This window comes from Panthera pardus, unplaced genomic scaffold (genome assembly GCF_024362965.1).
Source record: "Panthera pardus isolate Hobbes unplaced genomic scaffold, ASM2436296v1 HiC_scaffold_15, whole genome shotgun sequence".
NCBI classification, from domain to species: domain Eukaryota; kingdom Metazoa; phylum Chordata; class Mammalia; order Carnivora; family Felidae; genus Panthera; species Panthera pardus.
In genome coordinates, this window is record NW_026526710.1 from 33,580,306 (window position 1) to 33,724,484 (window position 144,179).

Sequence of the window (144,179 nt, forward strand, 5' to 3'; positions counted from 1 at the left end):
ATCCATATTTCTATTTATTAGAAATATCAGATTGTCACAAACTCTTTTAGAACAGTTATGGCAATATATGGCAATATACTTTACATAAAGTAAAATGCACTCATTATCGCTGTACAGTTCAATGGGTTTTAACACACGTATATATCCATGGAACCACCAGTAACAGTGAAGATATTGCACATTTCCATCATCCCCAAAAGTTTGTGTTTTTAGCCAGTTCCAATCTACCTTCCCATGTCCCCAAGCCTCAGATAACCACTGAATTGCTTTCTGTCACTATAGCTCTTTAGCCTTTTCTAGAATTTCATATAAATGGAATCGTATAGTATGTAGTCTATTGTGTCTGGTTTCTTTTACTGAGTATGTTTTTGAGGTTTATCATGTTGTTGTGTCTCTATGCCGCAGTTTGTGTAGCCATGAGATGTTGATGGATGAGGTTGTTTTCACTCCCTGGCTGTGACGAATAAAGCTATTGTCAATGTTCATGCATAGGTCTTTGAATGGTCACAGTTTTCATTTCTCTTGGGTAACCCAGTAGGGGTGGAATGGATAGATGTGTCCTAGGGTAAGTATATTTTTAATGTCCTAAGGAACTATGAGACTGTTTTGCAAAGTGGTTGTAACCTTTCACATTGTCATCAGCAATGTTTGAGCGTTCTAGTTTCTCCATATCTCATCAACACTTGGCATTGTCAGTCTTTTAAATTTTCCCCATTCTCCTGGGTGTGGTTTTTTGTTTGTTTGTTTGTTTGTTTTTTAACGTTTATTTATTTTTGAGACAGGGAGAGACAGAGCATGAACTGGGGAGGAGCAGAGAGAGAGGGAGACACAGAATCTGAAACAGGCTCCAGGCTCTGAGCCATCAGCACAGAGCCCGACGTGGGGCTCGAACTCACGGACCGCGAGATTATGACCTGAGTCGAAGTCGGATGCTTAACCGACTGAGCCACCCAGGCGCCCCACTCCTGGGTGTGTAATGATACCTCACTGTGGTTTAAATTTATATTTCTCTGGTGACTAATTGTGTTGAGAAATCTTCATATGCTTATAGGCTATTACTAATACATTCATCTTATGAAGTATTTATTTAAACATTTTGGCAAGTTTTTAGTTGGGTTGTTGTCTTATTGACTTATTGCAAGAGTTATGAATAAAGATGTCAGATATACATATAGTAAGTATTTTCTCTTAGTCTGTAGCTTGTATTTTTCTTAGCAGTGTTTTTCAGATAGAAGAAATATTTAATTATGACAAAGTCCCATTCATCAATTATTTTCTTTTATGATTCGTGCTTCTTGTGTCTTACCTAGGAAATCTTTTCCTACACTAAGATTGCAAAGAATCCTTCTCATGTTACAAGCAGATTTTTTAAATCGGTTAAAAAGCAGCCAAAGAGTCAGTATTGCTAAGTTCTTAGCTACCATGGCCTAACATATAATTTTCTGGTACTGAAATCTCTGTGTAGTGCACTATGACTCCTAATTCTGAATTGAACCTTCGAATAGAGATGAAGAGCTTTGAACAATTGCTTAAAAAACTCATCACGGGGCGCCTGGGTGGCTCAGTCGGTTGAGCGTCCGACTTCGGCTCAGGTCATGATCTCGTGGTCCATGAGTTCGAGCCCCGCGTTGGGTTCTGGGCTGGTGGCTCAGAGCCTGGAGCCTGCTTCCGATTCTGTGTCTCCCTCTCTCTCTGACCCTCCCCCGTTCCTGCTCTGTCTCTCTCTGTCTCAAAAATAAATAAACTTAAAAAAAAAAAAACAAAACTCATCAGTATTTCTTTCTTCTAAAAATATTTATTACTGAAGTATAGTTGACACACCATGTTAAATTAATTTTAGGCGTACAACGTAGTGATTTGACAATTCTATACTTACTCAGTACTCACCACTCTATGTGTAGTCGCTCTCTGTCACCATACCTCATTGACTATATTGTTTGTGCCATACTTTTCATCTCTGTGACTTATTTTGTAACTAGAAGTTTGTACCTCTTAATCACTTCACCTATTTTGCCCACCCCCAACCCCTCTCCCCTCCGGCAACCACCAGTTTGTTCTCTGTATTTATGAGTCTGTTTCTGTTTTTTGTTAGTTTGTTTATTTGTTTTGGTTTTTAGATTCTACGTATACACAAAATCATTTGTCTCTATTTTCACTTAGCATAATATCCTTTAGGATTACCCATATTGTGACAAAGGGCAAAACTTCATTTATTTTTTTATGGCTGGGCAATAAAAATTAATAACTATTTCTGAAGGCAATGATTAAAGTTATTCCCAAACATACAGTCCAAGTGAGCAGATCTAAGAAAAGCACCCAGTTTCTCAGTTTGGACTGTATTGAGGCTCTAATCTTTGTCATCATACTTAAAAAAAAGTTTGATATTCTTTTCTTGTTTTTTTTTAAAGCCTTTTTTGAATCTCTCAATATGTCATTTTTTTCAGTCTTTAGTATATGTATTCCTTTATTTTTTTTATTTTATTACTTTTGTTTAATCTTTATTTTTGAGACACACAGAGAGAGAAAGACAGAGCACAAGCAGGGGAGGAGAGAGCAGGGGAGGGGAGGGGCAGAGAGGGCCAGGAGACCCTGAATCCTAAGCAAGCTGCAGGCTCTGAGCTATCAGCACAGAACCCCCCTACATGGGGCTCAGAACTCACAAGCCATGAGATCATGACCTGAGCTAAAGTCCAGGCTCCCCTCTTTCTTCCTTTATTGATGCTCTTCCCAGGAAGCTCTGTTTCTATTTGCCGCCTCTTTTCTTTCTCCTTCTCATATTCCTTTCCTTTTTTTTTTTTAAATGAAACTCAGAGTCATGTGCATGAGTAGTCATGGCATTGCATCCATGGTCTTTTAAAAAAAATTTTTTTTAAATGTTTATTTTATTTTTTGAGACAGAGACAGAATGCGAGTGGGTTAGGGGCAGTGAGAGAGGGAGACACAGAATCTGAAGCAGGAGCCAGGCTGTGAGCTGTCAGCACAGAGCCTGACACGGGGCTCAAACTCATGAACAGGATGAGATCATGACCTGAGCTGAAGTCAGATGCTCAACCAACTGAGCCACCCAGGCACCCCTCATATTCCTTTGCTGTCTTTTACTTCTCTCTTCACCTCTTGCCTTTCCAGTCTTTTTTTCTCATTGATTTTTTCCTTCTGAAATTGCCTTAGTTTGGAACCTATATATAAACAGAGAGATTTTTGCATTTAGAATCTATTGTCTATTAACAATATTGAAGCTGAGTGGAATATTGAATTAAATGCTTTATGCTTCTTTTTAAAAACTAACCAAATCGGTTTTAATTTGAATGTTCTCAGTTGATTCTCCCTTTCCTTTTATCTAGTAAAATTAGTGCACACACGTGTGTGTGTGTGTGTGTGTGTGTGTGTGTGTGTGTGTGTGTGTGTTGAGAGAGAGAGAGAGAGAGAGAGAGAGAGAGAGAGAGAGAGAGAGAGAGACTTGGGGAACTTTTAGTACAGAAATGGACATGGCTACATAACCCTTTGGTAGGAGAAAAAGGTCTTCAAACAATGTTAGAATTTTTCTTTCAGGAAAATATTCATTGTGCATGAGCACGCTATAAAATTTTAACTGTTCTAATTTACTTTTAGCAATAGAGAAGTTTTGCTGATGTTTCCTTTTAGAAAATATGGCTCTTTCATAGACCATTTAAAGCATCTCACAGGACTCATAAACTGCTTCATAAAATGCAAACCTACAGAGACACCGTCCTATATTCTTTAAGCCTGCAAAATTCTTTAGTATTTCCTATTTCTTTTCTTACAGCAGTATAGTCCTTATTTTCCCTTCCCTTTTATTCCATCTTCTATCATCATTTTTGTTTTCAATTTATGCCATTTCCCTCTCTATAGATGTATTTTTACTTCACTTTCTTTAAATCTTCACAGATTGGATAGCAAAAAGATTAGTTTTTCAATGTCTTCTTCCTCATTCAGTTTTTCTCTTTTCATGTCTATGCCACATTCTCTCATTCCTTTTTAAATTCCTGCTGAATTCACCTCTATGGCCTTCCTTAGACAATTCAACAACTTCCGGCAGCTTTTAGATGAAAAGAGTTCTTTTCCAGCACTTCATTTCTGTAATCATTTGCAACTTATAGGGGAAGACATTTGGAAAAAAATTATGTCAATATGCTTCATAATGAAAATTCTTCTTTTCAATCTATTTCAGCTGTCCTCAGAGATACTAAGAATTCTTTGAAATTATAGTTGGTTGAATAATGCATTAAAATAAGTATGGAGTGGGAAGAATCAGGGTATGGCTCGAGCCAAGGTGAGCTGCAAATAATGGAAACGGGGGATATTTCAAGATGGGTTTTCAAAATTTTCTATTTTTTCAAGCGCTCAGGACAGAGTAGAATAAATTAATGTTTGAGGGAATAGATGGGAACTTGCAGGAAGTCTGAGAGTTATAGCTCTAATCTGCCTCTCCTAGTTTCTTTGGAGGTTCTAATTTAATGTTTATGTGTCACATGAATCACTACCTCATAGTGCGTCCATGTTCATTTTTGCATGAAATACTCCCCCAAGTTTCTGGGGCGCCTGGGTGACTTAGTCGGTTAAGTGTCTGACTCTTGATTTTGGCATGGGTCATGATCTCATGGTTTGTGGGACTGGGCTCCAGGCTGACAGCGTGGAGTCTGCCTGGGATTCTTTCTCTCCCTCCCTCTCTCTGTCCCTCCCTCCCTTCTCTCAAAATAAATAAATAAACTTAAAAAAAAAATGACAAAAAATATTCTCCCCAATTTTAATTATAATAGTTGATTCTATTAGGTGTTTCTTTTATTTCTTTTTTGTTTCTTCTGTGCCTTCTAGTTCATCTAGCACCTCGTTCAAGTATTCATAGGTAGGGGTGCCCAGTTTGATAAGCTCAGCATAAGAGCAGGAAAGTTATGGCATCTAGTCCAACTTGTTCACTGTCTTGCTTCCTCTCAGTATTCCCATCATTTGGCTAGAAATGAAGGTGCTAGAACGAGGTAGATGGTAGTGGCTGAAGTGGCTGCTGCCTGTCTGGTAAATGGCTATTTCAAAATGTAGTGGATTGTTTGACTAGAGAATGAGTTGCCTTGAGTGGAAGCATTTCAACAGAGACACAGTGAGACTATATTGGGAACTTAAGCCTCAGTTGTGGAGTAAGACTGGATATATCAAAGAATCTGGCTCTTATGGTAGAATAAAAGGAAATTCTTATTTTCCTATGAGACAGTCTTATTAAATTGATCATTTATACTAAGATATAAAAAATCTAGTAGCACTATTCGGGTATGTAAATTAAACCAACAGAATAATACCTCCAGTAGTAGTAAAAATTGGAGATAATATTGTTGAATATAAAATTTACTGATGAAATAATTATAAATAAAAAAAATTATTAAAGTGCTTGGATTTTACTGGGAATAATATTAATTGCTCCTGCTATGATGCAAAAACTGAATTGGGAGTATATTGTCCTCTGGCTAGGTAGCAATGATGTGTCGGGTAGAGAAAATGGAGAGTTCACAGGAGGAAGAGGGAGAAGAGCTGAGGATGGACTAAGGAGTTTTTTCTTCTGTCCTTGACCTGTTGCTTTGGATTTTACTGGATCATATTACCTGCTAATGCCATAACAAACTAATCAAAGACTCTCGTGGGACCATTTTCAGGCGTTCGTTATTTCTTTTTTTTTTTTTTTTAAATTTTTTTTAATGTTTATTTATTTTTGAGACAGAGAGAGACAGAGCATGAATGGGGAGGGGCAGAGAGAGAGGGAGACACAGAATCGGAAGCAGGCTCCAGGCCCTGAGCCATCAGTCCAGAGCCTGACGCCGGGCTCGAGCTCACGAACCGCGAGATCGTGACCTGAGCCGAAGTCGGACGCTCAACCAACTGAGCCACCCAGGCACCCCATCGTTCGTTATTTCTACTACCATCTTGGCTTCTGTCTAGGTTGGAAGCCTATGGGAATCCATGTGAGTTCCTTCCTTACTTAACATTTAGAAAAATACGCTCTGAGGTTGCAGGTGGTATAAATGGTTTCTTTTTAAATGCTGATATATCTAACACCTTCCTGCTCAAAATATGTTCTATGGACCAGCAGTATCCTGCAGCCTGGACATCATCTGGGACCTTATTAGAGACGCAGAATCTCAGCCTCCACCCTGATCTACTGAATTATGACCTGCATTTTAAGATCTCCATGGGATTTATATGCACATTAATATTTGAGATGTACCGATTTAACATACTTAGTTCGCATTCCTGTAGGGTGTCATCTACTCCCAGTGTGTCATCAATTTCCTAGAATGGGTTTAACTGGGGCTGTGCTCTCTCTTAATTAATTGGCTAATTCATTAGCACATTTAATCCCTGCAACAAACCTTCACAATACCTTAATCCTTATATTGCAGATGAGACAGTTAAATAACTTATCCAAGGTCACGCAGCTAGGATATGGTGGAGACGTTCTACTTGAGTCTGACTCATTTCCAAGTCGTTTTTCTTTTCCAACGCCACATTGCTTTCCCTTGAATTTAATCATGAATAATTGTTTATGCATTAAGAGAATAAGGCCCAGAAAAAATAAAGGTTAGAAAGAGATCTTTGAAAGAGGCCTTCCAATCATTCAAAGATTATTTTGAAGAGTGTATCACACTTCTGGTGATAAAGCAAAGAAGGCAGAGTGAAGTACTCTTGGTCCCTCGTTTTTGGAGTAATTTGGGGAAGTGAGAGGACTGCATCTTGTCATGTGCATACTTTGTCCTGCCCATCAGCTGACCTGCATCTTGCTGCTGCTGAGGCAGGTTCCATCTGTTTAAGCCTGTGTTGAGCCAGGTGCACAGAGCAGTACTGATTGTGTTATGTTGAGGCTGCCCATATGCCTCCATGCAAACTGCAGTTCAAGAGCTGTAAAACTGTTTGCATTTTAAATCTATCAGATGGCTTTGAACAAAACCAGTTCCAATAAGGCTATTTGAATGCTTTATATTTGGCAAAAGCGTGTAGAACTTACGGCCACCAACCAAATTATTAAGAAATCTTGTATTTTCAGAATAGCTATATTTTCCAGGGAGAGATGCATGTGAAGAAACCCCATAAAACACTGGAGATGACCCAGGTCACTGTTTGTTCTTGGAAAACTCCATTCAGCTGCAAACAGGGAGAATAAAACCCAAAGCAACTGACATCTGCTTTGAGATTGGGGGATCCTGTGTCACGTTCGCTCTGGGGTTGTAACCCAGCTGGACTTGTTTCAAGCTGGGTAGCCTCTAGTCTGGGCTATCCACACTACCCAAACATTTCTTGGGGGCACTAGATAATGATTTCAAAATGAGCAGTGACTTAGAAGCATGAAGTGAGTGTGGGGTGCCTCTCAGTATCTTTAGAACTTGGTGTGTATGGGGGACACAGTTATCAGTTGGATAAACGGGAGGGGAAGCACTAAAGTTTCTTGATCAGTCTCGGAGCTGTTCTCATACTTGAAGGGAACTCTGTTGACTCAACCTTTTGTAGAGTGTGTGAATTTGTCAGTGACAACATGCTTCACAGAGTTCTCTTACCTCTGCATTGGCCAGTCCTGCTCTCTCTAAACTGATGACCTTGAGGGCCTCCAAGTTTAGAAGCTTTCAGAGCCAGATTGGCCGCCTGGGAGCAGTCCTCCAGCACTCCTCACATGCTCCAGTCACCCTGTCCTTCCCTCTAGCTCTCTTTCTGACGTTAGAAGACTGAAATTGAGAGGCGGAGAGAAGTCACGGAATCCCAAGGGCCTATTAACTTTAAGGCCCCACCCCTCTATTCAAAGCCATCCAACCCGGAGAACTTAGAGTCATCCTCAGGAGTGAAGTTCTTTGAGTTATACATATATAAAAGGGCAAGCCCATCTTAAATGTCAGTCCAATATCCACGGGGGCTAGAGACAGCAGGTAATTAGAAGCAATTAGTTGTCCCCCTGCCGGGAAGCCGGGCAATTACCTTTTTCTCTCTTCCTCTTCCGTCCTTCCTTCTCCCGTGGAAGCGATAGAAGTGTTTTGCTCCCTAAGCAGCAGTGTACGCCGAGCTGGCACGGACATGAGGGATGAACTGAGCAGGATTCGGTCTCCTCCTCCCGCCGCCGCGGTGGCCGCCGGCAGAGCAGTGCATTGTGGAGGCTGAGCGCGCCGCGGTGGCTGGAGCTGCGGCCCCGGGATCGCGCGGCGAGGAGCTGTCCGAGGTGCTGACCGGCCCGGCCCGCGCCCTGCGCGCCCACCTGCCCTGGACCACTCCAAGTCCTGGCTTTTCTCCCACCCCTCCGTCTGCCTTTGTGTCCTCCTCACCTAGGGGCGTAGCGGCTGGAGGAAATCATGGTGTTCGCTCCAGGTATACCTGCACCTTGCTTTTCCACCAGGTGTCCAGGCGGGGAGCGGGGAAGAGAAGGGAGAGGATAGGGAGAAAAGGCCTTTTCCTTGCCTCTTATCTGCGCGTTTTGAAGTTACCCTCTGTAAGCTAGGGGCGGGAGAGTGCCTCTGTGCGGAGTCTTTGCTTTTCTTCCCGGTCCCGTTCCTTCTGTCCTCTACCCATCCCCAACCTTAGTCCCGCCACTGCTCTTCCCACTAGGCTCCTCCACATCCCACCGGAGCTCAGGCACCTTGAGAACTGGGACCTTTGCCAGACACACAGGCGCCTACGTGGGCGGGAGGCTGGAGAGATCCGGCCAGGAGTCGTGGGCTTCAGGCTACTTCGGTGGGGATCTTCTTCACAGCCACTTCCCCCTCTGCAAAAGTGGCAGAGTGACCCGGTTCCTCCCGATGTCCTGAGGAAAGAAGTGGGTGAAGCCCACGGAAGTGGGACTACAGGCAGAGGAGCGATACTCCTCAAGGAATGAGACCTGAAACTCTGGCAGCAGGCTGCAGCGCAGAGGCTGCTACTGCGGCGCCGCTGGCGCTTGCAGTGTCTTTTTGGAGCTGCCGGTGAAGGACTTTGGTCCCTTTGCTGCTATCCGTGGCTACAAGTTGGTGAAAAGTCAGATTTGCCTGCGGTCGATCGGCTTACTGGTGTGTGCATGTGTGTGTATGTGAGTAATGTGTGTGTAATTTGAGCAGCGGGGAAAGCATGGTCATTGCTAACTTAAGAAGCTGTCTCTTGGTAGATTAGATACAAGGTCTTTCAAATTACAGCCTCTGTTTTCATTAAAGACTGCTGTGGGGGGGGGGGGGTGAGTGGAAAGGGGAGAATGGAAGAGTAGAGGGGACTAAAACTCTTAAGTTTGTTATGGTTCTTTCGCTTGAAATGTTCGTTTGCATTTGCTGTAGGCTTTGGACCTCAGATAGCTGGGGAGGAAAGGTATAATGCAATTTTAAAAGGGAAGAATTGAGTCTGGGTTTCAACACATTCAAATAGCAAAACTTGAGAAGGGGAATGTCCCCACCCCCAGCAGGATGGTAGCTGAGTGGCAGGAGTGAGTTTCTGTCAGTTCTGGCCCTCACTGCAGTCATTGAGTCAGAGGACAACAGGAGCCCTTCTGCTGACCATCCCAAATAATTCAATGGGGGAAAGTTGGTCCTGATAGTGAAGAACATTTATTCAGTCAGCACAGGATCTGGTGAAGTTGAAAAACAATAGTTCTTTGTTGCATTTATAAACTACTTACAACTTTATAAAGCACTTTTATGCCATTTGATCTTCAAATTACCCTCTGAAGTAAGAAGTATTGTTTCTCTTTTACCACCGCAGGGAAGCTGATTTAAGATAGTCTTAGGAGCCTCAGCTGGAGTTTTCTGATTCCGCTGAACCTCTTTTTTCCTATTCCTTACAACCTATCTTGACAAAATGCCTGATCAGTTTCAGGGATAGCTGCTTTTTGGTCCAAGGTCAGGTGTAGCCAAAGGGAAATGTCCTTCCACTTCTGAGGTGAGGATGGGCTAGTGTTGTCCAGAGTTAGAATTGATGAGTGATGTTCACTAGGCATTTTCTAAAGGCATGACTGTGGGTGAAAGACTGTAAAGAGCAGTGAGTAATTCCTGGAGTGGACTGAACTGGCTTAAGCATCCCACTACTGGGACAGGGCTTTACTTTTCCATTTTTCTTCTAAGTTTTGTACTATAGGAAAAGTAGAAGTTATTCATAACTGTCAGGGATGGCATAAATTGACCTGAATAGGATATGTACAGAAGCCTGTGGGGAAACATTTTTGGGTCATTTCTTCAATTTTGAGTTTTTCTTAAAAAATCATAAGCAAAAAAAAAAATCATAAGCAGTTTGGGGCAGTGAGAATAGGGTGCTAAAAATATTATATCAATTTACCTTTTCATTTACTGATCATATGTCTTCCAACTCATATAGTGTTATTATTCTGAAAGAATATCAGAACAATGTATTGTTTTTGAACTCTGTAGATTTTTATCATTACAGTCTCATTTCTAGGACTATTGCTTTTTCTAAATCTCTATAATCTGGAGATCCAGATGTTTTGTACTAGTCAAGGGAACTACTCCCCCACCCTTTTCTCCGAGCCAACCTAACTCCCAGGAAAGGAGGAACAGAGGCATGTTCTATGATTATTCCAAAATTAATAAAGTAAAATAAAATAAATTAGTAATACAAAATGAATATAACAATAAATTAACATTGAACTGTTCATAAAACTGGGTCAGTTGGTACTGTGCCCTTCTAAACACATTGTAGCTCTTTGGATTTTAGCAAAGGGACAAAGGAGGCCTGAGGTCTACTTCTGTCCTTGCCTCAGCAGATTGACTTGCTTTGAATGATTCTGCCGCCTCTTTGCTTACCTTAAAGGCAGAGGTGAAAAGTGACAGAGATTCAGGAAACGAATTTCAGTCCAGAAGTACAAGGTAATGAGGGAGAAATAAATGGGAATTTATATAACTCTAGCTCGGATTCACTCTTATCACATGGTATAAAATAACCTTGCAGTCTCTTGTTTTAATTAGTCTACAGATTGTAAGGAACAGGGTTTAAGTTGGGTAGAGTCTTTGAGTGGTTTCTCAGTTTACATAGGGAATACAACTCAATTTCTTCCTTCTTATTCCATTCATGGACTTTGTAATTTAGGAGGATTTTAATTTTGTGCATTTTAATATTTTAACCCCTTAATAGAAGGGATCATGACTACGAATTATTTAATTAGATAACTAAAGCCTATCATGCATTTATTCTTCCTTCTAAAGGAATGATACAAAATTAATAAGTTAAATGAGGAATAAAGTGTAAATATATTCATTTCTCTGTAAGTACCATATATCCCTCAATATGGGTTAAACTAAGCTGGGGTGCGTGGCTGAGGCAAAAAACCAAAATGAAGCCCCCTGCTTTCCTAAATCTTTTATCTATTCCTCTTTCCATTCCCCACAACTAAAGGTGGAATCTTTCTTTGTAGAGCAATGTGAGAAGATTTCGAAGCATATTACCTCTGCCAAAGGAAAGAGGGTAACACGACCATTATGGAAAAATATTTTGGCTCTGCTGCAGAATACTAAACTGACCCACATTACTTAGTCCGTGGCAATGAAAAAGCTCCCATTTGGGAGAAAAAAGTTCTGGGATATCTGGGCTTTCCATATGGTGCTGCTGGTTTTGGGGAGGAAAATCAAGGCATTATTACCAATTCATGGACAAAGTCAAAGCGGAAGAAAGAAGAAAGACCACTAGACATTGGTGTTAGAAGTGAAAAAGAGCACAAGAAAATTTCAGAATATTTCCTGACCTATTCCAGGATGAGAAAGGGTATGTTCACAGATTCAAATGGCTTTTCAATGCTCTGGTTTCATCCAAAGAATTCTAGACTGAATAATCAGATTAGCAACTCCTTCTCCCCTGAGGAAGAGCTAATAAAGAATAGACTGTGAGGTAGAAAGTGAGGACAGAAGTTTCCTTATCCCTAGGCTATCCCCCTTCTACAGCCAGTGACTGGTATATACTTCAGGAATTAATGTACCTCTCTTTGGGGATAGCCTAAATATATACTTGACTTGTTTAGATTGCCTTCAAGTGGGATGTATTGTCAAGAAAAAGATCTTTCTTCTCTTTTACATGAATTAGACAAGGTATGATAACAAGGATTTCAAGGTGGAATAAAATGGTATAATTATAAGCAATTATATAGCCAGAGTCTTGACTTCTAAGATTAGTTTGAAAAACACTTAGCAACAATAGTTCTACAGACAGCTATCAAATATTTAAAAAAAATATTTATTGCAAGGTAGTTATAATTTTTATTTATTTATATAAACCTCTTACCTATTCCTGAGAGAACAATGAATAAATAAATTATATAACAAACTGTCTTAACTCTAAGGTTTACAATCTGCCAACTTGGGCAAATAAATTATCTTCTGTTAGCATAAGTATTTTTTTTACTTCTATTAATTTACTATTAAAAAACACATACAGTTAAATTGACTTTTTTGGTGTATAATTCTGTGTGTTATAACACATGCATAAAGTCGTGTAATGACCAAAAAACGGTTCCATTGTACCAAAAAATCTTCTGCTACTCCTTTGTATTCAGATACTTCTCCCCACCCATCAGGTGACTATTGATCTGTTTTCCATTCCTATAGATTTGCCTTTTCCAAAATGTCACATAAATGGAATCATACAATATGATTTTTGACTGGCTTCTTTCAGTCAGTAAATGCCACTGAGATTCATCCTTACTGTTGTATGTATCAAGAATTCATTCCTTTTTATTGTTGAGTAGCCTTCCATTGTATGGATGTACCAACAGTTGTTTATCACTTTCCCCACTGAAAGATATTTAGATTATGAGTTAAGCTGTGATAACCATCTTGTACATATTGTATGAATATAGGCTGATCTTAGAGTAAGTATACGCTTCACTGTTCTCCAGAAATATTGTATCATTTTGCATTACCACCAGCAACTTATGAGAATTCTAGTTGCTCAGCATCCTTGTCCTTCTGATAGGTATAGAATGGTATTCATTGTCATTTTAATTTGCATTTCCCTAATGACTAATGGCTTTGATAATTTTATTATCAAGAACTTATTTGCCACATGTATACCTTATTTGGTAAAGTGTCTGTTCAAATCTTTTGCCCATTTTTTTTTTTTTTTTTTTTGGTTGGGGTGATGTTTGTTTCCATATTGTTGAGTTTTGAGAGTTCTTTTGAGGTTTTAAACCCATTGTTGGATATGTGATATGCAAATATCATCTGCCAGAATGTGACTTGACTTTTCATTCTCTTAATACTACGTTTTTTCAGAGCAAAAGTTTTTAATTTTAATGCAGTGTAATTTAGCAATTTTTTCTTCTATAGATCTTGTTTTTGATATCATAGCTAAGAACTTTTTGCATAACCCAAGATCAGGAAGATATTCTCCCATGTTCTCCTCTAGAACTTTTGTAAATTTACATTTAGATCTAATCATGAGAGTAGATGCCTACCCTCATGATTTCATCTAATCTAACTGTCGCCTAAAGGCCCCATCTCCTAATATCATCACGTTGGAGGTAAGGGCTCCAACAAATAAATTTTGGAAAGACACAAACATTCAGTTTGTAACAACTTGACTTGGGATATGTTGTAAATTATTGGTTAAGGTTTATTTTTTTATATGAATGTTCAATTATTCTAATACCATTTGTTGAAAATTGTTTTGGCTGTTATAGTTCCTTTGACTTTCCATATAAATTTTAGAGTCAGCTTGCCTATATTTACATAAAACTGAAATTCCATGAAATCTACTGATCAGTTTGTGGGAATTAATATCTTAACTATGTTGAGTCTCCAGTCCATGAACATGATATATCTCTTCATTTATTTAGCTCTTCTTTCATTTCTTTCATCAGTATTTTGTAGTTTTCAGCATACAGATCTTATATATATTTTGATAGATTATACCTAAATATTTCTTTTGGGAGGAGCTACTCTAAATGGTACTTAAAAATAATTCAATTTCTGGAAGTTCATTACAGAAATATAGTTGATTTTTGTATGTTGGCCTCATTTCCTGTGATCTTGCTTACCTCTCTTATTAGTTGTAGGAGCTATCTTGTGGATTTCTTAGGAGTTTTTATTAGGCAATCATGTTGTCTGTAAATAAGGATCATTTCATTTATTTTCCAGTTTTATTCCTTTTTTGCATTGGCTAGGGCTACTAGCACTGTATTAGAGCTACTAGCACTATATTAAGTAGAAGTAGTGAGAGTTGATATTCTTGATTTGTTTTTAATCTTTAGGGGAAAGCATGCAATCTTTCATCATTAGGTACGGTGTGAGTCATAGGATTTTTCACAGATGCTCTTTATTTGGTTGAGGAAGCTCCTTTCTATTCCAAGGTTGCTGTGAATTTTTATCATCGATAGACGTTGAATATCATCAAATGGTTTTTTTGCATCTAATGATATGATAATGTGGGTTTTCTTTTTTAGACTGCTAATATGATGGGTTACATTGATTGACTTTCAAATGTTGAACCAGCCTTACGTTCCTAACACTCATTTGGTTATGATGCATTATTCTTTTCATATGCTGAAGGATTAAATTTGTTAGTATTTTGTTGAAGAATTTTTTGGTCCATGCTCATAATATATATAGGTTTATAGTTTGCTTTCCACACACCATCTTTGTCTGGTTTTGATATCAGTGTAATGCTTCCTCATAAATAAGATGAGAAGTATTTCTGTCTCTTTGGTTTTCTGAAAGAGATGGTGTAGACTGGCATAAACATTTCTTCCTTAAATGTTTGGTAGACTTCATCAGTGAAACCATGAAGGCCTAGAAGTTTCTCTGTGGAAAGCTCTTTAAACATGAATTCCATTTCTTTAATAGATAGATACAGGACTATTCTGTTAATCTTGGATAAGTTTTGGTAGTTTTTTTTAAAAACTGTTTTATTTTATCTAACTTACTAGTTTTAAATTTTTTTTTTTAACGTTTATTTATTTTTGAGACAGAGAGAGACAGATCATGAACGGGGGAGGGTCAGAGAGAGAGGGAGACACAGAATCCGAAACAGGCTCCAGGCTCTGAGCAGTCAGCACAGAGCCCGACGCGGGGCTCGAACCCACGGACAGTGAGATCGTGACCTGAGCCGAAGTCGGACGCTTAACTGACTGAGCCACCCAGGCGCCCCCTAACTTACTAGTTTTATATGAGTAAATTTGTTTGTAATACTCTTATTATCTGTTCTATATGTGTGGGATTTATAGTGCTATTTCCCTTTCATTCCTGATACTGGTAACTTGTGGGGTTTTGTTTGTTTATTTTTGTCAGTTTGGCTACAGGTTTGTTAATTTTTTTTTTTATCTTTTCAAAGATGTCTTTTTAGTTTCATTGATATCCCTTATTATTTTTCCTGTTTTCAATGTCATTGATTTCTGCTCTTTATTGTTTTCTTCTTTCTCTTAGCTTTAACTTTATTTTGCCCTTCTTTTCTAGACTTAAAATTAAACTTAGATTGTTTATCTTAGATCTTTTTTCTAATATAGATATTTAATGCTATAAATTTCCATGTAAGCACTTCTTTAGCATATCTTAATGTTGTATTTTTATTTTCATTCAGTACAAAATACTTTGTAATTTCCCTTGATACCTCTTATTTTTCCCATGGATTATTTAGAAATGTATTGTTCAGTTTCCAACCACTTGGGGATTCCCTACATATCTTCCTATTACTGATTTCTGCTTTAATTCCATGATGGAGAATAAGCTTTCTATGATTTTGAGTGTGTTCAATTTGGTAAGGTATGTTTAGGAGACAATATTGTCTATCTTAAATGTTTCATGTACACTAAAAAAAATGTGTATTCTTCTCTTTTTGGGTGGGATGGTCTATAAATGTCATCTTGATATAGTTGGTTGCTAGTATTGTTCATTTCTTCTATATCCTAGCTCATACTCAGCCTTCTTGGTCTACTGATTGTTAGGTAAGGAGTGCTGAAGCCTCCAGCAAAAATTGTGGATTTTTTTTCATTTTTCCTTTTGTTTTAACACTTTTTTGCTTTATGTATCTTGAAGCTCTCTTATTAAAGAGACAATAATCTAATAGACTATTATGTCTTTCTGAATTGACTCTTTTATCATTAAGTAATATCCTTCTGTATCTCTGGTAATTTTTTTTTTTTTTTTTTTTTTTTTTTTTTTTTGCTCTGCAGTCTATTTTGACTGATAATAACATAGCTACTCCAGCTTTCTTTTTGATTAATATTTGTATGGTACCGTCAGTCCTCATTATTCACCGATTCCATATTTGCAAATTTGCCTACTCAGTAAAATCTATTTGTAAAATAGATCAATCAAAAATCAGCACTTGAAATACTTTTTCTGGCATTCAAGGACATGCACAGGATGGCAGAACAATTGAGTTGCCTGACGTGCATGTCCCCAGCTGAGGCTGAACAAGGCAACACTTTGTCTTCTTGTTTCAGTTCTCACACTGTAAACAAGTATGCTTTTTGTGGTCGGTTTGGATTTTCACACATTTGTGCTTGCTTTTTGTTGGTGGTTTAGCTGTTTACCATAGCTCTCAATGTAGTGCTAAGGTGTTGTCTGGTGTTTCGAAGCAGGAGAAGGTGGTGACATGCCTTACGGAGGAGACTGTTAGGTAAGTTCCTAACCTGAGTTAGGTTGTGCTATCGGCTGTGCTATTGGCTGTGCTATTGGTGCGAGGTCAGTTTTAATGAATCAACCACGTATAGTAAATAAAGTGTCTTTAAACCGAAACACACATAAAACAAGGTTGTGTATTGATCAGTTGACAAAAATGTTATGACCAGAGGCTTATTAGAACCCAGCCCTGTATTTCCTTTGGGAGCGATGGTTCCATGTTTGCAGCTACTTTATAGAACATATCTTTTGTGAATAATGAGAATAGACTGTATGTTATTTCCCATTCTTTAACCTTTAAACCACCTTGATCATTGTATTCAATGTGGGTTTCTTGTAGACGGCATATTGTTGGGTCTTGCTTCTTAATTTAATATGTAGTTTTAAAGGTGGTTGAAGTTAACCAGACTGCCTGCTTATCTTTCTCCTATAATTATTGCATTTTCTAATTCCCCATTATTGTTTAAAATTTAAAAATACTTCACCCCTGGAAAATGTTTGTTGTCAGAGTTTTAGAAATTTTGGTAAGCATAGATAATCAAAAGGAAAACAAAAATCACATTTTATCCATCAGTAACCACTGTTAGTATTTTATATATAACTTCACAGACCTCGTCTCTATGAGTATAGCTTCCACTTTTTAAAACATAAACGTTATCCCGACTATGCATATTACTTTTTGATATATTGTTTACACAACGTACTGTTTTCATGCCATTCTGTTGTCTTCTACATATCATATAAAAAGAAGACATAGGGCAAATGGTGTCATTACCCCCATTTTTACAGATGACGAAAGTAAGGCCAATGTTAGGTTTCAGAACCAAGGTTTGATATTATTGGATCCACTTATCTTCTATATACCACCTAGTTTTAAAATAAATAGCAGGCAACAAATAATTTGCACACTAAGATTAGAGACAAAGAAAAAGAGACAGGGTGCCTGGGTGGCTCAGTTTGTTAATTGTCTGACTTCGGCTCAGGTCATGTTCTCACTGGTCCTGAGTTTGAGCCCCACACTGGACTCTCTGCTGTCATCTCAGAGCCTGCTTAGGATCCTCTGTCCCCCCCTCTCTCTGCCCCTCACCTGCTCATGTGTGCACACATGTTGCTCTCTCAAAAATAAATAAAAACATTAAAAAAAAAAAGAACAAGAGATAAAACTAGTCTCCTTTGGAGAAAATCTTCTGTATTTTGAGAATGCCTTCTTCCAAATTAGAATTGAACAAAGTGTTCTCTCAACCACACAGAAATGAGCTCTGTCCTTGCACCCTCCCTGGATTCTCCATCTTCTCCAGGCTACTGCTCTTAGTGAGAGTGAAAGAATGGACAGACAGACAGGATTGTCCAAAGTTGACTTGGAAAAAAAAAAAAAAAGAGCCAAGAAATTTACACAGCGCTTGATAGTTTTCAGAGCATTTATATTAACTGGATGTCATATGTGAGATAGTCTTTGAATTGAAACTAAATGGCATTGAAATGAGTATAGTCGTTCCTCTAAACAACCAATGACAATATTTAAGTTATTCCAGGGCCATTCAAATATGAGGCAAAGTTGGTTTCTGCAGAAGCGTGGACTTGAGGACAGATAGGCCTGGGTGCAAGGAGCTCACCTCTGCCATGTCCACACTTCGTGCCATTGGGTAAGCCCAAAATCTTGCTGATTTTCTGCGTTGTGAACCAAAGCTCATAGGGTCTATTTTCCAGAGTGTTAATGAAGATCAAGGTGAAGTGTCTGGCCTACAGTAGGCTAAATGGTAGCTATCGCTAATGTTATTGTTTTAAAGGGAATGAATAATAATATGTTTTTAGATTCATATGCATGTATGTGATTTCAATGTTGGGCCATCTGTCTTGGAGAGGGCTATCCAGTTGATTTTCTTTCTGTGGAAGAAGACTGATTTACTGGTTCCATCCGTTACCTGGGTCGAGGTTGTGAAACTTTAAAGCCAAATGCTATGACAAGCCGAATTGATGATAAAGCAGATGTCTAAGTGCATCCTGGGATGAATAAGTTATGAATCATGAAAAGTTGCTGTTTAAAGGCTAGCAGCTGCATGCTTGAAAGCAGATGGCCATCTTGCTGATCTGAATAATTCTGATATTGTCTAAATTTAAAAGCTGAATGATGATTTTCTGGTGAGAGTGTAAAGCATTATGTTTTTAATATTATTTAATTGGGGTAGATTTGTATTTTGGATTGGAAGTATTGTTTCATGTTCTGTTTGCCTTTTTTCTTTTCTTTCTTTTTTTTTTTTTTTGAGACCTAAGCTCCCATTCTGTCGTCTTGTGTCATAGACACACATACATTCTTAGATACTATTCTTTGAGTATTATCTTCGGTCCTTCATGAATTTTCTTAGGAAGAAAGCTTTTTACTTTTCTTTTTCTGAAATTATTATTATGTAAAAATTTTTTTAATGTTTATTTTGAGAGTGAGAGAGAGAGAGAGAGAATGAGAATGAACCGGGGAGGGGCAGAGAGAGAGACAGGGATAGAGGATTGAGCCCAATGTGGGGCTCAAACTCATGAACTGCGAGATCATGACCTGAGCCAAAGTCAGAAGCTTAACTGACCGGGCCACCCAGGTGCCCCGAAAGCTTTTTCCTTTTTCTTATAAAGGTATTTTTTGTGTGTGAAACAACCACATAGTCACGGGAGATAGGGAGAGGTACTGGAGTTTTCCTTCAAAAGTTTTTCTGACTTGCAATGTGACTTGGAGTTAGTTAACCTGCTTCCTGTGTCTCTTTCCTAATCATTGTCTAAAAGTCACCCTTAACGTCTTGGAGATTTAATATCTTAGCTCTCAGGACACACACTTACTGGGCAGAGGAGATAAATGTAAGGCACACATCGCCTATTGTGTGCGATGTGCGTCACATGCATTTTTCTCTTCCTTTCTTTCTTTCTTTTTTTTTTAATGTTTATTTTGAGAAAGAGAGAGAGCAAAGGAGGGGCTGAGAGAGAGGGAGAGAGAGAATCCCAAGACAGCGCAGAGCGCGATGTGGGGCTCGATCTCACAAGCCATGAGATCATGACCTGAGCTGAAATCAAGAGTCGAGGCTTAACTGACTGAGCCCCCCAGGTGCCTCACCTGCATTTTTCTTAAAGCAAAGAACAACTTTATAAAGTAAATGCCAAGTTCTTTTTCTTTAACTTGTGGCTAAAATGACGTTTCATGTTACAAACAGTGACAGACGATCTATTTGCTGAAACTGGGAGGCAAAAATGCAGTGCTTTTCCCCCATTCCTTTAAAATGTTTTTCTTTAAAATGAGAAAAAAATTGGGGCGCCTGCGTGGCTCAGTTGGTTAAGCGTCTGACTTCGGCTCAGGTCATGATCTCTCAGCTTGTGAGTTCCAGTCCTGTGTTGGGCTCTGTGCTGACCGCTCAGAGCCTGGAGCCTGCTTTGGATTCTGTGTCTCCCCTTTTCTCTGCCTCTCTCCTGCTCGCACTCTGTCTCTCTCTGTCTCTCAAAAATAAATAAACGTTAAAAAAATTTTTAAAAACATTAAAAAAAACGAGAAAAATGGTGCTTGAGAAATACACTCAAATTATGAGAGTAACATCTCTGTTCTGGACACCTCACATAAGCCCCGTATGATGGGTCTGTTTCATATTTAGACAGGGAATCTCCGTGTCATCCACATCTTGTGTTTCTGACAGAAGTTGTTAATTTTGAATTTATTTCTAACATTCTTGTGCACTTATTTCTGCTTCTCCATTTTAATTTTACATTTTTGTGGGAATGAAAAGTGGAAGTATATGTTTCTTGCAGTACCATCAATGAGATTTCGATCACCCCTAACCAGGGAATTTAGAATGAAATTCCCTATGGCCTTAATTGCAATCTGACTCATGCTTCAGAATAGATTATTTCACTACATCATCAGGCCATGCTGTACCAGTCAATAAATAATGGTTGTTTTGCTCTAAAAATAACTTATGTTAAGAAAGACAACCTTTATAGCTTCATTTATCTTGCCATTTTTTCTTGGGTCTAGAGGGCAATGCTAGTGGGGCAGAGCTGATGTCCATTAGGCCAGAATTCAGTAAAAAGAATGAGTATGACCCATTCTCCACGCAGCACTTTTGGCCAGAGCAGATCTCTCAGTAAAGGTCATGTCCAGCCTAGCCTTTGTGGGAGTAGATCTGGGGATACCAGGAAAGGTCATAAATAAGCGAGTGGGGAGGGGGTATAAATGCTTTAGATACTTTCACTCATTTATTCAACAAACATTCACCGACTGTCTTGTCTGAGCCACGCACCCTGCTGTGTGGTGGGCACTGGGACTTTAATATAAAAGAAGTACACTAAGGGTTAGGGTTCCTTAACTGAAGGGTAGAGAGTAGAAGGGGATGAAGAAGAGGAATGGGTCAATTCTGTGGAAGGAAGTGACTGTCTTGGCTTGAGTCTGATTCCTCCCGGAGGCCAGCCGTGGGAATGGTTAAAGCCTTACTCCAGTAGAGAAACCTTCCTCTATGGACCATTCTTTCTTTAGTGCCACTAGGTCGTGTATAAGAACCGTTTGTAAGTGCTAAATGTGCGACGGGGAGGCATGACTACCAAGGTAGAAAGAGAGAGTCTCTTCTGTCTTTTCCTTTTAGGTCCAGATATACATTTTGTAAAGAAATGGTCTGTATTACTTTGAAATGATAAAAGGGTACCCTCAAGGCAGGAGCATATTAAACACTTGAAAGGAGACTCTCTACAAGGAGCAGATGTATTTGATCTGGGCCTGACTCTGGTCCCCAAAGTTTATCTTTGCTTGGGGTCATCAACCTTCAGTGACCACTGCCACCACCAGGACAAGATGAGGGTGCGCTGTGCTCCCTTTAAAGCGTTGCCTCAAGGGGCGCCTGGGTGGCTCAGTTGGTTAAGCGTCCGACTTCAGCTCAGGTCACGATCTCACGGTCCTTGAGTTCGAGCCCCGCGTCGGGCTCTGGGCTGGTGGCTCAGAGCCTGGAGCCTGCTTCGGATTCTGTGTCTCCCTCTCTCTCTGCCCCTCCCCCGTTCATGCTCTGTCTCTCTCTGTCTCAAAAATAAATAAACGTTAAAAAAAAAATTAAACAAAAAATAATAAAGCGTTGCCTCAAGCATGGATAGACATGTCTTTTCCTGTTTTCTAAGCATAGCCAAGGCAGGCTTTTACTCAGGGAAAACCCAAAGGAAGTTAACATGTAAACATATTAAAGGGGTCAGGATTTTGATCTGGTCATAGATTATTTACTTCTTGGTCCCTGTTCCTGACCATTCCATCACTGTCTGTGCTGTAGCTCAGGGGTTCTCAATGCTGGCTACACATGAACATTACCTGGGGAGCTTTTAAAATATATCGATTATCCAGGCCCAACCCAGTCTGGTAAAGTAAAAATCTCTAATGGTGTGCCCTAGGCCTAAGTGTTTGTTAAAAGCTCTCTAGGTGGTTGATAGTGCATTTGGGCTGAGAGGCACTGGTCTAACTTCAAAGGGCAAACACAACAGGCAGGCAGCTTGCCTGGTTCCTTACTCTCCTGTTTCTCATGTGTCTTTTCTTTCAGAACAGGGCACATGCAAATGCTTTGTACATGTCGGATGAATGAATGAATGGATGAATGGATGAACAAATGGTCATCCCACTTTTCACCTCATAGTCATCTCATTGAAGTAAAAACCAAGAGAAGATTCTAACTCTCCTGCCCACCTGGGGCCTCTCCACCCAGGCCCTGACCTGGTTCAAGGAAGATACCTCTTCTGGTTATTGACAAGACTGTCACTGCTTAAAAACCGGTGGTGGTTTTGTCTCACTTATTCCTGGTGAGATCTCAACCACTCAATGCTCATATCAGCCATACAACCAGGATTCCACACATTGATTAGCAGGAGGGTCTGTATATCCACAGGCAGATGAGTCCTACTGTGATTAGGCTAGGGGTCAAAGTTGAGTTAGCATCATCTTCCAGTATAGGGCAGAAGGCAGGAGTATATGGCCCCAGAGGGACATCTACCAGGGATTTGCACTGAGGGCCTTGGGGGTGATATCCCTCTTGCCTTGGCAGTGTACCTGCAGGCAGTTCTCTGAGGCAGGTTCAAAGTCACATTTGAGGAAGGAATAGGGAAGAGCCCGTGATATATGTGCCGGGGATTGCTCCCAGCAGTATAGACTCTGTATCCTCTCCAATGACGTTATAGATAGCTTTTAATGTTCCTCCAATAATCTGGGTAGAATGGAAAAATGGGGTAGTTTTCTTGGTTGCACATTTCAGAAGGTCTTATTGCTGCAAATTTCAAACACTGAAGAAAAGAATCAAGGTAAGTATATAATGAAATCAATTTCCCTTTAGGCTTAAGACCTAGTTTTGTTATATAATTTAACTTAGAAGCAATTTATATGTGGTAAAATAAGAATAGTATATTTATTATTTATAGATATTACATATAATGCATGAGCCTAGAAATACATTTTTAATGCTATTTAATAAGCTAAGTGTCCTACTTTGTTTTGGGAATCCTGGGATTGAATTGCCTAAATGTTTTATTAGACTGCCATAAAAGGCAATTATATATATTTAATCCTTAAAATTATTAGTCTTCAAATCTTTTAGGAAAATATAATTCATTTTTTTAAAGTTTATCTATTTTGAGAGAGAAAGAGAGAGAGAGAATGCACATGAGTCGGGGAGGGGCAGAGAGAGAGAGGGAGAGAGAGAATCCCAAGCAGGCTCCATGCTGTCAGCCCAGAGCCCGACACTGGGCTTGATTCCATGAACCTTGAGATCATGACATGAGCTGAAATCAAGAGTCAGACACTTAACTGACTGAGCCACCCAGGTGCCCCTAGGAAAATACAGTTCAAAGTTAACATAGAAAATGTACAGGTCACATGGTGTTGGGAAACATCACTTGGCTTAGACTCAGAAACTTGGCTTTAATACCAGAATTTTCTACATACCTGCAATGTGATTCAGAGAAAGTTACTTAGTCTTTCTGAACCTGAGTTTACCTAATTATACAATAGTAACAATAAGAATCTTTTTTATCATGTAGGGTTGCAACAGTAATTTACAGAGAAAATACTTAAAATATGCTTAGATGATAAATCACATAAAAATTTGAGTTATAATTTGTATTAAAAATGTTTAACCTTAATGAGAGGCTCACCTTGCGTGAATCTGTAAGAAAAAAAGTCTCATGGTATCTGTAAACATTTTCCATCTTTTGATGAGCTCTCTGCTGCCCCTCAACGAACTGAGGTCCTGATTGCATTTGGTGCTGGCCTCTGGGAGTTGCTGTGTTTTGCAGACTTGTTGAGACCAACATACCCTGAGGCCACAACTGGTCTCTGAGCGGAGCTAGATGTGTCCCTTAGAAGTATGTGAAGAGTTTCCAAGGCGGGTGTGGTGCCGAGGAGAGTTTTAAGGAGATCAGTTTCTATGTCATTATTTTAAATATATGCCTTCCAAATTGATTTGCTTGAGAAACCACCATCTAGCTACTAATTTCACAATTGCCCTCTTCTCCTTATACAAAAGAAAACGCTATGTTTCACCCTCCCGTGATCTTACAATGTCCTGAAATGAAAAAAACCCTGGAGTCACCAAACAGGAAAAGATTTTAAGTTTTAGCCTCTTATCCAGCACTTGGCTCCTACAGTCTACAGAATTCCTTTTATTTCGTTTTTAAATGTTTATTTTTGAGAGAGGGAGAGAGAAAGGGAGAGGGCATGCATGCGCAAGTAAGCATTGGGGAGGAGAGGGGGGGGACGGGACAGAAGATATCTGAAGTGGGCTCTACGCTGAGAAGAGTGAATCCAGTCTGGGGCTCAAAACCCCAAACCCTGAGCCACAGTCGGATGCCCAACCTACCAAGCCACCCTGGAGCCCTGGCGTACAGAATTTAAAACATAAGGTTTCATAGCACTGCCAGTCTTTACTAAACACATGCTGTCTAGGGCCGTGGTTCTTAGCCAGGGGTGATTGTGTTCCCCTCCCCCATTTCCAGGGGGACATTTGGCAAGCTCTGGAGGCATTTTTACTTGTTGAGACTGAAGGGTACTCCCGGCAATGCGAGCTACGTGATTTGCAGGGCGCCCGTGCAAAATGAAAATGTGGGGCCCCTTGTTTAAAAAGCAACACTAAAGGTCATTAAAGGCACCAAAAATAGAAAGCTTTTTCTTTCTTCTTTGGTCTCCTTCCCCCTCTCCTTCCCCCTGTCCTTCCCTCAATATGTTTTTGATTTGCTGCTACATAATGTTTTCCTCAGTCAAGGAAAATTAAAATTTTAAATGATGAGCATGAATTTTACCATTCATCTTAATACTGTACAATACTATTTTTCAATTAAATATATGCCAAATCAGTGAAAGTGCACAATTAGAATTTCATAGCCTGTACATGCATATCTGTTTCTGCACAAAACTGGCGAACCATTTTTATTTCTTAAAATGCACATGATCTGCCAACAGGCTCTACTTTGGCTCACCCATGAATCAGGAAGGACTGAGAGTCAAGCAACTGGGATCGCCCATCTTTTCTTTTTCTTCTTTCTATGTCATTATTTCCAGTGTAAGTGATCAGCTAATATAGGGAGGAAGTGAGAATATGATAGGGCCCCTTGGTTGTTCATGTTTCTTAGAATGCCGTTGCCTTCTTTCTGTGTCCTAAGTAAGTTGTGGTTCTAAGTGTGGCTGCCTCCCAAGCCCTCCCTCAGTTGTAGACTTAAGGCTTATACTTACTGTGAGGCTTTGAGGCTCTCTGAACTCACGAACCTCTGGAATTCCGGGCTCACTCACTGCTAAGAGTGATACGGATGTGCACGTGGAGTGGCAAAGGATGACACGCTGTGTGCATCTCTGCACAGGCATATGCTCCACTGTCCCATGGAACTTCACTCACAAAACACAGATGCAAAGATAAGGTTGTGAAGAATTTCAAGATGGCGGGCGCCTGGGTGGCTCAGTCTGTTTGTCTCACTTCAGCTCAGGTCACGATCTCTCGGTTGGTGAGTTTGAGCCCCAGGTTGGGCCCTCTGCTGTCAGTGCACAGCCCGCTTCAGATCTTCTGTCTGCCTCTCTGTGTCTGCCCCTCCCCCATGCATGCGCATGCCCCCCCTCTCTTTCTCTCTCTCTCAAAAAATAAACAGACGTTAAAAAAAAAAAAAAAAGAATTTCAAGATGGCGACGGCAGATTAGCCACACTCTTGGGAACGTGGGGCTCTGTGCGACTGTACCAGTCATGTGCCTGTGCAGTGAGGATACTGGCAGCTAGCTGTTAGAGGCTGGGGACGCTGGGAGACATCCTACAGTGTCCAGAACAGCCCCCCACATCAAGGCACTGCTGGAAAGGTTGGTAATTCCGTCTCTGAAAAGCATCTGAGGCCTGCGCACGAGGCCAGATGTCTCCTTTTCAGTAGAGTTTTCCCATGGTGGGGCTGCTCTGTGCTCCCGGACGTAGTACATGACCCTCAGTGGTTCTGTAGGCAGGGCCCCCCTTGAAAGGGAAGCCTCAGACCACTGGTCTCTCTTAGGAGCCTGCACACTGGGAGCGGCAGCCCTCAAGAGCTTGGACTTCGTTATGCTACGGATCCTGAGGGGTCTTAGCCAGGTTAGGTCATCTCTAACACGAGAGCTTCCAGCGCTATTGCAACTTCCCTGCAAGTGTGAAAGTTTAAAAAAAAGTTCGTGGGAGAAAAGCTGGCTTACACAGCCAGGACGCCGAGGGTAGGGAGCAGAGATCAGGTACGGGATAAATGCAGTGGTGAGGGGAGGCTCTGGGCAAGCCCTTGGAGCATCTTTCTTGGATTCTGGTCTTCCTGTGCCGGCACGAGCGTAGGAGCGGATGAACAAAACGTACCAGGCAGTTTAGAAGTAATCCTGCACCCCCCCTTTTTCTGGCTGTAATCCCATTTCTGGGTCTTTAAGTATGCACAGCAGATGGCAGAGGAGGGCTCATGCCAAGGAAGGCCCAGGTGGGACAGGTGCTTGCTGCTTCCCACCGCTCCTGTAGTCAAGTGTCTTGTGGTCACCAGCTCCACTCTGCTTCTGTCCTCCTGGAGTTCAGGATGGTTCTTTGGACCTTATCTCTGGATTCCCAGCGTCCGTAACAGAGCTTGGTTCATCCATAACAGAGCTTTGATTAATTATTTATTAGGCAAATATATGTACCAGACCTGGGCTAAAGCTAGCCAGACGTGACCCCCACCCTCAGGGGCCCTCGCGTGTTTAGGCACAGAGTCTAGAAAAACAACACCTACCGGTGGTCTTGACTGGGTTTTCCCCTCCAAGGGAAAATGCATCATTTTAGTCCAACTAGAATATAACAAAAGTCAATCCATCATTTTTTTGGCTCAGAGTAGAGTTGCCAGCTGCTTTTTTTGGACTTCCATGTCACTGATGGCTGTTCTTTTGGGACATGGGGAAAATGTCAGTGTTTTAAATCAATGATTTGGGGAAAAAATACACAGAGATTGGGAAAGCTGCAAAATATAATACAGCATACACAGAAAAGCAACTACAGTGCCCCATGATCTGATATTTAATTTTCGTTTTGTTTATTTCTAAACGCAAATCTTTTTAGCAATTGTGTTCATTTAGTCCCAAGGGCATTCACATGTATTATGCAGTGGTGTTTTGGTCAGTTAAAGCAAGTTCTCTCTTGGGAATGGATTTGAGCATTTTCATGGTTAGTAGTCATTAAAATGGTTTATTACACTTATTTATTTTGCACATCACAATATCGACTTGCTGTATTTTAATGATTAAATACTTTTCAACCAATTATGAAATGAAATATTTTTCCTGCCATCTTAACTCAGGAGATGTTTAAGTACAACTTTTCACCAAATCATTTATCTTGCTTCAGAATATCTAATTATGCTGTAAACTTTAAAACAAAAAGCGTAGGGGCGCCTGGGTGGCTCAGTCGGTTGGGCATCGGGCTTCGGCTCAGGTCATGATTTCATAGTCGGTGAGTTCGAGCCCCGCGTCGGGCTCTGTGCTGACAGTTCGGAGCCTGGAGCCTGTTTCGGATTCTGTGTCTCTCTCTCTGCTCCTCCCCTGCTCATGCTCTGTCTCTGTCTCTCAAAATAAATAAATGAACATTAAAAAAAATTTTTTTTAAAAAAGTAGCTTTTTTAAAAAAAACCAAAAAGTGTATAATTTAGATACCACCCTTTTTTTTCACTTGTCTGGTAACTCTTTCCTTCTTTGGCATGATCCTGATCTTTATAGTCTTAATATTTCCCTCAGAGGGAGTTTTACAGATATGATACAAAGAAATTGAGTCAGACTGCATAAACATTGCTTCACCCAGCAGTAAAATTTCAGTATCTTATGTTCTTGGGAAATATAAATAGAAGAGGCCAAAAAACCCTCTTTTTTTTTTAACATAGTTTTTTTCTAAGATATTTGTTATCAAATGGTAACATGATTTCTTGGAGGAAATACAATTACATAAAACTTACTTATAATATATAACAGGGCCTCCTGGGTGTGTCGGTTGATTAAGTGTCTGACTCTTGATTTCGGCTCAGGTCACGGTCTGGCAGTTTGTGGGTTTGAGCCCCGCATCGGGCTCTGTGCTGACAACACAGAGCCTGCTTCGGATTTTCTATCTCTTTCTCTGCCTCTCCCCCGCTTGCTCTCTCTCTCAAAACAAGCAAACAAAAATAGATGTAATATTAAATAATTTGGTTATGTGAGATGCATTGTGAAACATCACAAGGGCTAAGTAGGGCTATGAATCAATGACAAACCATTCTTTTCAGAAGTAATCATTAAGTGGAAGGATAGCATGGTGTCTAAGAGCCAAGCCTGTGGAGGCAGGCTACAGGGGGTCAAATTCCACGTACGAGCTGTGTGCTTGGGCAATTTACAGTGTCTCCTTACTTCCGTTTCTTCATCTGCAAAATGTAGATAAACCATTATCAACCTTGTTCTAGTTACCTATTACTGCGTAACAAGCCACCACAAAACTTAGTAGCTTAACAACATGGCACCATTCTTTTGGTCATGAATCTTCAATCTGGGTCATGGCGGGTTTGCTAGGGAGGTTGGTGCGGGCAGCTTGTCTCTGCTCTACTGGGCCTCAGCTGGGATAACTTGAATTCTTTGGGCTGGAATCATCTGAAGGTGCATTCACCTCGATGACTGGCCATCAGCTAAGATCTTTTTTATTTTATTTTATTTTTTTTAATGTTTATTTTTGAGAGAGAGGGCGAGAGAGAGCGCGCATGCGTGAGTGGGGGAGGGGCAGAGGGAGTGAGACACAGAATCCGAAGCAGCCTCCAGGCTCCGAGCTGTCAGCACAGAGCCTGATGTGGGGCTTGAACCCAGGAACAGTGAGATCATGACCTGAGCCGAAGTCAGACACTCAACCAACTGAGCCACCAAGGTGCCCTGCCATCAGCTAAGATCTTAGATGGATGCCGTTGGTGGGAACACTTATATATGGCCTCTCCGTGTGGCCTGGATCTCCATACAGCATGGTGGCTGAGTTTGCAAGACAAGCATCCTCAGGGAGAAAAAGCCAGGTGGAAGCTGTATCACCTGTCCTTGGAGGTCACGCCATGTCCCTTCTCCCATATTCTATTAATTGAGGTAGTCACAAATGCTTACACAAGCTCAAGGGGAAGAGAAATAGACTCCATCTCTTGATGACTGATGGCAAGTTTCCAAAGAACACGGGGGACCAGAGCTATTGCTGTGGTCAGTTTTGGAAAATACAAACTTCTGAGTCAACTTATACATAAAATGTTGAGCACATATTAAATAATAAATGAATGTGCTAGTGTTATTATGGAGACTGTGAGATGTGCTAGGGGGCTGTATAAATCCTTTGGCTAGTAGCAACTCAGAATTCTAGAGTTGCCAGTCTAACCCCTAATTTAAACACAAGGATACTGAAGCCCAGAGGTTAAGTTGCACAGTCATCCATCCGATGGAGGAACTAGGGCCGTGAGACCAAAGTGGTGAATGTTTATTACAGATATATCCATATCCATATCCGTATCCGTATCCCTAGCCACATTACCATCCCCATCCCTATCCCTATTTGTAATCTATTTCTATATCTCCATCTATTTGATTCTGTTTCCCTGGAGAACCCTGACTAATACATCCCCTTTAGGCCCTTTATGTAGTCCTTCCCCACCCCACCTTTTTGAGAGTTCCCTCATGTGGAGATACAGGTACTTGTATGTTATCCATGTTGCCCAAATGCCAGTGGTGAAACGAACAGATCACGGGAATCAAAGGTACCGCATAAGGAATGCAGTCGATGATGTTGTAATAGTCATGCAATGAGACAGGTGGCAGCTACACTTGTGGCTTATAACTTAGAAACTTGCCAACTCACTGAGTTGTCCACCTGAAACTGACGTGAACACGGTGTGCTAACAATTCTCAAAAAAAAAAAAAAAAGAAAAAAGAAAAAAAGAAAAAAAGCACATGTGACAAAACTCCGGCCGCAACCACAATGCAGGGAAGTCATGCTGGGATTGGGTTGGGGGGACAGGGAAACCGTGGTCTCCTCTGTGGTCAGCTGTGCATGTGACCCTATCCTGCCCGCGTGGCACAAGATGTGCTTACCTGTGCCGGGAACATGGCAACTGTCCAGTAAAGGTTGGCTGGAAATAGCAGCAGCAGCAGCAGCAGCAGGAATTTTATTGCAAAGATTGGCATAGAGCACTTCAGATGGGTGAGAATATGGAAGAAGGCTGGATGGGGAAATAAACCTGCTGTGTATTCTGGCACCAACCAGACTGAAGAAAAAGTTTGCACTGGGGACTAGTGAAAAATATAACATTTAACGTACAGCCAGAACGGTGTCATAAAACTCAAAACACAGTTATATGGTTATTTTTTTTTTTAACCACTGTTGGCAATGGTTTATGGGAGTCTGCCCTGAAAAACACCACTTCTGTTGTAAATTCAAGTGTTATAAACTCTTTTTTTTTTTTTAATTTAAAAAAATTTTTTTTTTTTTAACATTTATTTTTGAGACAGAGAGACACAGAGCATGAATGGGGGAGGGGCAGAGAGAGAGGGAGACACAGAATCGGAAGCAGGCTCCAGGCTCTGAGCCATCAGCCCAGAGCCCGATGCGGGGCTCGAACTCACGGACCGCGAGATCGTGACCTGAGCTGAAGTCGGATGCTTAACTGACTGAGCCACCCAGGCGCCCCTTTTTTTTTTAATTTTAGAAAGAGAGAGAGAGAGAGCATGAGTGGGAGAGAGAGGCAGGGGAGAGAGAACCTTAAGCAGATGCGGGGCTTGATTCCACAGCTCTGGGATCATGACCTGAGCCGATATCAAGAATCGGATGCTTAACCGACTGAGCCATCCAGGCACCCCCAATTGTTACAAGCTCTTGATGGGATGATGTCGCCTAGCATTTCTGCAGAGCTCGCAACATTGACGTGGCTACACAAAAGCATGTCTTCTTCATCTGTGTACAAGAGTCTTGATTTCACCCATCTGACTCAGGTAAATGCTGACTAGTCTAGGCCATGATGATGGTCCCATTACTGTTGCCAGTGATTGATTTGGCCATACAACCAAAGAGGTAAGAAAGGCAGCCTGCTGGTGGAGATTTGTGTGGAGAGCGAGGGGAAGGGAGGAAGGCACCTAGTAAAAAAATTCTTACCTCGTGGTGGTAGTCATTAGGAGGAAGGAATCCACATTTCTGCCTCTGAATGTTGCTTTATGAGGATCCAATACGTGGATCCATTGCAGCCATTTTGTGGACATGAGGCAGAGAATAGCTATCATTTTACTATTATTATTGTTGTCTTCTATTTGCCTAGGGAGAAAGGCATACTATCATGTTTTTATTCTGGACGAGGACCGGGCTGAAGAAGGAGGATGAATGCATATTGCCGGCTGGTGTTTTCCATCATTCTGTATGTTGAATCCTACTTCGTATTTCTGCCTCCACAGTACCGAGCATTCTGATCCCATGTGTATCCCAGAGTCTCTCTGCTCTTTTGGATTGACTGCAGCTCACTTTCTTGGCAGTCTTCTTCTGATATATTCCAGGCTCCGGCTTTTTCTATCTCCCATGTCTACTCAATCCCATATGCTTTTCTTCTTCCAGAAATTTGTAGAGCTCTCTTTATTGGTGCCTTCAGTTTCATGGTTGCGAGTGCATTCCTTTTTTGTATTTTTATACTTTGGAAGGTACACAGGCTAATGCTTGTGCTTAGTTGATCAATTTGACTATTTCTTTTGTAAATTATTCATTCATTATAATTATATTCATTGCATTTCATTATAATTAACTCATTATATAAATAACTCATATTTCTATTGGGGTTGTTACTGATTGGTGAGACCCATTTACATATTAAGATATCAGCCTCTTTTCATAGATAGAGCAGATGTTTTCTCCAGTTTATCGCCTTTTGAAATTATTACGGTTTTCTTGACATACACATTTTACTGCAGTGTCACAAATTTTACCAATCTTCTTTGTTGTGGTTTCTTCCCTTGTTTTTGTTCTGAAAAGGACTTTTTCTTCCCAAGATCAGATATATGTTCACCATCTCTTTTTGATCCTCACTTCCTCCCTTTCTTCCTTCTTTCCTTTTGACCTCAAATGTGCTGAATTTTACCAAAACACATCATTTAGTTCACGACATACCATCATTATCGGCTCGTGTAGAGCCCCTGTTTTTTATTTTGTTATTTCTGTTTTTTCCTCCTCCACCCCCAGAGCTATTTCTCTCCATGGCGTTTCTCCAGCCAAATGTATCAATTCTAGTGTATATGATGTATGTTCTTCATTAAAAAAAAAATTCATCATTTTTTTCTCCATCTGGAGTTAGAGATTTAAAATTGAAACAAAATTTATCCAGTTTTCTCCGTACCTTTCTCTGCTCATTTGAATTACCATCTTTACCAAATTCCAGGTACCAGGTTTTCTCACCTGTTCCATTTACCCATCTGTCTACATTGGTGCTAGGATCATACCGCTTTAATTATTATGTAACTTTAAAAATGTTTTAGCATTCAGGAATGAAAATCACCCAGGATGTCCTTCCTCTGTCATGCAATTCTTTTCACTTTTTTAATACGATAAAGACTCGGAACCATTCTTTAATAACTAGCACATCTACGTATGTTAACGTAGCAAATTACTAGTCACTGTCACCTAAGCCAATCATGTGCTACGTTTTGCAGATGGTGAAAAACATTATGGAAGATGTGACTTTAGGAGCAGAGGCATCTTTAAAAGAAGTGCCTATAACCGATTCGAAAGGAAACAGATGCTCCCGTGTTTTTGTGAACTCTGGTTTAGAGTTCCTCAAGATGCTCACTGTGATTAACATTCTTGCAACCTTAAATCACGCTCTGCCAATTTCTAAGAAAACAATTTCAAATGTCATTTTGAGCAACAGCGAAATAGGAACCAGCAGCAAAATCAGATTCTGATCTTCTTTTCCTTCATGTTGAGCAGACTCTTCTATCTGGACTTGATTTTTATCAACAACTTTTGTCTTTTCTTCTAGTTTATCACTGAGATGTGGTTTAAATATAGTTCTTACTCCATGAAGTATGAGGTGATTGTGGTGATGCCGAGAACTGGGTTTTCTGTTTTGGGACACAACATGGTGCCTTGCCCCAGGCAACAGCACTGAGCCCCAGTTCTACATACCGGATGTGGGCTTGCAAAGTAAGGGAGTTTAGCAAAGACATTGTCTCTGTCTCCTGGGGCAAAACAAGAGGGGAAGTGTCGGCAACTCATTAGTGCCTGAGGAGTCTTAAAAAATTATAATTTTAGGGGCGCCTGGGTGGCTCAGTCGGTTAAGCGGCCGACTTCGGCTCAGGTCATGATCTCGCGGTCCGTGAGTTCGAGCCCCGCGTCGGGCTCTGTGCTGACAGCTCAGAGCCTGGAGCCTGTTTCAGATTCTGTGTCTCCCTCTCTCTGACCCTCCCCCATTCATGCTCTGTCTCTCCCTGTCTCAAAAATAAATAAAACGTTAAAAAAAAAAATTAAAAAAAAAATTATAATTTTAGTGGACATACAATAATGCTTTATTCATTTCAGGTGCACAACATAGTGATTCGACATTTCTATACTTTATGCAGTGCTCACCAAGATGCATTTTAATTCCTACTCATAATCAGTAATATCGTAATGAATTGGAGAGGGGCTTACAGATTGATAACAACACGACACTTTAGGGAATTTGTTATTTAGTTCAGGGAACCTTCTCACCAATAGATGCTTATGATCTTTCTGGAAGCTGTCTGCATTTTAATTAATTTGGTAAAAATGAGATAGTTTAAAAGCAGTGAAAATAATAACATCACAATAATTGCACAGCACATTTTGGAATGTTGAATGTTAGGGGAATTTTCTTTCTTAGGAAAGGATGCTTGAAGCCGTCTAGGTCAAGTGAATTGTCCAAGTTACTCGGTGGGCCAGTGGTAAAGCTGACTACTTCTCAGCCCTGTGTGGGGTCTGCTATCTCGAAACTGTGGGCTCTTTTCTGCGAGGAGCAGGTAACTGGCAGGGGCTGTTTGGATCACTGAGTGGAGAAGGTTCCTGAGGGTCAGCTGTGCTCCCTTATTTACAAGTGACATGAAGGCTCGGACTGGGCCACCTGGGTGGCTCAGATGATTGAGTGTCAAACTTCTGCTCAGGTCACGATCTCGTAGTTTGTGGGTTCGAGCCCCACGGCGGGCTCTGTGCTGACCGCTCAGATTCTGTGTCTCCTTCTCTCTCTGCCCCTTCCCTGCTTGTGCTCTGTCGCTTTCTCAAAATAAATAAACATTACAAAAAAATTTTTTTGAGAAAGAAAGAGAACTGGAGAGACGTGAGGCCTGTATTTGCTCTTCCCATGCTCCACCTTTCTTTTCCTTAGAGACACCAGCTTGGAGATATTCTTAGCTGGTATGGGAAGCATTTCGTTGGACGTGTCGGTGAAGCTCCTTCCATCAGATTGAAGGACCACATGAACGGGGGAGAACAAGGGCTCAGATCACAACACCTCGCATCCCATCTCTGAGAACCCTCCTCTCTGCTTAATCTGAACTGGATGCAGCCCCAGGATGTCGTTATTGTCATACTGACTTTCATCCTGTAATTACAGCGAGGAGACAGAGCACAAGGAAGCAAAGTGCTTTGTTGCAACTTGCTCCCTCTCATCCTGGAGTGTCGACAGGTGTCTGCCGGGCAGGCCTTGCCACTCTCCAGGTAGGAGCTGAGCCTGGGGAGGAGCCAGTAGCTGATGACCCGTTTTATCTGCTTGTATCAGGTACCAGTTAAAGTCTTGGATGGCATCTTCCCTTGATAAGTGCAACACACAGATTGAAACATTTCAATAAAATGTTTCGCTGGGCTCGTCTTTCTTTTTTAGTGGGCCCTTTGCACTGATCCATATTTCCTCAGTTAGATCTCATGCTCTATAACCTATCTAGGTGATGGATTCAAATAGACACTTTAGAGACAACGGTTGCACATACTAGGAGTTGTAGTTTAAACGATGAGTTGAAAATTATTCAATTAATGGGTTAGAAAGGTACTAATAGAGTATATTTTTCATCTTTTATCACCTTGCTGTGAATTAACTTATCCCCTCCCTTACGGGAGCATGATTTTATATAAAATCACTTCCATGTGCGTGTTAAATTGAAATACGAGTTGTTTTTTTTTTTCTTTTTTTACCATCCTGTTTTCATCTTGATCTAGATTTTCTGCACATGACTAGAGAGTATTTTCCAAATAGAGGAGTTCCCCCTTATCCATGGAGGATACATTCTTTAAGATTTTTTTTAATGTTTATCTTTTTTTTTTTTTTTTTTTTTGAGACAGAGAATGAGAGCAGGGAAGGGGCGAGAGACAGGGAGACACAGAATCTGAAGCAGGCTCCAGGCTGTCAGCACAGAGCCCCACGTGGGGCTCAAACTCGAGAGCTGTGAGATCATGACCTGAGCCTAAGTCAGCCGCCCAACTGGCTGAGCCACCCAGGTGCCCCATGGAAGATACATCCCAAGACCCCTCCAGTGGATGCCTGAGACCACAGATAATACTAAACTCTCTCTATACTTTGCTTTTCCCTCTATATACATAGATAATGATAAAGTTTCACTTATAAATTAGGCACAGTGAAAGATTAACAACAGTAACTCATAATAAAATAGGACAATTGTAATAATATACTCTATTAAAAGTTATGTGAGGGTGGTCCCTCTCTCTCAAAATACCTTATTGTACTGTAGTCACTTTCCTTGTGATGTGAGATGATGAAATACCTATAGGATGAAGTGAAGAGACATGAATGGTGTAGGCATCGTGATGTAGCATTAGGCTGCTACTGACCTTCTGAGGCTACATCAGAAAGAGAATCATCTGGGGTGCCTGTCTGGCTCAGTCGGGAGAGCATGCGATTCTTGATCTCGGGATTGTGAGTTCGAACACCACATTGGGTGTAGAGATTACTTAAAACTCAAATATTAATAAAAAAAAAAAAGAGAGAAAAGGAGAATCGTCTACTTCCTAGACCATGGTGGACCGTGGGTAACTGTAGCTGTGGAACGTGAAGCCACAGACAAGGGGGGCACTTTTGTACAGGTGAGATCACTGCCTATGAGATGTATTCCAATGTGTAGTGATCTTTTCTGTTCATCCGTTAGAATTACAACCCCCTGTGTTCTAAAAAGGCATGATTGTTGTACTAGTGAATTTTTAAAATAAACTGCCCAGTACATTATGTGATTCACATAAGTTTACCAGATGGATCCAAAAGATACTGACTCATACTGCTCAGCCTTCTGAACACACATATCGATAACATTATCTGCCAGCATTTTTTTTTTTTTATGATTTGCAAATGTTCTAGATTGATTCACCTGTGAATGCTTCATGAGATTTAGAAGTGTGTCTTCTAATTTTCATGCTTCTTGGAACCCATTTGAATTCATACCTATTAACTCCAGTCAGGTGTTGAGATAAATACCTTGAAGGCTGCCAAGAAGACAATATGACTTTAGTTTAACATTCAAAGAATTTAGTGCATTTACAAGATAGGAAAATTTTCCGTAGATAAGAACTTCTAGGGGCACCTGGGTGGCTCAGTCTGTTAAGTGTTTGATTCTTGATTTCGGCTCAGGTCATGATCTGATGGTTCATGAGATCGAGCACCGCATCAGGCTGCGTGCTGATAGCTCAGAGGCTGCTTGGGATTCTCTCTCTCCCTCTCTCTCTTTCTCCGCCCCCACTCTCAAAAATAAATAAATAAACTTAAAAAAACCTTCTAATTTGAGGTTGTTTCCAGCCAGTGATGCTTTTGACCTCACAACACAGTAGAATTTGAGTATTTTTCACTTGAAATATTTCTGTCTCTCAGTGATCCAAACAATTAGAGAAGCAGTTCCATTTCCCCTCCACAAAAGGTTGTTTCTTCTATTGTTAATAAACCTGAGTGCTGTGGGGCACCTGGGTGGCTCGGTCGGTTAAGTATCTGACTTTGGCCCCAGTCATGATCTTGCAGTTCATGAGTTCGAGCCCTGCATGGGGCCCTGCACTGGTGGTGCAGAACCTGCCTGGGATTCTCTCTCTGTCTCTCTCTCTGCCCCTTCCCCACGTGGGTGCTCCCTCTCTCTCAAAATAAATTAAAAAAACTAAAAAAAAAAAAAAAAAAAACCAACCTGAGTGCTTTGACAAATTAAACTATAATTGATGCTGAAAATGCTGCTAATTAAATTGAAAATAATGCTAATTTCCATAACCCTGGTTTGAGACCCAGAGAAAGGGGAGATGAAGTACCAGAATTTTGAAATTAATCGTTACAATCTTGTGGATGATTGACGCCTGATTTGTTTTCCAAAGTACAGCACCGATTTGGCAGTTAGCTAATTTAGTAAGTGGGAAAGGCCACCTTGCACATTGGGTTGTATCATCTGTTTGATTGTCCCCATTAAGTAACTAAACTGTGAACAATCACTTAGGCATTTAATTTCCTCACGCTCTGGAGATATAGACTGAAGGCGAACTTTAAAATTTTTTTTTCTAACGTTTATTTATTTTTGAGACAGAGAGAGACAGAGCATGAACGGGGGAGGGTCAGAGAGAGGGAGACACAAAATCCAAAACAGGCTCCAGGCTGTCAGCACAGAGCCCGACGCGGGGCTTGAACTCACGGACCTCGAGATCATGACCTGAACCGAAGTCGGACGCTTAGCCGACTGAGCCACCCAGGCGACCCTGAAGGCAAGCTTTAAATGACAGGCCGGACCACCTGAAACCTGTATCGGAGTCACCTGTAGGCGCAGTTAAGTATGCAAATTCCTGTGCTGCTTTCCATAGCTTCTTTGCCATATCTATCAGTCCCAGGCTGTGCTTGTGATGCCAGAGTTTGAGAACAACAAACCAGATGCTCACTGACCTGCCTGCAGCCTGATCTTTCCTGTACCAGGTCGTCCTCTTGATCACTTTGTTCTTTTGTACCGCCTGGGCCATGATGGGGAAGCCCTTTCTTTTTTTACACCCCTGGTAGCATTGCTTTCAGGCCTTTCTAAAGAGACAGCTGTGAAAATGAGAATTTCAAACTCATGGCAGAATTCGAGGGAAGCCCTTCAGCCTTACATATAAATATATTAGTGATGTGATATGTATATATGACTCTCAACTCTTTTTAAAATAATTTTTTAATGTTTATTTTTGAGAGAGAGAGAGAGAGAAGGGCAGAGACGGGAAGGGCAGAGAGAGAGGGAAACACAGAATCTGAAGCAGGCTCCAGGCTCCAGGATGTCAGCACAGAACCCGATGTGGGGCCCAAACTCACAGACCGTGAGATCATGACGGGAGCCGAAGTCGGACGCTTAACCGACGAAGCCACCCAGGTGCCCCTCACGTCCAACTCTTTATAGCCTTTGAATATTATAAGTTTTTACCCTCATATTTGCCCAATGAAATCTACCTGGGAAGGCATTTCTATTGTAATTGGAAAGAAGAGTCAAACCAGGCTAAGGAGTTAAAAGGCTTGTTCATAGAACCAGATTACATCCTGTGTCTTCTGTGAACATCTTGAGTGCCAGAAAATGGAGACTATTTCAATGTCCCTGATGCCTAGCACATGGCCTGGACACTGTAGTGCTCAATAAATGTTTGAATGACTCCCTGTATCACTTCTTTCTTCCAGCGGGCCCAAGCCCCCAGGGCAAGGGCAGAAAGAGCGATCAGAGCAAGGGGTTCTTTGCGTTCATTGTTCTGGATGTTTACACACCGGGCTGGGAGATGAGATCCACTTGTCCTAGCCCCGTGTTCCTGATTCCTGGGGTTTCTAAGAGAAGTTGCTAGTAAATAGGTCAGGTGAGACAATGTAGCTGTGAAACTACATAATTTGTTATTTTTGCTCACTTTGCCCTCAGTCCCTAGAATCTCTTCAGAGGGTGCAGATTGAGGTTAGCCCTTTTCCACATAAATCCTTTCCATATTGGTTATAACGTAACTTTTTTTCTTTTGGTCTCTGGTACAACCCCTGCCCAGACCTTCCCAAAACATGAGGGGTTCCGTCTCTCTCTTTTAAAGATTTCTCCTTTCTTTCTCTTTTTTCCTTTCTTTTCTTTTCTTTTCTTTTCTTTTCTTTTCTTTCTTTCTTCCTATTTTATAAGGTTTATTTATTCTTGACAGAGAGATCGCAAAAGTGGGGGAAGGGCAGAGAGAGAGAGAGAGAGAGAGAGAGAGAGAGAGAGAGAGAGAGAATCCGAAGCAGGTTCCAGGCTCTGAGCTGTCAGCACAGAGCCCAATGCAGGGCTTGAACCCACCAGCCATGAGATCAAGACCTGAGCCGAAGTCAGAAGTTTGAGCCACCCAGGCACCCCAAGGGCTCCATCACTTATTATCATTTCCTTCATTTGCTTGTGACTATCCTCATTATAAGTTTGTTACTATAAATTGAGGTCCTATGTCAAGGCAGCCCTCATGGTCTAAGAGCCATCTGCTCTGGGTACTCTAGTCGACTTGGTTAGATTCGTTTTGGGGTTTCTGGCTGCTAGCACTCTTGTGGTTAAAATAATATCAACCAATTAACTGCTGTCTTTGCTCTCTTGCCTGGCTTTTCTGCCACACTTATTTGTCTGGCTCACTTTTCAAAATACAGTGGAACTGCACAATTTCTCCAGCGTTTTCTTCTGATGCCTGTCCTTTATCCTATATCCTATATTCCTATATATCCTATATCCCGTTCTGACTAGTCCATTCCACTCAATGGCAAAAACAAAGTGAAATGCTTGTGCCTTCTTTTCTCTAAGGCAATAATAAACACATTGAAAGAAAAAAGTTTGGCTTCTCATTCATGTTTCCCTTTACCAAAAGAACTTGGTACACTCAGGAGTGAGCTCAAACTCCCAAAGAAATCACTGAATGGAAATGAAAAAAAAAAAAAAAAGAGAGATAGATTTGACTATGTTAAAATAAACAATTTCTGTTGAACCCACAGCGTTAAGAGGAAAAGGAAAAAGGCCACACACAGAGAGAGAAAATATTTACCGCACATGTAAGTGACAAAGGGGTTGTAACCAGAATATACACAAAGCAAATAAGAAAAGGAAAACAACTCAGTGGAAAATGGGCGAATAGGTGAATAGAATAAATAGGTGCTTCATAAAAGAGGAAATCATAATAGTCTCTGAAAAGATGTTCAACCTCATTAGGTCTCTGGGAAGTGCAAATTAAATCCAGGAGATATAATTACACATTTACCAGGTTGGGAATTTAAAAAAAATATGACACATACTAGGTATTGACTAGGATTTTGAACAGTGGGAACATTCCTTGCTGTTGGGAGTGTAAGTGTGTACAATTCTTTCGGATAACACGTTGGCAATGCTTAGGGAATTTGAGCATGCTTACCGTCTACAACCCGGAAGTCTATTAGAAAGATTTCAAGATTTGGAAATTCTTGCACATGTGCCTTCATAGGCAAAATCGAGAATGTTTGCAGCAGAATCATTCATAATAGTTAAAAACTGGAGTCAAGCCAAGCACTATTAGTGGGAGAATAAACATTTTGATCTAATTGTTAAATGGGTTGCTATGCAGCAGTGAAGATGATCAAGCTCGAGCTACGGGTAACAATATATAGCAAACTATTAAAGAAAAGCGGTAGAATAAGGGCGTCTGGTTGATGAGATTGAGCCCCATGTCAGGCTCTGAGCCTGCTGGGGATTCTCTCTCCCTCTCCCTCTCTCTCTGCCTCACCCCTGCTCACACTCTCTGTTTCTCTCAAAATAAATAAACTTTAAAAAGTAAGAAAAGCAAGAGAATAATTATGAGAAAGTTCGGGAAATTGTTGACCGTTAGCAGGGAGAGGGTGTGATTGGAGAGGGCACTCGGTGGGCGCGGAGACCCCCACTAGTGCCTAGTTCTTATATGGAATGATGGCTAAACAAGCTAAAAAATCATGGTGGAAGAATCTGTGGCTGAGGAACTTGAGATTTCATGAGAAAAGTAAGATGAGAGGAATGGTCGTCTATAGGTCTGTCTGGGCAAACCCATGCATATGTATTATTTCCACTAAATAAAGCAAAACGAGAGCAGTTAACTCTTTAAAAAGTATGTCAGTATCTGGGGTGCCTGGGTGGCTCAGGTTAAGTGCCCTACTTCAGCACAGGTCATGGTCTCATAGTTTGTGAGTTCGAGCCCCGCATCAGGCTCTGCACTGACATCAGAGCCTGCTTCAGATCCTCTGCCTCGTCCCTCTCTGCCCCTCCCCAGCCCTCTCTGTCTCTCTCGCTCTCTCAAGAATAAATAAACATTAAAAGAAGTCCTTAAAAAAAGACAAAGTATGTCAGTGTCAACCCTTACATCTTAAACTGGTTATAATGTGTCTTGTATAATTAATTTCTATTTGCCATAGCTTGCTAGACACTTTGAAAGGCACTGTCTACAATTTCCCTTAGGTGCATGTAATTTGATTTTATTTGGGGGCAGCTAATTTGCCTTCTTGGAGATACTGTTTCTCATTTCCTCCTTGCCTCTTTCTCTCCCTCCTTCCCTTTCTTCTTTTTCCCAAACTGGATCTTAGACGGATGCTCACTACCGGTGCTGCCGGCAGCTACAGGGCCCCGAGACGCAGGGAAGGACCTGCGAGAGGAGCCTCCTGTCAACATAGCTCTAACACACATGCCCGAAGTCTGCGTGTATTTTCCTTCAGCTTCTTTCTCCTTCTGAAATATCACTAGGGGGAAAAAAAAAAGACATAAAATATCTGATCTTGTTCTTCCTTTCCTTTTCTATTTCCAGCCACCTGTTCTTTTCTTCTAATTAACCCCAACACAGTAACGAGATCCAAGATTCTCATGGTTACATAAAAAAGGTAAAATATGAGAAAAGCCACACATAATAGAATTTTGCCCAAGGAAACTGATAGTAGAAGAAATTTTGTATGTTTCTGTCCAATTTGAAGAAGCAGTGGGGACTTGCCTCCTCATTCCTCTGGTTTAGAGAAATGAAATCAGGGGCACGTGGGTGGCTCAGTCAGTTAAGTGTCTGACTTTGGCTCAGGGTTGGTGGGTTCAAGCCCCACATAGGGCTGCCTGCTGTCAGCACAGAGCTCGCTTTGGATCCTCTGTTTCCCTCTCTCCGCCCCTCCCTGCCTCAAAATTAAAAACAATAACAACAACAACGAATGAAACATTTTCACTTGTTAGCCATTTCACGCATATGATGTGATTTAAATATGAGAAAGATGGGATGCCTGAGTGACTCAGTTCGCTGAGTGTCGGACTCTTGATTTGGGCTCAGGTCATAATCTCATGGCTCGTGGAATCGAGCCCCTTGTCCGGCTCTTCGCTGGCAGTGCAGAGCCTGCTTGGGATTCTCTCTCTCCTTCTCTCTCTCTGCCCCTCCCCTGCTCATGTGCTTTCTCTCTCTCAAAATAAATAAATACACTTAAAAAAGTATATATATAGGGGGCACCTGGATGGCTGAGTCTGTTAAGGGTCAGACTTTGGCTCAGGTCATGATCTCACAGTTCGTGGGTTCAAGCCCCACATCAGGCTCTGTGCTGACAGCTCAGAGCCTGGAGCCTGCTTCGGATTCTATGTCTCCCCCTCTCTCTCTCTCTCTCAAAAATAAGTAAATATTTAAAAAATTTTTAAAAATGTATGAGAAAGTTGAGGCTTGTTCAGGCAAACTCAGAACGGCCCAGAGATGAGATTCGCACACACCTCTAGGACTGGGGCTCCCTCAGCACAAATGGATGGCCACGGAGCCTCCGGGAGCCCGTGGACCCGAGGTGTGCAGGGCCCAGGGAGTTTATAAACATGGAGAGTGTTTGGTCACCCAGGAGGAACTGCACCACCTGGCACCATCCCGGACCCCACCGAAGGGAGCTGTTCTCGCACTGCCTACTTCTGATAAGTATTCGAAATCAAACGGAGGGAACTAGAACTGACCCCTTGGAGGGGCTTGTAGAGGTGCAAAAGGAGGAGAGCGTGGAGAAGAGCAGGGAGACAGGAAAAGAGAGATGACCTTGTAAAATTTCTAAACGCTAATTGGCCTAGTTACACGTGGCCGGGGAATTGGAGCAGCCTTTCTGATATTCTTACTCCCGGCTGCTTTCTGCACTGTTGTTCACACGCCAAGAGAGCATCTCTTCAGCTGTTTCCTCCCGAGCTTGAACTCTAATTGCAGGGGAGCAGCAAAACGGAGCAAAGGAGGCCAAGAGCAGGAAATTAATGGTGGCAGAGTGAGAGGGGAAAGAAAGCCGGGACAGATTGGAAAACGGAAACCGGAAAACTAGTGCAACCATAATTCCTTGCACCAACAGCGAGTGTCCGCCGTGAGCCAGTGCCGTGCTGGGGTCCTGGGGGCAGAACGCTGAGCAAGACAGACCCGGCTCATGTCCTAGGGAGCCGGTGCTCCGGCTGGGAAGGTGGATACCAAGCCCAGCCAAGCCCTGGCCGTGTGATCAGTGGACGGGATGTGTTGGGTTGAATTTCTGGCAGCTGCAGAAACTTTGTTCCCTTTTTTTTTTCTCTCAATAATTTTTTAATGTTTATTTTTGGGAGAGAGACAGAGTATGGGGGGGGAGGGCGGGGAGGAGCAGAGAGAGTGGGAGACATAGAATCCCAAGCAGGCTCCAGGCTTCGAGCTACAGCAACTGACGTGGGACTTGAACCCACCATCCCCGAGATCATGACCTGAGCCGAAGTCCAAGGCTTAACCGACTGAGCTACACAGGTGCCCTGTGTTTATTCCCTCTTAAGGAGAGATATCTGGGCCGGGTGTTGCCTATGTGAGGCTTTCTTCTCAGTACTAATGTCAGAAAGCTAAATGCAGTATCGCTACAGTGGTCGAATCCCTGTGTAAAGGTTTTAAATCTTAGACCAAGACAGGCTGCTTTGAAACCATATGGATCCAGACTCCTTTTGCTTTTGTTATTTTTATTTCTTTAACAGGCACTTAGGTACTGCTCACTTCAAGTCATGGCTCCCGGCTCTGTACATATATTCACTTATTTAATCCGAACAGTCCGATGCTGGAGGTGCTGTTATTGTCCCCATTTTATTGGGGAAAAATTAGCTTGCCCAGCTTCCCATGGTGTTACGGATGGAATATGTGTGTCCTCCCCAAATTCCTATGTGGAAATCCTAACCCCCAGGTGATGGGATTCGGAAGTGGGGCTTTTTTTTTTTTTAACGTTTATTTATTTTTGAGACAGAGACAGAGCATGAACGGGGGAGGGGCAGAGAGAGAGGGAGACACAGAATCGGAGACAGGCTCCAGGCTCTGAGCCATCAGCCCAAAGCTTGACGCGGGGCTCGAACTCACGGACCGCAAGATCGCGACCTGAGCCGAAGTCGGACCCTTAACCGACTGAGCCACCCAGGCGCCCCACGGAGGTGGGGCTTTTGGAAGGTGATTAGGTCGTGAGGGCGGAGCCCTCCTGAATGGGGTTAGTTTCTTAGTAAAGAGACCTCCGTGAGATCTCTCGACTCTTCCACGGTGTGAAGGCTCAGGGCGAAGATGGTCATTTGTGAACCATGAATCTGGGCCTCATCAGACACTCAGTCTGTCAGCAGCTTAATCTGGGACTTCTAATCCTCCAGAACCGTGAGAAATACATTTGATGTTTAAGCCGCTCAGTCCGTGGTGTTTATGTTATAGTTGCGTGAGCACAAGGAGACACAGAGTAAGTGCTAACAGGCTAGTCATACTTTCAAAACTACATCTCATCTTTCATGAGTCTAATACAAAGCCGAGTGAGAGGAGGAGGGAGGGTGTGGGTTGGACAAGAGGCAGGTGCCTGGTCAGCAAGGCCCTGAAGGCCATGGTGAGAGGCTGAGCTTTCATTCATTTCCCACCTGCAGTGAGAGGCCAAGGACGATTTGGAGCACTTGACTGATGCACTGGATTTCCTTTTAACAACTTTACGCTGGCTGCTTTAGGGACCAAGTGGAAGGACAAACAGAAGGTGTAATGATGGGGCAATTATTTGATGTGGAAAAAAGAAACAATTAGGAAAGAACGGCATATGTGTTTTCCATTTTGTGCAGAGAAGGGAATAGTCTCTGGGCCCTCTTCCTAGCTGCCAATTCCTTGCCTTCCTGCAGATTGGGCAGCAGCAGGAAGGTGTCAGGGCAAGGTTCCAGAGCATGCGGTTCTAGTCCCAGCTCCGGGACTTACAAAGTGAGAGCCCAGGTGAGTGACTCCACACAATATCCCTTTTTCTACTTAAAGCAAACTAACAAACAAAACTGAGAATTGATTCTTGGTCTCTGTTCATCTTTTTAAAAAATGTTTATTTGTTATTTTTGCGACAGAGAGAGAGTGAGAGTGCGAGCAAGGGAGGGGCAGAGAGAGAGGGAGATACAGAATCCGAAGCAGGCTCCAGGCTCCGAGCTGTCAGCACAGAGCCCGACGCGAGGCTCGAACCCACGAACCATGAGATCGTGACCTGAACCAAAGTTGGACGCTCAACCGACTGAGCCACCCAGGTGCCCCAGTCTCTGTTAATCTTTTAAGTCTTAAAATATTTTGGGGTACTTAAACACGGGGAGAACTCTTAGACATCCTTTCCTTCCTGAAGGTGAAAACTTGGTCTGTCTTGTGCAAACCTAGCACATTTAGACATTTAATAAGTGTTTCCTGAGTAACTATTTGGGAGAGGGTAGCATTTGCGGAGAGTGGGTGGAAGGCTTCTAATTCCACACCGTGCCCTGGGCCACCCGCATTCCATCATTAGGAATTAGTTTATAACATCTGCTTGCCTTTTATTGCTTCTAACATCTCTAGCCTGAGGTGAGGACCGAGAAAGACCCTGGGGGCCAAGAAGGCTCCTTCGAGAGACAGGGGAGGAACATTTGCACCGCACTCTTTCTGTGGGCGAAATACACGGTCTCACAGAACTGCAATTTTTGAAATGTACATGGAGGCTGTTGTGATTAATAACATTCAAATTCATCTAAAAGCATCACTGAATTCATAGCCTCTTTTTTGTCATTGTGTCAAGAGGGGATATGTGAACTATTTTGACATTGCCAAGAAATCATCTTTTGAAGGTTGGGAGCCGCTCCTTCGAGGAGAGTAGACAAGAGTTTACTTGATGTCAGAGTGCAATGGTCCTCTGGTTAGCCCTCTGGGGTTCTTCCTGTATACCCATATCCTCCAGGGATGGAGAATTACTTTTAAGAGATTAGTTAAATTCTAGACTTGTGCTTTCTGACTTTTGACTTGTCACAGCTGGGAATTTGATTCCTTCTTTGGCGGAAAATGGTGCCTGTTTTCTAGGGAGGACAGTGTGAGAGGGTTTTTGGTGTTTTTTTTTTTTTTTTTAAAGATTCCTCTAAACTCATTCAGAGAGCTAACATCCTTCCCTCCCTCCCTCCTTTTCTGTGATGGGTAGGAAGGCAAAGCCTGTGACTAGTTTTGCCTAGGAACTCAGAATCTTTCCTCAGATACCGAAGAGATCTGGTCATTCAGTCAAGCAGTTTTCACCTGAACAAGGACAGGCTGTATCTGCACACACGCACAGGCTATCCAGGAACCAGGGCTCACAGCTGTCTGCCAAAGGAGATCTGTCCTTGGGTCCATGGCAGTGCTCGGAGTCACCACCAAGGGGCAGCAGAGGCTGCAGAACTGAGCGAGGGCCCAGCCAGGCAGGTGGTGGCTGGGGAAGCTGAGCCCTGGGGGTGGAGGTATGAGGCTGGGGGCAGAGACCTAGTTCTGAGGGTGGGAAGAGAGCACATGATCCCGCAGGTTCCAAGGTTTGCTTTGCTTTCTGTTCAGGTCTAGTATTGTCACTTTCTTTAAGACAGAGGCTCACATGGTGCTTACCTCCTCTGTCCCCTTAACACCTGACTCCCATATCTCCAGAGTGGCTATCGGGGTGTGCTGTCCCCACCTACTGTCCCTGCCAAGAGCCAGGAGTCTGGGCTGGGTTCGTTTGGTGGCTCCGGGAGGGGAGAATGGGCACTGGGTGACATAGCCGCTCTGGAGAAGTAAGCTGGTTAGGAAGGATGAGGAGACAGGCAATCACTGTCACGGGGTGGCCGGGCCCCATCTCCTCCATCACACCTACTGTTGTTTGATATGGCAACTGGACATTTTCTCAGTCCTGTGCAAAGTGCTGTGCATGCTCTAGATCCGGGACACATTCTTCATTTCTCCTTCCTCTGGATTGCCGTTCCTAAATCCTTCCTTGATGGAAATTCTAGAGCTGCCCGTGACTGCAAGAAACTCGGGACTTGGGGAGAAGTTTGATTTCCTTAGTCTTCTGGGGTGAAAGGAGGGAAACCCGTAGCTAACTTTTGCCTTGAAATCTACGTGGTGGTGAGAACAGCCTTTCGGGTCTCTCTAAACTCATAACCCAGTCTTGGTTATTGGTTATCCAGGTGTTCAGAAAATTAAATACTTAAGGCGTTTCACGAACATTTTCCTCACATCGACTTCCTCAAGTGGAAAGCCTTTTCCATGTCTACGTTTCCCTGACAAAAGCCACTTAGTTTAGTCTAGTCTGATTCAGCAATGTTTTCCTTTATGGTTGTCGCTTTTTGTGTTCTGCTTATGGAATCCTTGCCTACCTACATGCCATAAAGATATTCTTTGAGATTTTCTTCTAAATGCTTGATAGTCTTTCAAAGCCTATTTTCTTTTAGGGCAGTTTTAGGTTCTCAGCAAAATTAAGGGGAAGGAGCAGAGATTTCCCATATGCACCCCACCAAAGCACCCCCCCATTATCAATATCCCGGACCACAGTTAGTGCGTTTGTTACAATTGCTGAACCTGGACCAATGCATCATTATCCCCCACGGTTCCTAGATTACGTTAGGGCTCACTCTTGATGTCGTACATGACTTGGCTTTGGACAAATGTGGAATAACTTGTTTCTGCCATTACGGTGTCACATAGTGTAGCTTCATTGTCCTAAACAGCCTCTGTGCTCCAGATTGTTTTACATTTTCAAGTACAGATATGAAGTGCGCTTGGAACTGATTTTTTTTATTTTTTATTTATTTTTTTTATTATTATTTTTATTTATTTATTTATTTATTTTCAACGTTTTTTATTTATTTTTGGGACAGAGAGAGACAGACAGAGCATGAACGGGAGAGGGGCAGAGAGAGAGGGAGACACAGAATCGGAAACAGGCTCCAGGCTCCGAGCCATCAGCCCAGAGCCTGACGCGGGGCTCGAACTCACGGAGCGCGAGATCGTGACCTGGCTGAAGTCGGACGCTTAACCGACTGCGCCACCCAGGCGCCCCGGAACTGATTTTTTTTTAATGTACAGTATGAGATAGCCAAAGCTCCTTATTGTTTCCATGTGAATAACTACCCGGCTCCACTCCATTCCCCGAAAATACTGTCTTTTCCTCATTGTGCTACGGTGTCCTATTTTTCACAAATCAAGTGACCTCGAATATGGAGGGCTGTTGCTGGACTTCTAACTCTATTTCATTGGCCAATTTTTCCATTCCTATATCAGTATCACACTTTCCGAATTACTGTGGAAAGCTGGTGTTGAGAGCTGGTAAATGAGACCCTCCCTGTTTGTTGTTCTTTTCCGAAATTACCTTTGTTTGGGCCGACCTACTCAAGTTTGATTTCTGGTTTAAAATTGTCTTTTCTTTCTCAGGTTTTATTGGCACTGTTCCTGATGGCTTTCCTAAAAATAACACATTGCAGCCCAGTAATCAGCTAAATTATGTTCTAAAATAATGAGGTAGCTCTACAAGGTAAAAAGCTTTCTAGGACACTGAGTCAGTGAGTCACATGTCTGTCCTGCCCTCAGAGGCCAGGGAAAGAATTCTCTTTTTTTTCCCAGTGGCCTTTCCAAATTCAGTCTGTATTTCTAGGCCTGCCCCAAACCCTGTCTGTGGCCCAACACCTCCCAGCCTGCCAGGACCTGTAGCACCTGGCCGGCCCATTTTCCTAGGCATTGTCTCTGGTGTCCCCTTTCCCCCCTGGGCACCGGGACACCGAGGCTGCCTTCAGTTCCCCACAGGGCCCCGCTCCACACACGTGGGGGAATTTCCACCTGGGTTTCATCCATCTTCCTGCCTGACATGTTCTTCTACCTTCCTTTCATGGTGAATACCTTGTTAACTCCAAACTTCCCTTCCCCGGGGCATCCTTCCCTGACCTCAGACTAGATCAGTTCTCTTACAGTGGGCTCCCTGGGCCCCTTTATGGCACGTACCCCAGTGCAAAATTATAAACCCGTTTGATCGTTTCATCAACCCTTGACTCTTCCAGTATATTGTAAACTCCAGTAAAGCAGGATCCATGACTATTTTGCTCAACATTTTAGTCTCTTATCCCTAATCTAGTGTTTGCCATATAGGAAGTGCTCCATAATTCTTTTAGGAATGAATGCATGCATGAATGAAACGCTTTGGCCTAGTCGCCTCTGTAACTTTCCACAGGACCCTGCATACAGATATTCAATAAATAACTTTATTTCATCATCTTTTTAAAAAAATTTTTTTAAATGTTCATTTATTTCTGAGACAGAGAGAGACAGAGCACGAGTGGGGGAAGGGCAGAGAGAGAGAGAGAGAGAGGGAGACACAGAATCGGAAGCAGGCTCCAGGCTCTGAGCTGTCCGCACAGAGCCCGACGCGGGGCTCGAACCCACCAACCGTGAGATCGTGACCTGAGCCGAAGTCGGTGGCTCAATTGACTGAGCCACCCAGGCGCCCCTATCTCATCATCTTCTATAGAACATTTCAATAAAAAGCTCTGTGTAGTTTATGGCAGTAGCTTGCCACATTACAAAATGACCGGCCTGGCCACTGCAGGCACAGTCAGGGGTGTTTCTTAATGGCCTGTACTTGATTTAATGTGGGTGATGGCGGAGATAGTGGGGCATCACTCAAATATGACTTAGAAGTGTCCTGTACCTGCGAATACCTGTCTTGCCTTCTGTATCTCAACGCCAGCTTTTAGAAACTCTAAAATGTTCCTTCTGATTTGGTTGGAGTACATAGGAAAGCAGCATCGGTTTGGGGGTGTTAGCAGCAAGCTGGGAACCCAGAGGCTGTGACTTTCCATTGCTGGGAAGTCATATAACTTTGGCTTGCTCGGTGGTAAAGCAGGGCAGCCAGGACAACTTTGTTAGCGGTTGGCATAAATGAGTGAGAGCTAACATCTGGTCCTTCATGGAAAATTCCTGTACTTAGAGCTGGAAAATAGACTATCATTCCATTAATAAAGGGACCCGAATTAGTTCTTGTTCTCTGTGTTCCACAAGCTAGTCATTGATGAATGATAATGCTGTCTTTATAGTCTCAAGCAATCGGAGGGAAAGATAAAAAATGTGCTCCACGGTCCCCATCAGGGCACTGTGCATTTTGGAGAGTGTGGGCAGGCTGTGGTGATGGAGCCCTAGCCTGCCCTGACAGGGACTTCTGTAATTTGCATACTTAGTGAGAAAAGACCAGAGATAGAGACGCTGCTTATGGATACAACGTCTGCCACACTCTCCGGGTGATCGAAGGAAAATCACGAATCAGGTTCTGCCTCGAAACGGGAACACTCGACCTTTTCTAAAACACAACCCCACTGGACTATAATAGGGTTAATGTAATAGAGGCCAGTCGCACATAGGTCGTTAGAGAGAAAAAATTGTGAATTTTTACCAGGAGGATCTTCCTCTGGTCATTAGAAGCATGGTTTTAATGGATATAAATACAGAATTAAGACCAATTATTAGCCACTTGCGTCGAGTTCCCGACACCTTCCACTGAGGAGAGCAGAGGAGGGCTTCTGAGCTCAGTGTCATCTGTGGAAGACTGGTCCTCAGGGAGTGGGCTGGGTGTCGCAGGGACGCATGACTATGGGGATGCCTGTGTGTGTGTGTGTGTGTGTGTGTGTGTGTGCGCGCGCGCATGTGGGTGGGTAATGATTTGCGGTGGAAAGACACTGAAGACAAATTTAGTTACATCACATTCTTGACTTGGGTGTGTTTATATTGGGCATTTAGAGTTTAAAGCTAATTAAATCGATTCATCATCTTTTGTGAAATACCCGAATGATTTTGTAAACGCTAATTAGGATAGAGGACATTTGCGTCATTTAAAATTAGGCAATTGGCCATGTACAACATGTAGGTGATTCATTAATTTCAAGTAAATGTGATGCATGTAAGTAAATGGCAAGACTCTGAGGATTTCTCTGGTTGGTTCTGCCTTCTGTGGGGTTGGAAGGCACTTTTTCATGCTGCATTTTTATTACGGGTCTCTGCCAGGATGTTCTCAAATGCCACATCCTTTCAAGTGGATTCCATAGATGCACCAGTCAGTTTTTACATCGGACGAAGCCAATTGTGTGAGTGCGGGCTGTGCCCTCGGCACCATACCCAGGTGGGGGGCCTAGGTGGTTCCTTCCTCCTACGCAGATGTGTTCTCACCACTGATCCAAACTGTGAGGCCACAGCTGATGGGGCCAGAATGAGCCACGGGCATTCGATCAACGGCTGGCCTAGGAGGAGGTGGCCTCGCATGAAAGTCCTTGTTTTCAGGGATAGTGTAGTAGGCTGAGTCTTTCAGTATCTTTCTCAGGAACTTCAACTGAAGATATGTGAAGAATCAGGCAGTTACAGGTAGAACTTTAGCCAAAATGCCCTCAGAAAGAAGGCAGTGTGTAAAATCACGAAGCCCTACAAGTAGTGATGAATAAGCAGAAACAGGGGTAAGTAAATGCCATGAAGTCAGGGAGACTCCAGAAGAAAAGGAGAGCTGTTGGCTGGAAGCAGCCGAGGGAGAGTTGAAACTATCAAATGGCAGAGAATGATCTAGATAGTCCAGTTACTAGAGATATACTGGATGATTCCAATTTCTGAACTGTAATGTGAGACTCAGCCAAAAATTTTCATGATGTCTGGTTAGGACGCGTGTATCCCAATAGTAATCACACTCCCCAAGAGACCTCCAAACTTAAGGTAACAGAAGAGTATCTTTCCTTGCGCGCCAAAGAGCCTACTACACGGTACACACCTGTGGTTTCCCTAACTCCTTCTTTTCTTTCAGTTTTATTGAGATAGAATTGACATAGGTCACTGTAAAGGTTGAAGGTGTACAGGACAATGACTTGACTGCCATGTATCGTGCAGTAATTACCATCCATCATCTCATATAGATGCAAGGAAAGAAAAGAAAAAACTTTTTTCTATTTACTTAATTGTCTTTTAAGTGGAAGTTTGTTCCTTTCAACCCCCTTCCTCCAACACCCCTATCCTCTTTCCCCCACCTCTGGTAACCACAATTCTGATCTTTTCCCTACAAGTTTGGTCTTTCTTCTTCCTTTCTTTCTCTTTCTTTTTTCTTTCTCTTTCTTTTTTCTTTCTCTTTCTTTTTTCTTTCTGTTTCTTTTTTGTTTCTTTTCCTTCTTTTCTTTCTTTCTTTCTTTCTTTCTTTCTTTCTTTCTTTCTTTCTTTCTTTCTTTCTTTCTTTCCCACATCTAAGTGAGATCATACAGTATTTGTCTTTCTCTGTCTAACTTAGTTCACTTAGTACAATGCCCTCACGTCTATCTATGTTGTCACAAATGGCAGGGTATTTCTCTTTCGTATACTGTGTATACATACCCCACATTTTCTTTATCCAGTTCATCTTTGATGGACACTTAAGTTGTTTCCATGTCTTGGCTAATATAAATTCTGCTGCAATGAACATGGGGGTCCAGATATCTTTCAAGATAGTGATTTTCTTTCTTTTGGTGAAATACCCAGAAGTGGAGTTGTTGGATCATAGGATAATTCTATTTTTAGTTTTTTTAAGTTTATTTATTTATTTTGAGAGAGAGAGAGAGAGAGAGAGAGAGAGAGCAAGCATGAGTGGGGGAGAGGCAGAGAAAGAGGGATAGAAAATCCCAAGCAGGCTCTGCACTGTGAGAACAGAGCCTTATGTGGGACTCAAACTTTCGAACTGGGAAATCATGACCTCAGCCGAAATAAAAAATCAGACGCTTAACTGACTGAGCCACCCAGCGCCCCCTATTTTCAATATTTGGAGCAACTTTCATACTGTTTTCTACAGTGGGTGCACCAATTTACATTCCCACCAACTGTGCCCAGGGGCTCCCTTTTCTCCACATCCTCACCAGCATTTGTCTCTTAGCTTTTTGATGCTCATTATTCTAACAGATATGAGGTGATATCTCATTGTATTTTTAATTCCTACTTCCCTAATGATTACTAACGAGCACCTTTTCATGTAGCTGTTGACCATTTGTATATCTTCTTTGGAAAAATGTCTATTTAGGTCCTTTGCCCATTTTAATTAGATTATTTTTTGTTGTTACAGAGTTGTATAAGTTTTTTTAAAATGTATTTTGGATAGTAACTTTTTCAGATATGTTATTTGCAAATATTTTCTTCCCTTTTTGTAGAATATCTTTTTAAAAAAATGTTTTTCACTTTAAAAATTATATTAAATGTTTATTTATTTTATGAACGAGAGGGAGAGAGTAGGGGAGGGGCAAAGAGAGAGGGAGAGAGAATCCCATGAAGGCTCCACACTGTCAGCACAGAGCCCGATGCAGGGCTCGAACTCATGAACCATGAGATCGTGACCTGAGCCCAAATTAAAAGTTGGATGCTTAACTGACTGAGCCACCCAGGCGCCCCTGCCTTTTCATTTATTGATCATTCTTTTTGTTGTGTGGAAGCTTTTTTGTTTGAGGTAGTCCCATTTGTTTTTAATTTTGTTGCTTGTGTTTTAGGTGCCTCATCCCCAAACTTGTTGCCGAGATTCATTCCAAGGAGTTTTCTTCATATTTTCTTTTAGGAGTTTTATGGTTTCAGGTCTTCAAGTCTTTAGTCCATTTTGAGTTAATTTTTGTGACTAGTATAAGAGAGTTTCATTTTTACATGTAAGTGTCCAATTTCTCCAGCACCATTTACTGAACATACTGGCTTTTCTCCTGAAAAGTATTGAGTATTCTTTGCTCCCCTGTCCGATATTAGTTGACCACACATACGTGGGTTTATTTCTTGGCCCGCAATCTGTGCCATTGGTCTGTATGTCTGTTTTGGTGCCAGTACCATACTGTTTTGATCATTGTAGCTTTATAATATAGCTTGAAATCAGGAAGTGTGATGCCTCTTGCTTTTTCTTTCTCAGGATTGTTTTGGCTATTTGGGGTCTTTTGGGTGCTTTATATAATTTTTTTTTTTAATTTTGCTGTTATTGTCTAAGTGCTCTGCATGGCTTTTAGCCTCATTTTTGTTCCCCACTTTTCCCGTTCCAGCTAGTTGCCACTTTGTCCCATACTCTTCACTACAGATATTCATGACCCAGAGCAAAGTGGTGATGAGGGCCACGAGGGTCACCAACCTTGCAGGTCACCAAAGGGATACTCTAGACACAGCACGGCATGGGCTGCCTTTGACTTTTTAATCAATTTATCTTCATAATGGATAGAAGAAGATGTGATGATTTAGCTCAGATATTAGGTCGCAGCTAAATTTAGGGTAGAATCTCTCTCTCTCTCTCTCCTATTAAGGAATCAACTTCCTCTTATCCTTACATTCGCCCTTCTGCCATCCAAAGACAGAAGAATAGCTGTATAGCAGGGACGTTTTAGAGTTAGCACATATGTAGTTTGGCTAAGAAACTCTTTCCAGGAGCCAACATGAACCTTTTAAACTATTCTGTTTGTCTACACACTTATGCTCTGTAGTGATAGTGGACAGAGCTGCGTGAGTATCATATTTGACTTGCCATAAATATGTACTCTTCCTCTTTGAATTAGCCTTGGCCACTGCACAGAAGTAACTTCAAAAACCTGTAATTGCCTCTTTGTTTTAGCATTAGAACGTCCTTGAGTTTCGGTATGGCGTGTGGCTGCCCAGTTTGCACCTATATTTCCTACCTAGCCTCCCATGTGGCTAAGTGTGGCCGTGTGACTCAGTTTCCCCCAATGACATGTGAGCAGAGTGATGTTTGCAACTTATATGATTACTCTTTTAAAGGAAATCATCTTGGGGCACCTGGGTGTCTCAGTCAGTTGAGCGTCCGACTTTGGCTCAGGTCATGATCTCTCAGTTTGTGGGTTTGAGCCCAGTGTCGGGCTCTGTGCTAACAGCTCGGAGCCTAGAGCTTGCTTTGGATTCTGTGTCTCCTTCTTTCTGCCCCTCCCCGCTCATGCTCTCTCTCTCTCTCTCTCTTTCAAAAATGAATAAACATTTAAAAAATTTTGTTAAAGGAAATCATCTTTATCAACCTCCATTTTCTCTTTGGCTATCTTCCAGTCCCAGATGGGATATTGGTTAACCAGCTCTACTCATGCAGATGAGGTCAATATAGTAGGAAACGGCAGAGCAGGAAGATAGAAGGATGTTGACCCCTTAGATAACCTGGTGGAGCAGAGCCGCCTACACGTTGGAGTACCTCTGGACTGATGCACGAGAGAGCAATAAATATCTTTCTTGTGTGAGTTTTCTCGTGCATTTTTGAGTTTCTTTGTTACAAAGGCCAAGTCTATGCCCTAACCAATACACAATGGTGGCCACTAAGTACTCAGGAGCCAGACGGGGGTGCTGAGTAAGTGTCATGTCACACACATTGTAGCATTTGATGCCTTCTCTGCTTAGTCTGGTGTAGATTTCTCATTTTATTCTGGGTATTTATTTGTTTTGAGGGGAGGGAGGGGAGGACTGTCCCTTTGTTTTGAATAGATTCATCTTACCTTGTTTACTAGACTCTAAATCCCTCAGAAAATAGTGCTAGTGACACAAATGCTGCTGAATAAATGACAACTATCTGTCTCAAGGGATAAGAGCTGCTTGGTCTTCCGGAATGACTCCGTATTCTCTTATGTGACATCCTTTTCCTGGGTGTATCAATTCTGTTGTTAATGAATCAATTCTGGTGAACGACCCCCCCCCCCCACAGTTTTCAATCCATTTTCATGGCAGCAGCATATGCGAATACAGGAAACATCTGAAATGATGATTTTGAATGAGGAATGATGCCCATTCTATTTATCACTCTAAATATAAGCAGGTGGAATTAAAAATTCTCATGATTGCACTTTAGTCAAATGTTCGATTCATGACCATTCTGCCATGCATGAGTTAGTAATACATTTGCTGCATAATAAAAGAAAGTTCAAGACAACAGTGAATCAAATAAGATACATATATTTTTTCTAACATGAAAGAGGCCTGGAGATGGGCAGCCAAGGGATGATATGTGGCTCTTGGTCTTTGGGTTTTCAGGCTCCTTCTAACTTGTCTTTGCAAATCCCTGAAAATGGTTTCCATTCTGAAGATTCCCTCATGGTTAGCAAAAACCCCTGTGGTGATAGCCAGTGTGTCAGAGTCGCAGGCAGTGGGATGAGGGGAGGGCAAAGGGCCTTTATCTGCCTATTTCCTTTTAAAGACCTTTTTTAGAATTTTTACTAAATGAACTTTCACCTCATTGGTCAGAACTTCGCCAGGCCCAGTTACACAGCTGCCCAAATAAAATCAAGGTTTTGTATTGTTTTTAACTAAGGATGAAGGGGAAGCATCAATGATGGGTAGACTGCCTGCCTTATAATTAGAAAATTCTCACTAACTAGACCAGGGGTTGGCAAACCATGGCCTGTGGGCCAAATCTGGCCTGCAGCCTACTTTTCGTAAGTAACGAGTTATTGAAACAAAACCATGTGCGTTCATTTATACATTGTCTAGAGCTGATTTAATGCTACCAAAAGCAGAGCTGAGTAGTAGTCACAGACATGGTATGGCCTACAAGTCTAAAATATTTCCCATCTGGTCCTGTTGAACAAGTTTTCCAACCCCTGTTCTAGAACATGGAGGACAGATTCTGGTACATAAATGACCTCATTCCTCGGGAGGCTATTAGAGGAGCAGGGCTGAACCTATTATAGATTCAGTAATAATCTATTCTCCAGCCCCGGTGAAATTAAGTCTACTAGGCATACATTTGGTCGCAAGTAACATAAAACCTGACTAATAGCGGATTCAACAAAGAAGCGTTTATTCATCTCACATACGAAGAAGTCCAGAAGTACAAGGTCGAGGGCTGGTGTGGATTCTGAATAATGCTTTCAAAACTAGACTCCTTTTCTTCCCTCAGCCGTGGCCAGAATGTTGGCTTTCATCTCCTTGCTTATTGGAGGTTGCCCGTGGTACCTAAAGGCATTATGTCTGCGTCCTGCATAGGAAGAAGGAGTAAGTGTCAAAGGCCACAAGGGGCATGAGTCTGTCCCTTTCCATAAACTTTCCCGCGGGTTCTCATCGGCCATAACTCTATTCTCATGACAACTGCCAGCAGCAGAGCATTCTGGGATGGTGAGAACATACATTGGACTCATGAGTGGGGCGAACAAATGGAGATCCTGTTGGAAAGGGAGACAGTAGCAGTATGTCTGTACAGGGCTCCTCACAATGAACTGGGCCACTCTCGCACCTCGTTATGGTCTCATCTTTCTTTCTTTCCTTTTTTTTTAAATTTATTTAATTTGTTTTATTTTTTAATTCTCCATACTTGATTTTATTTATTTATTTTTATTAATTTATTTTTTAAATTTACATCCAAGTTAGCTAGCATATAGTGCAACAGTGATTTCAGGAGTAGATTCCTTAGTGCCCCTTACCCATTTAGCCCATCCCCCCTCCCTCGACCCCTCCCGCAACCCTCTGTTTGTTCTCCATATTTAAGAGTCCTTCTGTTTTGTCCCCCTCCCTGTTTTTATATTATTTTTGCTTCCCTTCCCTTATGTTCATGTGTTTTGTCTCTTAAAGTCCTCATAATGCCCTCTAGTTCCATCCATGTAGTTGCAAATGGCAAGATTTATTCTTTTTGATTGCTGAGTAATATTCCAGTGTGTGTGTGTGTGTGTGTGTGTGTGTGTGTGTGTACCACATCTTCTTTATCCATTCATCCATCGATGGACATTTGGGCTCTTTCCATACTTTGGCTCTATTGTTGATAGTGCTGCTATAAACATTGGGGTGCATGTGTCCCTTCGAAACAGCACACCTGTATCCCTTGGATAAATGCCTAGTAGTGCAATTGCTGGGCCCTAGGGTAGTTCTATTTTTAGTTTTTTGAGGAACCTCCATATTGTTTTCCAGAGTGGGTACACCAGCTTGCATTCCCACCAACAGTGCAACAGAGATCCTCTTTCTCCACATCCTCGCCAACATCTGTTGTCTGAGTTGTTAATGTTAGCCATTCTGACAGGTGTGAGGTCTCATTGGGGTTTTGATTTGTATTTCCATGATGATGAGTGATGTTGAGCATTTTTTTCATGTGTCGGTTGGCCATCTGAATGTCTTCGTTGAAGAAGTGTCTATTTGTGTCTTTCTTTGGCCCATTTCTTCACTGGGTTATTTGGCTTTTGGGTATTGAGTTTGATAAGTTCTTTATAGATTTTGGATACTAGCACTTTATCTGATATGTCATTTGCAAATATCTTCTCCTATTCCGTTGGCTGCCTTTCAGTTTGCTGATTGTTTCCTTCACTGTGCAGAGCTTTTTATTTTGATAAGGTCCCAATAGTTTATTTTTGCTTTTGTTTCCCTTGCCTCCAGAGATATGTTGAGTAAGAAGTTGCTGCGGCCAAGGTCGAGGAGGTTTTTGCCTGCTTTCTCCTCGAGGATTTTGATGGCTTCCTGCCTTATGTTTAGGTCTTTCATCCATTTTGAGTTTATTTTTGTGTGTAGTGTAAGAAAGTGGTCCAGGTTCATTCTTGTGCATGTCGCTGTCCAGTGTTCCCAGCACCACTTGCTGAAGAGACTGTCTTTATTCCATTGGATATTCTTTCCTGCTTTGTCAGAGATTAGTTGTCCATAGGTTTGTGGGTCCATTTCTGGGTTCTCTATTCTGTTCCACTGATCTGAGTGTCTGTTTTCGTGCCAATACCGTACTGTCTTGATGATTACAGCTTTGTACTACAGCTTGAAGTCCAATGGTCTCACCTTTCCTGCATGCCCCTTCCTATAACAGCTCCTGAAATTAATTTTGTTCTTTTTACCTCCCTTACATACTCTTTGCTAGGTGAGAAACCTGGAAATGAGCCTGAAGAGGTGAAGCTGCAGAAAGCCAGCAAACAGATCGTGCAGAATGCCATCCTGCAAGCTGTTCAGCAAGTGTCCCAGGAGAGCCGGCAGAGGGAAGACAGAACCGGTGACAACCAGGGCAACTTCCAGCTGGGCGTGGGGGAATTAACCAAGAAGCACGAAAAGAAGTAACACAGTGGATCTGGCTCTTGTCATATGCCTGGTTACCAGCCTTCCTCTTAGTATAGGATGCGTTGCCAAAACGTTGCCAGTAAAGCAAACCAAAGTGTCGTCAGCACCTAGCAGTAGAATGAATTCGCGCTAGTCCTTGGCTGAGAAGCACTGTTTTGAAAAAGTGCATTAGAAGATTCTGTTTATATTAAGGCAGTGCCTCTGAAACATAGCGGGGCCAAATACAACACTGTAATTGCAAAAGTAGTTTTGCAACACAATTTATTTTTAAGGTTCTTTTTTTTCTAAAGATTCTGTCTTGTTTACTTTCGCCCTTGATGCATCTTTCTGTGACTCTAAGCAGCAATCCTTTTTGCTGAAAAACTGAGTGCAGTACTGTGTCCTTTATAATATTTTAAAAAGACATGCTGGAGAAGTGAAGGAATGGAGTTTGTCACCTTCAAATATGGAATTAAAGGCTTCACTGAGTTCAGGTCTCAGATCCAATTGAGCAAAGGCAAATTTTACGGCTTAGTCCCTCAGGTCTTACAAGGCATATATTTATATTACTTTTTAAAAAGGAGGAGTTTAACTTTTCAAGAACTCAGTTTCTTGGTCTCAGTTCTCTCAAGTGTTTGATACGGGGTGTTTACCCTCTGTGCAGAAATCCTTGGGAAGTACAGATTTCTTTTTCCATGTCAAACTAAGACAAGTGATAGATCTGTATGCGTGCCTTGCCCATGACTCTGTTTTTTAGCAGCCCTGTGAAGAGCAACTAGACCCACAGATTCCATGCTGGGGATACACTAGGGTCTGATTATGGGGTGCAGTGTCCTTGGACAGAGCTGTGGGGCTTTATAAATACTATGTTGTCATCGGGCTACACATTTGCAATAGTACCTTACTAGTGGGAGCCTTTCTTTTCCCCTCCACAAATTAAAATTACATTGTTGAGTTATAAAAATCATGCACATCAGGAATAAATACCCCTGCAAATGGGAAAAGCATTTTTCAGCTCTCCGAAGCGTGGCAATACAGTGGGAACAATAAAGTAACTGTTTTGGGCAATGCAGTATAGAGATCTACGTGTGTATGAAAAAAGTCATCTTCATTGCCATAGTATGACTTCTGCTCCACTCCCATGTGGATAATGCACATCTCTCTGAAGTCATTAGAACCCCATAGTCTGGGTTTCACCACAGTCACTGAGTTGGTGCTACTGAGGACAGAGAGAGAATTTGACCTTTAGTAAGAAATCCTTTGGCTTTAGAATATCGATGTCTACGTTTAATAGTTTTTTAAAAAGCCAGTATTAGCATATATGGTATGACTGATATTAAGATCTACGCAGAGAATTCCAGTATGCTACACTTTCCAGAATGGATACTATTGATGATAGTAAATGAGTGAAACCACTCTCTTATCAACTGTTGGGCTATCTCGTATGATGCACAGATGGAATAAATTCACAGGGAGAATGGCGACGAGAGGGAGCAGAGGGGGTTAAAATTTAAATGTGATTTATTCATAAATATTTTTTGTGTCATGAACTCATGACAATTGAAGAAGGAGTTTAAGTTGATCTGAAGTCATATAATTGATATATAATTGTACAGTGTACTTAATGGGAATGAAGGGATTAAGGGAAATTATTCGGAAGGATCTATAATAAAAAAATAAACCCAATGCTTGTAGTTTGCAAGTGATCTGGCACCATGTCTACTGAGATGTCTGGGCATAACCACCCCTGGACCTCGCTGTCATTATCGTGTGGCAGAAACACAGAAATGTATCATCTTTCCTCTCTGGTGTGTCTGTGCTAACCCAGTGGGGATCTTTGAGAACATCTGATTAACCTCTGTATCTAAATATTATTTGTAAATAAAACATACCCAGCTTTGAAATATGTTGTCATTGTAAGCCAAGTTTCCTACACCCTACTGTTGGGCTCATTTCATCTGTGGATCTCACATTCATATGGGACCATGAGGCACCCCAAGTTTACCAAACCCCTAGATGTCATGACCCCGAGAGTGCTCCTTCCATGGGCCTTTACTGTAAGTCTGTGGGGTGGTGGTTCCTGAGGCTTGGGCAGAAAAGGACCAGTGGTAAGAAGTGACCCTTTGATCTCAGGAAGTGAAGGTGAGTGGATCCGGAGAGTTGAATGTCTTTCATTATCTTTCTGAGATGGAACATCTACAAGGAGGAACAGAGATATCGATGAATTCTTGGAAGAAGAAAACAAAGTTAAGCAATCCCTGCCCTCCGTAGATCGGTGCCGTATTGGCAGAATCCTAAGAAAGCTCAGCCGTAAAAATAAACCCATCTGTCAAACTCTTGCCGATCTCTGTCAGTATAAAGTTATTGGCTTTGAAAGGAGCCTATGGATCCTCACGTGGCATAGGATTAAGGTGGGCTTCCACTTGCTTATTGTCATAAGCCAGCACGCCGCTTTTGGTTTTGGGAATTTTATCTTCTTGGTTTACGACATGGTAAAGCTTACATGGGCCTCCCAGCTCTGTGTGATCAGCCATTCATCTTTTACTTTGCCTGTCTCTGGAGTGGACCAAAGAGAAAAGTCCTTTTATGTGGCTTTTCTGTATTAATCTATGCAGTGTGAACAGTATAAATAGATTCAAAAAAACATACTGCTTCCTGGGCTTTATCTTTATTTTTATTCTCTCTCTTTTTGAGCTGCTTTGTATTCTCTTATGGTGTATTATCTTATTTCAGGTTACAAAAAAATGAATGGACCATTTAAAAATAAACATTGTTATTTATGCCAATCAGGAATGAATATCTGTTTTCAAGGTGTTAAGGTCTCTGTGAAAAAAAATGTTAAAAAAAGGAAAATTTGAATTTATCCACTGTAACAGCCATTCCAATAAAATACAATAGAGAATAAAGTCTCTGAGAAACCTGGTAACTATTATAACTACTATTGTACCCCAAAAGGTCAAAGACTAAACACTTGAGCAAATTCTTCAGTTCACGTAAGGCGAATGTGGAAACCACAATAATATCTTTTCTCTTGAATGTGAGAAAGTGTGCTGAAATCTATTAGTGCACATTCATTCATTTTTCTCATTGCCACAACCTTGCAATACGTTGCATCTGGGAAGATCTCAGTCTCCTTTTGTAGATAAAGTCACACTGAGTCTCAGAGAGGTTAAGTATATCCTAAGTGAGGAATAGTAGGTACTGTTGGGCACAGGAGTACATGAACCACTGATCCTGACCACGGGGAGCATATGAATTAGCTAGGGAGCTTAAGAAATATAAATTCGGGAGACATCTATGTTAAGATCAAAGACTAAAACTCCCTTTTAGAATACCTTTCTAGCCAGACATGTAACAAAAATAGTAAAGGGCCCCCAAAATCGTCATCAATAGAAAAAGTTCAATGCCATTAGCATCAAAAAGTGGTGGCTAGGGAAAGAAAAAGGAAACTGCAGAGGGAACAAAATAGACCACCCTAGAGCGTGGTGACTTCACTTTACTCCTCAGAGCCACCGTGGTGGGTCCACGGAATCCTGCCCCACTTGAGGAGAGAGACGAATGCCATGGGTGACTTTGTAGTTCGTTGACCAAGGTGTAGAGGAAATGGCTCTTAGGAGGAAACGGGAAAAATAGGAGAAGGTGTTTCTCTCACAAAGAAGGGACAACCTTGCCTTAAAGAAATGAAGAAAGAAAGAAAAAGAAACACGCATAATCAAAATAATCCCCTCGTCATATTCTAGGAAAATGGAGGCGAAATGTTCAATATGAGTACTTGCAGAGTAGGAGAAAAATCCTTGACATTTCTACAGGAAATATTCAGAGCAATATTCAATAACTTAAGGAAGAAAAGGCTACAAGGTAGATCTGAAAAGGAAAGTATGAAGTAAGGGTATTATTCCTAGCCAAGATGTCACTCAAGAATAAAGGCAAGAATAGATAAATAAACAAACAAATCTGTTTTGTTTGTTTTTAATTTGAGAGAGAGAGTGAAAGCACCCACGTGAGTTGGGGAGAGGGGCAGAGGGAGAGAAAAAGAGAATCCCAAGCAGGCTCCACACTCAGTGCAGAGTCCGACACAGGGCACAATCCCATGACCCTGGGATCAAGAGTCAGATGTTCAACTGACTGAGCCACCCAGGCCCCTCTCCAGCCGTCTGTCTCAAAGTTTCCTGGTGCTCAAGGGCCCTTCTTGAAAAAACTGGCCATGAACTTTGTCAAACGAAAAGATAAAATAGAGTTTAGCAATGTCACTTTACTACAGGAAAGGGTGAGGAGCAGTGCCTTCGCTTAAATATCAAGTAAATATCGCACAGTTGTGAAAATCAGGCCATAGAAAAGACCGTAAATTGTTAGATCTTGACAGTATGAAAATATAACAAAAATCGTGAGGTGGGACAAGGGAAATGACATCATACTAATGACTTCATCTGTCAGAGAAAAGAGAATTGATCTGATCTTAAGTTGAATGATCTAGTTAAAAACCCAGTGCTACAAAATTCTTAACTGATTTCATAATTCCTTTTCTTAACCTTAGAGGAATGTATTAGAAAATAATATATTATGATAAAGATGTATTTGAAGCTAACAATACCTTTAGTTTCATTTAGGTTCTTTTTCTTTCATTAAGTAAAAAAAATAAGTGATATATATATATATATATATATATATTGTATATACATTGCTTATCTCATATCTATCATTATCTATTTATCATCTATTGAAATTCCTTAATGCCATACATGACCGCTATTGGGTCATTCTTCCACTGAAGCTAAACAGGAAGATTCTAGCAGCTTGTGAAGACCCAGGGTGATCTTACTATTGAGAAAAGTAATTCCTTTAATCATTAGATGTAGGCCACATAGATGTCCCACAGTCTAATAAAATGAAGAAAAGAATAGCTTTATTCCTATGGCGTTTTTCAATTTTTATTTTAAAAAAATTAAAAAAATTTTTTTTAATCTTTATTTATTTTTGAGAGAGTGAGAACAGGGGAGGAACAGAGAGAGAGGGAGACACAGAATCGGAACCAGGCTCCAGGCTCTGAGCTGTCAGCACAGAGCCCGACATGGGACTCGAAACTACGAACCGTGAGATCATGACCTGAGCCGAAGTCGGACACTTAACCGACTGAGCCACCTAGGTGCCCCTAATAATTTTTTTTGATGTTTTTATTTATTTTTGAGGCAGAGAGAAAGCGCGAGCTGCGGAGGGGTGGAGAAAGGGAGACAGATCTGAAGCGGGCTCCCCGCTGACAGTAGAGAGCCCAATGCAGGGCTCGAACTCACAAACTGTGAGATCATGCCCCTAGCCGAAGTCAGATGCTTAGCCTACTGAGCCACCCTCAGGTGCCCCTGGTTTTCTCTTTTTAAAGCAAGTTGCTGTTGTAAACAGATGCCTACCTGATTTCTACTTAACCGATTAACCAGTGCTTTTCCTACATGTCTTACACTTGTGTCTAAGAATCCAGGTTCTTGAATGCTCCACTAATTGAGATACGTGTCCAGCTGACGCTGGTGGTGGCCATCCGTACGCTCTCAGCATTTGCCATTTCCCTGTGCACAGATGACTTCTTAGTGCAAATCGCTGTCACTCTTTGCGTGTGGGCTTTTTCTGGCTGGCTATAGCTGTGTGCTCAGTCCACGCAGGGGCAGCTGGAGGTATGGGGGATCCACTGCCCCCCCCCCCCCAGCAGCCCTCTTATGATGATAGCTGGGAGCTGGTGCATATGTAGCCCAGCCCACCGCCCCTCAGGTGGTCCAACTCGTGCAGTCTCCTCGTGGTTGCCAGCCTGATGAGTCCCAGGTGTGCACAGCCCTTGCCTTCTCTCTCTTTCTCTACCATCTTCCTTCCCACGGGAGCTTCCTAGGGTAAGATCCAAAATGAACTCCTTTCACTCAAATCGTTGTTTCAGGGTCTACTTCTCAGGCAACCAGACTTAAGACAGTGGTATTACGGCTGTTTCGTATCAAAGAAAACTGAGGTTACTTAAGGGCTTCTGTTCTGTTGCAGGAAAATTGGACCAGCCTTTCTGCAGAGACAATCTGCTCCGAGCAGATAGTGAGCAGTAGCTGGCGTCTTTCAGAACAAATCCCCAAAGTAATAGATCGTAAGTTGGTTAAGATATCAGATGTGTTGTGTATTTTAATTTTATTATGGATATCCTGGTTGTCTTCAGATTGGTTTATCTCAGTTCTGTTTTCTGAGTTGGCTAACGTATAACCATTGGATCCAGATAGATACCAAATAAACAGGCATCAAAGCCTGCTCTGCTAGGGGAAAGTGGTCGAGAGACCCTTGCCAGGCCACAAACCTTATGAAGCTAAGGAACTGGGATTTAACCAACAGGAAACAAATTTTAGGTCCGATGATTTTGTCAGTGCCTTGTCTGATGAAACTGGGTCTTTTCTTTGGCAAGCCTCGGGAGGGAATCATACCTTAAAATGTATTTACTGTTTGGCTGATGCTTTGTAACTAAAGGTTGCCTTTTAAATCTGGAGAAACGAATTCATGTAGATCTATGATTTGCTCCTCGTTTTTAAAGAGCTCAGTTTATGGAACAAGGCAATGTTGTTGAAGTCAAGCTAATCTGTTAGCCAGGTGAGCTGGGTGCTAGTCCCAAAGGCGATTGCGAAAAACGCCTTGTGTCACTCTTTCACAACATCGATCACAGTATGCAATTATATACTTAGTGTTTAGGTTATCTCTTTTAATTTCTGTCTCTGGGGCTAAATCGTTGGCTTTATGAAAGCGAGTCATGTATCTGTCTTGTGTAACTTGTATCTTAGTACAGCCTCGACAAGTGCCCATTAATTGCCTATTGAACAAACGAATATATTACCTGTGGACATTTGCAAGGTTACATTTGGATTTTCTGAACCTCGGTTTCCTCATATGTAGACTAGAGCTGGTCACGGTGATCCTTAAACTTCTTTCTAGTTCTTTTTTTTTTTTTTAATTTTTTTTTTTTAACGTTTATTTATTTTTGAGACAGAGAGAGACAGAGCATGAATGGGGGAGGGGCAGAGAGAGAGGGAGACACAGAATCTGAAGCAGGCTCCAGGCTCTGAGCTGCCAGCACAGAGCCTGATGCGGGGCTTGAACTCACAGACCGTGAGATCATGACCTGAGCCGAAGTGGGACGCTTAACCGACTGAGCCACCCAGGCGCCCCTAAACATTTTTTTTAAGTTCATTAAGAGACAGCACGAGCAGGGGAGGGCAGAGAGAGAGAGAGAGAGAGGGAGAAAGGGGATCCCAAGCAGGCTCTGCACTGTCAGCATAGAGCCCGATGTGGGACTCAATCCCATAAACTGGGAGATCATGACCTGAGGAAAAATCAAGAATCAGACGCTTAACTGAGCTACCCAGGCACCCCAATCACCGTAAACATCCTTGTGCTAATCTTTGGGGAAGGGGTATACAATACCGTCTCCCTTGGGTAAATACCCAGAAATTGGATTACTGGGTGATAATATGTGTTTATTTACTGGATTCTGCCAAAGAGGCTTCCAGTGCAATAGTACTCAGCTATCCTCCTACTAGTAATATATGGATTCTAAGAGACTATGGCAAATTTCACTCTGCCTTCCAAAGCCTTTGGTTCCCCAACCTCCTACTTGCAATTCCAGAATTCAGCAAGAGCCCTTTGAAGGGTGGGAAACTGGCCTCATTTTGGATACTTCACATTTCCATTCAGTCCATCTGGCTGCCAAAATCCTTGCGGATTTTATTTTCCTCCAGTCCTCACCTAAAACCAGCCAACTACCTGCCCCCAGTAAGAAGACAGTTGGTGATAACTCACCCTGGAAAGATTTCCCCTAATCTGAAATTCTAGTTCGTGTAGTTCCCACGGCATCCTTGCCACGCTGCCTTCATTAAGGTATGCTTTTTGTGATTCATCCTTTCTTTCCTAGATGCTGCTAGTGTCAGCTTCCTTTCCGGAAGCAGAAATCCTCTGATTCTGTGAATTATGAATCCAGACACGTTGGGCCCAGTACTATCATACCAGTTACACATCCCGTTTGTAGTACTGGGATCAAAGAGAAGAATGAACACCCGATTTTGGCCCTCGTTTGTTTTAGAATCGTAACCCTGGAAGCAGTCTTGAGTACCTGCTTACTCTATTGATGTCCTTGCTCATGTGCAGTGGTTCACGCTGAGCGAATTTTGATAGGCTTGAAGTCACTTAAAATTATGCTTGGAGTGGGTAATAAAGAAATCCAGTGCTATTCGAGAACTCTTTTCATCTCTTGTCTCTTTTTGTCCAACATTCTGTAAACCCCTCGTACCCTCTACAATAATCTCTGCCCTCCCTCCACCAAGCTTCTGCTTCATCGCCCTCCCTTAATTTCGAATCCAACTATGAAAGGAGAACAGGTGAGAGAGAGAGAAGGGAAAAAGGGAAAAAAGAAGGCTAAGATAAATCAGGCAAAGAGTGTGCTTTGTGCTCAGGGTAGCAAATATGTGTGTGTGTGTGTGTGTGTGTGTCCACGTGCAAGCATGTGTGTGAGTGTGTTTGTATGCGTTAGGGCAGGCTTGTGTCCGAACTCCAAACCTGCACGTTTACAATTAACTTAAGCAAAATTTTCTGGACCAAACTTCCAAAGAAAAGTTTTTCATTAAAACTGAATGATGAACTCAGAGCCTTACTACTGTTTTAGGAAAACGACACGAAACAAAAACCCTACAAGCGACAAAAATACTCTTCAGCATGTTGTAAAAATATTTTCCTTTTGGAGCAGCTTAATATCCTAATCTGTCTTAAATAACTTATGCTTGTTTTGATTAAGTTAAAAGTTTATTGGAAATTAGAATTCAGTCTGAAATAATTATTCAACCATCATAAATCACCCTGGTGCTGATGTTTGTTCAAAGCTAATTAGGTTCGTGCCCCTAAGCAAATGAGTTTATCTTCCCAGTGTTTGTTTTTATTATTTCAGAGAAAGAGGATCATTATACCAATTCCACTTATTATCAGGTCAGTACGTGATCAGTGTCTGAATGTTGGTATCATTAAATTCAGTCCTGGGCGTCTGGGTGGCTCAGCCGGTTAAGCGTCCGACTTCGGCTCAGGTTATGATCTCACGGTTCGTGGGTTCGAGTCCCACGTCGGGCTCTGTGCTGACAGCTCAGAGCCTGGAGCCTGCTTCGGATCCTGTGTCTCCCTCTTTCTCTGCCCCTCCCCTGCTCACACTGTCTCTCTCTCTCAAAAATAAATAAATGTAAAAAAAAAAAAATTCAGTCCTGGGGATCCCAAGATCTGAATGAATGGAGAGTTCCTCAATACTACATAGACATCTGTGCCAAGAGCACTATGTGGTATCTTAACTGCGTGGAACAAGCAGAATAAGTCTTTTTACCTGGACTAGTAAAAGGCCTGAGCATCTTGCTGTACACCCCCCTTGTGTATGTGTTCTTACGTTCATTTTCTCTTCCAAGGATAGGAGTAATCTTTTCCTACCGTGTGTGTGAGTGAGAGCCATTAGAAGGTTGGTCCTGGGCAGAAAAGGGTTCCAAGAAAATATAGTTTTTTCCCTCCAATCCAATTCTATTTATACTGCCCATCAAAGCTATATCCCATGGTTAATGATTTAGGTATATGAGCATTCCCTTTTGTCCTTGACACACACGAGTGGAGCCGAAGGAAGTTCCTCGGCTCCCTCTAGAGGGAAAAGTGTGCTATTAACATTACTTCGGAGGATTAGTTCAAGAACATGCCTGAATGACTAGACTTCATTAAGTAAGTTCAAAGTACCACACAAATTCATTCGGTCGGAAACCGGATACTAGGCACTGTGTGAAAACTCTAATTTGCAGGATGCTCTTAAGAAGGCGTAAGAAAGGGGCGCCTGGGTGGCTCAGTCCTTTAAGCGTCCGACTTCGGCTCAGGTCATGATCTCACAGTCTGTGAGTTCGAGCCCCGCGTCGGGCTCTGTGCTGACCGCTCAGAGCTGGAGCCTGCTTCGGATTCTGTCTCCCTCTCTCTCTGCCCCTCCCCTGCTCACGCCCTGTCTCTCTCTCTCAAAAATTAATAAACATTAAAAAAAATGAAAGTGTAAGAAAGGGAGGGGAGGTAAAATGTTGTTTGTGCAAATGGATGGAATGTAAAATAAAAATAGGTCTATTAAGATAGATACAAAATGGTGAGGGGAGCAGGAGCAGTTCTGTGAAGGAAAGGGTATTTCAGTAGAAATATGTATAGACTAGAGAAGTGGAAAAAAGGAAGGGAAAGTCATTGTTTTAAATAGGATTTCTAAATTCTCTTTAATTTTTTGGATATCAAAAATACTTTGTACATCGTAGCCTTCTTCTACCTGTTTAGCTCCCTCTCCTGCCACTTTCTGCCTAAACCTTTATGCTGTAGTTGTTCTAAATGACTTTCCTTTTCTCTTTGATTTCACACCTTAGTACCTGTGATCACGGAGACCCTTCTTAGAACACTTTCCCCACCGTTTTCTCTTAGAATATCTTACTTCTTTTTAAACATAAGGTGTATTTATTTATTTTGAGAGAGGGAGAGAGAGAGAGGTAGAGAGAGAGAATCCCACACAGGCTCCGTACTGTCAGCATGGAGCTCAACATGGGGCTCAGTCTCACGAACCCTGAGATTATGACCTGAGCCAAGATCGAGTTGGGACACTTAATCAACCGAGCCATCCAGGTGCCCCAGAATCTTTTATTTACTTTTAAGAATCCACTCAAGGCTCTTATCGTCCCCAAAGTATTTCTCACACCTCTACACGTCCATTCAGCCAACGAGACTGGTCCACACACAGTCTCCTGCATGTCCAACGGTCCCCGGGGTGCCACTCTCTTAGTATCTGCTACGTATTCTTACAGTTGTCTGCTGAAGTGTCCGTCTCTGCTGGTAGATTAGCAGTGTCTCTAGGGCAGGGGCCATATCATAATCCTTCTTATACTCGCATGATATAGTGCCTTGAATATGGTTTGTACTCAGTAGATACGGAGATGAGTTGTACTTTGACTTTCCAGTGTATATTCTGAGCTGTGCTGCATTCTAGGGATGCGGCACAGATGAAGAGGGATCCCCCTCAGTCTGGACTCTCTTTATTTTGCGTGTGTGATGAAACAGATGAGGGAATTTTATTCCTTTTAATTGTAACGATCTTTGGCAGCTGCCAAGAGGTGTAATGAGGATTAAGATTTACATACCTTGTGCCACGGATGACTTACGCCAAAGGGGTATTCAGTAGAAGCCATTCCTTGCATCTGTGAATCAGAGAACTCTCAGGAAAAATGCCAATATTTATGTCTGTTGTCAAGAAATAATCACTTTTGTTTATTATTGTGGTCGAGAGTGACCTGGCTCCCGATTCTTCGGCAGCCACGTGGAGGGTTTTCAAAAGAGCCTCAGATGTTAAAAAAAGTCTACCTCCTTGTATCACATCTGTAATGTCAGCTCTTTTTTTTTTTTTAATTTTTTTTTAACGTTTATTTCTTTTTGAGACAGAGAGAGACAGAGCATGAACAGGGGAGGGGCAGAGAGAGAGGGAGACACAGAATCTGAAACAGGCTCCAGGCTCTGAGCTGTCAGCACAGAGCCCGATGCGGGGCTCGAACTCACGGACCGCGAGATAGTGACCTGAGCTGAAGTCGGCCGCCCAACCGACTGAGCCACCCAGGCGCCCCGTCAGCTCTTTTTATAGTGCATACCTATCCACATCTCTTCCGCTCCTGTTAAAAGTCACCCCCTCAAGTGTCCTGAGAGCATTCCCAAACGAAAGAAAAGAACATGACCGCTGAGCAAAAGGTGACAAGGGCTCAGGAGGGGGAGTCTCGGTTGGGATTTACAACAAGACCCTCCAGAGGCCAACCGAGGCTGAATGGAAACAAGTTTGTTGAATCCTTCAGAAAAGCTGTACCTTCAGAAAAGCACACCCGAGACCTAAAGACTGTGATTTCCTTGCAGTATTTTCCCAAGCGTGTGGGTGTCCCTTGAGTTTTTTTTTCTCTAAATGAGAATTGGAGATAGTGGTTTAAGTAACATTCTTAAAAAAAAAAAGTTGGGGCACCTGGGTGGCTCAGTTGGTTAAGCGTCTGATTTTGGCTCAGGTCGTGATCTCACGGTTCGTGAGTTTGAGACCCATATCGGGCCCTCTACTGTCAGCATGGGGCCTGCTTGGGATCCTCTGTCCCTCCCCCAGTCCCTCTCTCACTCTCTCAAAAATATATAAACATTAACACAGAAGTTTATTTATTTTGAGAGAGAGAGTGCGCGATCATGCAGTGAGGGGGCAGAGAGAGAGAGATAGAGAGAGAATAGCAAGCCGGCTCTGTGCTGTCAGCACAGAGCTTGATGTGGGGCTTGATCCAATGGGCCTGAGCCACGAGCCAATTTGAGTGGGACGCTTAACTGAGCCACTCGGAAGCCCCATGTATTCTTTAAATCTATGTGCTGATTGAAATTCTGCTTCCAGGAAATCAGTGTGAAGAGGTAAATAGAAGTTTTGGAAAAGAGAGGTAGGACTACGTTTTGAAAAGTGTTATAAACTTAATCTTTCTAATTTGTTGCTATTATTTAAAAATACTTTGGCCTACCTACATATCCCCTACCACACAGTACTATTCTTGCTTCATGGGGTATTAGCATTACTTAGTCTTCAGCTTTCTGGTTTCTTTCTCTGTTAAGTGCTCTTACAAATGAAAATAATTATAGTAAAATAGCTATAAAATACACGAGGGCAATGCCCGTGACTCCCTTGCCTGGCGCACTCTACATTTTTTGGATGGATAAATGAATTAAGTAATCAATAGGCCCTTTAAGTAATTAATTTGCATTTATTATGTACCCAAATCCATGGTTAGTTTCTTACATGCACTGACTAATACAATCCTCGTCTCTCTACAAAGTGTGTACAACAATATGCCGATTTTACAGTTGGGGAATTGGAGATCGAGAGAAATGAAGTAACTCATAGCTGCCCTCTATAAATAGGTCAGAATCTATAGAAAAGCATCCTGCTGTTTGCAGGTTGTGACCACAGGCTACTGTGGAGCCATGAGGCAGGGTGGGAGTGGCCAGAAAGCAAGGTCCTTGTTCCTTCTATTGTACGTATGACCTCTCCCAGCCTAGCCTGGGTGTCCTCACTGGTAAATGTAGAGGGTGACAATCTAATTAGCGTGAGGATTAGATTAAGACCGCGGTGATTATGAAATGTCTGGCCAAGAAGTAAATGTATTTCTGGAATGCTAGGTAAATAGAGAATTGGGAGTTGGATTGTAGGCAGGAAAGGGAGAGGTTGCCTTCTCTTAGAGTTTACTAAACTGAGGAACCTGAGGGCTTGGGGAGTCTGAGATTTCCCTGGAAACATTAGCCAGTCAAGGGCACTGGCTGTAGGATGTGGAATCAAAAAAAGAGGCATGCTTTTGTTTTTTAAAATAGAGACCGGTGCCTCTAGAATCGACATGCATATACATGCATATATAGATCATAGACATTAACTGACCTTAGAAAGTCTTCATCAATCCTACAAAGTATTTTTTAAATAAGACTTAAAGTGCGTATTTGTAGTTTAAATGTGATTGGAGAAGGTTTTTGTTACAGAATGATACTGTTTATCAAAGCTTATTCCTTTTGTGCTGTATCTGGAACATATCTCAGGGTTTCTTTCAAATATGGGATAGAGTTAAAAGGTTTTTCTCATCTAATTACGGATGCAGGATTACCTAACTGAATTATAAAGCCGCTGATCTCTCCATCCCTCCTCCCCTGTCCTCCTGCTTCTTTGTGTAAGTGAATTAACATGCAATTTAAATGAAATGAATGATAGCCTATCAGGAGATAAACTTTAATAGCTCCCAGAACAAAAACTAATAGGAAAATAAGTTTAACTGCATCTAAAGTTGCCTTAAAATTTAGTTTGAGACTGGATTTTGAATCACTTAATGTATAAGTTCCAGAATTCACAAATATATATTTCAGTTTTTATTGTTTGTGTGTGTGTGTGTGTGTGTGTGTGTGTGAAAATTTGACACATTTCTAAACCATGGGGTTTAATTATAGCAACAGTGACTATATTGACATTAATAGTTTATAATTAACCATAATAAGTTAGAACTGGAGGGGATTTTGAGCATAGCATTTCTCAGAGTTCTGCAGAAGCCTTGTCTTATAAGATGCTCTGGAAAAAATTTGTTCTCTATGCAATCAAGTTGGGAAACCCTGCACACAATAGCTCACTCTTGGAAATTGACTATGCACTCACTGTGAACTTATTCAAGACAGAATTCTGTAACAATCTGTAACAAAGATCTTACTGATCTTTGTTTAAATGAATCCTTCTGCAGTGTATTTCACACTGCAGAACAAACTTTCACCACAGAACCTTCCTAGACAAAGAGCTATTCGGGACTTACAGGGAACACATTTGGGGATATTTAGTCCCAGGTCAAGTGATTTTGCCCAGGGCCCTATAAACTCATGCATCTTGATTCCCAATCTACTGTAGCTAGCTAATGTCCTTACCAAAAAGAAAAGAAAATGTAGATGTTATGATTGATTTTTAGATAACATGGTTACTAATTAGTGATTTTTTTCATGTTCATAAACCATCTCTTTAATAACCTATTGTGAAATGTTGCTGGTTATTAATATCAAGTTTATTAATCTGTAATCGATACTTTCTGAAACTTGAAATATTTGCCAATTTTCAACCCTCTGATATCTTTTTCATTTGTTTTGCTTTCCCGAAGATGATTGATAATGATTTTGTAAACACCTCTTCCAGTCTCATGATCTGATTCATCTGGTTTTTATTTAAAATCTTTGGCAGCAACAAGGTGCTCTGATACAATTACCTTATACAATTTGACTTCTTTTCCCTTTTAACCTTGTTTTGACCTTTTTTTGTTGTTTTGTTTTGCCTTTTGTAATTCTTCTCCTTCCTTTAAAAAACACTTTTTTTTAACATTTATTTATTTTTGGGAGAGAAATAGAGAGAGAGCACAAGCCAGGGAGGGGCGGGGAGAGAGGGAGACACAGAATCTGAAACAGGCTCCAGGCTCTGAGCCATCAGCACAGAGCCCGATGTGGGGCTTGAACCCACAAATCATGAGATCATGACCTGAGCGAAAATTGGACGCTTAACCGGCTGAGCCACCCAGGCGCCCCCTAATTCTTCTCCTTCTTAAAGAAAGAAATGGAAGATAAGTTTTATTTCTGTTTACTACTAGGTGTATACAACAACGTTAATGGTGTATTATTTAACCTAATACATAATACTTGTACGATGGCTTTGGAGCTTTAGATAGAAAACAAGTATTTCAATATTTTTGTTTAGGATATGCCCATAATTTACATTTAACTCTGTAGTATTTATAGACTTTACTCTGAAAAATTGACTCATACAGTGGGATTAATTCCTGAGTCATTGCCCACATTAGTGTCCTGATTCCCCAATAAAAAGGAAAATTAATACAATGCTGATATTATCTGAGTTAAAAAACAGAAAATCACCCATGTATAAATAGTAGGGGATTCATATCTGGGTAGTAGTGAAATTCTTTAAAAAAAAATTTTTTTAAATGTTTGTTTATTTTTGAAAGAGAGACAGAGTGCAAGCAGGGGAGGGTCAGAGAGAGAGGGGGACACAGAATCTGAATCAGACTTCAGACTCCCGAGTTGTCAGCACAGAGCCCGATGTGGGGCTCGAACTCATGAGCCGTGAGATCATGGCCTGAGCTGAGGTCAGATGCTTAACTGACTGAGCCACCCGGGCACCCCAAGGGTGGTTGTGAAATTCTTAAGGTAGAACTTCTCTAAAGGTACATCAAAGCTGAGGGACCCCACATCCTGGCAATAAAAAATAAGAATTTGCAGGGCCTAGTCTCAAATGATGTTTATTAGTGAGAAGACAGGAAGCCTAGGGAGGAATACAATTCAAAGCCAAGCAGCTTTGAGTAGGTACAATATGCTTACAGGTCCAGAGCGTTCCTCTGAGTAGTGTCACTCTTCCTACGCTAATTATCGATGACGGTGGGCCGTGGAGAAAAGCTTTCTTTCTGAAAAGTGAAGAACGTGGCATCCCGGAGGGTTGCACTCCCTGTGAAATGTTGGGGCATGGAGGTGCAGGAGCCTGGTGAAACCCGAGGAAGGAGTTGGTGGAGGAAGAGTGGGGAAGGTGAGGGTGGGGATCCAGTCCCAGGTTTCAACCAGGCACCGTCTGAGTCGTACTTAGTTTGAAGCAGGACAGAGGGCAAACCGCCGACTCCAGGAAGCACAGCCACGTAGTGGTAGATAACATTCCTGAAGCTTCTGCTGTTCCACGTATTTCCAAAGTATAATTTCAAGTCATCCTCAGCACAGCCGTATGAAACATTACCATTGTCCTCACGGTGCGGATTTGAGAGCGAAGCCTCAGGGAGGTGAAAGGACTCGTTGAAGATCTGAGTGGGTTGCCTCCAGAATCCAGGAACTTGGCCAGGTTCTGGCTATGCTGTCCTCTGATAAAAGTGTCCTGGCAAGACATTGACTCTGACCACCCAGGATAGCTAAACAAAACAAGTACACGGCGGTAGGGACATTTGGCGAGACATTCACTCAGCTATCACGTTCTGACCTTTCAGGAAGGGTGCTAAGCACCAGGGCTATAATGAATTAAAACTAGTATTTGCTTTCGGGAGGTCTCAGTCCGATGCATGAGACAAGTGCCTTCCATGCATTTGGATGGCAGAGAGAAGATGCGAAGGCATTTGATTTTGTGTGTCTTCTGATGAAGTATGCCCTCCTCAGACCCCAGAGCCCTCTCCGCTTCCTACAGTGGCTGTATTCACGCATTTTCAATGTGCTCCTGACCCCTGAGACATTTGAGTTGCCAACTCGGCCCCCCGTATCTGCTGTACAGAGCCAGGAGGGGCAGTGTTTAAATAGACCCAGTTGTAGTGACATAATGAAAATAGCAGCAGGAAATAATGTGACATAGTTTATAAATGGTATACTTAGCAACACTTTCTTCCTACCCGATTTGATGCATAATTTCCTCTCCAGTTTTAGTAAAAACCAATCACCCTTTTATTGATCTGATTTATGACATTTTGGTATCTTCCACTTTCCTTCTAATTTAGATTTTTGCCCTTGATAAAAAAAAAAAAATTGTATTTTTATTGCCAAAGCAATAGACATTTACAAAAAAGGGGGAAAAGTCACCTTTAATCCTGTTGCTCAAAGGCAAACACTGTTATTAACTTCTGGGGTATTATGTAAAAGTACATGTATTTTAAAATATTTTTTACAAAGTTGGGGCATTCTCTGTTATGTAGCTCCTTCCCTCCCCTCACCAGCAGGATATCCTAAGTGTTTCCCCCATATCATTAAACATTTTAACTTTTTTTAAACTACCTTTTTAAGTTTATGTGTTTATTTTGAGAGAGAATGTGGGAGGGGCAGAGAGAGAGGAAGAGAGAAACTCCCAAGCAGGCTCTGTGCTGACAGTGTGGGGCTTGAACTCACCAATGGTGAGATCATGACCTGAGCCCAAACCAGGAGTCAGAAGCTTAACCGACTGAGCCACCCAGGTGCCCCTATTTAGCCCATTTTCTCTCTGTGGATATTGTTTGACCTTTCTACTAATAATTTTTGTCTACTTTTAATCTGAATTTGCAAATAATTCAGCAAATAATTTGCTGTCTGGTTAGGAGAGTTAAGTTTCTCCATGATTCTTACCATTGTCCACGCTGGTGACTTTCTGTTAACATTTCTGAGATGTCAGGAGCCCAAAGTGGTCCATTTTAACTAATCGTTGGCAGAAGGATCTGAAGCAACCTTCAGTTAACTCTCAACTTGAGAACGGCCTCACTTCTCTTTCTGGACACTAGGTGTCACTGTAGCTGTTGAAAAGGATTTTCAGGCCTTCTTTAGACCTGGAAGGTCTTCAGAGGAAACACGTAGGTTTAATTTCTGCTTAATCTTTAGTGATGATTACTCTCATTTTTTTCTTTTAAAAAATTTTTTTTAACGTTTTATTTATTTTTGAGACAGAGAGAGACACAGCATGAACGGGGGAGGGGCAGAGAGAGAGGGAGACACAGAATCCGAAGCAGGCTCCAGGCTCCGAGCCATCAGCCCAGAGCCCGACGCGGGGCTCGAACTCGCGGACCGCAAGATCGTGACCTGAGATGAAGTCGGACGCTTAACCGACTGAGCCACCCAGGCGCCCCTACTCTCATTTTTTTCTACTTTGAGTTTTCTCCTCTCTGACTACCCTGTCGCCGCACTATTAGTCTGGCTTAATCAGATAAGTCCATTTCTGCCTTATTTTGTCTACCTTTCTGGTTTTTCTACTCTGTGAAGTATTCGTTTTCCTCTCCCTCTCATGCGTGTGAGTCTGAAGAAACAAAACAAAACAACAAACAAACCTAAAATAGGCAAAAACCATCAAGCAAAATACCCAGGTTGAAAGATCTTAAATTTGAGGAGTCTGAATTCAGCGGTAAAATCCAACATAAATAAATAAAGCTTACTTTTAGCCTTCTATCAAATAATGAACATAAACTTTCAAATTCCTGTTTATGAATTATCCCTGTGTTGATGATCTGTGGGGCAGGGTTAAATCGAGCTCAATTGTTCTATTTTCATCTTGTTAAGTACTATACCCCTGGGGTCTGTTTGTATATACTGGAGAAAAAAGCTTGGTTCCAGGATGCTGTAAGGAGTCTCGTGCTATTAAACTTCTTTTGATTGCTACAAGTGGTTAATTTCTTGGGTTATCAGATGTTGAGAAGGTGTTGAGTGTCCTTTCCAAAAGGGCAGATCTCTGGGAGTTGGCTTTTGTATTAGTTAGCTTAAATTCGACATGGATGGGACATACCGATTCCCGAAGCAGCTTCCTTACCTCTCTTGTTGGGACTGGTTTAATTCCAATTGTTTACAGAAATGCGTGTCTCTGTGCTTAAAGTTTTAGTTTTTTTCTAATTCAGCTTATTTTCCAAGGATAAAGTCCTATGAGTGAAATTACCAGGTCAAAATGTATGCGCGTATTAAAAAATCTTCATACGTATTCCATTACTGATTTTGAACCTGATCAACTGATTCTTAATGTAGAAGGGCCACAGATTTCTTCTTCCATGATAGATTCTTAATTTAGTTACGGTTCAATTCCTTATGACAGGGCCATTTCAGAGGTGTTTGAAGATTTCTCTCTCGCAGTGCAGATTTATGGGACCATCTCTTTCCTTTCAGAGAAAATTAGATTTCTCTCTTTTTTGTAACATACCTTATTATTCAATATGATTGTTTGCAATAAATCATAAATGTTTTTGTAAACTGACTTGTTAGGTTGTTGTTGTTGTTATCTTGGAATTTGTGCCATATGGACCTGCTGACTTTATGTTTATATCATTTTTTCCAAGCATCCTTGTAGACTTTAATCTTTCTTTTTTTCTCTTGCAAGTTTTTTTCCGACCTTGTTTTCTAGGAGTTAAAAAAGTGGCTTGAAATATTAGTAAGAAGATAAATCTTTAAAATGATTTAGTCTGTTTTCTTTCCTTATTTGCTTTGTAGAAGTTGAGACATGGACATCATTCTTGGCTTCCTGATAATCTCTCTGGATAAAGCTGTGGGAGGGGCGTCGACCATATCTGAAAATCCTACCTTTCTGAAGGACTGTGGGACCAGGATGACTCTGTGAGTCATATACCTGAGCTCTCTGCCTTGCAGTCAAAGTTAGGAGACTGTCCCCCTGTAGGGGAAAGTCTGGTTTATTCCTTTGATGCTTTTGAGTCATTTATGAGAGAAAGACTCACAGGGGCACCTGCATGGCTCAGTTGGTTAAGCATCTGACTTGGGCTCAGGTCATGATCACATGGTTCATGAGTTTGAGCCCCACGTTGGCCTCTGTGCTGACAGCTCAGAGCCTGGAGCCAGCTTCGGGTTCTGTGTCTCCTTCTCTCTCTGCCCCTCCCCCACCGTGCTCTGTCTCTCTCTGTCTTTCAAAAATAAATAAAACGTTAAAAAAAGAAAAGAGACTCACAGGATGCTATCTACTAGAAGTAAGCAAAAGGTGCAGGAGACTAGCTGTAATACTCTGTCAGTACAATTCTAACCAGAATTTTTGACTTGCCTATATAATTACCTTAGAAAATATGCTGTCAGTATCTGATTACTAAAGCAATATATATTTATAATAAAATGTGAGAATTGAAACAAGTACATAAAAGATGCATTAGTTGGGAATCTCTTGTTATCAGATGACAGAACTCCATTCAAACTAGTATGAACACAGCAGAAATGCATTGCTCACCTAAAGAGAAAGTCAAGAGGTTGAAGTTTCAGCAAAATCTGGATCTAATGGTGGTGTTGAATCTAATGATGATATTGTCTCTAGAGAGAATACGTCTTGAGAGAATCTTTTTCTCTCTCTCCTTAATTTGTTTCTGCTTTCCTGTGTCCCTGCTGCATGTCAGAGGCCTGTCTTTAAAACGGTTTTTAATGTTTATTTGTTATTTTTGAGAGAGAGAGCAAGAAAACAAGCAGAGGAAGGGCAGAGAGAGGGAGACACAGAATCTGAAGCAGGCTCCAGGCTCCCAATGCAGAGCTCCAAGCCACGAACTGTGAGATCATGACCTGAGCTGAAGTTGGACACCTAAGCGTCCACCTGACTTTATATCATAAGCGACTGAGCCACCCAGGCGCCCCAGGCCTGTCTTAATTAGGTGGCAAAACAGCACCAACGAGAGAAGGTCCCACCGGTAGCTGTAGGTGACCAGTGACTTTACCAGTTCATAGTGATCCCAGAGAGAAGACAGCGACTCCTTCCTGATGGCTCTGGGGAAGGTGTTGATGAGTCAGGTTCAGAGCCTGTGCCCATCCCTGTACCAACCACTGTGGTCAGTGACTTACCAGCATCCTCTGGCGGTGCCTGGATCACAAGCCTCCCTCTGCACTCGGTGATGAGGTCAAGCTACCTAAAGCTCACGGCGGGGTTAGCTATTGTTATGCCCAGAATTCATGATCCCCAAAGACCGCCAGGGAGCTGAGTCTGATGTAAAAGCAAAAGAGCCTTTATTCGAGCTAGCTCGAGCTCAATCCCCTACCTGCACCGATGCAGCGGTGAGATACCAGGGAGAGAAAGCAGGTTTTAAAAGGACAAAGGTTTTATTGGGGCCTAGGGGCAGTTGGTGAGGTAATGGCTGTGGCCTCAGCTGATTGGCTGGGGAAGGGTCCGAGTCCTCTTAGGCAGGTGAGCGGGAGGTTACTCAAGGGGAGGAGGTGTGGTCAAGGTGAAAGACACAGAACAAGATGGAGTCAGCCGCGTAGGCCCGCCCTTTCATTATAAGGCAGAGGGGTTGTGTTACATGGAAAAAGTGGAAAGGGGATGTGCTTTTGGTAGGGAGAATAATAACTACTCCAGTTACCTATAGAAGAAAATGATGAGGAAAGGAGCTTACAGAAGAACGGGTACCTGAACTTGGGAACACGTGGTTCCACATGATGTGCCTGGACCATGAACAGGAAGCCAGGGGCAGTAGGGCTTTGATGGCAGGTCCCAAACACTGGCAAATGGGGTGGGGTGTCACCAATAAACATATGTTCTGCTCTCCAGATCCCCACTGTTTATCTTCCTTGTCTCTGAGAGGCCAAGGGGCTAATTCTAGGGAAGAAAAACTGAAAGTTCTGCATTGTTAAAGAACTTAAAGCCTGAAAGTGCACAATATAACTGAATCTAGAAAAGGCCTGGGAAGCAGCCATCGGATGCTTGGAGTTACATCTCACATTAGGACATTTTAAATCACAGTAGTTGTTACTTGGGCATTTGGGACATGAGCCAATGAAGAAAAATATTCAGCAAGTTACAGATGTTTGTGTGTAGAACTTTTTGCCATGATTAGGCCCAAATGCTGTCTGTTTCTTCGGGCAGGGACCTCTTTATCTCGTTCTTCCTGTTTATGTAACATCTGACAGAATGACCGGCATATTGTAGGGGCTGTTTAGACAATTGGATGAATTTAAAGGATTCTTGCTGGATGCCTACCAGTGGAGAATCCCAAATGTCAACTGTTCCTCCAAGATATATGACCCACCGATGTGCATGCTGTTTTCAGCAAGGATACAACTTCCTACAGCATGATATCTTGGGCATTCCTCTGTAACTCTTACCCAGAGAACACCAGAGGCAGCAATGCTCCAGAAACAGAAGGTGACTGTCACCTGCTCCCCCCTCCTAGCCATTGGAATCCCACCTATTTTAGTGGGCGATCTGGGTGAGTTTTCGCTCTCTACTTAGTAATGGATCAGCTGCTGATGCTCTTTTCTATTTTGGTGGTGTTCACGGACAGGAGGGGGTTTGAAAGGTGAGAATGGTATGTGGTGGGGGCACAGGGAAGGTGAAGGAGGGAAAGATTGAAGGGAGGAAGAGAGGAGAGAAGGAAAGAAAAAAAAGAGGGATCTTGCACATTGTAGAGGCTGATATTAGCTTGTGTGTATATGTCTGTAGCAATGTGGTCAAATGCCATTTTCAACCTTTTCTATAATTTTAATATTTTTTTTATTTTTAAATTTTATTTTAGAAAGTAAATGTGGGGGCGTCTGGGTGGCTCAGTCGGTTCAGCGTCCGACTTCGGCTCAGGTCATGATCTCGCGGTCTGTGAGTTCGAGCCCCGCGTCGGGCTCTGTGCTGACAGCTCAGAGCCTGGAGTCTGTTTCAGATTCTGTGTCTCCCTCTATGACCCTCCCCCATTCATGCTCTGTCTGTCTCTGTCTCAAAAATAAATAAACGTTAAAAAAAATGTAAAGAAAGTAAGTGTGAATGAGAGAGGAGAAGAAGGAAGAGAGCGAGAGCGAGAGAATGAATCTTAAGCAGGCTTCAAGCTCAGCATGGAGCCTGACAGAGGACTGGGTCTCATGACTGTGAGATCATGACATGAGCCGAAATCAAGAGTCAGACACTTAACTGACTGAGCCATCCGGGTGCCCCTATAATTTTTATCTGATTTTCAATGACCCAATTTGGGCAAAGACTTGAAATAATAGCGACTCCAAAATACACTCTTTACTAAAGTTCTTACCGCTTTGTAAGGTGAAGTGGTTTGCAAAACATTGTCCTTCTCCAGCCCAGACTTGAAAGCATAAGCGTCCTAATCTGCGCTCAATTAGTCACAGAAGTCACCACTGAGAAACGAGACTTTTCTTTTTGGGCCCCACACGGTTGCTTGTGTTTAAACCTGTGAAGGCTTTGAAATTGTTTAAGTGTTAAAGCGAGCAAACGATTCTCGAGGGCTGGATTTCTGGGTGCATTAAAAAAGATAAGTGTTACTTGGGTCTTCCCGTGTTCATACTCTGCAAGATGGAAAACCTCATTACAGGCTGATCTCCGTGCTACCAGCTCATGCGGAGCTCCTGTGGCGATTGATGTCTTGAATAATGAATAAGCACGTGGGAATTCTATACCAAGCATAATGTTTAAGCTTACAGTGCACCCACCAGGAACTAGTCACCTCCACAGGTTTCAGCCGATTTTGGTTTAGTATCAAAACTATATGAAAACCGTTTTATGGCCTTATAACCTACACCACAGGCCAGCTCGTGCAGGACTCCTCACCTCCTACAAAGTCACTTCAGGGATGTCTGAGCATCTCCAGATGGTGTCCAAGTCCTAACCAACAGGACAGGTCAACTACGACAAGGAGATCCTTGGCGACCCACGGTTCGGACCTGGCATCACTGTTTCTGCTGGGCATTGCAGCTGGCACCTATTTTCGTGGCTCTTTTGGAAGTCTCCTGCTTAATTCTGAATCTAGCTCGATAGGGATTAAATTCTAGGATCCGCACCTAGGCTTTGCTCATTTCTGTCATTTTGGGCTGCAAGAACATCCCCCCGGTTTCGTGGCCAAACTGTCTCTTGGAGCTCAACCAACTGATGAGTGAACTGCTTTCTTTTGTTGTATAAGCAAATCCCACCAACTGATGCTCCTAACTCGTCCCTGTCCGGGTCAGTTTGACAGATTTCTTAGAGTACGCCCGACTTGGACTCATGACCCTGAGATCAAGCTCAACTGTATGCTCTACTGACTGAGCCATTCAGTCTCCCCTTAGACTCCCCCCCCCCCTTATCTCTTAGTTTTATGAAATTACATTATTTTAAAATCCTTCTAGTTACTTCCTCTTAATTGAATTAATCCCTACATCAGTCAGGGTTCTCCAGAGAAATAGAACCAACGGGGGAGAAAGCGAGACAACAGCTGGGGTGGGGAGGGAAAAGGAGGGTGATTGAGAGAGTGATTGATTTGTTTTTAAGGAGCTGGCTCACATTTTTATGTGGGCTGGTAAGTCCGAAATCTGTAGGGTAGCCTGACAGGCAGGAAACTCAAGGAGGACTTTTATGTCACAGTCTTGAGGTGGAATTCTTTCTCAAGGAAACTTCAGTCTTTGCTCCTAAGGCCTTCGACTGATTGGATGGGGCCCGTCCACACTGAGGAAAATCTGCTTAAAGTCAACTAATGGCAGCTGTTAGTCACATCTACAAAATGCCTTCCTAGCAAACATCTGGACCAGCCTTTGGACAAACAAAAACAAAAACAAAACAAAACAAAAAACAACTGCCCACCATAGCCTAGCCAAGCTGACACCCAAAATTAACCATCATAGCCCCCTTCTAATATCCCCTTCCTAAGAAGGCTGCCTGTATTCGACATCCCTCTCCATCACATGTTTATTTACTTCATTCGGATTTTATTTTTATTATTCTGTCAATCGGTATCCAGACTGTCATGAAATTAGCAATCTCAAATACAAATGTCCATCAACTTCCTTCAAATAACTGTCTTCTTTGGACAGGAATACTTGAAGTATTATTATCATTGAAATATAATTGACATACAATGTTATATTAATTCCAGGGGTACCATACATTGATTTGACAATACAGTACTCATTGCTCGCTACACTAAGCATAGTCACCATCTGTCACCTCGCAATATTATTACAATATTGTTGGCTATATTCCCTGTGCTGCACCTTTTATCTCTATAACTTATTTATGTTATAATTGGAAGTTTGTACCTCTTAATCCCCTCTATCTGTTTTCCCCATCCCCCCTCCCATTTCCCCGCTGGCAACCCTCGTTTGTTCTCCGTATTTGAGTCGGCTTGTTCATTTGTTTGTTTTTTTTTAGATTCCACAGGTAAGTGAAATCACATGGTATTTGACTTTCTCTGTCTGACTTATTTCACTTAGGATTGTACCCTCTAGCTCCATCCGTGTTGTTGCAAATGGCAAGATCTCATTCTTTTTTATGGCTGAGTGACATTCCATTGCCTACGTATTCTACATCTTCTTTGTCTAATCATCTATCAGTGGATACTTGGGTCACTTCTATTTCTTGGCTATTGTTTTTTTTTTTTTTTAATTTTTTTTTTTAACGTTTATTTATTTTTGAGACAGAGAGAGACAGAGCATGAACAGGGGAGGGGCAGAGAGAGAGAGAGAGACACAGAATCTGAAACGGGCTCCAGGCTCTGAGCTGTCAGCACAGAGCCCGATGCAGGGCTCGAACTCACGGACCGCGAGATCATGACCTGAGCTGAAGTCGGACGCTTAACCGACTGAGCCACCCAGGCGCCCCTATTTCTTGGCTATTGTAAGTAATGCTTCAATAAACGTAGGGATGCATATATCTTTTCAAATCAGTGCTTTTTATTTTCTTGGGGTAAGTACCTAGGAGTGGAATTGATGGATCCTAGGTTACTTCTATTTTTAATTTTTTGAGGAACCTCCATACCATTTTCTATGGCAGCTCCCCCAATTTACATTCCCACCGGCAGGACACAAGGGGTCCTTTTTCTTTTATTGCCCTTTCCCCTGCCCTCTTACTGCTGCGGTTCTCTTAATGAACAGAAGTTGTTTACTTTAATGTGGTCAAATCTATAGTGTGTGTGTGTGTGTGTGTGTGTGTGTGTGTGTGTGTGTGTGTTTTCTTTCATTTGTGGTCATTGGGTTTTTCTGACCTTGAACTCTTCTCTCATGAGTTCATAAACTTATCTTAGGGAAGGGGAACATGAGTGAGAAGGCAGAAGTTTTTTACTTTTTTTATTTACTTTTATTTTTATTTTTTTTAACGTATTTATTATTGCACCAAAAGAGAAAAAAAAGGAAGGCTCAAGCATTTCATTTTGGTTTTGTCATTGAGTGGAATGTATTGATCAGAATAAGGTTCTAGAATAGAGGATAAGGGACAGGCATCAGAAGCAAACTGGGGAGGTACTGCACAGAGCAGCTACACCCTGAAAAAGGAGCCAGAAAAGTATGTGTGGCCGGAAAAACAAGGCAAGAAAGAGGAGAGAACTGTGGATTGATTCCATTGTTTTAGCCACAAGAGTGACAGTAGCCAGAAATGCAAAAGGAATCTAAAGAAGTAGATGAGAGGGTTCAAAGCAGATTCCATTACAGCACTGAGGGCTGCATGAGGCTCCTTTTCCTCCACATCCTCACCAACACTTGTTACTTTTTTGTTTTTTATTTTAGCCATTCTTAGACATAAAATGATACCTCATTCTTGTTTTAATTTGCATTTCCCCGACGATTAGTGATGCTGAGCATCCTTTCATGTGTCCGTTACCTGTCTTTACGTCTTCTCTGGAGAAATGTCTATTCAGATCCTCTGGGCTGTTTGTGTTTTTGGTGTTGCATGAGCTCTTTATATATTTTGGATAGTAACTCCTTATGGAATAAATCATTTGCCAGTATCTTCTCCCATTAAGCGGGTTGCCTTTTTGTTTTGTTGATGGTTTTCTTTGCTGTACAAAACTTTTGTATTTTGGTGTATTCCCACTAGCTCATATTTGCTTTTGTTTCCCTGGCCTTAGGAGACCTATCCATAAATATGTTGGTAAGGCTGATATGCAAGAGATTACTGCTTATGTTTTCTTTTAGGACTTTTATGGTTTCAGGTCTCACGTTTAGGTCTGTAATCCACTTTGTGTTTATTTTTGTGTGTAGTATAAGAAAGTGGTTTGTTGTTTTTCCTTCCTTCCTTCCTTCCTTCCTTCCTTCCTTCCTTCCTTCCTTCGCAGTTAGCTGTCCAGTTTTTCCAGCACCATTTGTTGAAGAGACTGCCTTTTCCACTTTGTATATTCTTGCCTCCTGTGTCATAGATCAATTGGTTATACAGGTGTGCGTATATTTCTAGGTTCTCTGTCCTGTTTCACTGACCTATGTATCTATTTTTGTGCTAGTACTATACTGCTCTGATTATTATAGCTTTGTAGTTTATCTTTAAGTCTGAAACTATGATACCTCCAACTTTGCTCTTTCTCAAGATTGCTTTGGCTATTCAGAAGTAATGTTGAAAAAGAAAATCATTGGAGACATCACACTCCTGGACTTTAGCCTGTATTACAAAGCTGTAATCATCAAGACAGTATGGTATTGGCACAAAAACAGACACATTGATCAATGGAATAGAATACAGAACCCAGAAATGGACCCACAAATAGATGGCCTACTAATCTTTGACAAAGCAAGAGAGAGTATACAATGGGAAAAAGACAGTCTCTTTAGCAAACGGTGCTGGGAGAACTGGACAGCGACATGCAGAAGAATGAAACTGGACCACTTTCTTACACCATACAGAAAAATAAAGTGGATGAAAGACCCAAACATAAGGCAGGAAGCCATCAAAATCCTAGAGGAGAAAACAGGCAGCAAACTCTTTGACCTTGGCTCCAGCAACTTCTTGCTTGACACATCTCTGAAGGCAAGGGAAATAAAAACAAAAATGAACCATTGAGACCTCATCAAGATAAAAAGCTTCTGCACAGCAGAAGAAACAATCAGACAGAATGGGAGGAGATATTTGCAAATGACATATCTGATAAAGGGTTAGTATCCAAAATCTACAAAGAACTTGCCAAACTCAACACCTGAAAAACAAATAATCCAGTGAAGAAATGAGCAGAAGACATGAATAGACACTTTTCCAAAGAAGACATCCAGATGGCAGATGGACACATGAAGAGATGCCCAACATAGCTCATCAGGGAAATAAAAATCAAAACCAAATGGAGATACCACCTCACACCTGTCAGAGTGGCTAAAATTAACAACCCAGGAAACAACAGCTGTTAGTGAGGATGTGGAGAAAGGGGAAACCTCTTGCTCTGTTGGTGAGAATGCAAACTGGTGCAGCCACTCTGGAGAACAGTGTGGAGGTTCCTCAAAAAATGAAAAATAGAGCCACCCTATGACCCAGCAATAACACTACTAGGAATTTATCCAAAGGATACAGGAGTGCTGATTCAAAGGGACACATGCACCCCAATGTCTACAGCAGCGATATCCACAATAGTCTAGTATGGAAAGAGTCATCAACTGGTAAATGGATTAAGAAGATGTGATATACGTATACAATGGAATACTATTTGGTGATGAAAAAGAATGAAATCTTGCCATTTGCAACAATGTGGATGGAACTGGAGGGTAATATGCTAAACATTAAAAGTTTAGTCAGAGACAGATATCATATGATTTCACTCCTGTGTGGAATTTGAGAAACTTAACAGATAATCATAGGGGAAAGGTAGGAAAAATAAGATAAAAACAGAGAGGGAGGCAAACCATAAGATTCTTTTAAATACAGAGAACACCGTGAGGGTTGATGGGCATGGGGAAAATGGATGATGGGCATTAAGGAGGGCACTTGTTGGGATGAGCACTGGGTGTTACATGTAAGTGATGGATCACTGGAATCTACTCCTGAAGCCAAGACTATACTGTACGTTAGCTAACTTGAAAAAAAAAAAAAAGAAAAAGAAACGATTGCTTTGGCTATTTGGGATCATTTGTGGTTCCATACAAATTTTAATATTTGTTCTAGTTCAGGGAAAAATACTATTGGTATTTTAATAGAGATTGCACTGAATCTGTAGATTGCTTTGGGTAGTATGGACATCTTAATGATATTATTCTTCCAATCCAGGAGCATGAGCATGATATGCCTTTCCATGTGTTTATGTTATCTTCAATTTCTTTCATAAATGTCTTAAATTTCTCAGAGTGTAGGTCTTTCAATTTCTTGGTTAATATTACTCCTATGTGTTTATCTTTTTGGTACAATTGTAAATGTGGTCATTTTCTTAATTTCTCTTTTTGCTACTTCACTATTAGTGTTTGGAAACACAACAGATTTCTGGATGTTAATTTTGTATCCTGTGACAACTGAATTCAGTTATCAGTTCCAGTGTTTTCATTGGTGGAGTCTTTAGGGTTTTCTATATATAGTATCATATCATCTGGAAATAGTGAGTTTTACCTCTTCTTTAGCAGAGGACTTTTATTTCTTTTTCTTGTCTTATCGCTGTGGCTAGGACTTTCAGTAGTATGTTGAATAAAAGTGGTGAGAGTGGATATCCTCGTCGTGTTCCTGATCTTAGAGGAAAAGCTCTCAATTTTTCACCATTGAGTATGCTGTTTGCTGTGAGTTTTTCATAAATGGTCTTTATTATGTGGAAGTATGTTCCCTCTAATCCCAGTTTTTTTTCAGAATTTTTATCATAAATGAATGCTGTAGTTTGTCAAATGCTTTTTCTGCATCTGCTGAGATGATTATATGGTTTTTATCTTCCCTCTTGTTAATGTCATGTTCACATTGATTGATTTGCAAATATTGAACTACCTTTGCATCCCTGGGATAAATCCCACTTGATTGTGGTAAATGACTTTGTAAATGTATTATTGAATTCAGTTTGCTAATATTTTGTTGAGGATTTTTATGCCTGTGTTCATCAGAGATAGTGGCCTGTAGTTTTCTTGTAATGTCTTTGTCTGATTATAGTATCAGGTAAATGCTGGTTTTGGTATCAGGACAGGTAATGCTGGCCTCAGAATGAATTTGGAATCTTTCTTCCTCTTCTATTTTTTGGAATAGTTTAAGAATAGGTATTAATTCTAATTTAACTTTATTTTTTAAATTTACATCCAAATTAGTTAGTATATAGTGAAGCAATGATTTCAGTAGATTCCTTAATGCCCCTTACCCATTTAGCCATCTCCCCTCCCACAACCCCTCCAACAACCCTCAGTTTGTTCTCCATATTTATGAGTTTCTTTTGTTTTGTCCCCCTCCCTGTTTTTATATTATTTTTGTTTCCCTTCCCTTATGTTCATCTGTTTTGTCTCTTAAAGTCCTCACATGAGTAAAGTCATATGATTTTTGTCCTTCTCTGACTAATTTCACTTAGCATAATACTCTCCAGTTCCATCCACGTAGTTGCAAATGGCAAGATTTCATTCTTTTTGATTGCCGAGTAATACTCCATTTGTGTGTGTGTGTGTGTGTGTGTGTGTGTGTGTGTGTGTGTGTATACCTATATATATATATATATATATATATATATATATATATATATATATATATACATACCACATTTTCTTTATCCATTCACCCATCGATGGACATTTTGGCTCTTTCCATACTTTGGCTGTTGTTGCTAGTGCTGCTATAAACATGAGGGTGCATGTGTCCTTTCGAAACAGCACGCCTTTATCCCTTGGATAAATGCCTAGTAGTGCAATTGCTGGGTCGTAGAGTAGTTCTATTTTTAACTTGTTGAGGAACCTCCATACTGTTTTCCAGAGTGGCTGCACCAGCTTGCATTCCCACCAGCAGTGCAAAAGAGATCCTCTTTCTCCACATTCTCTCCAACATCTGTTGTTGCCTGAGTTGTTAACATTAGCCATTCTGACAGGTGTAAGGTGATATCTCATTGTGGCTTTGATTTGTATTTCCCTGATGATGAATGATGTTGAGCATTTTTTCATGTGTCGGTTGGCCATCTGGATGTCTTCTTTGGAGAAGTGTCTATTCATGTCTTTTGCCCATTTCTTTACTGGATTATTTGGTTTTTGGGTATTGAGTTTGATAAGTTCTTTATAGATTTTGGATCCTAGCTCTTTATCTGGTATGTCATTTGCAAATATCTTCTCCCATTCTGTTGGTTGCCTTTTAGTTTTGCTGATTGTTTCTTTTGCTGTGCAGAAGCTTTTTATTTTGATGAGGTCCCAGTAGTTCACTTCTGCTTTTGAGACATGTTGAGTAAGAAATTGCTGTGGGCAAGATCAAAGAGGTTTTTGCCTGCTTTCTCCTCGAGGATTTTGATGGCTTCCTGTCTTACATTGAGGTCTTTCATCCACTTTGAATTGATTTTAAGAATAGGTATTAATTCTTAAAAAAAATTTTTTTTAAACGTTTATTTATTTTTGAGACAGAGAGAGACAGAGCATGAACGGGGGAGGGTCAGAGAGAGAGGGAGACACAGAATCTGAAACAGGCTCCAGGCTCTGAGCAGTCAGCACAGAGCCTGACGCAGGGCTCGAACTCACATACCGCGAGATCGTGACCTAAGCCGAAGTTGGACGCTTAACCAACTGAGCCACCCAGGTGCCCCAGGAATAGGTATTAATTCTTTTAAATGTTTGGTGTAATTCACTTGTAAAGCCATCTGGTCTTAAAATTTTTTTTCAATACTGAATCCATATCATTGTTAGTCATCAGTCTGTTCCAATATTTTATTTCTCCCTGATTTCACTTTTGGGAGATTGTATGTTTCTAGTAATTTAACCCATCTTTTGTAGGTTGCTCAATTCATTGGCATATAATTTTTCATAATATTCTATAATTCTGGATATTTCTGTGGCATCAACTGTCATTTCTCCTCTTCCATTTCTGATTTTAGTTATTTGAGTCCTGTCTTTTTCATGATGAATCTGACTAAAGTTTTATCAATTTGGTTATCTTCTCAGGAACCAGCTCTGCTTTCATTGATTTTTTCTATTGTTTTCTTAGTGTATATTTCATTTCTTTCCACTTTAATCTTTATCATTTCTTCCTTCTACTGGTTTTGAGCTTTGTTCTTTTTTTTTCTAGTTTCTTTAGGTGTAGAGTTTGGTTGTTTGAGTTTTTTGCTTCTTGATGTAGGCTTGTATTGCTATAAACTTCCCTCCTAGAACTGCTTTTGCTGCAGCCCTGAGGTTTTGGACTGTGATGTTTTTATTTTAATTTGCCTACATGTATTTACAACATTTTCTATTTGGTTTCTTTAGCCCATTGGTTGATTAGTAGCATATTGTTAAGCTTCCACGTGTTTGTGGTTTTTTTTCTATGTTTTCCCTTGTAATTCTAGTTTCATACTGTTGTGGTCAAAAAGTTACTTAATACGACTTCAAACTTCTTAAAATTATTGAGACTTGTTTTATGGCCAAAATGTGATTTATCTCGGACACTATTCCATGTGCACTTGAAAAGAATACATGTTCTGCTATTTTGGGGTGGACTGTTCTGTATATACCCGCTAGGTCCATCAGGTCTAATGTATCATTCAAAGCCACTGTTTCCTTGTTGATTTTCTGTCTGGATGATTTTTTTTTTAATTTTTTTTAACTTTTATTTATTTTTGAGACAGAGAGAGACAGAGCATGAGCTGGGGAGGAGCAGAGAGAGAGGGAGACACAGAATCTGAAACAGGCTCCAGGCTCTGAGCTGTCAGCACAGAGCCCGACGCGGGGCTCGAACTCACGGACCGTGAGATCGTGACATGAGCCGAAGTCGGACGCCCAACTGACCAAGCCACCCAGGCGCCCCAATCTGTCTGGATGATTTATAGATTATATAAGTGGTGGTTTAAAGTCGTCCCCTACTATTATTGTGTTACTGTCAAGTCCTCCCTTTACATCTGTTAAAACTTGCTTTATGTATTTAGGTGCTCTTATGTTGAATGCATAGATATTTACAGTTGTCATATCGTCTACTGGATTGATCCCTTTTCAGTTTGTAATGCCCTTTTTTGTGTCTTGGTACAGTCTTTGTTTTAAAATTCTCTTTTGTCCGGGACATCTGAGTAGCTCAGTCAGTTGAGTGCCCAACTCTTGATTTCAGCTCAGGTCATGATCTCAGGGTGGTGGAACTGAGCCCTGCATCAGGCTCTGTGCCTGGAGCCTGTTAGGATTCTGTCTCTCTGCCCCTCTCCCTGACTCTCACACACACACACGCGTGCGCACACACACACACACACACACACACACTCTCCCTCTCAAAATAAATAAAGTAATTAATGAATTAAAATAAAGTCTCTCTTGTCAGATACAAGTGTTGCTACCCTGGCTTTATTTTCCCCCACTTCTGTTTGCATGGTATATCTTTTTTGAAACCTTCACTTTCAGTCTGTATACATGTGTCTAGGTCTGAAGTGAGTCTTTTGTAGGCAGAATATAGATGGATCTTTTCTTTTTATTCATTCAGTCACTCTGTGTCTTTTGATGAGAAGAGTTAGGCCATTTCATTTAAAGTCATTATTGATAGATGTGTACTTATTGCCATTTTGTTAATTTCTGGTTGCTTTTGTAGTTGTTCTCTGTTCCAGAATCTTGCCTTATCACTGACTTCTTTTCTGTCCTATTTCTGCTTCTCATCTTTTTCTTCCTCATAAACTATTAGAATGGTTACGGTTTTCATCAGTCTAAAACACTTAAATTTTCCTGACTCTGCATTCCCCTCTCCCAATCTATTAACATGTCAGAACTTGTTTCCATTCTCCGTTCTCATTCATCGTAATCTGTTGCATTTGGCTTCTAGAAGAAACACCTGACTAAAACCACTCTCACAACGGTATTCAAAGGCTTCGATTTCCAAAGTCAAATGCACGTTTCAAGTCTCAGCTTACTAGATCACCCCATTGCATTTTCCATTTTTTCTATTTAACTTGTATGTATTTCTTCCACTCTAGCCTTCATCTTGCTAAACCCTTAAGTGATAGCTCCTATTTATTAAGTACTCCCTGTTGGAGCTAAGTTGCTCACCCCATATTCTTTATAATTCTGAAAGGTAGGCATTATTAGCCTCATTTTACATAGAAAATGGAGGCTTAGGAAGGTTAAGTGACTCGCTCAGAGTACCGGGGGTACCTAGAAGAGCCAGGTTTTTTTGTACCATGGTCTGAACCCTTCCAAAGTCCACTTCCTTCTCTGCTCGTGGAGCATAACTCAGGAACCACTTCTCCGAAAACGACCGCTCCCTGGGTCAGATGCCCCACTTTATGCCCCTATTATCTCCTGCATGTGGTCTCTATCACTTCACAGAACACATTATACTCTAACTTAGCCATTGTGTCATCCTCTCTAACTGGAGGTTCCTTCATGTCTCATCCTTAATCTGGCTCAGTGCTGGCGTGTATGTATTCTAAATGATCCTTGATGATAGCATATCTGTGTTTCACAATCCCCCAAATGTGAATAGGGTCCTATCCATGCTCACATCGTTCATTCAGTTATTTGATATGGTATTTCTTGTTAAAAACTCAAAGGTGTTACAATGACAGGTACTTTTCCAGTACCCGTTAATAATTGAAGGCTATTCTGGCTCAATCTCCTTTCCTTGATCTCTCTGCTAGATATGACAGAATGTATTATATATCTGGCTAATGATGGCGTATAGAATGACCACTGGGGCACTATTTTAGGGCAGACCACCACCAGGAAAGATGGTTCTTTAGAGAAATGGCACTGTTTCTCTACCCTCTTTTCTTGTTTTCCCTCCAAAGCATTCCCTTATGTATGTCTCTTAAGGATACATTCCGGACTTGTGGCATATCAAGGATTTTCCACCACTTGAGGAAATAGTCTACTTTCCTTTTTCATCCCCATTAAGCAGGAGTTAGAGCATCAAGGATTTAGGGTGGCCCTGTGGATTTTTGCCACACTCTGTGATCTCTAAAAGCCTATGACCTCCCTCGTCTGGGACTCTAATGCTGTGAAGTGTTTTGGGAACCTGTAGGATGCAGCCCCTCACAGCAGGCAAGGTCAGATGGGTTGCATGAGTGATTAGGTTAATTCTTGTCCTTTCTTCTGTAGACACAGCCTTTATGTCTTAGCATCTTCACTTCTGAGTAAGGATCCTGTGGGCTGGCACCTGAACAGAAGTGGCCAAATGGCCATCTCCATAAGCTTCTGGTCCAAACTGTGGACAGTAATTCTTTCTTGGATTGGGATTGAAAATTTCAACATTTTCTCTTCACTGGCAGGGCTTTTTTCCTCCATTCCAAACATTTATAAATGTGGTGCTGAATGTCCTATTTATTTTGGGACAGAGGCCAAAGTGGATCGTTTCTCCATCCGTTATGCTAAGCATTGTATAATGGGGCAAATTGATAAAACAGCCATGGCTGGTGATGTGATTCCATTTTCAGAACACGACATACTCCTTGGACCAAAGGACTGTCTTCTTTGGAAGCCGGGCATACAAACAAGCCGTCACGAGTTAGAAGCCTGGCCCCCTTTAGACCGCTCACAGGCTTTGTTGTGGTAACATTGCCAGACATACCAAGGTGCTGGATAGCAGAGAGCTTGCTCTTGGGCTAGCAGAGTCCTCTCAGACAACCCCTGCTCTTACCCCCTGGGTAACACTGTGTGGACCCGCTCGGAACAATTAGAGCTGCTCGCGTTGGCCTAGCCGCAAGCACATTTTCACGGAGTGCAAATGAAACAGACAGAATGCTTTCCTCACAAATCCACCCACTGTTCATCAGGAGAAAAACACAGGGGAAGACTGGGAAACGCGGGCCAACTTCCTGTAAGTAGAACACACAGAATTACCACTGTGATGTTCGGGGAAATGGAGCAGAAGATGGGTCAGGGCCCTGCCTGGAGCCAGAAAGCCAGCTACGTGGTAGCAGAGAGCATTCCAAGTTGTCTGAACGGCCCGGGACTGGAGGGACACAGTTTTTAAAGAAAGGTTTTTTTGTTTTTTTTTTTTTTTAATTAAATTAAATTTCACTTTTTTAAGAGCACTTACGAGCTTATAGCCAAATTGAGTGGAAAGGGCAGAGATTTCTCATACACTCTCTGCCTCCACGCCTGCATAGCCTCCCCTATTACCAGCAGCCCCTACCAGTACATTTGTTATTGTGGATGAGCCTACATTGATTCCTCATAATCACCCCGCTTCTTTCTCATGAACTCTTTTCAACAATTCTTTGGTGCCTTGGATTGTATGTATGTATGTATGTATGTATAGATTTGGAGAGGGAAAGTTAGGACCAGTCTTTCCCTCCTGTTTTATTCTTGATGGATTTTTCTGTTGTTTTTATTCACAACTAGCCTTCGGTAAAGTATCCTTGGCGGCCCAGTCTGTCTGCCTGAACGTCCGGATAACTTAAAGGCCCTGCTGATTCACTGAGCGTTATCTAGAAGGCTTTGCTGCTATTTTCCGCACATTAGTCTTTGCTTCTCAAATAGATGGTGAGTTCTCCGAGGACAAGAACCATTTCTCAGCTCACGTGCTCTCCGTGGAATACCTGTTGCTGTGCAGAAGTTTGCTTATTTGGGAAGACAAATGCCGGAGGCATCCTAACCTCAGGATGGTTCGAAAAGAATCTTATTGTTATGGTCATCCATTTTGTAATTACGCTGCTAAAAGAGCGGAGGGGCAGTCTGCTTTAGGGCACGACGATAGTGTAGAGTTCCAGGCTGTGCAATAGGGTGGTGGTAATGTCCCAGGGTTCCTTTTGTGATCCAGATGCTGTGGAGGTGTTTGCAATAGACCTATGAAAAATGACCCTGTCAGATGTCGTTCGATGTTATGGAAATCTTATGGATCACATGGAACAAAGGTCATTTACTCCGGAGCAAGAGATATTCCAGGTGTATGGTCAAACAGAATTTGTAAAGGAAGATACAGCTAGGGTAAGCAGAAGACGTTGGTAGATCTTTTCAAAGATCACTTCTGATGGTGATTTTTGCCACACCTGCTCGCAGGTCAAACAGGATTTCCAGAAATACAAAATTTCCAGGCATGTTTTACAGTTTTCTTTACCTTTTAAAATAATTTTAATTTCTTATGCAAAAATGATGTTAAAATGTATTCATTACAGTATTAAATATTTGGAATACCACATGATTTTTGTTTATTTGCAGTATAGCCCTTTATTTTAATTGATATGAATTGATTATACTCAATACTTTCTTTAATTGATTTGTACTAAACAAAAGACTTTGCAAATTTTAATTCCAATTATACTTTTATCTCTTTCTCTCTCTCTCTTTTTTTTTTTTTTTGCGCGCCATTGGCTTATGGGCTAAAGAGTCTTTCTGATTAGATGATGAGGCAATTGGTTACCTTAAGAGCGTTGTAGTTACTCCCGCCATTTACCTGCGCTTCATCGAATTTCTTCACTTTGACATTCAGAGCACTGGGCAGAAATCAGATCACGTCAAACACACGCCATAAAGAGTCTTTCTAAAGTGGTATGTTATTTTCATGTTATGAAATCTAAACTTCAGAAATACCATTAACCTGGAAGCAGGCAGTTTCCTGACATGATGAGCAAATGCTCCACTCTATTTTTATGTTTATCAGTAGACTTCAAAGTCCTCTTAAAAATCGTGGTGACTTGAGTTACCCTGTCTCTGTTATGTTTTACACTCTCAAGTTAATTAGGTAACTTTAAACCAGACACTTAGGACGTGTTCTTGACACATTCTTCTCAGCCCTATGTCTAATTGCTGAGTTCTGCCAATGTGAATTCCTAAATATCTCTCCTGTTTTCCCACCTCTCTTCTTTTCCATGGACCCAGGCTCAAACAAGTCCCTGGATGTTTTCCAGGGACACTAACTGCAGCCTCTAACCTCCACATGAGTGAGCATTGGATTTACTCGCTACTTTATTCTTTTGTTGTGTTTTTTATTTAAATTCAAGTTAGTTAACGTACCGTGTAGTCTTGGCTTCAGGAATAGAACCCAGTGACTCAGCTCTTACATAGGACATCCCGTGCTCATCCCAACAAGTGCCCTCCTTAATGCCAGTCACCCATTTAACCCATCCCCTCTCCCACCTCCCCTCCAGCAACCCTGTTTGTTCTCTGTATTTAAGAGTCTGTTATGGTTTTCTTCCCTCTCTGTTTTTATCTTATTTTTCCTTCCTGTCCCCTATATTCAACTGTTGGGTGTCTCAAATTCTACATATGAGTAAAATCATATGATATTTGTCTTCCTCTGACTGACTTATTTCGCTTAGCTTGAAACCCTCTAGTTCCCCCACCTTGCAAATGGCACAACTTTGTTCTTAATCGCTAGGAGAGTGCCAGCACTAGATGTTGAATGAAAATTTGGATGAATAAACGTATGGCAGCTCTATGCAATTGGAATGATCAGAAATTCTGAGTTCGTAAATTCTAGCGTGTGTGGTTCAGTTAAACATGACAAACAATTTACACTAGGCAGTACCTGTCTACAGCCTAAGCAGTTCTCTAGGGATCATTTTATGTGCCCGAATCACCTACTTGATAGATTCACAGTACAGCTCTCTTTGGTTATGATTATTGGGGGTTCTGTCTTCTGAAGCAAATTAAAGTATTGGCTTGAAATCACTACAGTGTCAAGGTTGTGGGTATGTGATACTTTCTCCAAAAAGGGGAGAACAGTAATCGGTTATCTACTTTGAAAACCAGACGGTGAGGTAATGACATAAGAGCTGTATTATCTTTAATCCAGGAGAGAAGGTAATAATAAATCCAACACGGGTGTGCTAGGGTCATGAAAATAAATATATCCCGTAGGTCAGGTCAAGCGAAAGACGGAATCGAAGAGGTCTGTAGGGGTCATGAAATTTTGAGATCTCATTTGCCTCCTGCCCTTCTCAATCCTATCAAGTTAGCTTGAAGAGAATTTTCAAATGCAAAGAGCAGGCATCCTTCTCTCCTAGTGACAAATAAGTTTTTCTACTGTGTGTGTTCGTGATCCAAAGGAAGCCCCAGAGATGTTAGAAATAATGTGTCACTGTCACTGGTATTTTTTTTTAAAATTTTTTTAATGTTTATTTATTTTTGAGACAGAGAGAGACAGAGCATGAATGGGGGAGGGGCAGAGAGAGAGGGAGACACAGAATCGGAAGCAGGCTCCAGGCTCTGAGCCATCAGCCCAGAGCCCGATGCGGGGCTCGAACCCACGGACCGCGAGATCGTGACCTGAGCCGAAGTCGGACGCTCAACCGACTGAGCCACCCAGGCGTCCTTCACTGGTATTTTTAATGATCACTCTTTAAATAGCTTCCTATAAATTTTATCCTTTTTTTTCCTGTGGGTTTTTTTCCCTTGGGTTCCCTCACTGAAAGGAAATTTGAGACTGTGAAATGACACTTTGTTGTCATGGTTCTTCATAGGTGGAGCCCTGTTTAGTAGCACTCCCTGTGTCATTGCATGTATGTTCCTTATCCTCATTGTATGGTCACTTAACGTTTTTCAGTGAGAAATGCATTTAAGGTTTTATTTTCTTCTAATTAAATAAATCCTGGACCTCAGAGCCTACATTCATGGTGAGAATTTCTGGGCAGCATGAAGTTTGGGTCCAACCTCTCTGGGTCACTGTGGGTGAGTAGCACCTGTTAACCTTAATGAGAACCAAGCATGTGTTGCAGGGGCCGACTGTCTTCACATTCAGTGTTCCAGGCTGACGGCAAGCAAGAGGGTCCCTGGAATCCTACTTCTGATGTGGAAATTGCCCAGACCTGGAGGTTTTAGAGTCTAGAATTGAAAACAGAGAAAAAATAAATATGGTATTTGAGGGAAAGAAGGGACCTCTGTTCAGAAAAGTTTCATGGGAGAGGTGTCTGGGTGGCTCAGTTTGTTAAGCATCTGACTTCAGCTCAGGTCATGATCTCGCAGTCCATGAGTTCGAGCCCTGCGCTGGGCTCTGTGCTGACAGCTCAGAGCCTGGAGTCTGCTTTAGATTCTGTGTCTCCTTCTCTCTCTGCGCCTCTCGCATTTGCACTCTCTCTCTCTCTCTTTCTCTCTCTCTCTCTCTCTCTCTCTCTCTCTCAAAAGTAAGCAAACATTAATGCTTTTTTTAAAGAGAAAAGTTTCATAGGGTTGAAAGTCTTGGATTTTTTAAGAGAGGTTTGAGAAGCTAGGTTGAGTAAAAAGTATTTTCACAGTTTTGTCTACATAAGGAAGACTGAGAAAACTACTCATTTCAAAATAATAAACCATTTTTATTACTAAATAATATATTTCCGAAAGGATCATTCATGAATATCAAAAAATATACAAATATGCATTGTTTATAAATCCCTTGATTGACTCCAACAGCAAAGTCAGACTGAGGCCCCTAAGCAGAAAAAATATTTTTATACCCAGCCCCAATACATATAAATTGAGATGAAATAAATGGCAAAATAAGTGTAGGGAAGTCGATGAAGTTCTGACTTTTTTAAAGTCAGAGAGAGCGTGAGCATGAGTGGGAGAGGGACAGAGAGAGAGAGAGAGAGAGAGGGACAGAGAGAATCCCAAGCAGGCTTCTCACGGTCAGCACAGAGTCTGATGTGAGGCTCGAACCCACAAACCTGATCATGACTTGAGCTGAAATCAAGAGTCTGGATGCTCAACAGACTGAGCCACCCAGGTGTCCCTAAAGGGTTCTTATTTATTTATTTATTTATTTATTTATTTATTTATTTATTATTTTTTAATGTTTATTTTTGAGAGACAGAGCGTGAGTGGGGGAGGGGCAGAGAAAGAGGGGGAGACAGAGAATCTGAAACAGACTCCAGGCTCTGAGCTGTCAGCACAGAGCCCGATGCGGGGCTCAAACTCCGGATGGTGAGATCATGACCTGAACCAAAGTCAGAAGCTTAACTGACTGAGCTACCGAGGCACCCTAGGGTGTTCTTTTTTAATTGGAGAGATCAAATTAAATAGGAGGTCTGGAGGGCTGTTGTACTACTTTGCCCCAAGCTTATAGACAGTCTGCGTGTTGGATAAATCTGTGCTAAGCAGAGTACCTGTAGGAGAAAGATACTTGTTTTCACAATAGGCACACGGGTGGAGTTTCCTGGTGGCAAAATGTCCTTGAGGGCTACGTCAAGATGAAGTACAATGCTGTCACCTGGTGACCACATTCTGAAATTACATTAATATCTTCTAAGGCTCCTGCCATTCGGCTTCCTGCACCTTCTTCCTCATGTTAGGTGACATCATAGAAGTTTAGAGCTAGAGCAACGTCAGAACAAATCACATGCAGCTTCTCCAGCTTACAGACGGGAAACTGAAAGTTTAAGAAGTTAAAGTGACACAGCTAGAAGGTGGCACTGTGTGTATGCTTAGTTGATGGTGACTTTTTTTTTTTTTTTTTTTAAGTAGCCTTAAAGCCCAGCCCCGAGCCCAGCATGGGGCTTGAACTCAGGAACCTGAAGAGATGTTTAACTGACTGATCTGCCCATGCGCCCCACTCAATGGTGCATTTAGTGGTAAAAGTGAGCACTTGAAGCCAGCCGAGTTGGCTTTAAATGGCAGTTCTGCAATTTTCTGGTTGTGAGGTTTTGGGAAAACTGTCAATCCTTGCTGAACCTCGGATTCCTCACATGTAAAGTGAAAATTCTGTTAGAATATACTTCATGGGGTGATTGGAAAATGGAATGCATAATATATGTAATTTACCTGCTACATAATATGTATAATTTGCAAATATGATGGAGACATGACAAGCAGAGGACAGAATGCTGTCAGAATAAATGTGATAATGGACTCAAGAGTGCCTTGAGAGCCTACAGAACTGTACAAATATAGGATGGTATGATTCATGGTCAGTTGAAATCGAATGATGTAGAATAGAACAATGACCATGTTTCCCCATTTCCTTCTTTCCCTTTGGGAAGATACCAAGTTGCTCTCGATTCATTTCATGGCTTTATTCTACTATCTCTCTTCTAGTTTCTCTAGAGCTGTGCTTTGCTGATTTTCTTGCAGAGTTTCAACCCTTTAGTGTAACTAGGGTGCTTTTCACTGTTGTCTAAACTGGAATCCCTGAGTGTTTTGAATCCTGGAGTGCCAAGACAGAGTTAACTTGGTGATGTTGACGTTAACAGCTCACTCAGCCATGTTAGCATACCAAGTCCAACCAAGCATAGCCTGACAACCTGCGTTAGGCTTCCTTTGCATTTTGTGAGCTTTAGCAAACATAGCCTGGAGAGGGAGAGGTCAAATATGGAAAGTCTAATCTAACTATCTGAGCTTGACATGCAATGAGTTTTCCCTTTGTTTGTTTGTGGGTTTTTTGTTTTTTTGTTTTTTGTTTTTTGTCTTACTGTTCAAAGACTGGCCAGGCAAGTGATCAAGTACCTAATGTATTTGATCCCTTTTCTCCTTGTCAGGGCACCATGGAATATATCAGAATTATTCATTTTTTTTTTTAAGTACAAAAAACTCTTGCGTTCCTTTTTGTGGTTACTTATAACGCCAGAAAACGAAAGCTGTATATACTCTATAATGAATGTCTGTAAAATTTGTAGAGGAATGCAGTGCGCATGCCTGATTGTATCCAATGATGTTTATTGAGCACTGGTTACATGTTAGACACAGGCTAGGTGTATTATATATTCTACCTGGGGTGGTTATGGCAGGTGATGTGGCTGGTGATGGCTATACTGAGTCTGCTTGAAATGGAAAGGGTATCTTAGTTTGTGTTTCCACAGAAGCAGACCCTGAGATAAGGTTTTGATTGCAAATCATTTATTTGGGACGTGATCTCAGGAAACAGCATAGGGAGAGTAGATAATTTAGAGAGGAGAAGGAAGCTGATAAAGGGTGTATAAACAATTACATTTCCACTGTGGGCAAAGAGAGCTTAATTCTGCTGGGGAACTCTGGGAAACAGAACATGTGCCTTAGAATGGTCTCACCACCCATCAGTCACAGTTCCATACTGGCTACTCATGGAACCAAGGCCTGCTGATTTTTTTTTTTTTTTTTTTTTTTTGCTCTCAGGCAGAGACTGCAGGAATTGGGAACTTGAAGTTGGAGCAGAATGCATGGAAATGGTAAGTGCCTAGGGGATATGATCAGGGTTGCGAAAACGGGCTACAAAGAGAGAGAATACCAGAGCCATATCCTTTGGGAAGCATTCCCCGACCCTCTCCATCTAGAAATCCAAGTTTGGTGGGAGCAGGGTAAATAATTCAACACAAAGATTCTGGCAAATAATTAAATAGAAGCCAATATTTCTTTATTTGGCATCTTTACCCGAGCCTCGTAAGCAGCTCTGATATGTCACCCGGATGGTGTCCTCGTGCAGATCAGTGTTAGAGGGGAAGAGGTTCTGATAGCCTGGAACCTAGGAGCTCTGAAGCTTGAGCCTCCGCTCCTGGAGGAAGATGGGCAAAGGGAATGTTTAGGCAACATTCATGTTTCGTATATGAAGATTTTGCCCCCCCCCCCCCCCAGTAACCTCTCCTGATGGTACAGGAAGGACCACATGGAGAGGAAGACATACAGATGAGAGACTAACCCATGGTTCTCACTGAAACCAAGCCATGAGCCTTCAAGACCCTCTCCCTAATACCAAATCATAGATTTTATACCTTTGACAGTGAGGAAGAATGGCTGAGGTGAACAAGTGAGGCAAGTACCTCATACCCAATGCCTAGGGCTAAGCCGAGGTAACAGAGACTAACTGATTCAGACTCTGGAGACAGTCTTGTTCTAATCCTGGCTCAGCACTAATTATCATTGCAATATTGAACTCTTGGTGACTTGGTTTCCTCATCATGTACCTGCCTCATGGGCTGAGGATTAGAGGAGGTAGATATTTTTAGTCAAGCCTCTAAGCTTGTAATGGAAGCCATTATTATGTCAGCTGTCCATACTCAACGGGCCCCAGAGCGATCTTACTCTAAATAAGGGAAAGAGAAAGCAATTTAGAGAGGGATATCTAGAGTTAGAGGAAATTTCTAGGTCCATGATTTATCAGTCTTCTTGATCCTACACATTCTCTGGGGACAGTGAGAGAGGAAAGGAGGCGGAGGGGGGGAAAGGGAAAAGGAAGGGGAAGAGAGAGGTTTGAATCCCACCTATAAGTTGGAATGTACCAAGAAAAATCCCATTCTAATTTTTTAGGGGGCAGCTTTAAGCGCACATGTATGTGGCATTGTAGAGGAGTTTTAAAAATTTTAAAGTTTTCAACCCCACCTTTTAAACTGTGAGCATCCTTTGGTATATACCGAGATCAAATTTCAATCTCTATTAGATAAACACAGAAAACTGAAACATTAGGTATCTTCACATGGTTCAATGTATGTATGTATTTGTACACATATGCTTGGTCCTACCCAATTCTCATCCTCCACCCCACCTTCGTAGGTAACCACTTTTAAGAATCTCTTATATATACTTCCAGAGTTTCTTTATGCAAATGCAAACAAGTATGCATATATTTAAAATTTTTTTCTCTCAAGAGACATTCAAAATGGATAATGATAATCATGATAAGTAACATCTTATTATGTTTTAACTAGATATTAAGTATCTTTCCTATATGCATCAGACCCATTTCACAGGTAAAGAAATTGAGTACAGAGAATTAAATAACTCTCCCAAGGTCATAGAACACATAAATTAGGGAGACAAAATTATTTTTTTAATTTTTTTTAACATTTATTTATTTTTGAGACAGAAAGAGACAGAGCATGAACGGGGGAGGGTCAGAGAGAGAGGGAGACACAGAATCCGAAACAGGCTCCAGGCTCTGAGCTGTCAGCACAGAGCCTGATGCAGGGCTCGAACTCACAGACGGTGAGATCATGACCTGAGCCGAAGTCGGACGCTCAACCGACTGAGCCACCCAGGCGCCCCTAGGGAGACAAAATTTGATCCTGGTTAGTGCCCAGAATCTGGACACCAGCCATTGTATGATACCACCTCTTAGAAAGTAATTAAAATTCACAGAAGGGCAAATGGTACAAAAGGGCTAGTTATAAAATAAGTCACGGGGATGTAATTGTACAGTATGATGACTATAGTTAATGCTACAGCATTGCATATTTGAAAGTTGCTAAGAGAGTAATCTTAAAGTCCTCATTGCAAGAAAAAATATTTTGCAACTGGATGGTGATGGAGAGTAACCAGACTTACTCTGGTAATCATTTACAATGTATACAAATATTGAATCATTATGCTGTACACCTGAAACTAATATGATACATGTCATTACACCTCAATAGAAAAATAATATTCATAGACTTTTACTATTATCTTCAAACAGGCAGTCTTTTTAGTAGTTTTCTGCCCAGGAGCTATTCCTTTACAGCCCAAACTCTTAGGACTGTAAGTCATCATTCCCAGTGTCTTAGAAAGGAAGTAAAATCCCTGGACAGAGGGATGTGCTCCAGACTACATGGCCTTTACTCCCAAAGCCTGGTGCAGACTTTGAGGGAATTAGCAAGACTAGAGAGTTAACTCTGTGTGAGACCAGAGCTACCCAGGGGCTGTGTTCTGCATGTGGAGAAAGAGCTTACAGTTCTGTTATCTTGTGCAGAATAAAAGCCAAATCCCTCAACCAAATCTAATACCTTTACCTTCATATTGCACATCAGCACGGTGCTAAGCATCGCATTTTTATTCTCACAGGCTACCGTAGCGGAGTTCTTATGGAACCACCTAAACATTCCCACCTTTCTATTTAAGGTTCAGAAGTACCTTAAATATGGTTTTGTGCATTGTGGTTTTGTGGTAGACGGGGCTTTTTTGGGTTTTGTTTTTTGGTTTTCTTTTTTGCAGGCTGATTGTGCAGAACCTTAGACCTCACGGTCTTGAAGCCAAAAATGATAGACACAACTGAGAACTCCAAAACAAGCGTCTGTAAACCATTACCTGGGTTGGGTCAGTCCTCCAAAGTTCATGAATATCAGACTTGCTTCTGCCCTCCTGAAGTATACAGGAGACTGGCTTCCTGGTCTCTGTTAGCTGTAGAGCTGAGGAACATAAACTGACGCTGGAGAGGTTTATTCTTGAAAGGCTTCTCATAACTGTCTCAGTCTTAAGTTTTCCAGTGGGTTAAGTGGGTGAGGACCCATATTCACTGTTTCCATTTCTGCCCTTCCCTATCATCCTTATATCCACTTTTGGCAGCTCTCCTCAGCTAATTAGATTTCCTCTCCCCTCTATTCTTCAGAAACATTCCATACCAAACCTCTTGCACTTCTAACTTTTTCCTTTTTTTCCCCCTTTTACCACCTTCACTTTCTAGGTCCACATATAATTGAGATCTATGGTATTTGTCTCTCTCTAACTTATTTCTTTACCATAAAGCCTTCAATGTCCATCCATGTTGCCACAAATGGTAAGATTTTCTTCTTGTAATGCTCAATGATATTCCTCCCTCCTTCCTCTTTCTGGAACTACACACACACACACACACACACACACACACACACACACACACACCATCTTCTTTATCCATTCATCCATTGATGGACACTTAGGTTGCTTCCATGTCTCAGTTAAAGCACATAATGCTGCAGTGAACATAGGGTACATAGATCTTACTGAGAGAGGGTTTTTATTTTCCTTCTGATAAATACCCAGAGTAGAATTATTGGATCATATGGTAGTTGTATTTTTAATTTTTTCCCCCTATCTTCTCACGTCTTTTTTTTTTTTTTAATTTATTTATTTAAATTCAAGTTAGTTAACATACGGTGTAGTCTTGGTTTCAGGAGTAGAATCCAGTGATCCATCACTTACAGACAACACCCAGTGCTCATCCCAACAAGCGCCCTCCCTAATGCCCATCACCTATGTAGCCCATCCCCCCACCCACCTCCCCTCCAGCAACCCTCAGTTTGTTCTCTGTGTTTAAGACTCCCTTATGGTTTACCTCCTTCTATGTTCTTATTTTTCCTTCCCTTCCCCTATGTTCATTTGTTTTGTATCTTAAATTCCACGTGTGAGTGAAATCATATATTTGCCTTTCTCTGACTTACTTGGCTTAGCATAATATACTCTAGTTCCACCCACACTGTTGCAAATGGCAAGATTTCATTCTTTCTGATCACCAAATAATATTCCATTGTGTATTTGCTGCATCTTCTTTATCCGTTCATCAGTTGATGGACATTTGGGCTCTTTCCATAATTTGGCTATTGTTGATAGCACTGTTTGAATCATTGGGATGCACGTGACCCTTCGAAGCAGCATTTTTGTATCCTTTGGGTACATACCTAGGAGTGCAGTTGCTGGATCATAGGGTAGTTTTATTTTTAATTTTTTTGAGGAACCTCCATACTGTTTCCGAGGGTGGCTGCACCAGTTTGCGTTCCCATCAACAGTGCAGGAGTTACACTTTTCTGGCATTCTTGCCAACATGTTTCCTGAGTTGTTAATTTTAGCCATTCTGACAGGTGTAAGGTGGTATCTCATTGTGGTTTTGATTTGTATTTCCCTGATGCTGAGTGATGTTGAGCATTTTTTCATGTGTCTGTTTGCCATCTGGATGTCTTCTTTGGCAAAGTGTCTGTTCATGTCTTCTGGTCATTTCTTCACTGGATTATTTGTTTTTTGGGTGTTGAGTTTGATACGTTCTTTATAGATTTTGGATACTAACCCTTTATCTGATGTTATTTGCAAATATCTTCTCCCATTCCATTGGTTGCCTTTTAGTTTTGTTGATTTTTTTTCCTTCACTGTGAGAAGTTTTTTACATTAAAATTTTTTTTTTAAATTAGAGAATGAGCAGAGGAGAGGGGCAGAGGGAGAGAGAGAGAGAATCTTAAGGAGGCTCCATGCTTAGCGTGGAGTCTGACATGGGGCTTGATCCTATGACTGAGGGATCATGACCTGAGCTGAAATCGAGTCTGATGCTCAACTGACTGAGCCACCCAGGCACCCAAAAGCTTTTTATCTTGGTGAGGAGTTCATTTTTGCTTTTGTTTCCCTTGCCTTTGGAAACATGTCTAGAAAGCAGTTGCTCTGGCTGAGGTTAAAGACTTTGCTGCCTGTTTTGTCCTCTAGGACTTTGATGGTTTCCTGTCTCACATTTAGGTCTTTCACCCACTTGTGGTTTTGTGTATGGTATAAGAAAGTGGCCCAGTTTCATCCTTCTACATGTTGCTGTCTGGTTTCCCCAGTATTTGCTGAAGAGACTGTCTCTTTTCATTGGATATTTTTTCCCGCTTTGTCGAAGATTAGGTAGCCATACACTTATGGGTCCATTTCTGGTCTCCCTGTTCTGTTCCATTGATCTGAGTGCCTGTTTTTGTGCCAGTACCATACTGTCTTGATGATTACCGCTTGGTAATACAGCTTGAAGTCCAGAATTGTGATGCCTCCAGCTTTGGTTTGCTTATTCAAGAATGCTTTGACTATTCAGAGTCTTTTGTGGTTCCATACAAATTTTAGAAATGTGTGTTCTAGATCTGTGAAGAATGCTGGTGTTCTTTTCATAGGGATTGCATTGAATATGTAGATTGCTTTGGGTAGTATTGACTTTTTAACAATAGTTTTCAATATTTGTAACAATATATGTTCTTCCAATCCACGAGCATGGAATGTTTTCCCATTTTTTGTGTCTTCTTCAACTTCTTTCATAAACTTTCTATGGTTTTCAGTGTATAGATCTTTTCCTCTTTGGCTAGGTTAATTCCTAGATATCTTATGGTTTTGGATGCAATTGTAAATGTGATCATTTCCTCGATTTCTTTTTCTGCTGCTTCATTATTGTTGTGTAGTAATGCAACCGATTTCTGTACATTGATTTTATATCCTGCGACTTTGCTGAATTCATATATCAGTTCTAGCATTTTTTTTTTTTTTTGGTGGAGTCTTTTGGGTTTTCCATGTAGAGTATCATGTTATCTGTGAAGAGTAAAAGTTTGAGTTCCTTCTTGCTGATTTGGATGCCTTTTATTTCTTTCTTAAAAAAAATTTTTTATGTTTATTCATTTTTGAAAGAGAGAGAGCACAAGCAGGGGTGAGGGGAGAGAGGGGGACACAGAATCTGAAGCAGGCTCCAGGCTCTGAGCTGTCAGCACAGAGCCCAATGCCGGGATTGAACCCACGAACTGTGAGATCATGACCTGAGCCGAAGTCGGACGCTTAACTGACTGAGCCACCCAGGCGCCCCTGTTGGGAGATTTTTGATAACTGATTCACTTTCTTTGCCGGTTATGGGTGTGTTCAAATTTTTCTATTTCTTCCTCCTTCAGTTCTGGTAGTTTTTATGTTTCTAGGAATTTGTCCATTTCTTTCAGATTGCCCAGTTTGTTGGCATCTGATTTTTCATTGTGTTCTTTTATAATTGTTTATATTTCTGTGGTGTTGGTTGTGAATCTTTCCTCTTTCATTCATGATTTTATCTATTTGGGTCCTATCTCTTTTCTTTTTGATAAGTGTGGCCAAGGGTTTATCAATTTTGTTCATTCTTTCAAAGAACCAGGTCTTAGTTTTGTTGATATATTCTGCTTCTTTGTTTGTTTGTTTCTATATCATTTATTTCTGCTCTAATCTTTATTATCACCCTCTTTCGGCTTTAGGATTTATTTGCTTCTCCTTTTATCGTTCCTTTAGGTGTCAGGTTAGATTGTGTATTTGGGACCTTGCTTGCTTCTTGAGATAGTGCTGAATTGTAATACTTTCCTCTTAGGTCTGCCTTTGCTGCTTCCCAAAGGATTTGGATTGTTGTGTTTTCATTTTCATTTGGTTTCCATGTATTTTTAAATTTCTTCTTTAATTCCTGGTTAACCCATTCATTCTTTAGTAGAATGTTCTTTAACCTCCATGTATTGGAGGGCTTTCCACATTTTTTGTTGTGGTTGGCTTCAAGTTTCATAGTGTTGTGATCTGAAAATAGGTATGGTATGATCTTGATCTTTTTGTACCTGTTGAGGGCTGCTTTGTGACCGAGAATGTGATCTGTTGTGGAGAATGTTTCATGTGCACTCGAGAAGAAAGAGTATTCTGTTTTAGGGTGAAATGTTCTGAATATATGTTAAGTTCATCCGGTTCAGTGTGTGATTCAAAGCCATTGTTTCCTTGTTGATTTTCTGCTCGGATGATCTTTCCCTTGTTGTAAGTGGAGTATTAAAGTCCCCTACTACTATTGTATTATTATAAGTGAGTTTCTTATGCTTGTGATTGATTGATTTATATGTTTGGGTGCACTCATTGGGGACATAAATATTTACACTTGTTAGATCTTCTTGATGGCTAGACCCCTTAATCATGATACCTTGCCCTTCTTCAGCTCTTGTTACAGTCTTTGTTTTAAAATTGAGTTTGTCTGATATAAGTATGGCAGTTCTGGTTTTCTTTCGACATCCATTAGTATGACAGATAGTTCTCCATCCCCTCACTTTTGAATCTGCAAGTGTCTTTAGGTCTAAAATGTGTCTCTTGTGGGCAGCATATAGATGGATCTTGTTTTTGAAAATCTATTCTGATACCCTATGTCTTTTGATTGGACCATTTAGTCCAATTCGGAGTGATTATTGAAAGATATGAATTTAGTGCCGTTGTGTTGCTTGTAGAGTTGGTGTTTCTGGTGATGTTCTCTGGTCCCTTGTAGTTTTTGTTGCTTTGGTGGATTTTGTTGTTGTTTTGGTCTCTCTCCACTCAAGAGTTCCTCTTGAAATTTCTTTCAGGGCTGGTTTATTGGTCATGAACTCTAGTTTTTTTTGGGAAACTCTTTATCTCAACTTCTGTTCTGAATGACAACCTTGCTGGATAAAGAATTCTTGCTGTATATTTTTCCCATCAGCATATTGAATATTTCCTGCCACTCCCTTCTTGCCTGCCAAATTTCAGTGGGCTGATCTGCTGCTAACCTTATGTGTCTACCCTTGTAGGTTAAGGACTTTTTGTCCCTAGCTGCTTTCAGAATTCTCTTTATCTTTGTACTTTGTAATTGCCACTATGATATTTGCAGTGTTCTCTGTGGGAGAACACTTGTGGGAGTTCTCTGTGCCTCCTGGACTTGAATGCCTGTTTCCTTCCACAGTTTATGGAAGTTCTTAGCGATACTTTGTTTAAATAAAACTTCTGTCCCCTTTTCCCACTCTTCTTCTTCTGAGACTTCTATGGTATGGATAATGTTCCATCTTATAGAATCACTATGTTCCGTAAGTCTCTGCTTGTGATCTAACAGTTTCCTTTCCCTCTTCTTTTCACCTTTATTGTTTTCCATAATTGTGTCTTCTATATCACCTATTGTCTCTTCTTCTTCAGTCTTCATTGTGAGTGTATCCAGTCAGTTTTGCATGTCAGTTATAACGTTTTTTATTTCCGCGTAACTAGTTTTTAGGTCTTTGATCTCCGCAGCAATGGTTTCTCTGGCCTCTTCTATGCTCTTTTCAAGCCCAACTCATAGCATTATGACTGTTGTTCTAAATTCTTGTTCAGATATATTGTTTAGATCTGTTTTGAGCAAGTTCCTGGCTGTGATTTCTTCTTGACCTTTTGTTTGGGGAAAATTCTTCCATCTTGTCATTTTTGGCTAAGTTGCTGTCTTTGGCATGTTTTAGAAGCTTGTTATATTTCTTGTACCTGAGAATATTACTATATTAAAAAGGGGTAATACACCTTCTGGGGCCTGGCACTTTAGGAAGTGTTTCTGGTGTATGCTGTGTGCACTCTGCTGTTGTGTTTTGGCTGTTTTTCGTCACTGATGAGTCCTCTGCAGAGCTCCTCCTTGTTTGCAGTGGGTAGTATTTGGACCTTTAATTAGCTTAGGTGTGGTTAGATTTGTTCGTTAAAATAAGCCTGGAAAAGGGGGGAAAAAAACCAAACCCAGATCTCAAAACAAGAAAAGGAAAGGGAACAAAAAACCAAAACAGATCATCAAAACACTATAAGACTGATTCCCACCAATAAAAAAGGAAAAAAAAAAAAAGAAAGAAAAAGAAAAGAATAAAGAAGCCTGATCCAAAAAAAAAAAAAAAAAAAAAAAAAAAAAAAAAGGGAAAAGAAAATGAAAACAAACAAACAAAGACTATGAGCCGATGCCGAAAGAAAAAAAAGTTGAAAGAGAAAGAGAAAAAAGTGAGCCCGGTCCTATTTCCACCAGAACTGTCTTTTTGAAGCACTCGGTTTTCGGTACACGTGATGTACGCAGGGTGCTGGCTATGTGGGTCTCCTGGAGGAGAGGCCCGCTGCGTTGCCTCAGAGTCAGTCTTGCTCCAGTAAGTAGGCAGTTGCCAGGCATGGGGGTGGGGAGGGTGCCGTTTGGTGTAAGGATGTCCCGCCACCACTGGATTGGTGTTGGGAAAACGGTGCCATCCCAATGTCACATCCCCCACTGTTCAGGCAGCCTCACAGAATAGCAAGGGCAGTCAGCTCACCCACAGTCCCACCCCGAGCGGTGCATGGGATCTATAGTGTAGCACCACGAAAAGCAGCAAAGCTTATATTCCCTCTGTCTCCTGCTGATGAAAGGCCTTTTGCTGGTGATCGCCGGGTCTTTTGTCCTTGGAGGGGCAGTACGCCCTCTTCCAAAAGTACTCCATGTGGGGAAATATTCTCTCCCAATGTTCCCCAGAGATCTCTACATCATGCTCTGAACTCCAGGGCCAGCTCCCTCCTCCCCAGGAGGACATGCCACAGCTCTGCTGTGGAGAAAGTCATGCACTTCCCAAACCTCAGAGTGTGAGTTCCAAATGCTGTATGCAAAACAACAACAACAATGAAAGTACTGTGACAGTCAGTACTTCTTGCTTTCCAGTCCATAGTCCAGATAAATTTTCCTTTTATGCAAACCCGATGCTGTACTCTCGGCACCCCTCTCTCTTTCTCTCCTTTTTGTCTCCCCAATGAAAGAGTTCCCTCCCCTCCAAGGTACTGCCATTTTTCTCTTTCCCAATTCACTTCCATATACTTTGCACTTGCCACGCTGTCTCCCTCCAACAGTGGAGATACTTCTGCCGGTCCACAGATCAATTTCCTGGTTGTTCCAAGTAATCTTACCTCAATACACTGTGTTTGAGGGACTAGAAAAGCCCAGGGTCCCCCCACTTCTCTGCCAGTTTAACTCCTCAAGCTATATTTTTAATGTTTTTGAGAAACCTCCATACTATTTTCCATAGGGGTTGCACCAATTTACATTCCTACCAACAGAGTGCAAAGGTTCCCTTTTCTCCACATCCTTGTCACTCTTGCTATTTCTTGTCTTTTTGACAGAAGCTATTCTAACAGGTGTAAGGTGATATCCTATTATGGTTTTCATTAACATCTCCCTGAGGATTAGTGATGTTGAGTATATTTTCATGTGTCTGTTGGCCATCTGGATGACTTCTTTGGAAAAATGTTTTTTTCACATCCTCTGCCCATTTTTAAATTGGGTTGTTGGGGGATTTTTGCTGTTATAGGAGTTCTTTATATATCTGTAATTAATCTTATCAGATATATGTTTGCAAATATTTTCTCCTACTTGGTAGGTTGCCTTTTCATTTTGTGTTGATGATTTCCTTTGCTTTGCAGAAGCTTTTTAGTTTTATCTAGCCTGAGTAATTTATTTTTGCTTTTGTTGCCTTTGTTTTTGGTGTCAGTCCAAAAAAATCATGACCAAAATTGATGTCAACAAGAATACTTTGTTTTTTTCTAGGAATTTTAAGATTTAAAGTCTTACATTCAAGTCTTTACTCCATTTTGAGTTAATTTTTATGTATGGTGTAAGACAGTGGTCAAGTTTCATTCTTTTGTGTGTGGCTGTCCACTTTTTCAAGCACCATTTATTGAAAAGGCTGTCTTGTTCATTGTATATTCTTGGCTCCTTTGTCATAAATTAATTGACTCTATATGCATTGGTCTATTTCTATTTTGTTCCATTGATCTATGTATCTGTTTTTATGCCAACACCATATTGTTTGGATTACTGTAGCTTTGTGATGTGGTTTAATGCATTTCTTACCTTTTTTAAAATGGTTATTTATTTTTGAGAGAGCGTGTGCATGTGAATGGCGGAGGGGCAGAGAGAGAGGGAGAGAGGATCCAAAGTGGGCTCTGCACTGCCAGCAGATAGCCCCATGTGGGGCTCAAACTCATGAACCATGAGATCATGCCTGAGCCTAAGTCAGATGCTTAACCAGTTGAGCCTCCCAGGTGCCCTGCATTTCTTATCTTTTAATGGCATACCATTATATCTGTCATTCAACTCATCTCCTTCACTACATTTACCATCACAAGACCTGTAGATTATATTGTTCAAGTAATTTTCAAATTTTATTTCTCCCCATCTGTTATGGTTGAATTGTATTATCTCCATTTTCAGATGTTGAAGTCCTAACCTGAAGTACCATAGAATGTGACCTTATTTGGAAACAGGTTTTTAAAAGAGGCAATCAAGTTGAAATGAGATCCTTAGGGTGAGTCCTAATTCAATAGGACTGTCTTCTTATAAAAAGGAGGAAATTTAGGAAGTGATGTCTGAAAGACGGTGGAATTTGAGGCCTAAGTCCACATTCCCCCATGGATACATGGACTCCACAGCAAAATATGAACAAAATTGCTTTTGTTTGAACTCCAGAAACCAGTCAAGATCTTTCAGCATCCCAAGTGAATACAAAGCCAAGAAGAGTCACATTATAATGGGCAGGAAATTTACTTACTTTTAGCCTGGCCAAATTCCTCTCCCAGTAGAGCGTGGCACTATTGGGAGAAAACTCTCAACACCTGACTTCTTCCTTGAGAGGGGAAGAAAAGAATTGAATATGTGTCCAACACTCTGGCTTTTTAGGGGGCTGTCCAAAGGGCAGGTTTCCATATTGCCTGACTCAGAGAACTGATGGATACTGTGGTGTATATTACATGCCAGGTTGGGGGCCGCTGAAGACAAATAGAAGCACTGGGGCTTGTTACAGAACTAGAGAGACTGAAGCACAGAAATCAGGCAGCAGAGAGAGCAAGAGATTATGGATTCCTGAAAAGAAATAGGGGCAAACCCAAAGACACATCCCTCAAAGGATTTGACAAATGCCTGGAATCTCTAGCTTGGTTGATTGATGAAGGTCTTCCCCTGTATGAAATGAGTTTGTAAAGATTGGGAGATGGGGCTTTTTTTTTTATCATACACATCTCAACAATAGATCACAAGCCATATAAACAAAGAGGGAAACATGGCCCAATCAAAGGAACAAAACAAATTTCTAGAAACGGATCCTAATAAAGCAGATGTCTATGAATGGTCTAATGAAGAATTCAAAATAACCATCTTAAAGATGTTCACTTACAGAGAACAGAGACAACTAAAAAAAAAAAAAAAAGAATGCGTGAACAAGGTGAGAATATGAGCAAAGAGTCAGCAATTATAAAAAAGACCAAATAAATTCTAGAACTGAAGAACATAATTTCTGAATTGAGACATCCATTAAAGGGGGTTCAATAGTAGACTTGATGAAGGAGAAGAAAGAACCACTGAAGTTGAAGATAAGGCCTTTGAAAGTATTGAGTCAGAAAAAAAAGGAAAAGTGTGGAGACTCTAAGGGACTTCTGGAAGACCACCAAAAGGACAAAAATATATGAATTATGGGGTCGTAGGAGGAGGAGGCAGAGACAGAAAGCCTATTTAAAGAAATAATGGCCCAAATGCCTCAAAATTGAGGGAAGAAAGAGCTCAGGAAGCTTAGTAGACTCCAATTAGAATTAAATCCAAAGAGACCCATGCTGAAGACATTATAATCACACTGTCAAAAGTCACATCAGAGAGGATCTTGAAAGCTGAAAGACAAAAGTCACTTTTTACAGATTTCTCATCAGAATCCTTGCAGGCCAGAAGGGAACAGGATGATATATCCAAAGTGCTGAAAGAAAAACACTGCCAACCCAAAATGTTGTATTTGGCAAAACTTTCCTTCAAAAAATGAAGGAAAATTTAAAACTTTCCCAGATAAACAAAAGCTGAGAAAATATGTGTAGGAGATCCACAAAAGAAAATGAGAAAGGAATAAAACCATCATTACAGAAAAGAAACAAAATACAAAATGAGATAGTAAGAAAGGAAATGAGGGTCACAATAGCTACAAGGTCCACAGAAAACAATGACAAACTAGGAATAGTCATTCTTTCCCTGTCAGTTATTACTTTAAGTGTAAACAGATTAAACACCCCCCAAAAAACCCAGCATGGCTTAATGGATAATAAATAAGACCAACTATATGCTTTTTACAAGGGGCCAGCTTTAGGTTGAAGAATACACATAGTCTGAAAATGAAAGAATAGAAATTTGCAATTCCATGCAAATGCTGATAAAAAGTGGGGTTGACCATATTTATATTTGACAAAATAGATGAAGTCAAAAATTGTCATAAGAGACAAAGAACATTCCATAATTATAAAAGGGTCAGTTCACCAGAAAAATTATAAAGCATAATGAAAATTATAATATAAATTTAAATATAAAGCTACACAACTGACAAACACTACAACTCATTAATATATGAAGCAAACGGTGACAGAATTGAAGGGAGAAATAGACAGAAACACAATAATAGTAGGAGACTATAATATCCCACTTTTAAAAATGGATAAAACAGCCAGACGGAAGATCAGTAAGGTAACAGAGGATATGACTAAGGTTATAGACTGATTGGAACTAACAGATATATACAGAACCTAAGAACAGCAGAACTAACAGATACATACAGAACCTAAGAACATTCTGCTGTTCTTTTCAAGTGCACATTCTCTTTTCAAGTGCACATGGAACATTGTCCATGATAGACCACAAATCAGGCCACAAAACAAGTCTTGACATATTTAAGAAGATTAAAATCATACAAAATATCTTTTCTGACTACAGTGGAATGAGACTAGAAATTAATAACAGGAGAAACATGAAATTTTTTACCAATGAGAAATGGTAAATGAGAAAAATGAGGAAAAATTCTCATTTACTATGGGAAAAATGAGAACAATTTTTACCAATAGGTGGTAAAAAACACACTCTTAACCAAAGGGTCTAAGAAGAAATCATAAGGGAAATTAGAAAATATCTTGAGACAAATGAAAATGATGAAAACACTACATACTAGAACTTACAGGATGCAGCAAATACAACGCTAAGAGAAAAGATTATTGTGGTACATACTGATATTAAAAAAGAAGAAATATCTAAAATCAACTAACTTTACGCTTCAAAGAACTAGACAACAAAGGACAAATGAAACCCAAAGTTAGCAGATGGAAGGAAATAATAAAGATGAGATGAGAAATAAACAATGTAGAGAGTAGAGATAAAGTAAAATAAATAGAACTGGATTTTTGAAAAGATTAATTAAATTCACAAATCCTTAGGTTAAGAACAAAAGAGAAATGGCTCAATAATTAAAATGGACTCTTAACTACAGAGAACAGGCTGAGGGTTGCTGGAGGGGAGGTGGGTGGAGAGATGGGTTAAATGGGTGGCAGGTATTAAGGAGGGCACTTGTTGGGATGAGCACCAGGTGCTGTATGTAAGTGATGAATCACTAAATTTATACCTGAAACTAATATTGCACTGTATGTTAACCGGAATTTAATTAAAAACTTGAAACAAACACAACCAGAAATGAAAAGGGGACATTACATCTGATGTTCCAGAAATAAAAAAAGAATTATAAGAGAATACTTTGAACAATCATATACCAACAAATGGGATGATCTAAGAAAATGATAAATTCCTAGAAACATGCAACGTACCAAAAATGAATCATGAAGAAGTAATGATAATACAACAGTAGACCTCTAACTAGTAAGGAGGTTGAATCAGAATGAAAAACCTCCCAGAACCAACAACAACAAGCTCAGGACTAGATGGCTTCACTGGAAAAGTGTACCAAACATTCAAAGAATCAACATCAGTCTTCCTCAAACTCTTCCAAAAAATCAGAGGAAATACTTTCAAATTTATTTTATGAGTCTCTATATTACCCTGATATGAAAGCCAGACAAAGACTCTGCCAGGGAACTATAGACCAATATCCTTGATGAATATTGATGCAAAAACTCCTCAAGAAATACTGGCAAACCAAATTCAACATCATATGAAAAGATTATACAAATGGTCAAGTGGAATTTATTCTTGGAATGCAAGTATGATTTAACATGTGAAGATCAATGTATGTAATCAACCAATTACAAAATCAATTACTGTAAAACACCACATTAAAAGAATTGAGGACTAAAACCACATGATCATCTCAACTGATGTGGGAAAAGTATTAGAATTTAATATCCTTTCGTGATAAACACATTCAACAAAGTAGAAATAGTATGAAAGTACTTCAACACACAGAAGACCATATATGAAAAGTCTATAGCTACCATACTCAATGGTAAAAGACTGAAAGCTTTGCCTCAAAATCAAAAACAAGGCAAGGTCTCCCCTCTTTTATTAGCAACCTTGGTTGCTTCTAGTACTAGAAGCTGGGGTGCTTGGGTGGCTCAGTTGGTTAAGCATTCAGCTCTTGGTTTTAAGTCAGGTCATGATCTCATGGTTTGTGGGGTCAAGCCCCATACTGGGCTCTGTGCTGATAGTGCAGAGTCTGCTTGGAATTCTTCCCCCCAACCCCCGACCCTCCCCGACTTGCATTCTGTTTCTCTCACAAAATAAATAAATAAACTTAACAAAACAAAAACATAGTACTGGAAGCCAAGCTAGAGCAGTCAGACAAGAAAAAGAAATAAAAGTTATCAAGTTGGAAAGGAGGAAGTAAAATGGTCTCTGTTTACAGATGATATGATCTTATATGTAAAAAACTTGAGTTGGTAAAACATATTAGAACTAATAAATAAATCCAGCAAAGTTTCCAGTTATAAAATCAACAAATAAAAATTAGTTGTATTTCTACACACTAACAGTGAACAGTCCAAAAAGGAAATTAAAAGCCATTTACAATAGCAGCAAAAGGAATTAAATAGGAATAAGCTTAACCAAGAATGAGAAGGACTTACACACTTGAAAACTACGAAATATTGCTGAAAGAAATTAAATAAGATGCCAATAAATGGAAAGACATCTCATGTTTATGGATGAGGGTGACATAATATTGGTAAAATGTCCATACAACCCAAAACAAATCTACAGATTCAAAGCAAACTTCCAATGGCATTTTTGCAGGAATAGAGGAAACACATATGGAATCTTGAGGAACTCTGAGTAGCCAAAACAAGCTTGAAGAAGAACAAATATGGAAATCTCCTACTGATTTCAAAACATATTACAAAGCTACAGTGTTCAAAACAGTGTGATATTGGCATAAAGCTAAACATATAGAACAATAGAACAGAATACACAGCCCAGAAATAAACCCTTGTGTGCACGGTCAAATGATCTTCAACAAGTTGCTAAGACCACACAATGCGGAAGGGACAATATTATCAACAACTGACACAGGGAAAGCTGGATAGCTATATGCAAAAACATGAAGTTGAACCCTTACTTTACCCCATATAAAAAATTAACTAAAAATGGATTAAAGACCTAAATGTGAGAGCTAAAACTATAAAACTCCTAGAAGAAAAAATTGGGGACAATCTTCACGACATTAGATTTGGTGATGATTTCTTAGATATATCACTGAAAAGCACAAGAAACAAAAGCAAAAATTGACAAAATGGACTAGTCAAGCTTTAAAACTGCACATCTAAGGAGATAGCCAACAGAATGAGAAGTCAACCTATAGAACGGGAGAAAATATTTGCAAGCCATATATTTGGTAAGGAGTTGATATTCACAATATGTAAAGATCTCCCTCAAAATTAAAAAAATTAACATAATTAAAAATGGGTAGAGGACTTGGATAGACATTTTTCCAAAGAAGATATAAAATGTAGGTGGGTTCTAGAAATTGGAACATACAATGGACAGATTCCTCTTCCAAAGCCTCCAGAAGATTTTTAGAGCTGATGAAACTGAGTTTAAAATTTGTGACCACTAGAACTGTAAGATAATTTGCGTTGCCTAGGCCCCCAAGTATGTGATAATTTGTTATAGCAGCAATAGAAAACTAATATGTCTCTATAATGATCTTTCAGCTTTTCTTTAATTTTTGCTTTCCTCAAATTAATCTTCCCCATGATTAGTTTTTCTAAAACACTAATAAGACCATATAACTCTCATGACCTTATGATGAATTGAACCATTGATCATTCACCTTTTGCAGACAAGGCCAGAATCAGTTTAAGTGATCATTGTGTATCTTTATCTCCATTAGACTATAACTTCCTTTGCATCTCAGGAATTTACCCACAAAAGGCTAACAAAATTTCTTTCATATAACTGAAACACTCACACATATGTATATATGCATATACACATACATATATGCTTGTATTTGTGTGTATATATGTGCATATATATGAGTATATATGTGCATATGTGTATATATACAGAAATAGTCAACATATATATAGTGTCTCCCACATTCTCCCCCTCTCTCTTGATAGATAAATAGCTAGTTATAGATACGAATTTAATAGCCACTGAATGGCTATTTCTTGGCTTATGCACTCCAGTAGAGGTAATGTGATTCTTCAATGGAGGAAGTAAAAGAGTGAATAAATTTTACATGTGCCAGAGAGCTCTGCTTATGATCCTCCTGGCCTTAGGTTGGAAAGGAAAAAACTTAATTAACCATACATAAATTAAGAGTGTGTATTAGAACTAGGTGGAAAATAAAAATTTTTTACTCAAGAGGAGAATATGTCTTTTCATTTTGTCACATATTAGGCTTAGTATTTGAAGAACTATTTTAGAAAGAAATTTAATTAAAGTCAACATCCATTTTAACACCTTTATAAGCAGACTTTATGTCAGAAGAAAAGATCTTTAGTGATAAATACTCTCAAAACAAGCTAAATCCTGTTTAACAACCTAATCTCTGAGGAAGAAGTTATCTGAAAACAGCCATTAGGAAAACTACTTAAGACAAAGGATACTGAGTTTGTCTTCCCAGAGGCCCTGAAATCTTTCTAAAGGTGCGGAGGATAACCAGCATATGCACAGCCTTAGCGGGCCTTTGCCGGCAGCCCATGATTTCAGTTAGGTGCTCTTAGCATCAGAAACCATAGGTCGTTAACTTGTATGACTTCTGGAATACGCATAAAAAGTACTTAGCTGTTTTAGAACGTATGCATTCTGACTCTACTGAAAGAATCCAACCTGTGCATATGTCTTTACCCAGTGCAATATAGTCTCTAACAGGTAACCCCAGCCTTTCTTTCGTCTCTATTTTCTTCATTCTCCAATTTCTTTTTTCCTACTAAAAAAGGAACTAAATCCATAACAAAACTCTCTTGCCTTTCCCCAGTGAAACCACTGAAAATTTTCCACAAATGCCAGTGTAATCTCAGCTGCATCCAATTTTGGGACATTTTATGTGCTTGTTAAAATGGAAGTATAATTAGCATACAGTGTTATAGTTTCAGGTGTATAATATAATAATTCAATTCTGTACATAACTCAGTGCTCATCAAGATAGGTGTACTCTTGATCCCCATATCTATTTCATCCATCCTCCATCCCATCTCCCCTCTGGCAACCACTAGTTTGTATTTAAGAGTCTGGTTTTTTTTTTGTTTGTCTCTTTTTTTCTTTGCTCACTTGTTTTGTTTCTTAAATTCCATATAGGAGTGAAATCATATGGTATTTGTCTTTCTCTGACTCATTTCACTTAGCATAAAACCCTCTAGGTCATCCATGCTGTTGCAAATGGCAAGAATTCATTCTTTTTATATGGCTGAGTAATAGTCCATTGTGTGTACACACACACACACACACGTATATATCACATATCCTTTTACCTTTCATCTGTGGATAGACACTTGGGTTGCTGTCATATCTTGGCTCTTATGAATAATGCTGTAATAAACATAAGAGCACATATATGTTTTTGAATTGGAGTTTTCATTTTCTTTGGATAAATACCCAGCAGTGGAAACCCTGGATCATTCAGTAATTCTATTTTTAATTTTTTTAGAAACCTCCACACTGTTTTCCACAGCACTTGTACCAGTCTGCATTCCCATCAACAGTGCATGAGGGTCCTTTTCCTCCACATCCTCATCAACACTTATTTCTTGTGTTTTTTCATTTTAGCCATTCTGGCCGGTATAAGGTGACATCTCATTGTGGTTTTGATTTGTATTTCTCTGATAATTGGTAATGTTGAATATTTTTTTATGAATCTGTTGGCCATCTATATGTCTGCACTGGAAAAATTTCAGTTCAGGTTCCCTGCTCATATTTTAAATTGAATTATTATTATTATTATTATTATTATTATTATTATTATGGTATTGAGTTGTGTAGGTTCTTTATATATTTTGGATATTAACCCTTATAATATATCATTTTCAAATGTCTTCTCCCAATCACTAGGTTGCCATTTGTTTTGTCACTGTAAAAAGCTTTTTATTGTGGTGTAGTCCCAATAGTTTAATTCTACTTTTGTTTCCCTTACCTGAGAAGACATACCTAGAAAAATATTTCTTTAAAAAATTTTTTTTAACATTTATTTATTTTTGAGAGACAGAGTATGAACAGAGGAGGGGCAGAGAGAGAGGGAGACGGGGAGATACAGAATCTGAAGCTTCCTGTATTGTTGATTTTAGCCATTTTGACAGGTGTGAGGTGATATCTCATTGTGGTTTTGATTTACCTTTCCCTCATGATAGCGATATTGAGCATCTTTTCGTGTGTCTGTTGGCCTTCTGAATGTCTTTGGAAAAATGTCTCTTCACGTCTTCTGTCCAGTTTTTAATTGTAGTATTCATTTTTGAGGTGTTGAGTTTTATAAGTTATATATTTTGCATACTAATCCTTTATCAGATAAGTCATTTGCAAATATCTTCTTTGTTTTATGCTAGAAATTTTATAATTTGAAGTGTCACATTTAGGTCTTTAATCCAACTGGAGTGTATTTTTGTGCGTCGTGTAAGAAAGTGGTCCAGTTTCATTCTTTTGCATGTGGCCGTCCAGTTTTCACAATACTATTTGTTGAAGAGACTATCTGTTATTCATTGTTTATTCTTACCTCTTTGTTCTAGATTAATTGACCATATATCTGTGAGTCTGTTTCTGGGCTCTCATTCATCTATGTGTCTCCTTTTTTTGTTAGTACATACTGTTTTGATTAATACAGCTTTATAGTATATCTTGAAATTTGGGATTGTGATACCTCCAACTTTGTTCCTTTTCTCAAGATTGCTTTGGCTATTTAGTGTCTTTGTGGTTCCTGTAGAATTATTTGTTCTTGTTCTGTGAAAGATGTTGGTATTTTGATAGGGATGGTATTGAATCTGTAGATTGCTTTGGGTATTATGGACATTTTAACAAAACCAAATCTCCCAATCCATGAACATAGAATATCTTCCCATTTGGGTCATCTTCAATTTCTTTTATCAATGTTTTACATTTTCAGAATACAGCTCTTTTATCTTCTTGGTTAAGTTTATCCCTAGGTATTTTATTTTATTTGGTGCAATTGTAAATTAGATTTTTTAAAAAAATTTCTCTTTGTGCTACTTCATCATTAGTGTATAGAAATGCAATGGATTCCTTTATATTGATTTTGTATCCTGTGGCTTCACTGAATTCATTTATCAGTTCTAGTAGTTTTTTGGTGGAGTCTTTAGTATTTTCTATATACATCTGCAAATAGTGACAATTTTACTTCTTCCTTACCAATATGGATGCCTTTTATTTCTTTTTGTTTTCTGGTAGCTGTGGGTTGGACTTACCGTAGTATGTTGAATAAAAGTGGTGAAAGTGGAAATCCTTCTCTTGTTCCTTTTCTTAGAGGAAAAGCTCTGTTTTTCACCATGAAGTATGATGTTAGTTATGGGTTTTCATATATGGCCTTTATTATATTGAGGTACACCCTCTATACCTAACTTGCTTAGATTTTTTTTTTTTTTTTATCGTGAATGGATGTTTTTCTTTAGGAAATTATGGTTCTGCATCTGTTGAGATTATCATAAATGGTTTTTGTCCTTTCTCTTGATAATGTGATGCATCATGTTGATCGATTTACAAATATTGAGCAACACTTATGTCCCTGGAATAAATCCAACTTAATTGTGGTGAATGATTTTTTTAATGTATTGTTGGATTTTGTTTGCTAATATATCGTTGAGTATTTTTGTATCTACCTTCGTCAGAAATACCGGCCTGTAGTTTTCCTTTTTTGCAATGTCTTTATCATTATCTGTTTTGATATCAAGTAATGCTGGCCTCATAGAATGAATTTGAAAGATTCCCTTCCTCTTTTTTTGAATGGGTTGAGAAGAATAAGTACTAACTGTTCTTTATTTAAAAAAATTTTTTTTTTTAACATTTATTTATTTTTGAGACAGAGATAGAGCATGAACAGGGGAGGGGCCGAGAGAGAGGGAGACACAGAATCTGAAACAGGCTCCAGGCTCTGAGCTGTCAGCACAGAGCCCGACGCAGGGCTCGAACTCACGGAGATCATGACCTGAGCGGAAGTCAGATGCTTAACCGACCAAGCCACCCAGGCACCCCTATTCTTTAAATGTTTAGTAGAACTTCATTTGTGAAGCCATCTGGTCCTTGGGCTTTTATTTTTTTAAAGAATTTTTGATTACTGATTGTATTTCATTGCTAATCATCAGTCTGCTCAAATTCCTGTTTTTCCTGCTTCAGTTTTAGAAGGTTATATGTTTCTAAGAATGTATTCATTTCTTCTAATTTGTCCAATTTGTTGGCATCTAATTTTTCATAGTATTCTCTTATAATCATTTATACTTCCATGGTGTTGGTTATTTCTCTTCATATCTGCTTTTATTTATTTGAGTCCTCTCTTTCTCTTTTTAATGCATATGGCTAAAGGTAACCAATTTAATTGATGTTTTCAAAGAAACTTGTTCTGGTTTCATTAATTTCTTCGATGGTTTTTTTGTCTCTATTTTATTTATTTCTGCTCTGATCTTTATTATTTCCTTTCTTATATTGGTTTTGGGCTTTGTAAGTTCTTTTTCTAGTTACTTTAAGTTTAGATTGTTTATTTGAGATTTTTCTTGATTCTTGAGGTAGACGTGTATTGCTATACACTTTCCTTTGAGACCTGCTTTTCTGCTTCCCAAAGATTTTGGACTATGGTATTTTCATTTTAATTTGTCTCTGTGTCTTTTACAATTTTCTACTTGATTTCTTTGTTGGCCCATTGGTTGATTGGTATGTTGTTTAGTTTCCATATGTTTGCGTTTTTTCCCCATTTCTATCTTGTAATTCTCGTCTCATACTGTTGTGGTTATAAAAGATAATTGATATGATTTCAGTCTTCTTAAATTTATTGATACTTGTTTTGTGGCCTAACATGTGATGTCTTCTGGAAAATGTACCATGTGTGTTTGAAAGAATGTAGGTTCTTTTTTTTTTTTTTTTGGATGGAATTTTCTGAATATATCTGTTAGGTCTATGTGGTCTAATGTATCATTCAAAGCCACTATTTCTTTGTTGATTTTCTGTCTGGATGATCTATCCATTGATGTAAGTTGTGTGTTAAAGTCTCCTACTGTCATTGTATTATTGTCAATTTCTTCTTTGTCTGTTATATTTTCTTTCTTTATTGTATTACTATCAATTTCTTCTTTTATGTCTGCTAATATTTTCCTTATGTACCTGGCGGTCCTACGTTGGGTGCATGGATCTTTACATTTGTCATATCATCTTGTTAGATTGATCTTTTATTATATAATTCCCTTCTTTGTGTCTTGGTACACTCTTTGTTTTAAAGTGTCTTTTGGGGGCGCCTGGGTGGCTCAGTCGGTTGAGCGTCCAACTTCAGTTCAGGTCATGATCTCCCAGTCCGTGAGCTCGAGCCCCACGTCGGGCTCTGTGCTGACCACTCAGAGCCTGGAGCCTGTTTCAGATTCTGTGTCTCCCTCTCTCTCTGACCCTCCCCTGTTCATGCTCTGTCTGTCTCTGTCTCAAAAATAAATAAACGTTAAAAAAAAGTGTCTTTTGTCAGATATAAGTGTTGCTACACTGGCTTTTTTTTCCTTCTGTTTGGATGGTATATCTTTTTCCTTCCCTTCGTTTTCAGTCTGTGTGTGTCTTTAGGTCTGAGGTGAGTCTCTTATAGCCAGCATATAGATGGGTCTTTTCTTTTTATCCATTCAGTCAGCTTGTTTTTTGATTGGAGCATTTAGACCATTTACACATTTGCATTTAAAGTAATTATTGATAGGTATGTACATTTGCCATTTTCTTCACTGTGTTGTAGGTGTTTTTTGGTCATTCCTTTCTTCTCTTTTTTCCTCTGTGGTTTGATGACTTTCTTAATATTATGCTTGGACTTCTTTCTCTATTTTTTGTATGTCTATTATATGTATTTTTAAGTTTATTTATTTTTGAGAAAGAGACAGCACGAGTGGGGGAGGGGCAGAGAGAGAAGGAGAAAGAGAATCCCAAGAAGGCTCCACATGGTTAGCACAGAGCCTGATGCAGGACTCGAACCCACAAACTGTGAGATCATGACCTAAGCCGAAACCAAGAGTTGGACACTTAACTAACTGAGCCACCCAGGTGCCCCTGTTACAGTTTTTTTTTTTAAACTGAAGAATAATTAATGCATAGTGTTATAGTTTCAAGTGTACTATATAATGAGTCAACAATTCTATACATTTCTCAGTGCTCATCAGGATAAGTATATTCTTGGGGATACCTAGTATGGGGTCTGATTCTTTCCCTTCTTAATGCTCGTGGTTTACCTTTCATCTGTAGTTAGATTCCTTGGGAGTTTGGTTCCCAACTGCAGCTCTGCCCTTCCTACCCTTTTTAATGTGGTCTCATTTGGACAATTAACTGTGGAAAGTCTGTTCTGCCAGTCTTCAGTTTGTTTTCAATCTTGCACTGATATGGCCATTATCTCAGTGTGTCTGTGGGATGAGGTGACTTTAGGATCCTCCTACTCCACTATCTTACAAGAAGCCCCAATTTGGGGACATTTTAAGTCAATTGCCTTATCCTTCTATTTTGTGAACAAACACACCACTTTTTAATCATGGCTTCAAACGATTATGCTTTTCTGAGCCATGACTGGTCAATGACTCAAGTTGTTTGCATCACTTCTGCAAACTGTGCATTGATGGAAAGATACATAGCTGGAAATTTACTGAATTTAGCCTTCAGTGCTCTCTCCAACTTCCTCCCTCTTTCACATACATGGTACTCAACCACATCTCCCTCGTTCCACTAAATCACTTATGAAGACTCCTCAGCTTCCATGGAGACCACAAAGTGAGACATTCACCATCCCTTTTAGTGATGTCTGGCATGGCTAAGACTTTCTTAATTCCCAGGGATAAAAGGCGCTCTTCTTAAAACTTGCAAGTTTTTCATGTTCAAAGAAGTGGCCAAAGCTTTAATGTATGATTTTTTTTTTTTTTTTCACAATCACAAGCTTGGTTAAGCAGAAATGGAAATTTATTTTCTTGTAACTAAACTTGGCTCATGAGTCCTTATTTCTATTTAGGGAAAGCTTAACCTTGAAATTTAGATAATTCACCCGTTAAAAAAATTTAGAGTTCTGTTTCTTTTGGGCACACAGTCAAATTTATTGCACTCCTGTTCACCATGTCTGTCTTTCCACTGGGATTAGCTTATGCCCCACCTTGTGGTTGGAGATGTGCGTGTGGCTCATGGTGGCACTGATGACAACATTGGATGCTGGCATTGTCTCAGGAATGGCTGTGGTTCTGGAGAACTCTGTGGCTTCCCCTACTGACTTTGCAATTACTTCAGCTCTCTCTCTAGCTGAAACTCAGCTGCATCTGCCATTTGGTCCAGATCTTGGGTTTCCACGGCCTCTCACACAGCTTCACAGCTGGGTCTTGACTGGATCTCATTTCTCACTTTTCGTGAGCATGTGAGCACGTTTTGGTTCCAGTCTTATTAAGATATAACTAAATATAGCACTGTATAAGTTTAAGGTGTATAGCATAATAACTTGACATACATATATATTGTCAAATAATTACCATAATAAATTAACACTCATCAACTCATGTAGGTAAAAAAAAATATTTTCCTCATGATGAGAACTTTTAGGATCTACTCTCATAGCAATGTTCAAATATACTATGAAGCAATGTTAACTATAATCATCACATTATACATTACATCCCCAATAGTTGTTTATCTTCTAAGTGGGTGTATTCCTTTTGACCACCTTCGCCCAATTCCCTCATCACCTATACCCTGCCTCTGACGACCACAAGTCTAATCTCTTTTCCTATGAGTTTTTATTTTAAAGAGTCTACATATAAAGGAGACCATATAGTATTTGTCTTTCTCTGTGTGACTTATATCACTTAGCATAAGGCCCTCAAGGTCCGTCAGTGTTGCCACAAACGGCAATATTTCTTTATTTTTCATGGCTGTATAATATTCCAACACACACACACACACACACACACACACACACACACACACACACAGATATGTGGGAACTTTCTAGAATTCACTCATTCCCCAAGGGAGTCAAGAGAAGTTGGGAGGGATTGAAGGTAGGAACCTAAGCCTTTCCTCTGCCCAGAACTACCCTGCTGAGATTTAAGTCCCACCACCTTGCTAGGAGGTTCCCTGGCAGCCCCTTCATTCCAGAGCTTCTCATACCTTCAGAATCCCAAATCTCTGGAGGCCTAAAGAGAGGAAAGCCTGAGACAGCAAGTGTGGGTGGGCCCAACCCTCATTTCTAATTTGCTTTGCTCCCCTCCTGAGCCTAGAAGACTTGTGGCTGAGCTCTGGGTGGTGTTCTTCCTTAGTGAGTTTTCTTTCTTAGTGAACCGTATGTCTTCAGTTCTCCATGTTTTGTTCTTGACTGAAAGCAAAAGCAAGTGTGTAGAAGTCCAAACACTTCTTTTTCAAAATGCCTGGCTCTTTCAAATCCTCCTGTTCTTTCAGACTGTTGCTTTTTCCACACAGTTAAATGGTCCATTCAGAGATTGCGTATCCTGTTGTGGCTGGCTTAACTCTCCCCTGTGGCTATAAATGGCACCAATTCACAGCGAGTTAGGGGCTTAGGAAATATGAAAAACGCAGAAAAGGAGCCCTGGTTATTATCTCAAGGTATTTTCCTAATACGAGCACATTCACACCGCCAGACACCAACTGGTGGTAACAGCTGGTCACTTGTGGCTTTTCTTGGCCAATACATGTTTATGAATGTATGATTGCCAACTACAGTTGTTTAGTTTTAAGGTACTTTGCAGATGTATTATCTTATGTCTGGTAATACCACTGCAATGTCAGTGTTGCATGTCCTGGTAGGAATGATGCTTATGATTAAGATGGAAACTAGAGAAATGGATTGTTCAAAAATATAAATACAGTGCAGAAATGATGATTTTTTTTTTACCCCTGAGAGTAGATCCAGGGTTTCTGGGGCCTGAAATTTATTTTAAAAAATTGAAGTTATCTTTCCGAAAGATAATACCAAGTTACAAATATTAAATATTGGAAAGTGAGTGGTAAGAGCATTCCCGGCAACCACTCTAAAACTGAAACAGTCAGAAATAACTACACTCCCAGGTTATCATGAGCCGCTTAAATATAACCCAGTACGCCCTACAAAACTGTGTGCTCTACTCACCTTCACCTTGAAGCCCCAACATCCTCTTGGCTACACTAGTGTTACCCTATGTGAAGGTGGCTGGGATGAGTAGGGGTGGAAAGGTACCTAAGTGTTCACAAACTATGGCTAAAATATTTTATTTTGCAAATTGTATGAAAGTATCCAACATTGTCTGGGCCCCTCTCAGGACAGTGAGGAGGTGAGTGCAAATGGAAGGGCCCTAGTTTCATGGCAAATTCACCTCTGATTGCCTATGTATGTGGGATAATCAGTTGACACTAAGGATGATTCTCGGGGACAAAGAGCAAATCAGGCAAGAGATGAAAAGTATGTACTTATATAATCAACAGTAAAGCAAGAAATGAGGAAAGGTGATTGGCCAAACAAATTACTTTTGCAAGCTTGGCTAGACTCACCCAGAGTATCATTGCTAATGTCGGATGCTTTTTTGCCCCATGTTAATTCAAGGCAAGGCTAGGAGTATATTTCAGAATGCTAAGCATGCCAAAAGAACCGTCGATGTTTTTGTCACAAACTTGGAAACCATAAATGGTTTTGCTGGTTTAAAACACTTCTATTATGCTTCAAGTGAATGGTGAGTGGGCGTATCAGTCAGGGTTCTTCAGTAGGGCTTGGGAAATGCTCCTTGAGCCAAGTCTGGCAGCCCATCTATTTTTGTAAGTCACGTTTTATTGGCACGCATCCATGCTCATTCATTTACATATTGTCTGTGGCTGCTTTGGGGCTATAGTGGCAGAGTGGAGTAATTGTAGCAAAGACCGTAAGGCTGGCAAAGCCTAAAATAGTTACTATCTGGCCCCCTACAGAAAACATACTCGGGTTTCAGAAGGAAACAAAAGGCGCACTCCAACTTAATGACAATTATCCAGTGATGGAATTATTTCTATGGGCATAGACAGGCCCAAGAGAACCAAGAAGGGTAGCGTGATGCCAGAGACTAATGACTGTCGTGTGCACTTACCGCTCCTAGTACTGAAGGGCCTGGGGAGGAAATGACATTGCCAGAATGGAGGAGCTGCAGCCATGGAAGGACCATTCGCTCTGCCAGAACTGAGATGGGGCAGGAAAGGGGACAAGGGAATATGCAACTTGATTTCTTCACCCCTTGTTATAGGCTAAATTGTGTTCCCCGGTATTCATACCTTGAAGGCCTAACCCCAGCCCTTCAGAATGTGACCGTATTTGGAGATAGGGACTTCAAAGAGGTAACAGAGATAAAATGGGGCTGTTAGGATGGGCCCTAATCCAATATGACTGGTGTCCTTATAAAAAGAGATTAGGCCACGGACGCCTGGGTGGCTCAGTCGGTTGAGCGTCTGACTTCGGCTCAGGTCATGATCTCACAGTTTGTGGGTTCGAGTCCTGCAGCGGGCTCTGTGCTGACAGCTCAGAGCCTGGAGCCTGCTTTGGAGGCCATGTCTCCCTCTTTCTCTGCCCCTCCCCCGTTCCCTCTCCCTCTCTGTCTCTCTCTCTCTCAAAAATAAATAAACATTAAAAAAAATTAAAAGAGATTAGGCCACAGACACACACACAGGGAATACCTAGTGTGGACACAAGAGAAGAAAGCCATACGTAGGCAAAGAAGAGAAACCCCATAAGGAACCAACTTGCCAACACATTAATCTCTGACTTCTAGCCTTCAGAATTTTTAGAAATTAAATTTCTCTTGTTTAAGCCCCTCAGTCTGTGGTCATTTGTTACAGCAGCCCTAGGAGACCAACATACCTCTCATCTCCTGAAAATGTTTCCCCCTATGATGGGCTCAACCCAACAGGAAGCCAGAGGACAGAGAGCCCAGAGACTCTGCATAGATGTCTTCTCGCTAGAGAGAGGAAGAGAGAGAGAGAGAGAGAGAGGTGATATGGATGAGAAGTGGTAGGGTGGGAGGAAGGGAGGCAAGCAGAACTACCAGGATGAAGGGTGAATGCAGAAAATATAGCTGAAGAAGAAAAAAAGTGTCTGCAGAATATAAACTGACAAGGAAAATGAGAATGTGCCTTGTTTTAAAACTTTAAAGGACTGATTCGAATTCTTATTTAGTGCAAATATATCTAGAGACTGCAAAATTCAATTTCTCATAAAATGCATGAACCTAAAAATAGTCTTTTGGAATCTCACCTGTTGGTGGGCAAAGAGTTCTGGCATGGGCAAAGAGTTCTGGCATTTGACTTGCAATTAAGATAAGTTATCTCCTACTTAATTATAGGTCAATAGTTTGAGCACTTAGGTTTGGACTTTTCCAGAACATTTATTAAGTGCTTATGAAAAAGCATGGAGCTAAGTGCTCTGTAGGATAGAATGCTTCATATAAAATGTTTTATGGACCTCCGTGCCTCTGCCAGGAATAGCATCTGAGCAGACCAAGAACCTGCATTTGACTGCGACAACCGGACCCAGAAATTGCATTTGACTGGGACAACTGGTAAAGGCATTGTGCATTTGGCAGAATTTAAGGTGTATCTTGTTTTTTTTTGTTTTTTTTTTTTTAATTTTTTTTTTTTTAACATTTTATTTATTTTTGAGACAGGGAGAGACAGAGCATGAACGGGGGAGGGTCAGAGAGAGAGGGAGACACAGGATCTGAAGCAGGCTCCAGGCTCTGAGCTGTCAGCACAGAGCCCGACGCGGGGCTCGAACTCACGGACCGCGAGATCATGACCTGAGCCGAAGTTGGCCGCTTAACCGACTGAGCCACCCAGGCGCCCCAGGTGTATCTTGTTTTTTACACGAAGGGAACAAAGTCTTTAGGTCCTTAGGTGGATGGCTGGCCCCAGTGTAATTGCTGTCTCTGTGCACAAGATGGCAGGCATGACCAGGAAGAGCCTACAGGAATTACCACTAGATGTCAGTCTCCAGGTTTGGCCAACTGTGAGTCTCTAGAGGAGTTAGTGGGGGGTGGCTGGAAGACTGAGATTCCATAACAGCACTTCATATGAGTAGTCAGAAAGATCAGCTCAGAGGACAAAGAAGTAGCTGAAAGGCTGTCATGTGGAGGGGAGGAAAGAGATAACCAAATTTAAGTAATAAATCTGGAGAGGGAAGATAAGGTTGTTTTAGTATGGAAGTAAGGAATTGAGGACAAGCCCGAGGGAGAGGAGGAAGGTAAGAGGAATCAGCACACTAGATAAAAAGGGGAAAGGTTGTGAGATAAGCCAGGCAGCACAGTCTAGAAGAGGTAGGACAAAGGAGAGGAGTATGTCAGGGGCAGCTAGAGAAGTGGGGTCTGCTGTTCACAGTGCTAATCCTGAGCTCCTGTCCATGTTTCTTGGTGTTTCCAGGAAAGATGACTGCTAGGATGGATTCTGCCTTACTGGATCTTGAAGGAGGAGCAGGGGACAGAGGAGGCGGCATGAACCAAGTTCACAGATAGTTCAGGGAGTGGCAGTACTTTTGATGAGCTAGAGCAACGCTTTGAGGAAAGGGGCGAGGACAGGAGACTGCACAACTGGGGTGTGCCAGGTCCAGGAGAATCCCCGAATGCTCGAGCAAGTAGTGTAGACTACTGGGTGGAAGAGAAAGGAGGCAATCATTAAAGAGTTTTTAAATTAAAAAAATGATATTTTCTGGTGTTATGGAAAGGCCAATTTGAGGCTGAATACAAAATTGACTTGAAAGACAGTGATCTGAGACAGTGAGAGTGGTTACAAAGCTAGGAGTGTAATTTATTTTATTTATTTATTTATTTATTTATTTATTTATTTATTTATTCATTCATTCATTCATTCATTCATTTAATATATGAAATTTATTGTCCAATTGGTTTCCATACAACACCCAGTGCTCATCCCAACAGATGCCCTCCTCAATACCCATCACCCACCCTCCCCTGCCTCCCACCCCCCATCAGCCCTCAGTTTGTTCTCAGTTTTTAAGAGTCTCTTATGCTTTGGTCTCTCCCACTCTAACCTCTTTTTTATTTTTTGCTAGGAGTGTAATTTAGAGGTAAAGAATTAAGAGTTCATCATGGTAATGATATTTGAAAGGAAGGGGAAATGTTGAAGAGATTGAAGGCTTATGTGTAACAGCATAAAAACCTTTTAAGTGTTATTATACTGATTCTTGGTAGAATTGTTAAAAATACATCTATATAATGCAATAATATAATATATATATAATAATTAGATTTCATAAATTTAGAGCAAGAGTTAAAGAAATGCTAACACCTAGACATATTGAGATAGTTTGCTTTCTTTTTATTTCCTTTTTTTTTTTTTTTTTTTTTTTAGAGCAAGTGTGAGCAGGGGAGGGGCAGAGGGAGAGGGAGAGAGAGAATCTTAAGCAGGCTCCATGCCTTGCGTGGAGCTTGACACAGGGCATGACAATGAGATCATGACCTGATCTGAAATTAAGAGTCAGACACTTGACTGACTGAGCCAGCCAGGCACCCTGATATTTTTCTTTCACTTAACTATCTCACCCAAATGTTTTACTTGATAACCTACCCTTCAGGAGTATCCACATGGTCTTGGATAGCTTCAGGGTTTCAAGGCCATTTAGGAAAGTTTGCATCATCAGAATTCCCCCAGACATCCTACATATCTGTCTGTACTTGTCCCTTATACAAATAGCTATAGAAGAGTCCTATCTCGACTCAGGCATGACCCACCCCTGCCAGCTGCTGCCCTCTGTCCCCATGCTACTTTAAAAAATGCTAAAATGAAAGCTTTAGGCAGAACCTTTCTTCTATTCTCCCCAAGTCTCAAGCTCTACTGCCATAGATGATAGAGACTTTTGAAATCTGGTTTTAAACTATATCTATTACTTTTTTACATGTTCTGCCAAGTCCCTTTTGCAATAGAAAAAGTCTTTGATTTCTTTGGACATACAGAGATTCAGGAAATCCATGGACCCAGGAATTCCACTGTTTGTTGTCATTTTATTTCCATTATCTTCAGAATTTTACATTTAAACTTAACTGAAATAAAGAGAATGTGAATTTAGCTCCATGGAGTGAATCAACATACCAACATCGTGCGGCAAAATTAATATCTTTCCTAATCGGAAGCACATGCATCATGTTTCTCTCTTTTGCGTAATTACCAATATTGATTAGGGGTGGTGCAGGCTAGCCACAGTCATTTTTAGGGTTATAAAAGGTCACCATGACATAAATGCATTTAAAATATGCGGGATATTAAATATCTATCACACCTCTGAGATAATCTAGTATAGTCCAGCTCCTTACAAATGCTCTGGCTTAGTCAAGGCTGCACATCTATTGGGTGGGAGACTTGGGTGTGGTAGCAATCTGGGTTTGATATCCATCTGGACATAAGGCACACGAACCAAAAGAGGACTGGTCATTGATCGTGGGCATAAAGAATAAGAACACAGGTGTTTTGACATGTGGGCTAGGGAATTAAAAAAAAATTAATCGATTATATTAGTAGCTAAACGTTTATTACTTCATCTATAAAAGTAGTTTCAATACAGGGGGTGCCTGGGTGGCTCAGTCAGTTGAGCTTCCAACTCTTCATTTTGGCACAGGTCATGGTCCTGGGGTTGTAGGATCGAGCCCCCTGTTGGTGCTCCACACTGAACGTGGAGCCTGCTTAAGATTCTCTCTCTCTCTCTCTCTCTCTCTCTCTCTCTCTCTCTCTTCCTCCCTCCGTCCCTGTCTCCCACTTACTCTCTCTAAAAAATAAAATAAAATAAAATAAATAAAATGTAGTTTCAATATAAAACAATAAAGTTAAGGCTACATCGGGCTGTTTCTGACTCAGTGTTGGCAATTGCTCAGTAGTTTGGTTTGGCCTTTTTCAGAATTAAATTATGAATACATAGACTAGCCCCTGTAGAACCAGGGGTGCCCTGCCTGTCATTATCTATCCGTCAGTGCCTGGGAATGCAGCTATACCATTCACACATTTTTCAGGTTACAGACAAGGTTGCAGACATAATCCAATTGATAAATACCAAAAAGGAGCATGGCTAATATTTCCTGCATTTTGTATTTGAAAAGAACTCATTTGGATACACCCAATACAGTTGTTAAAATACATCTTAAGAAACATATTCTTACCAATGTATTTATAAGGATCGATTGTTTTGTCTCCGGCCCCAATTACAACAAAATTGAGAAACTGTAATTTAATCATTAAGAAGCATAGTCTTGGCTGTTAGTGTCAGTTCCACACAGAATGTGGTGCTGAAAATCCAGTTTTCTTTTAAACCATATTTATAAGTATGTAATGTTGCAAATTTTAATATGCTTAGAGGAAAAAAATAAAGAAGTAGAAATGATTTTGCTTAGATTCCCTGACCTTCTTCGAAGTTGAAAATACACAACAATACAGTCCTACCCTCTAGCCATTGAAGGACAATTTTTCATGTACTTTCTTGTTTACTCGGTCATACTGTAGCCCTCAGTTTTAAGACATATACCTGGGTAGGATTTTGAAATACCCATTGCTGAACGTGTTGGGGTTTAAAATTAGGATGAAAACTGATTTTTTTTTTTAATCAGGGGTATATCTTCCTTCTTCTCGAAATTGAGTTCCATTTTCATGCTTTGAAGTCTCTGTTTCATCTTTATTGCACTTCTGCTTCCCTTTGAGGTTTTTGCTTGTTAGCTCTTAAAATTTCTGCCACATCCTCGCTACTGTATTAGCATATGTGTATTTGTACGAGCCCCCTTTCCACTGAGCTGTGGGCTGCAATTCATTCTGACCTTTCTCTTCTCCAAGGCTTTTCATATCTTGCTTGATATCCATTGCCAGGGATTATGTTTGCAGTTTTTTTTTCCCTTTTAGGAAAAAGGGTCCCTTCATATCTAACTAATTACAGGCAAAATATAGGTACTGATAAGTCATGATGGGTCTGTTTCAAAGTCAACAAAATAAAAGTAACTAAAAAGCGTAGCTAGAGACCGAATTTTGGATTAGCTCAAGAGAGCGCTGTTTTGTCATGACAGTTACTCTCTTCAACCCTTCTTTAACTTCGCTGACACTGAACTTTCCTTCCGGGATGTGTGTAGTAGAGAAGGAACAGGATGTTGTCTCTATAGTGTTGCCAGTGAAAGATATGACGAGCCATGATGTTCAGCTTCATAAAACTGGACACTTCTCATTTATTTTTATAATGCGAATTAATTACCATGAGGATTTTTTCACGGTACCTAAAAGAAAAACAAAGATGAAATCTTGGGAAAGCGTACTATTAACTCAGCTGCAGGAAAGTTGAGAAGCAAACATTCCCAAGACGATAATATTTTAGGCTCAGGATGCATTTGATACTAATTTTGTGATAATTCCCATAAGGTGCAGCTGAAATACTTGTGCGTCATCAGTTTGCTTAAGCAAACCGATTCATGGCTGACAAAGGCTCAGGGTTGTTTACCAGCAGGTCATTTATTGATGACTGACAAGTACCAATCATAGAGGACTATTTGTTTACAGGGGGAAATTCCTCCAGATCTCTACTGCCAACATTTGGCTAGTTGAGATCCAGTTGTCGTGTGTATTTAAAAACAGTAGTTGATATTCCTGGAAAACCTTTTATTTACTAATTTATTATTTCATTAAAACAAATATTTGACTTTTAGTATGTTCCTTATTAAGCAAAATTTCGTAAAGGTTACTGAGTTTAGGAATATTTCGTCAAGAAGAATATGTTAGTTGTAGGGTATTAGAACTCAGGTTACCGGGGATTTTCTACCGAATGCACACTTAGTTGGGTGCATGTTACACAAGTCACCTAATTAGCCTCCGCTACAGTTTACTTATAAAATGAGGATATTATCTACCTGCTTGGCATCATAAACTTTTGACAAGGATAAAGGGAAATTTGTGTAAAAAAAAAAAAAAGTTTCACTAAATTGTAAAATGTTATGTAAGCGTAAAGTCATTGGCATTGGCTTCCGGCAGCTAAGTTGGATGGTATAATGATGTGCTTTTCTTCTACTTTCTATGATTTTAACTTTATTTTTAGAACATTAAAAAATTGCATTGGCCAGCAAAATTGTCCATTTTGTGTTTCCAAAATAGCACCTGAAAATCTCTCTCACGCTCAAATTGACTGTAGTGATAAAGTGGGGCTCCGTGAGGCTCCCAGAACTTTCCTGTTGTAGACATTTATACCTTGTGGTTTGAATTGGGACAAATGACTTCCCTGGCCTGTTTGGAATTCTGGCAGACCTCAAGGTTCATGCTTTGTGTTCCAAGCCCAGGATGAATTTACTCTTCAATATTTGACCTTTGGCAAAAGACCGAGAAGCGATATATTTAGTCTTCAAAAAGGCTTTAGTTTATTGCTACTTACTGACCCTTGTTGTTGTCAGATGAACACATTTAAAAAAATTTGTATTCATATTTATTTTATGTCATGATATAATACGACCAACAATATTTTTTAAGTGGAATAGATTTTCATTATGTCCTCGATGAGAGATAAGGCTAATGTCTTAGTGTAGGCTTTTCCTGCTTTCCTGAGGGAAAATGATATCTGTGGCTACATTCACAGGAGCCATGGATTTGTCTACAAAATAATTAAATTCATGGCATTTGCATATTTCTTTTAGTGAATGGAGTGAATGGACAAAGAAAAGGACTGTCCTTTTTACCCCACCCTTATTTGGATGTTTCAGAGATTGCAGGATTTATACAGCTGGAATAATACTGAGTCTACAGGGAATATCTGTGCTGTCCCCATCAGGAGTACTTTTGGGAATAAGGGATGGGGGACTAGAGTATTGTAGTAATGAGGGTTCTCCAGAGTAACAGAACCAGTAGGGTGTGTGTGTGTGTGTGTGTGTGTAAATAAATATTTTATTTATATGTATTTATATATTTTAAATTTCTTTTAAGGAATTGGCTCACATGATTGTGGATTTGCAAGTTCAAAATGTGCAAGGCAGACCAGCAGGCTGGAGCCCCAGAAAGAGCTGATATTGCTAAATAGAAGTCCAAAGAATATCTCCTAGCAGAATTCCTTTTTACTGGGGGATGTCAGTCTTTGTTCTGTTCACGTCTTCATCTAATTAGATGAGGTCCACCCACATTGTGGAAGGCAATTTGCTTACTCAAAATCCATGGACGAAAATCTTAATTTTACTCAAAAAACATCTTTACAGAAACATGTAGAGAAATATTTGACCACGTTGACACATACGTTATAGACATAATATTGAAAGAGTTATGTGTCATCCCTGAGACTTTTAATCCGGCTGCTTCCATAAGAAGAAAGTTGTATCTCTGATAACTACTCAGAGGTAGGTTTTGGCAGAACAGAGGCAAGATTAACAACAAGAAAGTAGGGTCTGTGAGTATGCTTGTCTTCTGAATGTGCAGCTAAGATGAGACACAGGCAGGATGTGGGCGTAGCTGACCACCCAGCCTGATCCTGAGCCAAGTGCATGACTACCTTCAGGTCTGGGATCAAGAGACATCACTCCAATGTGCTGAGGCGAAACGTCTTTTCTTTTCTTCTTTTTTTTTTTTGTTTGGTTGTTTCTGTTTTTTTTTTTAATATGAAATTTATTGTCAAATTTGTTTCCATACAACACCCAGTGCTCATCCCAACAGGTGCCTTCCTCAATAACCATCACCCACGCTCCCCCCCCCCCCCCCCGCCCCAACTCCCCATCAACCCTCAGATTGTTATCAGTTTTTAAGAGTCTCTTATGGTTTGGCTCTCTCCCTCTCTAACTTTTTTTTTCCTTCCCCTCCCCCCTGGGTTTCTGTTAAGTTTCTCAGGATTCACATAAGAGTGAAAACATATGGTATCTGTCTTTCTCTGTATGACTAATTTCACTTAGCCTAACACTCTCCAGTTCCACCCACGTTGCTACAAAGGGCCAGATTTCATTCTTTCTCATTGCCAAGTAGTATTCCATTGTATATGTAAACCAAATCTTCTTTATCCATTTGTCAGTCGATGGACATTTAGGCTCTCTCCATAGTTTGGCCATTGTTGAAAGTGCTGCTATAAACATTGGGGTACAAGTGCCCTATGCATCAGTACTCCTGTATCCCTTGGGTAAATTCCTAGCAGTGCTATTGCTGGGTCATAGGGTAGTTCTATTTTTAATTTTCTGAGGAACCTCCACACTCTTTTTCAGAGCGGCTGCACCAGTTTGCATTCCCACCAATAGTACCAGAAGGTTCCCGTTTCTCCACATCGTCTCCAGCATCTATAGTCTCCTGATTTGTTCACTTTAACCACTCTGACTGAGGTGAAATTTCAAATAACTGAGTAATAGGACCAATTTTTAAATCATTAATTTTCTCCCTCATATTTTACTGAAGGAAGTAAATAGATTTTTGTGGCTTGGTTAGTTTGTCTTTTAGGACATTGCTTCTCCTTTAATTGACTACTAACTTAGAGCTAGTCATTTAGCAGTTATGCTGAGTTTCCTTACAATCTAATTGTCCTCACTCAAACACACAGAAATGTTCTGGGTTAGGTGTTGCATGGACTATTGACAACCAGAAATGTTTAAATAGATCCACAAGGAGCTGAAAGCCAGCACTTAATTCAGCTGTTAGGCTGCTCGTTGTCCAAAACAGTGTTTTCCTGCAATACTTTTCACTTTGTCAAACTGTGGATGAAAACTTCACCCTTTTTTCCACTTGGAGCGTGCTTAGTTTGGAGAGTCTGTGTGGGGATGTGCACAAGGATTCATCAAAGGAACTACTGAGCATATTGCCTTTAGGTAAAGTCTCATGAATATCTGTTACTCTCTGTTCTCTTAGCGTTCGTCAAGTCTCCAACTTGACTTTGAGTCCTCATTTGCCACATTATATGGTGGTGACATTGATGGATCATCCCAAAGTTATGACTGACAGGAGATACAGACTATTCAATAAAATGTCACATCTTAATAGCAAAAAGTTTGTCGGAACACGGGATACTGACTTCTAAACTTCAGACCTACAGGGGCTTATTGAGGGCTGAGAATCGCAGATCTTCCAAAGCTTTCACATTTATTACTTGGATATTATTATGATTGGTAGGTACAGTTCTACCTGTCTTCTGTACCAGGTCATGTTTCAAATATTGGTTTCTTGAACATCACAAATAGAGCAATGATAAAGATTTGCCACAATATGACATTGGGATCATATTCAAACACGGGAGCTCAGGGAGGGACATTGGAAAAGCCATAGTATATGTGACTCCCATGACACCAAAAAAATGGTATTAGAATGTATGTAGTTTATTTCAAAAAACTTCAGAGATGGTGTGATAGATACGAGTGCATTAATTTTAACTGATGACTCCAGTAATGCAGCATTTTATTAGAAAGGCCACACTCTAGAGGTGACTACTACAAGTGCTCTTTTCTCTACATCAACACTGGAGCCTTTTCTTCATCATATAATAATTCCAGAAATAAATTTTTATTGCTGAAATAAGTGACTTGTTAATTAGCATAATGGGTGTTAAAAATAGGCTTCCTTGCTATTCTCGATCATGTGGCTTTGCTAAATGATTATGATGATACTCCTCACCCCTTGCATTATCTGGGAGCAAGAAAACAGTAAGCCTTCATCTAAGTGTCTCTCCTTATATGGACCTGAGTCCAGATGCTGGAAGGAATCTGGTGGCCAGATACTAAGTGTGAGGCCAACAGAACATTTTGTGTAGAATATGTAGCACCTGCCTTGAGTGAACCTGTGTGGCTGGATCCCCTAACGTAATATTCATTGAACTTAAAAAATATCTGTGAATGTGTTGGCTTATAAATATTTATTTAATAAGTGTTGACATATATGTTCCAAGGCTTTCTTTCATTACAACCTAGTAGCAAAATGGTGGACCCACCATGGCTGGTCACCGGGCTGACCCACACTGACCTTTAATACTTGGGGGGCAATTGTTATATATTAGACCTACCCAAGACATTTGTTCAAGATGGGCCTCACTTACCATCACGTGAAGGGATAATAACCAGTAACCTGTAAACCTCTGGGCTCTCTGGGCTTGCCATCAAATCATTATCTTTTTACTTGCAAATTTGTCATGTTCTTTGAGCCTATTTTATGTTGAGTGATTTTGGATTGTATCCTGGACATTTTCAATATTATGCTCTAAAACTCTGAGTCCTATTAAAATCCTCTGAAAAATGTTGACTTTCTGTTGCCTTATAGAGGCAATCAAACCAGTTAGGGTCAGTCTACCCTCCTGTGGGTTACAGCTCCAATGTCAGTTTAGTTTCCAAGTCTTTGCTGTGACTATGTGGTCAACCAAGGGGGATCTGGGCTTGGCTGAGTGTTTTTAATTTATTTTTAAATTTATTTTTATTTTTTAACCTTGTTGAAGAATAATTGACAGATATAATTATATATATTTAAAGTGTACAATGGGATGATTTGAGGTACGTATACACTGTGGAACAATTACCAAGATCAAGGTAAGCCATTAGTGATCCTGAGGCAGGGACTCCAAGGACTTTGTTCTTAGAGAATCCAATGGAATCATATCCTCAAGGGCAACATTCCTAATGTAGGGGTCAAAAGTGTCCTTATTTTTTTTTAATCTTTATTTATTTTTGAGAGACAGAGAGTCAGAGTGCGAGTGGGGGAGGAACAGAGGGAGAGGGAGACAGAATCCAAAGCAGACTCCAGGCCCTGAGCTGTCAGCACAGAGCCTGACGTGGGGCTCGAATTCATGAACCACAAATTCATGACCTGAGGTGAAGTGGGATGCTCAACTGACTAAGCCACCCAGGTGCCCCCCCAAAAGTGTCCTTAGAAGTGCTTAATTAAGTACTTCAGAGCTCAGACAGACATATGTTTGAGAAAATGATGAAGTAGAATTAAATCTAACACAAGTAGTTCTGTCCCAACCATCTGTGGGGCCACCTACCATATGAGTTATAAACTGAGCTAACAATCTTTATTTTTATATATTTTTTAATGTTTTGTTTTTGAGAGAGAGAGAGAGAGAGACAGAGAGAGAGAGACAGAGAGACAGTACGAGAACAAGTTGGGGAGGGGCAGACAGAGAGGGGGTCACAGAATCCAAAGCAGGCTTCAGGCTCTGAGCTGTCAGCACAGAGTACGACGTGGAGCTCAGACTCAGGAACTGCAAGATTACGACCTGAGCCCAAGTAGTAGAGGTTCTCTTTGGACATGGATCCCTTGGCCTTTGAGACTCTTTGTGCTGTGCTGAGCACAGATGGAGAAGAACCAGAGCAGGGTTTTCTAAAGTGAGGCTGTTTTCGTTAGCTCAGGCTGCCATAATGAAATACCATAGGACTGAGTGGCTTAAAAAACAGAAATTGATTTCTCACAGTTCTGAAGGTTGGAAGTCCAAAGTCAGAGTGCCAGCACAGCTGGTTGTCGGTGAGAGCACTCTTCCTGGCTGGCAGACTGCAACCTTCTCACTGTGTGCTCCCTTGACTTCTTTGTGCACATGCCTGTGGAGACAGAGTTCAAGCTTTTTTGTGTCTCTTCTTACAAGGGCACTAATTCCATCAGACTGGAGTCCCCTTCTCAGGACCTTATCTAATCTTGATTACCTCCCAAAGACTCCCATCTCCAAATATCATCATGCTGGGGGTTAGAGCTTTAGTATCTGACTTTTGGGGAGACACATTCAGTGCACTGTAAGGGGCCCCTTTTTGCTCATGTCTAAAGGTGATAATGAATACATAGGAGGGATGTGATGAGAAGCAGCTTTTTGAAATTCATTACTGTCTCACTATTGGAAAGATATAGAAGATGCTGTATAGTGTTCTCTTTATGAGAATTGATGGGAGCAATTTCTTTTTGGTCTTATTTCTGGGAATAATAGTTCTTCTAGGCAATTGGCTTATTTGCATTGCATGAGTACTGTGACTCTCATATGTGTCCTGCTTTCCACCTTCTGGTTGGCTGTGAGAAAATTCAATCAGGAGAAAATCCAAATCAGGAGAATACCCCTAGAAAGTACACAGGACCTCAGGCGACATATTTAGATTGTAGATTTCTCTCCTGGCTTCAGTAGAGTTGACCACTGAACAACACAGGAATTAGGGGTACCAAACCCCTGCACAGTTGGAAATCCATATACAACTTTTAACTCAAATAGCATACTGTTGCCTGGAAGCCTTACTGATGACATAAACAATCAATTAGCACATATTTTACATAAACAGTCAATTATCACATATTTTGTATACATATTATATACTGTATTCTTACAACAAAGTAAGATAGAGAAAAGAAAATACTCAAGTCATAAGGAAGAGAAAATTCATGACACTACTGTACTGTATCAAAAAAAATCCATGTAGAACCGGAACCATGCAGTTCAAACCTGTGTTAATCAAGGGTTATACGGGTGTATGTATGTATAACTATATAAAAATATATTACTATTATATTTATATATATTTATATATATATATATATATATATATATATATATATACTGGGTAGTATATATATACTATATATATACTATTGTATATATTATAGTAATATAGTATATATTACTAAATATACTAATAGTATATGTATACTATATATATACTATTAGTATATATTATAGTAATATAGTATATATTACTAAATATATACTAATAGTATATATATATATATATATATACACTATTGCATATATTATAGTAATATAGTATATATTACTAAATATACTAATAGTATATATATATATATATATATATATGCGTATACATACACACACACACACACACACACTAAATATATTACTTTCTGCACTAATCACCTATTTTCTTTTTTTCTGGGACCCCAATGACATGAAGGCTCTACATTTTGATACTCTATTCTAGATCCACAAAGCTCTGTTGATTCTTTCCCATTTTTCTCTCTACCAACCCAAGATTTTCTTTTGGTCGGTCTCCCTGCCATCTCCATTCCGCTCTTGACCCCATTTAGCAAATGTTTCATTTCAAGTACTGTATTTTTTAGTTTCAATTTTTCCATTTGGTTCTTTCCTACAGTTCTCATTTCCCTGTGAGAACATCTTTCATTCAAGACAGTTTACCTCATGGAGTGTAGTTACAGCATCTGCTTTAATGCTTTGTCTGGTAATTATAACATCTGGGCTAGCTGGGGTTGCCATCAACGAATTGCCTTTTTACTTGCGAATTTGTCATGTTTCCTTTAGCCTTTATATGTTGAGTGATTTTGGATTGTATCCCAGACATTTTCACCATTATGTTCTAAAACTCTTAGTCCTAACATAATCCTCTGAAAAATGTTGAATTTTTGTTGTCGTTTTAGTAGGTAATCAAACCAGTTAGGGTCAGACTATATGTTCTGTCTACTCTTCTGTGGATGGCATTTCCCATGTCAGCTCAGTTTTCCAAGTCTTTGCTATGAATGCTTGGTCCCCTATGGGGGTGGTTGGTTTGTTTGTTTGTTTGTTTAAATTTATTTTTATTTTTAAATTTTATTGAGGAATAATGGAAAAGTATAATTGGGTATTTATAAAGTGCACAATATGATGATTTGATATACATATACATTGTGGAGCAGTTACCAAAATCAAGATAATTGGCATATCTATTACCTCATATAGTTAACTTTGTATGTGTGCACAGTCTCAGAATAGTTCTCAGTAACTTTCCAGTAAACGATACCATAGTATTAACTATAGTCTCTATGCTGTATGTTAGATCCTCAAACTTACTCTTCTTATAGCTGAAAATTTGTGCCCTTTGACCTACATCACCACCACTCTACCCTTCCCCAGCC

The 144,179-nt window shown here is 40.6% G+C and overlaps 1 protein-coding gene across 1 annotated transcript; it reads left to right on the forward strand.

The window, feature by feature from the left end:
• The first annotated feature begins 7,897 nt into the window (after nt 1-7,897).
• Nucleotides 7,898-62,082, forward strand: AKAIN1 (A-kinase anchor inhibitor 1). Its single transcript, XM_019418380.2, has 2 exons — nt 7,898-8,349; nt 59,001-62,082. The coding sequence occupies exons 1-2, from the start codon at nt 8,334-8,336 to the stop codon at nt 59,192-59,194; spliced, it is 210 nt and encodes a 69-aa protein (XP_019273925.1). The 5' UTR covers nt 7,898-8,333; the 3' UTR covers nt 59,195-62,082.
• The last annotated feature ends 82,097 nt before the right edge of the window (nt 62,083-144,179 follow it).